This window comes from Cupressus sempervirens, chromosome 6 (genome assembly GCF_028749045.1).
Source record: "Cupressus sempervirens isolate cs-2001-9-10 chromosome 6, ASM2874904v1, whole genome shotgun sequence".
NCBI classification, from domain to species: Eukaryota; Viridiplantae; Streptophyta; class Pinopsida; order Cupressales; family Cupressaceae; genus Cupressus; species Cupressus sempervirens.
In genome coordinates, this window is record NC_143123.1 from 298,254,710 (window position 1) to 298,398,888 (window position 144,179).

General features: G+C 35.2%; 1 protein-coding gene across 1 annotated transcript; it reads left to right on the top strand.

Moving 5' to 3' along the window:
- The first annotated feature begins 27,878 nt into the window (after positions 1–27,878).
- Positions 27,879–104,629, top strand: LOC149552389 (mitochondrial import receptor subunit TOM20-like). The gene is made up of 6 exons (XM_089787932.1): positions 27,879–28,081; positions 29,747–29,825; positions 46,002–46,171; positions 60,909–60,956; positions 92,608–92,694; positions 104,234–104,629. The coding sequence occupies exons 1-6, from the start codon at positions 27,974–27,976 to the stop codon at positions 104,360–104,362; spliced, it is 621 nt and encodes a 206-aa protein (XP_089644058.1). The 5' UTR covers positions 27,879–27,973; the 3' UTR covers positions 104,363–104,629.
- Positions 104,630–144,179: the final 39,550 nt, after the last annotated feature.

The following is a 144,179-nucleotide window of genomic DNA, read 5'->3' on the forward strand; positions in this document are numbered from 1 at the left end:
ATCTGAAAATCACATTTGATCTATCCAAGTGTTATATGTTTCAAAAACATAAGTCTATATCATACACATGAGAGCTAAACATCATAAATGAGAGAGATCCATGAACACATTAACATGAGAATATCAACGTAAACATAAAAGCAACACAGGAGCATAAGCAAGAAACTGAAACATTACATGAAAACTTAAAATGTTGAAACATCCATCAAAATGAGACAAGTACACAAAATTTGTCGATCAAATCCAGTATCTCATATATACCAATGCGCCATATACATATACAAATGCGAGATCCAAAATTTGGATATCTAGAGTACAATCACAAAACTGTCAAAACTATCAGCCTAGCCCTGAGACTAACTCAGACCCTCTGTAGCTAGTGGTGACCCTAGTGGCAGAGCCTATCTCCTATCTGGTGGCTATACCACACCCTCTAATCTACCTACCCACTCTGAATAGTCAAGAAATCCCTATCCTGGCAGCACCACACCCCTATAGGCAACATAATAGTATGTGGCTCATACACCATGATGCAATGCCTCTTGTCTAGTAGCATCTTACTCCTTGTTGAGCTCCTCTCCTTGTGCTTGCTCGTCCATGAATTGTTGATCTTGTCTGCAATGGTCACTCAAGCTATTTGTAGCTCTGCCTCTAGAGACCAGATCCTTGCATCTCTATCATCATCCCCACTAGTTGGTTACTCTGCCTGCACTTCCACTCGCCCCACTCTCCATCGCCTCAAGGACACCTCCTCCTCCTTCGCCTCCTCCCTTGTGGCCTGTCCCCACGTCCATCTCCTCCTCGATCGGGAACTACTTCCAACCTCCATCTATCTCCCACCTTCGCCTCTGCCTCCTCCTCCACCTCCATCTCCTCCATGCCCTACTGCTATGGGTAGAGCATCTAGCTCTATGAATTGAGGGAATGGATGTCACTACCTCTCATACAAATACATTGGGTTTGCCCCTACATTTGCTTCATCTAGATGATAGTACCATAGTGTCTAAACCAAGGTTTTTGTCTCTCGGATGGTTGTCTAATAGTCTAACATGGGCAGTCAGCCTCATGCCTCATCTGAGTGAAATTGATCACAAGTTGTCATCTCTACTAAGACTACCTATCACTCTACAAACTGCTTCCATACCTGGCTAATCACGAAGTGCTCCACTATCTCAAAGTGCATGTCCACCAGTTGTCTACTATACTGCATGTAATCCAACTCCCAAGAGTCAGACAATTTGTGAAAACCTCAAAATGGGCGCCACACGAATGTTGTCATCTCATCACAAAATCTACCTATAATATGTCACATCCCCACTATGGGTCTATGGTACAAACCCTGTGTATCCAAAAATGTAGGGCTAACTGTGCTCCTATGGCTAAACCCATGGTTGGATGATAGCAATGTGCTCCCACACCCATATTTGTGCTAGCACTGCTCTACATACCCAAGAGTGACCATCATGATTTACTATCTCAAGTAGCTCGTGGTACATATCAACAAGTATGGTTGGTCCTCATGCCAACTTGCAGGGCTGCGTAATTAGGTGTACCATTAGTCTACCCCATCCTAGTGGGAAGCCCTTCTAGGCCCTATCAGTAACCAGAGCCTGTGCCAGCAACGAACGTAACAAACTTGACAATGGGTAATCAACGCCATACTCATCAATGAGTCGCTCCCAACTCAAATGGTTGTCTAGGATGGTCACATCCTAGAACATCTCCTGCATCACTACCCTTCCCTCTGTCAGGGTCTAATCATAGTACACCTATGATATATAATCAAACCTTGCATCAATATACCGCACATGGATATCACAAATTTAAAAAAGCAAAATAACGATCAAACTTAGAACTCACTAGATCACCATGACAGGGTACTTGAAGGATGTGGTACACATCCTCCAAACTGATGGTCGCCTCTCTAGCAAGCAAGTGGAAAATCTTGTGCTCGTTATGCCATCACTCAGCTAGTGTAATCAACAACCCATGGTTTGCCTATATGTGGGGAATTCATGTGACCCGCCTCAACCCCATGCTTACTATGGTTGTAATCTTAACATCATCAAGGTGCTCTAAAACCTGCAACTTGACAACTTTGGGGTCTCTAATGTGAAGGGTTGGGAACACCATTTGCAATGCAAGATAGAAAAATATCAACACAATTCAAAAAGCATGCAAAATCCAACAAAAAAACACAAAAAATAGATTGTGCGACATTTCTTCCTATAATCAGGCAGCACATTTTGTTGATTAAATGTCATGTGACATTTTTCAAAATGCTCGAGCGATACTTTTTTGCAAGGCAACATTTTGCATCAGTCCAAGTGACATTTGGGTATGTCTCATATGAAAAACCTTAAACATACTGTGCAATACAATTTTTCATACGAAGTATTGCGCTATATTTTTTAAAGTACCCATGTGATACTTTTTAAGATATTGCATGATATTATGTATGGATCTCCTAAAACATGCAAAAAAAGGTCTTAAATACTTAAAAAAGTGGCAAAAAGTTGAAAGCTTACTGACGCCTCATAGTCGGCTGGCTAATTGTATAGCCCATTGCGCTCAAAACAATGTTGATGAGTCAAAATGTTTGCCAAAGCCATGATGCTCTCTTGACCACTCACAAACTTTCAACAATCACAAAAGACAAAATGATTTGAAAATGACACTTGGACCCCTTATATAGCCTTCAAACCTAATTTTGACCTAATTTTCAAACTCCTCATAATTTAGAAAAAATTGTACTCATGGTTGATTTCGATGTCTTGGATCCATTTTTAAGATCAAAATCAAAATCTAGGTTCATCTTGATAGTCAAAATCACATTTTAAAATTCTACCTTCTTCTATGCAATTAGTTGACCCCTTGAGGTCTAATCTTCGAATCATCACTGGAGCATCTTCATTTCTTCATGCCTTCACCATTTCCACACTTCATATCTACTCCAATTCATATTTTCATGTCTAAATCACCTTTCTTCTTGATTTGACCTAATTTTCATGTTATATCCTTCATGGTCACCTCTAGTCAAACTGGGGCATTCTATCAGTTTCTTATAGTCACTCTTTGGTTCTAAATCATCTATTTTTCATCACAGACTTTGTTATATCTTTATTTACTCATATCTAGCTTGTTTTTGCATCCCCTTATCTCATTTTGATTTCAATCTTGAGGGAGCAAAAATACTCTATCATCATTTGCTACAACTATCTATTTCTTAGGAGCCTATGTTTGATCTTTTCATCTACTCTCAGTCTATCTACTTTTCTTGATGTTATTATTATTCTTAAATTCTAACATCATCTCTTTCCTGGTGTTCAATACTATCACTATCAGATTGTACATTCAGGAATTGCTATTTCTTTTTGCATTTTGTTTGTTGGAATCAGATATCTCTATTGCTGCCTACTTGGGTTCTATTTTCTTCAACATAATGTGTTCCCAGGTTGATCACACAATAGTCAAAGAGGGGAAAATGTAATCACCTAAAAAATTTCACATAGACTATTAGCCCCCTTCTTAGCATTTTGGTTAAATTAATTCATCATTTGCCTAGACCAAATTGCTAAAATCTAATAACTTAATTATAACCTATAGTTTGACTATGCTATCCTAAGCTCATTATTTGATCAAAAGAACATGTCCCCTTTTAATTAAATAAAAGACTCCATTCTTCCAACCCACTTAAAGTGCACACATAAAGTCTTTTTTCTAATTTACAAATTAAAAGAAAAGGCTTTGTGACTTTTGTCTTATATGGGAAATCAACTTCTATTTTATTGGTTGACTTGTGTGTGCACATGGATCAATCCTCATTATGAAATTCCACCCTTGATCATCCACCATTTTGACCTTGATCTCCACTATTCGTATGACCTTAAAAGAGAGAGCTCTTCCCTTGTCAAAGGATCCATCCATCTTTTGAGTATTGTTATGTGCAGGTTTTTTAATAGGTTTCCTTGGAGCTTTGTGGATAACTTTTCATTCCTTCTCTCATTCTATTATCACGTTTGCATATTAGTTTAGAAGCATCTTGCATGATAGTTTAGTTCTTTTGCAATAGTCTAGCCCACATAGCATAATTAGCTACGATATTGTAATACTCTCATCTTGTTTAACATACTTGCACTTTGCATTTCATCTTAGCTTACTTCATATTTGCATTGCATTTTGAAAATTCTTATGGTAGACACTTGCTTTCTTGCTCTTGTCTCAAAGAACCTCCCATTGCATAGTTTACTAGCAAAAAGAGTATCTCTAAGGCTCAATTGAGAGCCTTCTTATTTTTGAAACATACTCTCTTGCACTCCGTGGATAGGGAGCTCTAAGTCGGCATCCAAGCATTTCAAACTTATGGAATCACTTGGATAGAAGGGTTTAGAGTGTGACACAAATCAAGTGTACAATCGCAAGCTAAGTGGGCTTAATTATGGAGAAGATTCCATTGTTATCTACACTTGAGTGGGAGTAGTATTGGGATTTAGACCTCTCAAGAAGGCTCGATACTTCAATTATGTCAATTTCAACCTAGATGCAAGGAGTGTTACATGGTTTGTTCATTCTCATGAGAGATGGGTTCTTTTGACCCACTACTTATGAAAGATAGGTAAATGTGTTTGACTCAAAAACTACACATTATAACCCCAATAGTAATATCACAACTTAAATTTGTAAGGAATCTATTGTATTTGTTAAAATCCATTATAGGAAATCCAACATTGAGTTTGAAGAGAGAAATTGTATGTTTTTTTAGTAAAGAGATAGTTGGGATAGAATTACACTTTTATCATAGTGTATTCAACTTGTGAGTATATTTGTATCAAACATGAGAGCAACTTAAAAGTCGATAGTCCTCATGAGTAATTAGAGGAAGCAAAAACTAACAAGATAACTGGGTTCTTAGTGAAGACAATGGAGAAGTAGAAGAAGACAAAGATGAGGAGGAGGAAGAGGAGAAGTAAACAAAAATAAGAATAAGGAGCACCAAGGTAATGGAGGAGGGCAAAGAACAAAAGAAAGAGAAGTAGTAAAAGACAAGGGAAAATAAGGAAAAAAGAAAAGAAAAAAGAATACAGTTGATTTTTGTCCCCTTTAATCCCATAATATATTAAAACAATATATCATTGCACCTTTTCATATGCAAATGCTAGTTATTATTATTATTATTATTATAACAAGTGCTCTGCAAGAGCTAGAGTCCCTACCTTTTGATAAAACATTTGTTTGTTGATATGATTTACCAAATAATCTTGATTTTATATGTTAATTTTACATGCCTTGGTTATAGATCTATTGATAGTAGATTGATATATGCATTAATTGAACGTGTATTATAATGAAAGTAATGAAGAGACATAAACTTGGTTCTGTATTTGAAGAAAACACCACCGAAAATAAACATTATGAATACATTGAATAACCATCATCAATCTCCGAAAGGAACACACTAAGCCACCTCGACAAGGTTAAATAAAAGGAAATATCAAAACTATCGATCACCTCTCTCTATGCAAGCTCCATGAAGGAGAATCTACCATTTCTTGTAGAGAAGGTTCAAGTAGTTGTATCTTCCACTACTCGAGTAGTAGCTTCATGTAGAAGAAAAATTGTTCCAATTCAATATCCAATATCAATTAATGCAAGAGATTGTTCATTGTATTTAGTAAAACATAAACATTCATTTGAGATGACAATGACTCATCTCTACCATTGAGTATTTCTTTTCTTATATTCACATTTGTATTTTCTCTTGAAAAGGGAGGTTGACAAGCAGACGTGTCATACGCAAAACAATTCTTAATTTAGAAATTTCCATTGTCATCGTAGGTGGAATCAAACAACAAAAGTAGTTAGCTTATTCTATGGAAATGTTATTCAGAAAATCCCCTTGTTGAAAAGCCGAGAACCAATTTTATAATAGCTTTCATAAATCATGGAAGACCTTGTTGTAATTGCAACTTTGTTCGTAGAAAATGAATAAATACATTTGCAACTTCTATTAACTTTCACCTCTAAGGTTACCATTTCTGAAGATATTTGTAGTAGTAATAATCCACCTATTTAGGTAAATGAATTCAATCTGTATTGTCCCATTTGTATGGATTCAATTGAAGAGAAGACTTCCACGGTCTGTGAACCTGGTTCCCAAAGTAGCATGGTTTTAATCTAAATAGATTCTTATTCAACTATAAGACACTATCTTTTTCCAAGTTTTCAAGTAATAGCTAACAATTAAATATTGATTTCAAAATTACCTATGTAGTTTGTAAAGCCTCTAGTCAATGGAAAAAATCTTCTAATGCATATATTTTAAAACTTGAAACTTTTGAACAAATGTAAAGTCTGCTAATCTATCATATATGGTAGCTGAGAATTTTTTGTTTTATTGGTTGAGAATCCATTCCGAATGTTTACTGCATATTTATAAAAAAATTGACAATAGTTTTGCATAGTTGACTACTTTTACCCTCATACTTGCAGGCTTATTTGAGGCCATTGAAGCTTTATTGGCCTTAATTTTTAAGTATCAAACAAAATTACTATCCATTTTAGAAGCATAACAAATATTATGTAAAGAAAGGTAGAGGAACATATAGTAGGCAAAAACTTTAATTTTTGAAAAGAAAACATTAAATGATATGCAAGATGGTAACTGGTGTAGCTTTTGATTGGTCGAAGTTATTTTTAAAACTGTACAAAAAATCATAATAGTTAGGAAAAATTGGCAAAAGATAGTTGTAGACATTATCCCATTATATATTAGCCTTAGCCAAAGTGAGGAACTTATTTGGTAAGGTGCCATTCATGAACCATGTTCCAAAATGTGAGCATGTCATAAATCATGTGTTGTTAATAATAGCTATCAAGGTAGATTTTGTGTACATTTTTGTGTACAACATGATGGACATTTCGTCTAAAATTGGATTGTGATTAAAATGTAACTATTACATAAAAGATGTCCACAAACAGTAGAAGTCTCCTCCTTCATTGAATCTATGCAATGAGACAATATATACTCAATTCATTTACCAGAAGAGGTGGATTATTGCTGCTTGATGCAATTCTTTGCCTCTTTTGCAAATGAGAAAGATACGAGCATAATAATAAATGTACATTATGAGAGTAGAAAGAAAAGAAAGTAGAATTTGTCATAGCATAATTTGGTAAATAAAGAAGATGTAATTTAATGGACGAAAATTGAACCCAAGCAATCATGATAAATAAGAGTGTAAATAATCCATCAATGATTTATGAAGTATATTTGAACCCAAATGAGGTATATACCTAGAAAAATATTTGGTTTGATGGTGAATGAGGTGTATGGGTGGCTGAAGAACTATATTTGTGGTAAGAGCTTCGACAATGACATTGAAGGGGAGTCTGGCAAGGATGGTGTCATCACGAAAGCTACAAAGTAGTTTAACAAATCAAGTAAATAAGTAGGCCAATTAAGCAAGCAAAAAAAAAAGGTCACAAACTAATGTTGTTTTAAAGAATATGATGCTTTAATATCCACATTGTGTGCATAAACAAGATGATTTTGAAATTGGAGAAACGTAGTTTTTAAACATATAAAAAGACGTTGGAAATGGAATTGTTTTTAAAATATGAAATTTATATAGAGTGAATGATTGATTGAGAATCTTGTAGATATCGTAGAATCAGGAGTGACAAATGACTCAGATGCATTCAATGTTAATAGCTAACTAGAAACCTATTTCCATACACTGTAGTTAGTTTTCAGATTTTGGCTCAACAGAATCATCAATTATTCTTGTACATCACTTTGTCATATCATATGTAGGGCCAACAGTTATTGATTGTAATTGATGAAGAATGCATTATTATAGAGAAAAAATAGAACAAGTTTAGGGTAAAATAGTTGAATTATAACACATGTAATAGTTACTATTTGCTAGAGCGGGTATGTAAAAATATATTTTGAATTTTATGTTCTCACCCAAATTTTAGTATGGTGTAAATACTTACATGTTTAAATTGAAGGCAACAAGAATGTAACTAATAATTAATTTGATTACATCCACCACCTATCCACCCATGTGTTCCTTACTGAGTGGTGCCTATTTTGGGGGTTGTAACTATCCATTTCGAACAGATTCTATTGTACTTGCCTACTTCAAATGAGGTTTACAATTTGTAGGTCTGGAGGACCTAAAAGTGGCTTGGTAGGATGAGACCTGCTATTTTGTATATTTAAATCCTATTGAAGGAGCTTTGGTGGAATTGTAGAAAAAAATTATGATCTACTTTTCTATGTCAATTGTATGTGAAAACACGATATATTTTTTTATGTCAACTGTATGTGAAAACACAATTTGTCAGAAGTGAAAATAGGATAATTATTCAGAAACAAAATTTGAGAAAATTCTTAATAAATTTGAGAATTCTATATTATATATTTTTTAAAGTATTACTTTGAAATAGCAATGAATGTTTAGAAGAGGCCATTAGTACAAGTTTTGTAGCTCTTGTGTTGAACTCATAACATAAAATAATAGTAAAAAATGGAGCGGAAGAACTGAAGTAGTTGTTGGGGTTTTGGTAGAATTTTTTTTGTTGTGTAGAGAGATTTAGACAGGTAAACTTTTTTGAAATGAATGAAAGGGGTTTTGTTTAGGCAAATACATTAGAAATGAAAGAAAAGGATTTTGTTCAGGAAAATAGGTTAGAATGACATATAAAAAGGACATGGTTTCAATCATATCCATGTGATAGATAGAAAATGAGAAGTCAATATAAGTCTCTTTTTGAAGGGAGAAATCTGAAATGAAATAAAACATATGCGAGACCAAAATAAGCATTTAATCCTTGATGGTTGATATGGTTGTGGAAATGTTGTTTCTCAATATAGAGATTGTAGCAATTTGTTTGAATATGGAGAATGTAGCATAGGGAAACTTGTAACCTGTGAAAGCAATGAAAATATTTTGATGAAAATATCATGGTCATGGAAGGAGGAGAAAAATGAAGCATTTAATGATGATTTTCATATACCTACAAAGGCAAGCCCATTTTCCTATGATTTGTGGAGAGGCCAACCCAGTAACAACATTAATGGTAAAGGATGTAGTTACATATTCCTAGTGGTAGACTTGTCAGTAAATAGAGAACAAAACATATATTTCCTCTAATTGATTCGTACAAACTTATTTTTCAAATGTAATGTTTGACAATGAATAATCTAAGTAGCAAGTAGCCATTAAAAAATGAAGTAATGCAATTAGAGTATGACATTTACAAAACTTAGCCACCAGTAATTAAAATGTAAACTTACAACTACAGAGAAAAACATAAATGAATATTTTAAAAAAAGAAAAAGAAAAACTTCTTGTTCAAATTACTAAAAAGAAAATGAGGAAAGCATTGTCCAGTAGTTGTTGTCATATACATAGGAAATAGTTTGATATTTGAAAGCTTCTCAGAAAAGAAGGAAGAACACACAAAATCATCATACCCCAAATTGTAGAAATCATCATAGGAGTGTGCAAATTGTAAATTCATAGTTATTAATTTAAGAAATGTAAGACTAGTACAAGTAAGTGATGAAATAAAATGTAGGATGGTGTTATTGTTTGAGGTTTATGACATAAGATTTTATTTTTGTTTGTTTCTTTGAATCATGGATTTTGAGTTTTTCTAAGGTATTTCCTTATTTGACTACACACACAAATATATTTGTAAAAGATGTAGTGTAATCATGTGAAGAAGAAAGATAATCTATCAGACATATTTTGTTTTAGCTAGTTCGATAGAGTCATTTCTATCATTTGTACATACATTGTTTTAAGGAGATACATGTAGATGAAAGAATAAGAGATGTTTTTAATGTGAAACCCCTACAGAAAATTAGAAAGGTAATTATTGGAAGGTTTACAAGCATAAAGTAAAAGGTTAATGACAATAAAATATGCTTGTTCAACATGCTTTTTTTGCATAATAAAATAATAGAACATAAAGTAAACAAAATATACAAATTTATTGAAACTAAATGAGAAAGTTGTGTGCATAAACATTATAGTTTTCAAAGAGGTGTGTAGTTGTATTGAAATATGTAACAAGACATTTGAAACTTTTGAAATAGGTGTAAAGTTGTATTGAAATATGTAACAAAACATTCAAAACTTTTGAAATAGGTGTAAAGTCGTATTCAAATATGTAATAAGACATTTGAAATGGAACTGTTTGTAGAAAACAAAATTTCTATACATTATGCCATTAAAACTTGGCATAGTGCAGTTGTCAGTGTGAAGAAAATAGTCAACAATAGAGTTGTAGTTCCTTGAAATTGAAAGCATTACAAAGTTCTTTGAAAACCTTCACACTTGTCTGTAAAATTTTTCACTATATTTGCTTTAAAAAAGAAAAACTAGTATGTACATAAAAGTTGATTGCATGGAGGTCCACAATGATCAATGAACCTGCGATTTTGAAAGAATGACTCTGTCAATAAAAAATAGTTGGAAGACAATTTTGTAGAGCCAAGATTTAGTGAAACTTTAAGAAACAAAGAAGGGAAGGTAGTTTTATCTTACCTAGTCTATTTCTTCTGTAATGGAAGTGATTTTGTTGTTCATTGCAATAGTAAAAGTGCCTTCGATTTGAAATGTTTGCAATAGGTAGACAATGGTTGACATGTTGTCTTTGTAGTTTTCAAATGGTATTTATGTAAGTTGTGGTAAATGATGGTGAAGGAGTTGTCCATTCATGATACAGTTGACAATGTCATCATCTTTTTGGATGATGCATTGCAAAAAAGGTTCATAAGTAAAGTTTGTATTTTGGTTGCATGCAATGCAACGACTATTCTTGCTTGTTGAAGATGGTGCCAATGATGATGACTGGTGGAATTGGGTGCATAATAGCTAGTACTATGCCAAGTATGCATTCTTTGGTTTTAAAATTTCCTGTGACCTGAAATTAGAATCAAAATGTAAGCATTGACTTGGTAGTTTAGTTATTTCTAATGTAATTGTTATTGTCTTTCAAAGGTGGTTTGGTTTAGTTTGTTACCTGAGTATTTGAGGACGCAATTATTTTGTAATGCAGTAGTTCTAGAGGCATCATTGAGAGTGTCAATGAAAGTGGATGGTGTTGTTTCAATGTTATTTGTTCCCTTTGGCCCACTTCACACAACATTCTTTAGTAGGAGAGATGGTGTTCGTGTTGTTGTAACAATTTCTTGTACTCTTGTGTAGGCTTGTGCATGAAATTCAAAAGTAAATTTAACTAAAAGCTTACGATTGGCCCTAATTGTTATGGTCGATCATAATCTAATTGAAATTCTATTGCATAGTGGTTCCCAAAAATGATCAACACTTGCTAATGTTATGAAGAAATTTGGAGGCCCTAATTGTCGTATCATTGTAAATATAAATTTTCTTGTGTTTTCTACGTAATCAGGAGATGTTTGTATACTCTTTAGTGATTTGAATCCTATTGGGAATTTTTATTATTTTTTCTAAGTTTGTACTATTGCAAACATCCTTTGCACATAGTTTTTCACCTTTTAATTCAACTTTCCTTATACAAACCCATGCTAACAATGATATTTGATTGATTATTATTTTTATAGCCTTAAAAAAAATATTTGTTATATGTGTTGAAAAGTCACTGTCTTTATGCATGAACTCCTACTTTACTATTTTTTGGTATGTAAATTTTTTTGATATATGTTTTGGTCGTGGAAATCATAAAAAAGTGTTCGGAAATTCATTTATTTTGAAAAAGTATCTTGGAAAATGCCAAGAGGTTTAAAACCTTAAGAAGGTGCAATTTCAATTATCATTGTGCCAATATCTTTGATTGAATGTGATTCATTGAACCAATGTATGAGTGATTCGGTTATAGGCTCTTGCTCGTGCTTAGACATAACATCATACAAATTTGTATTAGTTTCTGTGTCATTGTTTGTGTGAATTTGTTGTTGGTTTCTTATAAGAAGAGAAGAGCTTCCTAATATTTAAATATTTTCCTTCATATACAATTTTGTTTTTGACAATATTGTTAATGCATTCATGACATGGGCAGGCCTTACGTTTCCTTGTGCATATGCATTTTTGTACTGTAGCTTACATTTTATTTTGACTGCAATGGTTTGTGTGTCATCTATATTTCTAGGAAATGCCTATTTTACTTTATCAAAATTGACAGGGACATTTATGATTGTACCATTCAATCCATATTGTGCTCTTTTATATCCTAATTGTCTAATTTGTGCAAAAGCAATACAGAAAGAGACAAGCCTTTCTTCAAGGCTAGTCAATCCATGGACAAGATTTATTCATTTATTGTGCCTTATATTCCATGGTGCAACAAATATAGGGACTTTTCCAACCAAAATGGCATCTATACATTTCTTGCAAACCAATTGGTCAATCGTAATTGTTTTCTTGCTGGTTTCAATAGAGAGCAAAGAGAAAGCATGTGCAAATGCATTGTTGATTTTGAAGATGTCTTTTTGAAACCATAACATTTCACATATGGTGCATGCTTGAGTTGGTGTTCAGTTATTTCTCGTAGATATTGGTTAACATATTTTTTTGTTTGTAATGTTTTCTACAATTACATGTGTAAGAGTTGTCGTATGCTTAGTTGTTCTTGCCTTACAAAATACATATCATTTTCTGCTTTTCGAACATGTTTTTCATTGGTTTTGCATATTGTTAGTTTTAATATGTTGATGAGTGGCTATATCTATTAAGCACTTATGTTTATTACATATTGTTTCTTTTAGATGGTGCAATGAACAATCAAGAGTTGAACTTTTCATACACACAGTTTTTTTTTTTTTTTTTTTTTGATGTTGACCCATGTTCAAAGGTAGGCATTGTCCTTTTTGTTGTAAATGCATTTCCATTAGTTTGTACTAAATTGTGTTTATTTGTTTGCATTTGAAAATAGAAATCTTCATTTTCTTAGAGTGGCTCATAATGGCAATGGCCTGAACTATTTTTGAAACATACTAAGTTAATGTTTCTTACTGGATCTGTGCAATTGCAATATACTTCAAAAATACATGTAAAGGAAAGTGAGTCGAACCTAAACCTAAACTAAGAGATTCTAGCATTGTTTTTTACTTTGGAAAATGTAAGTATAGGAAAGTAGTAACCTGTGAAAGAGGAAAAAAAACTGTTAAAGACAACATTAGGGTTATGGAATTAGGAAAAAAGGTAGCATTTAGTAGTGATCATTGTACACCTACAAAGAGCAGACATTTTTCAGCTAGGTTGAGGGTTATATGTAAAGTAATAGATAATGAAATCTTTTCCAATCTTGTCATGTGAGGACAATAATACACTGTAAACAATCATGTGTTGAGGTGAGCCATATTCATTTTTACTAAATTGAAGCTTATAGTGACTTGATCTCTCACATTGAATAACAATTTTGAATCTAAATGTATTTATCATATAACAACATTACATTTCAAATATGCTTCCATATTTGTGAACGAAGAGCAATAAATTTTTTTAGAAAAACAAAACTCTGAAATGAAGTTGTTGATTTATGAGTGTATAACCCTATTAACCTTTCAAAAAATACAAACTATGTATATTATTGGACCTTTATGGTAGTAGAGTATTAAAACATTGATGATATAAGAGAGTTGAACAATATAAACTTTACACCTAAGTGCATGGTTGTTGACTACCACCCATCAACATTAAAACTAGTGTTTGTGTAGCAAAAAAAATCTCATTCAACTCAAATTAAGTAGTTAGTCATAGACCATGCAAAGCTACTTACAATTATTTCATATATAGCCAATGCAAAAATTCTCTATCAATTTTCGTATTTATCATATATATTTTTGAAAAGCTTTATTCCTAACTAATTTATTAGCTCTAGTTACTGAGAATAATAAAATAATAATATAAACCTATTTTATTATGTCACCACTAAAAATCAAAAGAAAATGAATATTTATTGTTTGCCCCAAATATTAAAACAAAAACATATCTTTTAATATAAATGCCCACAGAAAATTAGTAAGATAAGCATTGCAAAGTTTAATAGCTTTTATAAAAATGGTCAATGACAGTAAAATTTGTGTGTTCAACATGTTGTTTTTCCATAATCAGTATAGCAAAAATTATTTAAATTGAATGTCATACAATTGTGAAATGACAAAGAATTTCAGTAATTTAGTTTCAGTAGATGACAATTTCATAACAATTAATATCTAGATGGCAAAAGTTGTTTTTATGCTTTGTCATACATATAATACTTTGTTATGTTCATCGTAGAGAGCAAAATACATAAACATGGTAGGCAAGATGTCCAAAAAAATGGCAGAAAAAAGTTTGGAAGACAGTTAAGATGCTAGATGAGGTTTAATGCCTAATAGTTATTTCAAGCTGTCTGATTGAACACATGTCTATCCACTAAACTAAATCTCAAAGTAGCTAGTAAACACGACAAATCTCCATTATGTCACTAAATACATTTCTTTGGTGCCCTGTTACCACAGAGCATTATGAGTTTACTATAGCTTGTCATAATCTATGTAGGTAAGGTACTACCATGAAAATTAAAACCTTTATTAAATTTTGTTTCATTGCATTAGATTATTAATTTATTTGTTGCATTTGTTTTTTATTAGATAAACAAGTTTTACAGGGATCCTGAAACCCAATAGTTAAAACATATAAGGTTGATAATAAGCGTGAAAGCCCAGCCAAAAAAGTATAAGTTCAAAGGCTGATAATAAGCATAAAGCCTAGCCAAAAAGTAGAGTTCTGAGAAAAGACCAGGAAAAAAGACAAGTAATACCATGACCTAAAGCCAAAACAAAAGCCAAAAGACAAAGAAAAACAAAAGAACAAGCGAGAGTTATTCCTCGCTCTTTCACTCCAGCTCTTACATAACCTGAGTAGCCTTGAAGGCTAGTTGATTCTCCTCTGCTTCCAGCTATTGTGCCTTTTGGGCTCCCTGGTCCTGATCAGGAATGGTGTTGTCCTTTGCAGAGTCATCCTCCATTCTGGCTTCATCCCTGTCTTTTCCTTCCTCATCATCCTGCATTTCTCTGTCTTTGATCCAGCCTGTAAGAGAGATGATGTTGTTGTTAATGGAGCTTAACAAAGAGAACATCTGATATGCAAGGTTGTGATTGTAGTTCTCTAGGTTGTGTATCCTTCTTTCTGCTAGGCTAAGCCTGTTAGTCGAATTCGTCCTTCTGTTAGAATCCATCCCATTCCTTGTTGCCTCAATATGTCTCACCTATTCTTTGACCTCCTCCAGCTCATGGAAAAGCCATTTGATTGATCTAAAATTGTCAATCATACTGTTACGAGCATTATTCAAGAGGTTTATCCCTGTCTCCCTAGCTCTATCCGAAATGACCACTATCGTCGAGTCAATGAGTTCTTCCAACCGCTATTCCTCTTGATTTTCCATGAGGATTTGGGGATTCATGGCCTCCATGAAGATGCCCATCTTCGAAGTCTTGACATTAAAGTTTATCCAAGCTTTCCTCCTATCATTGACCTGCACTTCCCCTTCCGCATACCCTGCACTCTCCTCTTTCTGCTCCTTAGGTTGGGCTTGGAGGCAGACAAGAGATAGGGGTAGCACAGATGCCTCCTCAATCTGAGAGCGCACTTCCTCCAAACTCTCCCTCTTTCGTTTCTTCCTTCCACTTTCATCCTTAATTTCCTCTTGCATCTCCTTAACCACCTCCTTAGACTCTAGCTCCTCCTCATCATCATTGTCTCCCTCCTCATCCTTCTCAGGAGGCTTGTGCCCAAGATCCCTAAGGCTTTTTCTGCTAGGGGTTATGGGGGAGGGCGATTTTTTAGCTTGGTGAGTCACTAATTTCCCCGAAGAAGAGATCCCTCCTTCCTCAGAGCTGAGGCTCTGAATTTCATCCAAGTCAGAGGAGTAACTAGAACTACCAAACTCCACATTCTCTGCCTGAGGGGGAGTGATGCTTATAGTCTAAGCCTTGAAGTGCTCCTGGATAAGCAGCAGTAGCCCCTTGTGCAGAGCTGGGTTTGCGGTGGGCTTCTTTTCGAAGCTATCCACTGCCTTGCTCATAGAGGTTAACAAATAATATGGAAAGGAAACATTAGCATTATGCCATAAATGATTCAAAATAACAAAGTGGTGGGTACGAGCTCTATCAAACCTAGGGTCAAATGTGATGTACTCGATAACAGCTCTCAAAACATACCTCCACCGCTTCTTCATGGAGTTGGGGACATAGTAGGTGTCAATCTTTCTCAACACCTTTAGTTCCTTCTCACTCTCCACAAAGTCCCTAACCGCATTGGCCGAGAGCTTCTTATTCCTGAAGAATTTAAAACCCTCGAAAGGGATTTCGGTGATAGTCGCAATCACCTCCTCCATTATCTGGAAGTAGACCCCATTCACCTTCACCCTACCATCCTTCCTAGACCCCACCATACTTTTGGTCACCTCCTGATCAAATCCATGCAGCTTCATGATATAATTGGTAACCTCACCCTCTTCTAGCTTTTCCCACACTTTCTCCTTACTTCTCCATTTCTCAAAATCTCCCACTAGCTCCTTTCTGCACCTTTCGCCTACCATTTCTGCACACTGCACACCCTCTTTACTCATGTGGTCCTCACTCTGTGACTGAAAGGGACCTCCAAGAGTAAGCAATAAACAGAGAAAAATAGCCTTGCCATTACTCTAGAAGTGAGTGCAAAAAACAACCCATAAAGCGTGTTGATTAATCAATAATGAATCACTGCAGTTATGATTTCCCATGCTTCCATTTTGAAAAGTACCCTTATTTCTTAAAACCTTCATAATCATAATTATAGCTTGATTTTCTTCGTACTTCCTTGGATCTTGTCCAAGTCAATCAAACTTTTAACGTCCGTTGGAAAACAAATTCTTGGATGCCAAGTCATTTTTTGGTCTACACCAACCCTAATGTTTGTAAACCTGTTGGCAATCGGGTTTGCTTCCCGAAAAATATGAGTGATGTGGATTCTATTAAATTTGGTGAGGGTCTCACGTGTCTCATCAATTAGATTTGCAATCGTCCATGATGGCTATGAGTTGCCAATGATGCACTTTATAATGTTATTCAAATCCCCTTCGAGCCAAAAGCTAGTTTTACAACATTGCACACAGTGTTCGATTCCGCAAAATGATTGGTTTGGAATCCCAGCAGGAGAGAAAAAACTACAATACTATCTCCATTTTCATTCCTTATCACACCTTCACTACCCAAGGAGCTAGGGTTGCCCTTGGAGGCTCCGTCGAAGTTGGCTTTGTGCCAGCCTTCAAGGGGGAGGAGCCACTTGGCTTCTTGTCTTTTCCTCGATCTGTCTTTTACCTTCTCCTTTTTCCTGCCTCCTATCTCAAATTCTCCCCCCTTCCTCACAGAAAATTTTTCCTTTATGTTACTGAAAATCTTTCTCCCAACAACTAAAGCCAGCTCCTCCCTATCTCTGAAAATTTGATTGTTTCTCTCTTTCTATATGCTCCAACAAAAAAGGGGCAGGATCCAGGAGTTGATTTCCTGCAAGACAAACCCATTGAACAAGCCATGCCATTGATAGAAAAAGTCCAAAAGGTTAGAAGGAAAGCACCAGCTCTGGCCTAAGTCCTGGGTGAGGATGCCCCAAACTGTCTTGGAGAAAGAACAGTGAATGAACATATGGTTGCCTATCTCTGACTCTTCTTTACACAAAACACATCTTCTAGGCATGATGTGACCTCTTTTGATGAGATTTTCCTGGGTTAGAGTTTTGTTCTGAAGAGCCAACCAAAAAAACATGTTGACTTTTGGCGTGAGGCCAGGGATCCAAGCCCTTAACCAAGGGGGAGACTCTTTTAAGCTCCATAAAGCAGAGTACCTAGAGGCAACCGAATAGAGCCCATTGGCATTATCCCTCCAAACTAGTACATCCTTATTGTTGCTAAGGGACAAGGAATTAAGCATGATCATGATTGGTTTGAGGTCATCTGAGATAATGGAAAGGTCCCTCCAACCCTGTTCGGTCCTGTAATTGCTGACTTTGTGCCCATAAAGGTTGATGCAATCATTAGCCCAAAACCCATAGGTAGGGTTGTTCATAAGGGGGCCCTGAGAAAGCCAACTATTAGACCAGAACAGAATGTCCTCCCCGTTACCTAGCTTCCAGGAGACTTTTGAGTTAGCCAAGTCCTTAGCTTTTAAGAAACCATTCGAAACAACAGAACCTCTTGGGATATCCTCACTGAAGAGGATGAATTGAATAGAGGGCCTCTTTATATACTTATTTACTACCGTGTCTCTCCATTCCCCCATGCTACTAAAGATGCGCCAGATTTGCTTTTCCAGGAGGGCCTTATTGAGGTGAATGAGCTTCCTGATTCCCAGACCTCCATTCTTCTTGGGTAGGCAAACTTTGTCCCATGCAACAAGGGGGTACCTTTTATTCCTTTCAGCTCCCATCCACAAAAAATTCCTCTAGATTTTCTCTATCCTCTCAACGTATTTCACTAGTATGGTAAAAAGGCTCAGAGCATATATTGACAAGTTTTGAAGGATGGATTTAACTAGTTGACATTTTCCAGCTTGGCTAAGAATGGCTGCTTTCCAGCCTGCCAATTTCTTACTGAACCTTTCCATGATTCCATCCTGGAAGGAATCTGAAGGGGTCGTTCCCAAGGGGAGACCAAGGTAGGTAGAAGGAAGCTTCCCCATTTGACATCCTAGGATTTTGGAGATTCTCTTCTATCTTTCCTCCAGAGTATTGATAAAGAAAATAGAACTTTTGTCCCAATTGATGAGCTGCCCTGACCCTCTATAATAGGTGTCCAAAGTTTCTTTCATAGCCTTTGCCTCCTTGACCGAGGCCTCTCCATCCATAATAGTGTCATCAACAAATTGCTGATGCGTAAAGGGGGTGCATTTGGAAGAAGGTTTAAAACCTTTGATCCTCCCTTCTTTCTTTTTCTTCTCCATGAGTTTGCCAATGCATTCCACCAGGATAATAAAGAGAATAGATGATAGATGATCCCCCTAACGTAGGCCTCTGGTAGGTTTGAAGAAATCAAAGGGGGATCCATTAACTAAAATAGCTAGAGAGGGAGTGGTGACCAGCTAGGAGATTAGCTTACACGATTTGACATCAAAGCCACAAGCCTTCAACACCAAATCCAAAAAAGACCAGTCAACCCGACCGTAAGCTTTGGACATGTCTAGTTTGAGTAACATCCCTTCTCTCTTTCTAGCTTCCATAGAGTGAATCACTTCATTCACCATAATAATCAAATTTAAAATCTATCTGCTCGGAACAAAACGAGATTGTTGCTGAGAAATAATCAGGGGGAGAAGCTTAAGTAGCGTTGAAGTGAGCACCTTCAAGATGATTTTATAAAAGGAGTTGCATAAACAGATGGGTCTAAACTTATCCAAAGTGTCTGCTCCTGACACTTTGGGAATAAGAACTAAGAATGTAGAGTTTATTTCCTTCAGAATACTTCTGGCTCCAAAGATTTCCTGAACCGCCTTCACAACATCCTTCACAATGACAGGCCAATACATTTGGAAAAAGAAGGTGGGAAAACCATAAGGGCTAGACGATTTATCCGTCGAAAGAGAAAAAAGAGCTTCTCTTACTTTGGAATCAGAAGGAATGGGCCAGAGCAAATTATTATGGTGCGGTTGGAGAATCTGAGGAATACAAGAAACAATATCATTGGTCCACTTTAGAGAGCAAAGGATCCCAAGACAACAGGGAGGAGAAAAAAAAATAACTTCATTTGATATATCTACTTCCTTTGTCAGCACACGCTAGTCTTTCTTCAAGCCAGAAATCCTATTATTTGCTCTAAGTTTAAGAGTAGTTAAATGGAAAAACTTTGTGTTTTGGTCTCCTTCCTTGAGCCAATTGATTCTAGATCTTTGCCTCATTTGTTACTTTTGTTTTTCTAGTTTTCCCCACATCATTTTTTTTCCCCTCAAAAAGAGGTTTGAGCCAATGTGCATTGTCTTTGATATTTATGTCTGTTTCTGTTAGGCACATTTACTAGTTTAGAGTTCTATATTTATTATTTTTTCTCTTTATAGTAAAGAGGGTGGGGCAACTATCTATTTGTTGCAAGACACTACCGCTATGCTTTTCTAGTTCAAAGATTCCATCCATGTGTACAACTGTATATAACTTAGATTCATACCAGCTTGTATTAGTAAAAAAAATTTGGACTGTAACTACTTTGAACTACATTAGTCTTTTTATTAAGGTTATCTTTATTATAGGCATCGAACAATTTGTCAAAGCATTCTAGCTAATTGGCAATGAAGATGAAAAGATAATGTGATTATCTTTGGTTTCATTTTGATGTCATATTGGTATTTGAACTGTTAACTTAACTACTCAAATTCTATAACTAATGCTTAAATATCTAAAAATTGTATCTGTTTATACTCAAGCAATACTTGACCAATCCTTTTCTCTACTTCAGTTATAACCGAAGTAAATTGTGCATTCCTTGTCTATGGTTTGAAAAACCTATAGGAAAAACTATAAGAGCTGGAGAATTTGATATCTCACCATCTATTATGGTTGTTGATGCTATCAAGGAAATAACTTGTTGTGCTCACTTAACAACTTCAATTCCATATGTGTATGTCACTAACATGACAACATAAATAATCTGTAAGATAGATTTATTTGCATAAGTTTGAAAGTTTATTGAAGAGTTTATTGAAAGTTTATTGAAGAGTTTGATATACAAAAAAAATGGCATAATTCTAGATTAACATTTTTGCCCTTTCAATTGTTGTGTCCACCCACTTAGTTTGCCATGTTTTCTTCTATGTTTGCGATTGGCAAGTGCTGACAATTAGTAGACGAAATGGTGGGTCATTAACTTTTAAAATACAAAGTTTTAGCCCTTTGGTTTTAAATGGTGATGATAAAACACTTTTACTAACTAGGAAAAAATGGATTTTGGCACATTTTACTTATCTGCAAAATGATAGTTCCATGGTTTGCTTTTATTTCAACTCAGTTGGTTGTGACCTTGGGAAGAAATAATCTTGGTCCATAGAGCTCCCCATTGTAGTCATAGCCGATGTTAGAGCATCCTAGGTCCACCCAAATAAGTTTTCTCTCTTCATTTTCCTTATTATATTGAGGATGTTCGAAGAAGTTCTCAAAATTTGAAAGTCTTGTATCGTGCAAGAAAAGAGCTAGAGCAATGAGAAGTTAAACACCGACAACACACTTCCAACGATGAAAGCCTTTTGAAGGGGCTTACAACCTTTACCATGGCTTGTATTGAATACTCTATTTCAAACACCATTCAAAGGGGAAGCAAATGACATATTAATTGACGGTTGCTTTGATAAAAGGATAAATCAGGGAACCTTTTCAAAATTTGAGGAATTATTTGAAATATATTATATTGTACCAAAGATTTAGTTCTTTCAAGGTCTACCATCAAATGCCTCTTTTAACATCCCATCATCTACATAAACCTTTAAAATAATCTACAAAATGTTTCTTGTTTCTCAGAGAAAGTATCATTTAAAAAATATACACCCCCATGTATGTCATGTTAATGTATTGAATCAATAACAATGGAAACACAATTCATTTTGTTTAGTCACAACTAAATTTATGGGTTATAGTGGAATGATCTCCTATGGATAAATGTTTAGGTTTCCTATTAAAAATTAGATTGTAGATTTTGTTTAGGTATTTCTGAAAATGGGTAACCTATGATTGAACTGTAAACTTAGATTACATCTATTTTCCAACATTAATCCATTTTGATGGCCGAGTATACATGGTAAGACGGGGTCAAATTTCAGGGAAAGCATAAAAATATCTTGCATTTTGAGTATAACTAGCGATACCAGTTTGGCTGAAAGCTTAGGAGAATCTAACAGAGCTCTTACTCCTTGAAAGTGAGCTAAATGAAACTGCAACCTAACAATTATGTCTATGTCCTCCCACAAAAGAAAAATGTGTCAAAAACTTTTGAAAAAAGATAAATTTAAAATTTGAACAAAGGGCAAGGTTTATTGGAGAGTCAAACACAAGTGCTCAAAATTTTAGAGGATTTTTTTTTTTTGTTGTGAATTTCAAATAAGCATTTTAACAGCTGGCTCATTTTAAGTTTAATTGTAAACTACACCAATGTGTTGTAAATCACATTTCAACTTCAAGTTGTTAGAGTAATTAGATATTTCCTTATTAACTTCAGATGCTTAAGTTAAACTTTAGGCATCTAATAATTAATTCTTTTATTGATTATTTTTATGCAACCTAGGTTAGACCCTTTTAGGGTTTTGATCTCCTTTATAAGTAAAATCTCTCATTGTAAACATTCATTGAGAATTGAAATGAATTCATTGTTGATAATAGCAATCTTTCTTTTTGCTCATCAAGAATGTCTCATCTATGGATCTAGCAATTTCAGCCTCCATAACTTTTTGCTTCTCCCTTCTGTGATAGGTGTTTGCATGCAAGTGATTCTTTAGAGCTATGGGGTTGATCTTTCATCAACTTCAACATGGTATTAGAGCTCTAGATCTTCATGCCCTTGTTCTTTTCGTGAGAGATTTGACATTGGTTTTCAAATCTAAGCTTTTAATGTTTTTTTATTAGATCGGGGGGTCATTGATGTTTGAGGCACTTTGAGCATAAATGAACATCACCATTGAGCTCAGAGCGCTCGAAAACCCTTATTTCCATAGGAAATATGTCCAGTTTGGATGTTGTTGAAATTCGAGGCAAATTTTGTTTGTACTCAAGCCATATTGATCTATGCACACAAAATGAGGCAGCGATTTTTAATTTGCTGCCAAAAATTTCTTGCAAAAAAAAAAAAAGTGCTATTTGAAAGTGCATGAGCTTTTGGAAGGGCTAATTGCAAAATTTTGGTGGCAGTTTGGGTCCCAAAAAACTTTGATGGGTGTATTTTAATGGAGGTCATCCCTCCCTACTCTTCCTACAGGCCCTTAATCAAAAAATGACGATCTCTGCTAAATGAATCCGAGAGAAACAATGAGAAATCTATTGTGAAGGAATTTCTAAATAGAGAGAGGTATGTGGTTCGAGTCTCTAGCAGTTTCATCTAGAATCAGAAGGTATGGGTTCAAAATTCGATGAGAATGACCAAGTTTTGTCAAATTTGCAGTCTCTGACTTTTGATTCGGTCATTGGATCTACTCCTCTTCTCTAGCAATGCATAGGTGCAGTGGCCCTAGTGCTTCCTAATGTAATATCAACTGACACCTTGCAAATTGAGAATGGTGATTGGAACAAATTTTGGAGCCCCGTGCTTCCTCCAATAAAGATGACCTTGCCTACATGGCCCTCACCACATGCTCTATGCATAAATTTGGGCACTATGCATTGACATGGCTCTGCCTCAGGATGTCAACTTTGGAGATCTCCGGATTTGTTTTTCCCAAACACCTCATGCGCTTGGAGATTGGAGGTCTTCAGTTGTGGGATTACATGGGGCATGAGCTTGACTTGTGATAGACATGTTGATTCGATTGTTTTGCAGAGGTGGAGTTATTGGAGGCGGAGATGCCAAAAATCCATGCAAAACCACAATTTTTTTGGTTTTTTGTAAGTTTGTTGTGACTTTTATGGTCAAACCCACAATTTTTATGCTTTGGAATCCACACCTTGTGTTTTCTCTCACTCATGCAAGTATTTTTATGCTCTCTCAGCGAATATTGGATGGTCCATCATCCTTTGTTCTCCTACATTTGCCTTTGGATTTGATGTGTGCTCAGTTTAAGTGCACCATCTTCTCCATAATTTGTGATTTTTTGGAGGAGAAACACCTTTTTATAGGGAGACAAAGCGTTCAGTGGTCCTCATCAATAGTCTTATGGTGGTAATTTTGCCTCATTTTTCTGCTACATGGAATTTGTTGTTGGTGAGCCGGCTGGTGGTAGAGATCTTCAAGCATCTTCATTCATACAAGAGTTTGTTTGAAATATTGCTTTGACAAGGGCAAATGTTTTTGGTGGAGATTACACTCCTACTTGCCACCAACTCCCCATTCGCTGCATTGACCTCTCCCTGCATTGATGGTTTTATTCAACCAATGTTTTTTAGAGGAGAAGAATGATTCTTCAAGCATCAACAATTTTATTGGTGCATTGACAACATCTCTACCATTGGTTTTCGTAACCTCTCCTTGAGTCTTGGGTGAAATTTTTAGTGTGCATGCATTTATTAGAACACACTTTAACACATGAGATTGGATAAATATGTGGAGGCTCAATTTTTGGGACGTTTTTCTTCTATCCATGTGGACCCCAAATTTATATCCATAAGTTTAGCAGTGGTTAGTGGTTTCTTGGCACTTACTAGCAGTTTGTGTTTATTTGCACCATGTTTTGATATTCTAGTCACACCCAAAATTTTGTGCTAAGAAGGTGAGTGAGCACTTAAGCTCGTAAAATTAGTTCTAGCCACCATGCACTAACTTTGGCTCCTTCTCCATGTGCCTCAACAGATAGTACCTCTAATGTAAGTGCATGCAAAAAATTTATTGCAAAGTTTAGTAGGGATCACATGAAAGTTTTTGGGGTTTGCGCTTATTTGGGACTCGAGTATGTTTTGATCCCACTGTGACTCTTCTTGGACTTCACATGTAACTAATTTTTGAGCAACGGGCAAGTTTTACCTTGTGTATTTGCACTGACCTCCCACATCTTCAAATTGCTTACACTATTTTTTGGCCACCATATTTTTTTCATCCAGCACCGACTCTTTACTAACGAAATTATTTTTCATACATTATCTTGTTTCCGACGACTAGAATTTTTTTCTTCGACAGGGGTCTTTTTCTGGCATTTTTTGCCTCGACAATCATTTGCCTATCAAATTTGGGCTCGTCACTTGCTGACATCAGCATTGCATTAGCATTCCTATCACCTTCTTGGACTCTATTTGGACTTACCTTCACGTTTTTGCTCATATCTTAGGCATACAAACTCTGTTTTTCAAAAATGAGATATCGCTGGAAAGTTGGTTTCGAGCCTGTCATAGTGGTACATGTTATTTTCAGCTTTGATGCTTTTTTGATGGCTTTTTCTGCTGTCAAAGTTAGGAGTTCCTTTTTACATTCCTGAAGATATATCTTGAGCATCTAATCTTCGATTTGAGAATTCTTTATATCATTGGAAAGGTCTTTCTGAGCTCTTTCCAATGATGTTGTTGCTTTTCCAAATTCTACTCCAATCACATCATATTCAATCTCTTGCATTTTTGCATTCTGGTGGATATCTTGGTTGCTTTAGGTCTGGGGATCAATATCGTTGCTTCAGATGATTCGTCATGTCTTGTACTATCTATTGTATTAGTCTTATGTTTCTTCTAGTATATTTAGACATCATCTATATGCATTCTTGCAAACACACTGAAATAAAGTGCCATACTGCATCTATATTTTTGTTTTAGTTGTTTTGTCTTGTGTTGCCTTCTGATTTGAGCAATGTCATTTGAGGACACTCATGTAGATTATTGCATTCTTGAGATTCACCATATCTTGTGCCTTATTATACATGCACTACTTTGATAAAGTGCCACAAGGGGGGGGGGGGGGGGGGGCGGGGGGGGGGGGGGGGGGGGGGGGGTGATGTTTTTGCCTTTTTTTGTTATCTTCCTTTGTCCAGTGAGTGTTCTTTCCACGACATTAACCTCATGACGTATCTAAGATTGATCACCTCAGTACACACATATGTACTCTTTTGTGCATTTTGATCGTGGTTCCTTGACATGCAATTCTTTTGGCCCACTTTTCTAGTTGCCTATCACCTCACCCTTGTTTGCATTAAGGGGGGTTCTTCTTTTGTTTCTCATGCTTCCTTGGTTGGATTGATAATCTCTTTAGGCTTTGGTGTTTCATGCAATCTGTATCTTCGAGTTTAGTTGTTTGCCTCTGTGTGCTCCTGACTCAATGCAGATTACAATCTTCTCTACTTGGTTAGGTTCTATTTCAGTGGAGGTTCTTCAGATTAACAGTTACTTTGGACATAGCTTTGCAGCTTCTACATGCTTCAGTGGTGTTCTTCATGATAATCTTTTGTTCCTATCTTCTGGAACATTCCCTAGTTTGGATGCTTCTTTAGTCCTTCACTAGTCTTTTTAGCATTATTTTCACCTTTTTTTGGAGTAGGGTTTTTCCCATGTGGTTTTCTCTATTTCTCATCTTTTCAGAGATTTGGTTGTGCTTGGGTACCTCATTAGGCTTTGTTTGTCGGGACCCAATTCTACTTGTACTAGTAGTTTCTAGGTTTTTAGCTACTCCCTAAGTTTATCTTAAGGGCGGGGGGGGGGATGGGGGGGTGTTAGAGTAATTAAATATTTCTTAATGAACACTAGTTGCTTAAGCTAAACTTTAGGCATCTAATAATTAATTCTTTTATTAATTATTTATATGCAACCTAGGTTAGACCTTTTTAGGGTTTTGATCTCCTTTATAAGGATGATCTCTCATTGTAAACATTCATTGAGAATTGAGATTAATTTATTGTTGATAATAACAATCTCTCTTTTTGCTCATCAAGAATGTCTCATCTATGGATTTGGCAATTTCAGCCTCCATAACTTTTTACTTCTCTCTTCTGTGACAGGTGTTTACATGCAGGTGATTCTTGGGAGTTGTGGGGTTGACCTTTCATCAACTTCAACACAAGTGACACGTTTCAACTTAATTTGGTTAGGAGATAAAAACCCTACATGCTGCCTTTCTATACAAGTCCACAAATCCCCAAAATAAACTGCTAGGTTTTTGGAGAAAATAAGAAACCTAAGTTTTGCTCCCCTTCGCAACTGCACAATAGAACAAAAGTTTGTTGGAGCTTTCAAATTTGTTGCTGATAACATGATTCTTCTTCACATGTCCACATAAATTGGAAATAAATAAACATATGCAAAAACTTGACTATGTAGGAACTCCATTTAAATAGAATAACATTCTACTCCTCAAATCTGGTATGATTGCAATGCTGACTCTTAATATAGATGATGTGGTAGCATTTTTCAATACATATCGAATCTTGTAACTTGGAAAAGTAAGAAAATTATGTAATCACTATATTGTTACCTACAAAACAGAACATAAAATAAAGTGGAAAGGTCAAGCTGAATAAAAGAAAAACACCCACTTAAAATTGGAAACATTGACAATATTTCACAGAGGATGAAATATTAAATGAAATCCCAACTCTTACCCAACAAATAAGCTCTACGCCCTTCTCACTCGATATAGTCGAAAGATTGAAGAAATGAGTTCATTAATGATATTTATAACATTTTCCTCTAACATAATTCATCGTATTAAAGACAAATAGTGGATTTCGAGGAATAGCCAATATCGTAGCTGCACGATGCAACCACAAAGACATCAAATTAAAGATGTGTCCTTTCTCATTGAAACTATTTTATTTACATTAAATGCCCAAACATTAAAGCTTTTCTTCCGAGATTTATTTAATTAATCATATTCATTTTCAAATATTTAAACCACTAGCTAAAAATACAACAACCAATTAAAAAAAAAATATAAAAAAAAAAAAAAAAAAAAATTATATATATATATATATATATATATATACTTGCCTTATAGACAGGATAGTGTAGTGTATATATATTAGTCCTTGCCTTATAGGCAGGAGAGTGTAGTTTTCGCTGAGTTTATGGTAATAAGAAAGTCTAAAAAATATATGTTTATCAATATTATTAAAAATATAAGTCTAAAAAATATTAATGAATGTTCAGTGTATATGTATATATATATAAACTACGCTCTCCTCCGTATAAGGCAAGGAGTAATTAAGTATAATTACAACACCTAAATCTATCGGCTAAGACATAAGGGCACAGGGTGCAATTTTCGTCATTACAGATCATGTTAAAAGCCTTTCTTTGTTCTCAACTGAGTTTTACCTTTCGGTTAAGAGAGATTTGTTTGTTAAACCCTAGGTGTAGCAACAATAATGGAAGAGATGGGCATTCCACAGAGCGACTTCGATCGCCTTCTCTTCTTTGAAGCAGCACGAAAGACTGCGGAGTCCACCTATGGCGTTAATCCTCTCGATGCTGATGTACGTATTCTCATTCTGTCTCTGTTTCTGTTTTCCTTTTTATTGAAATACAATATACTCTTCACATAATAATGTTAACAAGGCAGTTGGAAGGTCTATTATTAGACAAATTGAATTTTTGGAATTCTGGAATTCTTCTGTTATATAAACTATACCCGAAGCTCAAAAAATCAACTGTTGAAAGGTGAGAACTTGACTGTTGTTGGAAATATAAATATTACAGAGCTTTAAAAGACTCAACATGCTTGAGATGGCGTGGTTTTCGATTCAGTCCCGCTTGCATTACTTTACCAACAGCTATGTTATTCCCACTGCGATTCTCTGCCTTTTATATCTGGAGTTTAAAATCAGCCCTGAAGTGGTCTCATATGAACGAATGAATAACTTTTAACATCCATGAGGCTAATAATATGGAACAGTAAGTTTTGTTATTTTAACTTTCTAGATTTCAATCATTTTCCCATTCAAGGAGACGATAAGCATCCCCAACTTCATCCTTGAAAGCATCACATTTTATAATAAAGTACTTTTCTGGTTGCTCTGCACCTGAATTGGACAAATTTTAGAAAAACCTTTTTTCCTTCTACTTTGGTAGGTCTTTTCCACAGTTCCGGTTCATATCACAGTGGGGTAGAGTTGGTTCTTAATTGAGCAATAATATCTTGGCTGTCCACAGAACATTAGCGTCTATGCATGCATTTTTTGACGAGCACCTGTGGGTTAAATTCCTCAAGATAATAGTTTTTTTTTTTTTGATCACATTTGAGTTGAACTCCTCAAGATATTATTCCTTCTTTCTCTCCCGTCCTTTACCTCATACACACTTGCAGAACTTTTCAAAAGAAAAGCCTTTATCTCTTTGCTATTCGTGTGGTTTACACTCAGGAAAATATTCCATATGCACTTATAAGATAAGTTGGTGAAAATAACTTAATGGATCCTCCCAAATTAAGTGTACAAATTTAAAATTGCATAATGATAGACTACAGTGAGAAGAAAGGTTTATAGCAATTTACCCTTCTCGAATTGGTTTTCTTCAAAGCATAGTGATCAGTTTTGCAGTGTAACTGTACCTTTCCACTTTGGACACTGCTAGGGCAGATCTTTCCGTCTGACAAGGTGTTCAAGATACTATCTTATTTCATATTTTCTCTTCTGAAGGCTATATATAATTTTTTTTTTTTAATAAAATCATCATAATATGAATTTTCTTAAAGGCCAGAGGCAAAAAAATGTTTAAATATAGCTACTTCATTGGTTTTGAAAACTATTGCAATTGCTTCATTGTAAGAAGCAACATGTTGTTTGCAATGGTTCTCCCCAAACTTGCCATATATGTTATTGAATGGCTATTAAAGCTTGAAGCTTTAAGCCGCATTCTTTTGTAATGATTTTTATTTATTATTCAGTGGCAACTTGGCCACGATATTATTTTTTGTTTATCTGAAATTTAACAAAAAAATGAAACTTGAGTGAATCACTGAATTATCAGTTAGTTGCAGTGCTGTAAGCATGCAAATATCAAACAAGCAGCCAATTACAGTTGTGAGATACTAATTTTAGTAGAGTATGCTTGGGATCTTATCAGAATGCATGTTGGCTTTTTTTAGTTTGGATCATATAACTATATGCAGATGCTGATGTTAATTCAACTTTGGTTTACAGAACCTCACAAGATGGGGAGGAGCACTTTTGGAGCTATCTCAGTTTCAGCAAGGTGGAGAGTGCGTGAAAATGGTCAAAGGTCGCCCCCTTCTTCTCCCCCTTCTCCCCCACCTTCCCCTCCAAATGGTTAGAAGAGCAAGTTATTTTAAATTTACCTGATTTTGCATGGGTTTTCTTTTGGAATTTCGTTTTTTTCATGATCATCATATTTTTGACTGTTTTGCTCCGTTACTTTCCTTCTTAAAATGGGCCTGGAAATCAACAGTTTTTTAATTTTTTCTATCATTAGCTTAGTTACCGGATTCATGTCTCAGATCTGGATTTGGATCTGATCCAGATTCATGCCTGGATTCGTGCTGATCCGGGCAAGATCTTTGTCATTCATTGGGCCGTGAATCCGGACGAATCTGCTGTGTAAAACAAGGTTCCTGCCTGGATCAGCATGAATCCTTAAGGATCCAGCATGAATCCTCAAGGTTCGACAGGCAGACCAAGGTTTTATATAGGTCTAACTTATTTAATATATTTTTTGCTTTTCTAACCCTAAAATGACCCTTTTATTTCACATTTTAAAACAGTTCACCTCAAATTTGCTTTCTCATTATATATTTCTCTAATATATATATACACTCACGAATCCTCCACGACTCGTAATTGGAAAAAATATAAAAATTGCGAATCCATGGATCCGATTCACGTGTCCGAATTGGATTTGTATCCCGAATCAGTAACTAAGATCAAAATGCTTTTCTTATAGCTGGAGAGATTCTAAATATTATTTGATTTTCCTATGTCTAGAACACAGCACTTTCTGCCTTCTTCTTTAGTCTTTGTAGGATAAATCTTCTTTTCTCATAAGCTTCTCTCACTCTACAGAAGAGACTTAAGGCATATAATTGAGAGGAGAGCAAAAAAAGCAGAGAGAGAGAGAGAGAGAGAGAGAGAGAGAGAGAGAGAGAGAGAGCTGTTTGAGTGCAGTGTAACTAATTAAGTTTAAAAACAATATAATTTTTGAGTGCTCGCTGTTCATACATTTTAGTAGTGTGTGTTTGTAGGTGGTATGTTACTGAGGTTTGCATTGTTTATTAAAATTTTCAATTCATGGTTAGGGTCTTAGAGTCAAATTTTCTTATCGTGGTCTCAAAATTAACATAGTAGCAGAGCACATTGACTGTAAACTTCTTGGCTTGTGCAAATGTATGTTACTGAGGTTTTCATTGTTTATTAAATTTTTCAATTCATGGTTAGGGTAGTGTCAATTTTGCTTATCATGGTCTCAAAATTAACACAGTAGCAGAGCACATTGACTGTAAATTTCTTGTCTTGTGCAAATGTGTTGCTACCCATAAGAGGGAGCTGTTGGAGGATTTCAATGCCCTTGCTTTACTAATTGAAGTGATCTGAAATTATGAGAGGCTGTTGTAGGATGTAATGTCCTATGCTTCAATAATTGGAGGATTTCAATGCCCTTGCTTTACTAATTGAAGTGATCCGAAATTATGAGAGGCTGTAGGGTGTGATGTCCTATGTGCTTCAATAATTGGAGTGTTGATCCATGCCTATCATGAACTGCCGATCTGAATTGTTTTTAACTGATCTGTGTGGTTTCAGTGTGTTTTATTAGCTGCAGTAATGACTAGTCTTGGTCTCAAATAATGTGACTTTCTAGAAGGCACATTCAACTTTATGCAAATTGCAAATGCTATTAGAGGAATTTAATCTTTTGATTTGCAATGAATTGAAATAGGTGATGAGGTGCGGTCACTAGGATATGTGAATGAGCTAGGAAGCTTAAACCTATTGTCTATCCTACATTGGAAGGAAGATAATCCACTAGGCTCAATGAGGTGCGAGGGTTGAGTGGATTTAGTGATCCTTCACTGTTATGGAAGATAACAATGCAATAAAAATGAAAAATGCAAGATCTAGGGCAAGGTCTAGAGAGAGAAGGGTTTTCTCCATGTATATACAAACAATGTATTGAGAATCCAATATCAGGACTGCTTTCAGGAAGCAGAATCACTTGACCTGTAAACTGAATTTCAGCCTAAATCAAGAGGTCTTGGGTGACTAGAAGGGTCAAGTGCAACAAAGAGGTTATGTGTGAGTCCACTCGCATTTGACCCTGTACTTTTTGATGAAACAATCATCAAACTGTAGCTCCTCATCAATTTTTTTTATAGCTTGCCCTTGACCAACCAATACAAGTTCGCATTCGGGTTAGGGATCCGATTTGGTATGTGGATGCATAAAAATATGCACGGAATCAAGTGTGAAAGTGGAAATATATGAGAGAGGCCACACTTGCTAAATTGGGGCCTACATAAGCTAAAAATTGTATGGGGATATAGTTAATGGCACTACATATTTCCGTGGAAACTAAGGTTATGACTCTTGATCTTGTTATGCTGGGCAAACATAAGAAAAAATAATTAAAGCAAATCAAAATCATCTTCGATTTGATGATCACTTGATCCCTCATATTCCAAAGAAAAAGACAAGAAAAGAGATGTACAATGATTGATTATTTGTAGTAGGTTGTGAACATTCCCCACAAGATTTTGCTAAAAACTAAGTGTGTTAAAGTTTGTAGGGTTGGTCAAATCTTTTGTTGGGGTTAGGTTTGTCCATTCAAGAGCATAGAAAAGTAATAGACATATTTGCGATAGCAATCAAGTTCATATGTTAGATAGCATCATATTCTACATATTAAACAAAACCATAATAATAGCTAAAAATATTAAAATGCTATTGGTTTTTGTATATTTGTAATAGATCATGTATGTTTATTAATTTTAAATAGAAACATAACAATATCACAATGTTAGCATGCAAAAACCATCAAACTAACTATCCTCTTCTAACCTATAAAGCCAGCTGAGATTATTTGTAATCACCAAAGAAACATCTTAGATACATATTAGAATATTATTATATTACTTTAATGGTCATCTTTTTCTATATCATGTAAATTAAGTAGATATTGTAAATTCTTTATAATTATCTCTTCAATCATTTATTAATACAACAATCATTTTACAAATTACTTGTGTAATATTACAATCCCAAAGTCCGAGCATCCCTCTACATTAGCTCGAAAACTAGCCATCAACGGATATACATCCCATATATTGCAATCAAAATTTCTATGTAGTTTACAAAACTCCATGCCATGTGACAGCTAGTTCTCTATAGAAACAACATGAAAAGCTATCTTTCCCTTTGGCTTTCAAATAGTGATTGGAATCCATAATTGAGCAGCTATACCCAAAACTTATCATAGACCATTTTAACCAAAACAAAAGGACAGGGGAAGGTTTTTTTTTCTTAAAACAACAAAGGTCATTAGATTGCTTAAATTGAGTCATTTTTTCCTCCTTTGCTGGCTTGATAAGTCTATTGGTCCAGGAATCCTCTAGGTCAAATTTGGAGTTTTTGTGTCCTTCATGGCCGCATTTTGAAAAGCTCTCCTTGCCATATTCTGTTCTTCGAGAAATTCTTTTAACACCTCTCATCCCATTTGAGCTTGAGTTTTATGCTCCTCATTACTGAACACACTACAAATTTTGAACAAGTAGATTGACGACTCATGTTCACCCATTTGCAACAAGTCCTTATGCCACACTAGGAAGTTCTTTCTTGGCAAGACGATTGCCACGAGGCATCTTATTCTATTCAACCATTCTTTCCTTACACATTCATTGACAACCCATTTCACCTCCTTTTTATTGCCCAATTCTAGTCCCTAGACTAAAAACATGAATGTAATATCCATGCTGGTCTTGTACCCATACTCTGTTCTCATGAATTCCTCTCCCAATAGATTATCAACAATTTGCAGAAATATGGGCTTCTAAATCTTGAAAACACATCTCCAATGTTTCTCCTGCCTATATTCTTAACTCCTGTCACTGCACAATTCTTCTCCTTTCTGCTTTTCTCCTACCACCTTATAGCACTTCACATTTCCTCATAGTTTGGACGTATTTGTAGACTTTGGGATGATGATTTCCATCCGTTCCCATAAATTGCATTAAGACCGTGACTTGTTCTCTACATTCCTTGCTGCATCATAATTGCAGCTTGCCATCAACAACATATGGCGTATTAAGGCATTCAAGATTTAAATCTCAAAAGTCTTCCCAAATTTTATTCATTTGCATCTCATTTTATGCCACGGCCACATTTGAAAGCTTTTCTGCTAGCTTATTACCCACCTTAAAATGTGTGAAATTTTGAATTGTTTTTTAACAAATCAACTTGATATATATATTTAAATTCCATGCTAGAGCTTCACCTTTGATTATATCATTAATAACGATTAATGAATTGCCTTTGAAGTGCAATTTTGCAACAAACAATTTTTCGGTTGCATAGATGGCCGATAATGTTGCTTGTACCTGTATTTCATTATTTGTCTCTTCATGAAGCCTTTTGACACCCATTGCAACAATACTTGAACTATTGCTTGCCACACAATCAATGCTAAATGGGCCTAGAATGCCTTTTGAGGCCCCATCAAAATTCACTTTGATCCATCTCTCTTTTGGTATAACCTACTCAATAGAACTGTGATATAATGAAATAGGATTAGCCTAGTGAGGCCCATTAATATGCTGATATTTGATTAAGCCGAGAGGCTTTCTACAGTGGCAGCAATCTTCAATGTAAACATTTTCCATTTTGGAAAAAATTGACGTTCATTTACATGTCAGAAAAACAAAATAGAAATAGACTAAATATAATTATAATTAAAATCGTGAAAATTACATAGAGGAAATGGAAGTAAAAATGAGGCAGATCAAGAATCTCAAATCATTTCCTCACGCCTCTTAGACTCACATAAATATGCGATGATGAAAATTATGAGATTATGAAAATAAGTGCCTCGAGAAGGATATCTCTCGGCTTATTTTATATATATAAAAATATATATAAGCTAGTGTAGGACCAATTTGGTTAGATTGATCAGTCCAACTAACTTAAGGAACATTAGCAGGATTTACTTTTGCAGCTGCCATACTTACCAAGTTTGAGACGGTTGCCTCAATCCTTCCACATATGCGCTAAAATGCACTGCATGAAAATTTCAACAGTCTATTTCTTTCCAAATCTGCTAGTACAATAGAGGTGTGTACCTCCCAAATACTTGAGAAAGTAGATGCTGCATCTACTGTATACCATCCTTGAAATAAATCCTTCAAAGAGGAAGGGAATGGTGTATGCCATCACAATTTCTTTGTCACAAATGACCAACAACTGTTAGAGAATTCACAATGTAATGATAGATGATCCAATGTCTCTTCACTATTATTATATTAAACATGATTTGATCTCTCAAAATGAATCAGGAGACAACCATGGCAAACAATTTTTATCCCAACAAAGGAATTATGGCCAATCTACCATTGCATTTGCGGCTTCTCATATTTTATACCCTATCTATACCAAATGTTTTCCTTGAAGTGATCGACACTAATTATTTCACCTCAACCACCTAACAATAATTATTTCGTCTACATTGAGGACGAGATAACCGAAAGTCTATTCACTTGGTCTACACTAAGGACATAAACACAAGATGCATCTTCCACTTGGTCTACACCAAGGACGTGGATAACAAAAGCATCAACAAGAAAGGAAAGCAATAATTGGAGTCCAATTCGCTCCCAAACGCTCAAGGGAAGAAAATCGAGTAAACACAAAACTAAGCCAAATAACAAGTTGCTTGATTGGCCACTTTGCCAAGAGCACGAATTCGCGTAGGATTCATCAATCACCTTGTTAGAACACGAGGAAGGCTCATGCATAATCACCAAACTCTGCATTGCTGAAAACTGAAGAAGTTGTTAAACATCTTTGAAGCTCTCTATGTCAAATCACCAGGATATTTTCCAGATTGCATTTTTCAACAATGTGAAGAATATCGCTTGTAAGAGCTTTCATCCTCACAAACCAACAAGAAGCACAAACTTCCTCAAGAACAAAAGCATGAGTGAACACAAATTTCCAACCGCCGAAAATGAGAGTCTCAATCCTCCTTTTATAGCTTTTCAAAAAAGCACCCCGTTCCTTTTTTCTATTTATTTTGGTATGCTTTCCTCCTCTTTTGTAATCCTTTTGTGCTAATTTTTTTTCCAAATTGTTTTCCTCTATTTTCTATAAATGTTTTTTTGCTAGTTTTTAGTGAATGCTTTCATTTAATGCTCCCCCCTGCCACTTTTAAATAAAAAGACCACTTTGAAACTATACACTTTAAAATATTTGGCCTTTCCACAGTCCCCTATAAAATAAATAAAAATTGTTGGAATTTAGGAACCAAAGTATATAAATGCAATTCACAACAAAAATAACTAGAACACACAAAGAATATATCCTGGGAGAAATCCTCCTCATTGAGAGAAACAACCCAGCCCACCAAAAACAATCCTTAATTTAGTTTCTCAAAAAACATTACAAATTCACTTGCTTATGATTAAGTCTCAATCAATCAATAAGCATTTTTTATGAGTTTTCTTCAGGTTTCTCTTAGTCTCTTAAAATACTCAAAATCACAAAATACATCTCTGTAATACGAAAATGTATCTCTACTATACACAATGTTTCTTTTCAACATACAAAACAATATATGACAGTAATTGAAGCTGCTCACAGAAGGGAAATACCCAAATATCTCACACTACACAACTCTGTTTCGTTTTCTTTTGTAAAATAAAAAAAATAACGAATGGCAAATGATAGAATACCCAATAACATCGGTGCATGAAGATCAACCAATGCCCGATGGTTACAATTTTCATTGCCATACGAAGAATAGGAATTGATCGAAATAATAAACATAAATTCACCAACACTTATTTGAATCAGCAACAATAAAGAGTGTCGTTAACGACGAGGGGAAGGAGAACGCAGATACACACACACTGCCAAGTGTCCATGAAGCCACATGTACTGCCATATATATGCACAATGCCAAAAGTCCATGATACACAACAAAAATAAATGAAACTATACACAATTTTGAAATAATATGAATCTCTCCAAGACTGCAAAGACTATAGGAGAAGGAAGAGAAAACTTGAGCTCATAAAGGAACAAATACACACATGTTTTACAACTGAACGGTGCTTCAACACAGGTATGATGATTTGTCTTGCAACTATAACTTCAATACTGCCTCTTAGCAAGAGAGATCTTCAAAATGTCATCACCTGACAAGTGCATATAACTGCAACCAAAACAGATGTCAACAAAACTCTCATCATAGATTTTGTCAATAAGAATTGTTTTCTTAGCATAATAATATTCACCATAGCTACTCCTAGATTGTGTATGAGAAAACATAAAATAAGTCATTGAGTCACAGACATGACTTCCACCCATGGCTACTCCTGGAGGGTGGATCTACTGTAGCTACTCTCAAAAGGTGGAACAAAGGAATTTACCTCGAACTTCTTTTGTACAGAAAAACTCATTAACAAGGGATTGCACCTCAAACTTTTCTCACAAAGAAGAACTAAGGGATTGCACCTCAAACTTCTCTCACAGAAAAGAACTCATCAATTATATCCAAAGAATCACTGAAGTGGAGAGTCTCCTAGCAAGAACATCATCCTCTGCGATACCAGGCTTATCTCTGAATTAACAAAACTTCACCCTTAGGAGCGGCTTATTAATAATGTCTGTAGTTTGCTTCTCTGTAGAAATGTATTTGAGCTCAATTATCTCTTAAATAATGGCATTTAATTCCCACATGTTTAGTTCTGTCATGAAAAACTGGATCATCCAAAAAGCTTCTCACAACTTTGATTATTGCACATAATCATTGTAGGTTCCAAAGGTTACCCAAGCAAACCTACAAGCAATTTCAGAAGCCACATAGCTTCTCTACACAATCTTCAACATATTCTGCTTCAGTTGTGCACTCAACAACACAAGATTGTTTCCTGCTGGACTAGGTTATGATGGTTGAAACTAGGCTGAAATGGCATCCTGAAGTACTCTTTTTGTCAAGCACACACCCTGCCCAATATGAATCAGAGAACCTTTTCAAGTTCAACTCTATACATGAAGAATATTTCAAGCCATATCCCACTACCACTGACATATCTTAATATGTGTTTGGCCACCACAAGATGGATTTGCCTTGGTTCACACACGAACTGATTCAAGGTATTATCTGCATAACGTATGTCAGGCCTTGTGTTAACCAAATTTGAATATGAAGTAGCTGGTTCATCATGTAACTTTTTCAAATGTGCTTCTATAGGAGTCACCATGGATTTACACTCTGCCAAATCTCTTTAAAATATAAACTTCATATTTACTTTGACTCATAATAATTTAATTTGGTCTTTGCCATACCTCAAGCCCAAGGAAACATTGAACAAACTGGGATCTTTCATTTCGGATTCAGAAGCTAACTCCTTAAATTTGACAATGAGATTGTCATTTCCAGTGAGAAACAAATCATCAACATAAAACACAATAATCAACACTTTAACATCATTTACCTTGAAGTATAAATTTGGATCAGCATTATTCCTTTGAAAGCCCAAACTTTGAAGATAGTGATCAATTCTCTCATACCAAGCACATGGAGCTAGCTTAAGGCCATACAATGCCTTTTTCAGATCGCCTGTATACTTCCTCTAATATGGCCCCATTTAAGAAGGCTGTTATCAAATCTATTTTATGAAGTTTAACCCTTCATTGCTGCAATAGCTATGATGGTTCTGATGGAAGTGCAATGAGATACTGGTGCAAAAGTTTCTTCCAAGTCTATACCTTCTTTTTGTGAAAATCCTCTATTTACAAATTTGGCTTTATGTTTTTCTATGCTACTATCAATTGTATGTTTAAGTTTAAACAATCATTCAGAGGAAACATCTGATTTACCTTTGGGCCTTGGAACAATGTCTTGTACTTCATTTTTGATGATGGATTGATAGTCCTCCACTGTGTCATCCTTCCACACTTGCTGATTTGAAGCATCGTGAACACTGGAGGGCTTAGATGCTATAATGTGACCCATCAAAGCTACATAACCAGCAAACTTATGAGGCCTTTTAGTCTCTTTGAAAGTATCATGATTCTTATTGGCTGAAGTATTATTGGGACCTGCTGAAGTATCTATAGAATCAATTGGATTAACTTGATCAACAAGATCTTCTAAATCTGTATTCTCCCTTTGAATCTTTGAAGATGGACCTGGATCAGCCATATCTATATCTTGAGGACGCTCAAAATATTCCCTATCAAATTCCATGTTAGACTCTTTGGATTTCTTGCAAGCTTCTTCACCAAAATAAACATCCCTACTGATTTCAATTGTCTTTTCACTTGGAATGTAGATTCTGCATGCTTTTGAAGAATCACTATAACCAACAAAGATGCCTCTCTTTTTTGATTGTTCCAACTTTGATCTTTTCTCTTTTGCAATATGAATATAAACCAAGCATCCAAACAGTCTAAAATAACTAATATCTGGTTTGATACCAGAAAAAGCTTCTTTTGGTCATGTTATCTAGAATTTGATGAAGACTACGTTTTTGAATGTGAACTGCTGTCTTGCAAGCCTCAACCCATAGGAATGTTTGAAGACTTCGATCATGAATCATAGCCTTAGCTACTTCAACAATTGCTCTGTTCTATCTTTTAGCTACACCATTTTGTTGAGGATTATAAGGGATACAAACTCCCTCTTAATCCCAGATTCAACACAAAAATTATGAAAGATGCCAGAAACATATTCTCCTCCATTATCAGACCTTAGAATCTTAATTTTCTTGTTAGATAAATTTTCAATAAAGTACTTTAAATTCTTTAGAGCGAGATAATATTAGATCAAATTTGTTATACTTAAGAGGGGAGAGAACTCTGGGTCAGCATATTGATAGACTTTCTGAGGTGATTGGTAATGTTGAAGAGGTTAAGAATCTTATGAAATGTGTTCCACCCCTGGAAGCCAAGAGTAAAGCTTTGGATCACCTGATTAAAAATTTCCAGAAAAGGTTGGATGGTATGGATAACAGAGTGATCAATATGGAGAAGACGGTTAAGAAACTTGTTGACCAGAATTGTTTTATATTGAAGATTGTGGCGGACAACATTAATGCTCTGATGAACAAATTTTAATAGGGGAAAGGTCAAGGCTCCAAGGACATGAAAGATGACCACAGACCCAACAAGCGTACCAGGGCCAACTCAAAAAAGATTGAGTTTGTGGAAGTCAAAGAAATTGAAGATCTGAAGGCCATTGTGGATAATATGAATATCCTTGCATACCAGGCAGTTGATTTGTTGAAGACCCTGTTCCTGTCTTTGCGTTGTCTTTTCTTGTTGGCTGTTTTAAGGCTTGTTGCCTTAGATAGTTCTGTTCTTAGTTGCTGATGCACAGTTCTTTTGAGCTTCTCTGCTGTTGTTGTTATGTTCCTATGTAAAAAGCTTCGGGTCCTTTAAAACCTGTTTTTATTTAATCAAAACTCAACATTTAGGAGAAAAATCATCTATAAAGGTAACATAATACTAAAAATCACTAAGAGAAGCAATTGACATAGGACCACATAAATTAGAATGAATTAACTCTAGGATTTCTTTTGTTCTACTTTCAATTAGGAGAAAAATCATCTATAAAGGTAACATAATACTAAAAATCACTAAGAGAAGCAACTGACATAGGACTACATAAATTAGAATGAATTAACTCTAGGATTTCTTTTGTTCTACTTTCATTTAGGAGAAAAATCATCTATAAAGGCAACATAATACTAAAAATCACTCAGAGAAGCAATTGACATAGGACCACATAAATTAGAATGAATTAACTCTAGGATTTCTTTTGTTCTACTTTCAGGACTATGAAACATGCTCTTAATGTTCTTACCTAGAGCACATCCCTTACAAACTCCCTCATGGTTTTGGTTCAGCTTTGGAAGACCAACTACAACCTTCTATATAGAGGATACAGTTTTGAAATTTAGATTCCAAATCTTTTGTGCCAAAGCTTACTTGAACTTGAAGAATCATTTGTCAATTCTTGAATAGAATGGGCTAAGGGCTTGTAAAGAATGGCACGACGAACTCTAATCTTATGAGCTGATTGAATTTGGAGTTTTTCTCCCATGCAAGAATTTTTCCATCAGCAAAGGCAACATGATAACCTTTTTCATCTAATGCTGATATAGAAATCAGATTCCTTTTGATGCCAGGAACAAAGAGAAGATCACTCAAGTGAAGAGGGATTCCAGAATCCAATTGGAAAGAAGTAGAACCACCGCCCTTCACATAATAACTTGCATCATCTGTAATACTGACTTGAAGATGAGAATCTGTTTCTCTCAAATTAAAGAGAGGCTCTTGGTAACTATTAATATGATGAGATGCTCCACTATCAATCAATCATGTATCATTGTTCGAAGGAACATTTTTAGAGAGTGCATAAATAAGAATCCTTAAAAGTTTTCACTTGACCCTCTTTGAGCATGTGCAACAATTGCTCGAGGCTTTGGTCTTGAGGTGCAATCTCTGGCAAAGTGACCAAATTTGTCACATCCGAAGCACTAGATCTTAGAAAAATCCTTCTTTTTCTTGGAATCATGGGCTGACTCAAAATTCTGCTCTCGAATACTTTTGAATTAGCTTTTTTTCTTTTTCCTTTTGAACTGTGGGTTGCAAGTACTTGATCATCTTTATGATGATTTTTATGACCATTTCCTCTAGCTTCAAAATTGCATTCTTCTTGAATGCAATCACAATCAGCTCTCAGTCTATCAAATTTCAGTACATCATCTCTCCCACTGACACCTTGGATAAATGATTCTCAAGAATGAGAAAGTCCATTCATAGCAAGCACGACCAAATCTTTATCTGCAAATGATTCTCCAATTGCACTAAGCTGATTGTTTAATTCAGTAATCTTCATAAAGTAGGAAACTACTGATTCCCTCTAGCCATTTCAACATGCAGAAGTTGACGTCTCAGGGCTAGAGCATTGCTGGTGTTATTGAATTCATACGGATCCTTGAAAGATTGAAACATCTCTCTTGCTGAACTCAACTTTGAAATAATGGGAACCAGATGATCCTCAACTGAATCAATCAGAATTTTCCTAGCTATGATCTTGTTCTTTTCCATTGAAATTTCTCAGCATCTTTAGAAGGTTCATCTGGATCAGAATTCACATATTCAAGAAGGTCGTTCTCTTTAAGTGCAATCAGGATTCTAAACTTCCATGAAGAGAAGTTTGAAGAACCATCTAATCTATCTTCAACTTTCAACCATTCAGCATGTTGATAGCTGCTAACAACCAACTGAAAGTAGAGCAAATAGAAAGACAGTGTAACAAAACTTCTGGTTCTGGATTGTTTTCATAGACCAACTCTGATACCATGCTGGAATTTAGGAATCAGAAGTATATATATATATGTAATTCAAAACAGAAATGACCAGAACACACAAAGAATATATCCTGGGAAAAACCTTCCTCACCGAGGGGAACAACCCAGCCCACCAACCTGAAAACAACATCAGAACATTACTTGCTTATGGTTGAATAAATTCTCAGTCAATCAATAAGCATGCTATATGAGTTTTTTATCAAGATCCTCCCAGTCTCTTAAAATACTCAAAATTGCAAAATATGTCTTTATGAAACAAAAATGTATCTCTGCAACACACCAAACAGTATATGACAATAACTGAAGCTGATCACAGCAGATAAATACCTAGATAGTTCACCATACACACAAACACACAGCTCTCTTTTGTTTTCTTTCATAACACAAAAACAAAGAGTGGCACATGATACAATACACAATACCATAGATGCATGAAGGTTAACCAACACCTGACAGTTTTAATATTCATTGCCATATGAAGAATATGAATCAGCAACAATAAAGAGTGCCGTTAATAATGAGGGGAAGGAGAGTGCAGATACACATGCACACTGCCAAGTGTCCATGAAGGCTCGTGTACTGCCACATATACACATGATGCGAAGAGTCCTTGATACATGACAGGAATAAATTAAACCATACATGATTCTGAAATAATATGAAGCTTTCCAAAACTGCGAACACAATAGAATAAGAAGGAAGAGAAAACTCGAGCTCATAAAGGAATTAATACACATGTTTCCCAGCTGAGTTGGGCCTTAACACAGGTATGAAGATTTGTCTCGCAGCTATAACTTCAACAAAACTAATGATAGAGTTAAATATTTAACATTTAATTTAACTTTATAAATCAATAACTTTATAAAGTGTCCAATGAGGGGAAGGAGAGCTCAGATACACATGCACACTGCCAAGTGTCCACGAAGCCACATGTACTGCCACATGTACGCACGATGTGAAGAGATCTTGATACACAACAGGAATAAATGAAACCATACATGATTCTGAAACAGTATGAAGCTGTCCAAAACTGCGAACACAATAGAATAAGAAGGAAGAGAAAACTCGATCTCATAAAGGAATGAATACGCATATGTTTCCCAGCTGAGTGGTGCCTCAACACAGGTATGAAGATTTGTCTCGCAGCTACAACTTCAACAAAAATAATGATAAAGCTAAATATTTAACATTTAATTTAACTTTATGTTGATAGCTGCAAAGAACCAACTGAAAATAGAGCAAATAGAAAGGCAGTATAACAATACTTCTGGTTATGGATTGTTTTCTTAGATCCGCTCTGATACGATGCTGGAATTTAGGAACCAGAAGTATATATATGCAACTCAAAACAGAAATGACCAGAACACACAAAGAATATATCTTCGGAAGAACCTTCCTCACTGAGGGAAACAACCCAGCCCACCAAACTCAAAACAACATTAGAACATCACTTGCTTATGATTGAATAAAGTCTCTGTCAATCAATAAGCATGTTTTACGAGTTTTCTTCAAGATACTCCCAGTCTCGTAAAATACTCAAAATATATCTCTATATTACAAAAATGTATATGTGCAACACACCACACAGCACACCACACAGAATATGACAATAACTGAAGCTAATCACAGCAGACAAATACCCAGATATCTCATCATACACACAAGCACACAGCACTCTTTCTTTTTCTTTTGTAACACAAAAAACAAAGAATGACACATGATACAATACCCAATACCATAGACACATGGAGATTAACCAACACCTGACATTTTCAATATTCATTGCCATACAAAGATTATAAATTGGCAATAATAAAGAGTGTTGTTAACAACGGGGGGAAAGAGAGCGCAGATACGCACACTGCCAAGTGTGCATGACACCACATGTACCGCCACTTATACACATGATGCGAAGATTTCTTGATACACAACAGGAATAAATGAAACCATACACGATTCTGAAATAGTATGAATCTCTCCAAAACTGCAAACACAACAGAATAAGAAGGAAGAGAAAACTTGAGCTCATAAAGGAATGAATATTCATATGTTTCCCAGCTGAGTGGTGCCTCAACACAGGTATGAAGATTTGTCTCACAGCTATAGCCTCAACAAAAATAATGATAAAGTTAAATATTTAACATTTAATTTAACTTTATAAATCAATAACTTATTGTTATTTAATTAAAGAACTCCAGACTATATAAAATCTCAGGATAAACATCAAATCCAACTCCATCAATTTTACTAAAATAGTAACTGATTCTACCATTGCTCATCACTGACTTGCTAAGAATAGCTTAGTATAGGAGAAAGTGTCTGAACAAATTGGTAACATCAAAATACCTCTTTGATCCTACTGACACTAGCCTGGAAAACCCAAAAAGCTGCACTACAACAGAACCAGAGTTTTTTTTCCACAATCTTAGCTGAGTGCAGGCCTTCTATTTTGCATGGAAACACTTTTCTTGTATTTCTTTTATTTTAAGTGATTCTAAAGATTTTTTTTGCTGTTGTTTCCAGAACAAGGCAATTTTTTTCATATTCTACCTTTTATTTTAAAATTTTTTTCAGGGAAATCTTCCTATCCTGAACTTGATGCTTTATTGAGATAGGTGTTTGTGAAGTCTAGAAGCTTCTTTTTTTAGATAATTCAGCGCTGAGTAGAAAAGATACATATATTGAGAGTAGTTCTGAGTGCAGTGTAATTTGTTTCATTTTAACAGAAGAAGGATTTACAAGTCTTGTTTGTATTTTCATTGTTTATATTTTCATCAATTTGTGTTTTCAGGTTATCTTACTTAACTCTGCTGGTTTTTTTGAAAATTCAAATATTACTTTATAGCTAGAGATGATATCTTGAGGATAGAATTTGCTTTAATTGCGTGTTTAGGCGCTTCAATTTAATGTTGATTACTTTTTGAACAGGGAGAAATTTATTGTTATTTATAATACGAGACAAGGATGAAACACATCTGGTTGTAACATATTAATTGTTGAATATTATGTGCCTAGGCATATGATGCTAAATGGTGGTACTGTGATGGAGATGCTGATGTGGCATATATTGTCTTAGTTATATCAGGTCATATGTACGACTTTTGTAGTAAATTGTCTTTGTTAATGAATATAATTGTAATGGGATGTGAAGACTCTGTGCTTGGGATGTCATATTGAAGATGGAGTATGGAGTGGCTTCTGCCAAAAGGAATATTCTATTGCTCTGCCCTGCTTAAAAGGTTTTATTTTATTTTTGAGTCATTGGGTTTTAGGGCATCTTGGCCGTCAGACATTTCATTTTATGTTTTATCTTTATCTCATTCTCATAATGTTAGTCTCCTGTAGATTTTGTTGTTATTATATGTGAATCTTGGCATTGTACGTTGTGATGTTGTGTCAAATTACTTGAAGTGACATTGGGTGATAGTCTTATCAAACTAAATATAAACTGTAACAATTTAATTGAATAATTATTTTACATAACGCCTTTATATGATTCTTGCTGTTTTTGTTAGTGAATTTTTATGTACTTCAAAAAGTCAATGCGTACTTAAATTTTTGCATCTTATTTTTATGAAGGCTGGCATAAAACGTATTTGATCTTTGTTTCCTTGTTTTAAATATGCTATGCTAAAACTTGAACATGCACTGAAAGTTTGCACACCCAAAGAATCTATATATACTGTAACAGCTTTATTGGATAATGTATTTTAAATAATTCTTGTATATGCATCTTTCAGTGTGTGTTAGTTTGATTTTTATCTATTTCAAAGGGTCAATTTGTAGTAATTTATGTTTCTCATCTTTTTATAAGGCTGGTGCATAACTTATCTAATCTTTAATTCATTGTTTCATAGATGCGGTGTCAAAACTTGAAGAGGCACTCAAAGTTAATCCAAAGAAACATGATACACTCTGGTGCCTAGGAAATGCCCATACTTCACATGCATTTCTCACTCCAGAACATGAGGTTGCAAAGATTTATTTCAAGAAGGCATCTGATTATTTTCAGCAGGCAGTTGATGAGGTGTGTTTGTACTATGGCCCATTTCTTTGCTTGCCTTTTTGCATATGCACATTTTATTCTTCACAGTTTAATTTATTAAACCAAGACCTATGCCAGATTCTCTTGCTTTTGAGGACTGCTACCGGTATAGGTTACATGAGGTCAAACAAGAAATGAATTTATGTAACTAAATCTTCATCATCTTTTAAACCTTTCCAAGGAAAGGTGATGGCTACTGACTGGATTTGTGTTAGTAATGGAATGGTCATGTAACAGTTATTGATACAGATTTGTAGAATAAAAGTACTTTGAGGTTGGAATAGATTACACATTCAATTAATTTGTAATCAATGTTTAGTTACCAATTGGCTGGCCATCTTTCTCATTTAATGTATTCATCCTTTTAATATGAATTTCAAATGTTAATTTTAAAAGTTTTTTAAGCATTTAGTTTTTTACATTCTTTAAAGTTGCATACCCACTATATGATCAATGTATATATTTTTGCTTTCTCCAAGTACTTTTCCCTAACGTGTTTGAAATTTGCATGCCGGCTCCATTCCTCTCCAATGCCTATAGAGAAAAGGAGGAAGGTCATTTTGTCATACAACAAGGAGTTTTGTGAGATTACACGTGTGACAAGAAGTCTGTATCCCATATTGATATGTATTAATTATAAACATATTTGAATATCTATAACATATATTTTGAATTATTTTCCCCCAAGTTTCCGGTACGGGGACAGCGGGACGGGTTTCCGGGACGACAAATTTGTTTGGCAATTTTGGGGAGAGGCGGGGTGGGGGACGACAAACGGGGACGGCTATATATATAGGGAAATTTTAAAATATACATTGAAATTTGCAAATATACATGTCATTCATATGAAGCAAAGCAAAAGCATGTCATTTAAACTCTATAGAACCATAACATTCAACATTTGAATGCCATCTAGGAAATAATATCCAATTTCAGTACTCAATTGTCAAAATGCATATCAATATTAGTGAACAATATCATAATGATAAACATGATAAATCTGAAAATTTAAATCTAAATATGCTTAAAGCTATACGCCCAAAGGCTAGAGGGCTGCCATAAAGTAATAAGTATTAATGTATCATAATCATGTTCACGTTCAACATAGAAAACATAACATAGAAAAATGAAGCAGACTGCTGCTCCTATTCTGCCTCTACCAAATATGGAGGGGTGGAGTCCACCTCGGTGACCTAGGAAGGAGCCTTAAAATTATTTTTTAATATTCTCTTTTTAATTGTTTGCATTTAAAAAAAAAAAAAAAAATTTAAAAACTAATTTAAAAAAAAAAAAAATGGGGGACAGCTGGCCGTACCCGATACAATTGGGGGACGTCTAGGTGTCCCCTTTCCGTACCCTTTTCCCAACCATCCCCAAGTTTTGGGGATGTCCCTTGCAATTTTTCCTCCCCAACTGTCCTTGGTACAGTTGGGGGACGTCTAGGCGTCCCCTTTCCGTGTGGGGGATGGCCAGTTGTCCCCCTTTTTTCCCCAGCCGTCCCCAAGTTTCGGGGACATCCCCTACAATTTTTCACTTTTTGAGGATGGTTGGGGGATGTCCCATACCCCTCCCCCCGTCCTCGGGACGTTCCCATTTTTGAAATGCCTGGTTTTAGGCCGGGTACGCATCCTCAGGAACATAGATTTTGAATCATTATCTTATTGTCAATATTTTCATTACACATAATGATTAATAAATTAGACACCTTCATATTATCCAAGTGATGATAATTAACAAAAATATATTAACGGAACGTAATAGTTAATATGCAGATAAACCCATTTATTAATACATAAACCTTTAACAAAGATTGATACTAAAAACATGGTCCAAAATAAATAAAATATAATAGCGACCCTTAGAAGTGTCGCAGGGTGGTAGGCCCACTACATATTTAAGAACCGCACCTACAAGGAAAGATAATGGCACATGTGCACAACAAATCACTGCAAATCACTGCAGACACATCCTACATGTAGACAAGGGCAGGTACAATTTCCAGGCGACACGTGAGACAAGTCCCATTCGTTCTATACGATATTGGGAGGAATGTGAGGTCGAGCGTTAGAGAACAACTCCGTTGACTAGACCGCTAACGTTGCCAAGGGTGGCCCATACTAATAAAAGATTATAGGACTCATGTAAGTTAATAATGTGTTGTAGCCAAGTTTTAGTCCTACCCTTGAAAAGCTTAAAAGTCATTGGTATTTAAGTGAGTTTGTGTTCAAGTGTGATGTCTAAGTATCCTCTAGGTTACTTACTTCTCATATTTCCTGAGTACCTCACTTTCTTTATTTCCGGGTATCCTTGCATTACTTTTACCCATCATTCTATGCGGGTTTTCTATTTTTTCTGTCCATGAGGGGTCTAGGTGATCTAGGTATGGTTGGGATAGGTTTGGGCATCTTCCCGATGAGAAGTAGGTTGTCCGTAGTTAACTATTTGCTATCTTGCCTCATCGTCCTTTTTCCTATGAGTTTTGACTCTTGAGCCATCGATCATCGAATTAAATGCAAATCCTATCGTTATAATTGTTGGCCGAACTTAATTTCGTTCGTGTGGCGCAACATTCTAATTCCTATACCTATTTCATCGGAATTGCTTGCAATTGATTTCTTCAAGTGTATTAACATGACTATTTGTCAAGAACTGTATCTTGTGCAATCATAACGAATGGCAATTAGAGTTGTTGGTTATGATAAATTAATAGGCCTAGAAGGTGAATTGAAAGAGCTAACAGATACATCATTTAAATTCTACGATCTGGGTGATCTCCATAGGAGACTCAATTCTTAGCCAATTCACCTGATCACTCAAAAACTTAAAGAAAGCAGATTGGTTGAGGCAGCTGGTTTACCATGGGCAGTACATGCTCTAGAGCTTGTGAGGGAATGTATCTAGAAATACGACCCAGAAACAAAGCAGATTTTGTTCCCTGACCAATCCATCCTCATCTCAATCAACAAGGCACTGATGCAGTTCGCGTTCGGCATCCTTGTGAAAGAGGAGTATTGTGATGTTGATTTTGGCTCTTTCGTGTCTTTGTTCAATGAGAAGAAGATCCTTGGACGAAAAGACATGGTTCCAGACTGCTTGCTCGAAGAAGAGCAAAATGCCCAAGACCCTGTTTGACACAAATTTGAAAAGAGAGATAGTAGGTATTCTTGCTCTACGTCTTAGACTAAAAGGAAAAGAGGAGATCTTGGAGTTCATCGAGCACCATTTCTTCCTAGTGCAAGCTATATGTGCTTAGGATATATAGATTGACTGGGTGTAGATTATCTGCAATGAGCTCGCCTCGTGGTTGAATTTGGCCACATGGTTTGAGCAATCTTACATGTCATATCTAATTTATGCCTTGGCTACTCACCACTTGTGGCCTGACCTCCCTAGCATCCAAAACTATGATGAGCACACTAAAGTATATGAATTCTATCCACATTTGCAGCTGCAAGGAAGTTTCTTGGAGTATATGGCTGTAAACGATGCCTTCATAATGAGGCTATGCCGGGAATTGCAAGGATGCTCTGAAAGGAGATTCTCACCAAAAGCCATCTTGGCTATTAGCCAATTCAAAGGCTCATTCATCCAATTTTCAAGTTTTTCTTACTTGTGGATAGGTGCTTATGATGGTTTTCCGAGAGACTTCCAAGGTATCCACAAGACAAGGTGGTTCTAATCGAATTATGTCGATAGATTCTTGAAGTGAACACCTTGTGTTCTAATGTAAAGAAAATAGCCACGATTCCCTTCCCCATTGTGGTTGGACCCTATTCTTGTGCTTCCAAATCCGATGCTCGGAATCTAGTGAAGAGCTTCGAGAACAAGATCAAATTGGTAGACTATGAGGTACTCAAGCCTTAATATGATCCAGTTAACTTTGTAAGGGATTACTTGAAGTTGGGATATGCCTATAGGCATGTTCCAGATATTGAAAACTTTTGGTCTGGGTGTCTCAACGAATACCAGACCCTAGAGAAATTTTGGTCACGACTAATAATTAATGAGATTAAGTTATATAATGACTCTGTTGATGTTTTTGACCTTGCAGATGATGGAGCCTACATGCATCCCACATCCTACGAGAAGATCAAAGGCACCCCAATTTTGTCTACCCCACCTGCAGGTCTTGTCATAGACATTGTGGAGGTTCTTATGCATGGAATAATCAAAAGAACAGATAAGTGGGTGGAGTGGACCCGAGCGAGGAAGGAGAGGACTGGGAGCACTGGTTCTATGGGTGGAGTATCTTCTGGAGCAACTTAGTCAACTGCAGCAACGACCACTACAACTACTACTTCAACCTCTGCAGGCCCATAACAGTCCATTGGTCAAGGTGGAACCTCTAGAGAAGAATGTGCCAATCACTCCTACTTGTGGAGGTGGCTCTCTTTTGAACACCGGGAAAGTTGGAGAGGAGGGAGACAAGGACAAGGGGAAGGAACAAGAGAAGTCAATGGCCAAGCGTACTTCCCTTGTCCAAATCATCAATTTGGATGGTGACACCAACCTTATGGATGGCCAAGAGCAAGACACATCTCAACAAGGGATACTTTGGCCCTCTCAGTGACTAAGGTCGCTGTCTTCCTTGTTGCTTCCTAGAGCAAGCAAACTCCCTTGATATCGAGGAAGCTATTTGATCCTACTGCACTGCAGTTGGCTATCAATGTGCTCTCTATAGAATCATGGCTCGAAGAGACCATTGATAGGAAGAAGAGGAGATATGAAGATGCAGCTCCATCAAAGGACTTGATCATGCAAGCCACCTCTTCTCAACCATCCAAGAAAACTAAGAAGTAGAAGACAATTACTGCATTGGCTACTGATTCGACAACTGGCCATATGCTAGTAGAGATTGTTGAGCCACAAATGGAAGGCAAATTCCATGAGCTTTCCAAAGATGACTTCTAGATTAGAATGCTAGATCTTGGCATCCCAGTTTATGACTTCGTGGTGAACATGTGGAAGTCCACCAATGAGAAGATTGAAGATAAGGTGGAAGAGCTTAGAGCAGAAAAGGAGGTCCTGAAGGCCTCGAACAAAGAATTGATGGAGTACATTAGGTTTGCACTCGGGACCACTTCATCAAGCCAATTTGACCCAAATGCAGAGGGGAACAAAAATCTACTCCTAAAGCCGCAACAAGAGAGGCAATTCAAGCAGGTTGGCTGAGTATGGGTAGACCAGATGAGGGCTCAAGGTCCCCCATTAATTGAAAATCTGGAAAGTCTAGTGTTAAATGCTCACAAGCTAAGGGAGGCAACTTCCAATCATCAGACCGCCATACAAAAAGCAATAGACAAACTGATAGAGCAGTTGGCCCTACTGCAAGTAGTTATTGACATGAAGACCAATGTTGCTATTAGCCATGGGATCCTCAAGAAGGGCAGGGAGTCATTGTTTCATTGGAAGCAATCCTTGGAGTTTGTATTAGAGAGTTCTATGACATTTGCAAACGAGCTCAAGGATGTACATGACTTGGTGTAGAAGGTCATTGAGAAATTATTTCAATATTTGAAGACATTGCATATCAATATTTGAAGACATTGCATACATAGTCCTTTGTGTCTACTAATGGTAAGCTTGTGGATATTGAGAGGATGAAGTCAAAGTTCTTGGTGTTTTGTTGATGAAGCTATTGATCCACTCAGCTTCCAAATGTCAAAGATTCAGGAACTCTCAGCAATAGACTCAATCATAAGGAGAGAATCGAAGAAGTTTCAGTCAAGGGTAGCCAGAATAGATGAATTGATTGAGACGCATGACTGCTGGATAGTTCGAGCTGACAACACCATCATTCTAGATGTTGAGGAACTAGACAAAGTAACTGACGCCATGAAAGCTTATAGAGCCAAAGCAGTTACTACTAAGAAGACACGATGCGTTGATGCTTTTCTAGACATCTGTCATTCTCCCTCCTCTTTTTCCTTTTGTAGCTATTCATTGCATTTTGTCAGTCTCTGTAATGGACAATGATTCAAGCTTGTCCTATTTTTAGTTATTTTGTTCAAAGATGCTTTGCAAAGCAATCATCTAGTGGAACCGACCATTTTGAGGTCTATATATGTACCTTTTTGGGAAGTTAATAAGATCGACAAAATTACTTTTGGGCGAACCCCTGTAGCTGGGACTATTGTGTGCGACTCTGATTCCAAATTTAATTTTGTTGTTCATTTATTTTCAGTATAGTATGTGGAATGTAAGCGCTATTGTTGAAAATTGAATGAATGCGAATGAACTTAGTTTTATTTTCTCCATTCAAAAGATTGCATGCCTTACTTTCTTTAGCATAAGCATTTGTTTGTTCTTTCTGCTATACGCTGTATTTTATGTATGCAGTATAGTTCGTTGCATTAGGAGGCCAAAAATTGGTCGATGGAGTCGCTGAGATATAGACAATCCGGGTATTGTCAAAACATCAGTTAACTTTGTAATCCGGGAATTACATATTTTGCCATCTTTTCTTTTTCTCTTCTTGTTGTAGTTGGTTATGCATGTTTCCATTTCTTGCATTTGGTCAGAATAGATTGCATGTTGTGAGTTAGTCCCCTCTTCTCCCGTCTAGGTTGTTTAAAGTATTGAGAAATCTGGTATTTGCCTCTTCTGCTCTCTGGTTAAGAGCATACCCCCAAAACTCGAAAAACATAATTCATTGCAAATTTTGCATGTAAAAAGGGAGCTGTACCTTTCAATTTAGGGGTCTTTGATAGATTACTACACTAACCCATTCTATTGTTAATTTCTCTGTCTTCCATAAGCCATTGGGCAAGTTAAGAGTCAAGATATAAACCAAAAAGATAAGGAAGACAAACTGTTAACCAACAGGTGTAAACCACTAGAGTTGGAAGATCATTGGGCCCCATAATAACCATTAAGGTGTTATCATTAATATAAGGAATTTTCCTTTATATGATAAGTGTATTATGATTATACTAACATTACTTTTAGTTTATATATATAAGATCAGTGATTAATTCAATAAATAATTATTTTCCTTATAAACTATATAATGAAATAAAGGCATAATGATCCAAGCATACCTTGGTGGAGGACATTCATCATGAATGTTAGGAAATGATCCAAGCATAGCTTGGTGGAGGACGTTCATTATGAATGTCATGGTATGATCAAAGTGCACTTGGTGGAGAATGATCCAAGTATTACTTGGTGGAGGAGGGCATTCATTACGAATGTCATAGTGCGATCCAATAACTTGGTGGAGAACATTCATTACGATTGTTAATCATTTCAAATTAGACAACTTATTAAAGATATGAAATATTCAATTAGATTTATTACAAACCTACTGATTTCTTTGTAGTTATTGGTCCCAAACTAACCCTAATAGTGGGGACATTACAAAGTCTAAATGGTGCAATAAAAGTTCCAAATGCATAACTGCAAGGCTCAGCCATTTTCTTGGTAAGGGTCAACGGATTTGTTTGCAGTGCACCTTTTATGTAAATCTACTAAGCTCCACATCTGCAGATATTTGGCCATATTTTATACATATTTTTTGTTGTAAAATTTTAATATTCATGGATGTTGTGTCTAAATTTATTAGAGTTGATTTTCCAGTTCTGTTTTTAAAGCCTATGGCACAGGCGTTGCAAATTTTAATCCATAAGTTTTTAATTTGGCGTGTGTGAACACAAACAAAAAAACTGTTTATTCACCTCCAAATTTGTTCATGTGAATGCATACAACTATTTCTTATTTTTAAGGATTGTTTTCCTTTCATGCGTGTTTCATCTGCCCCTGATTTGTTCTGTCATGTGGCTGATTGTATGCATAGGATGGTGGGTGAATGTTATAAATGGGGCAAAGTTTATCGACACAAGTCTATATATCCACAACAGTAAAGGCATGTGTTAGTGTTCTTGGTTATGTCAGGCTCCAGCAACAATGTTAACTAGAATCTGAAATGAGTATTTACTTTATCAGAAGGCAGTTTAATCCATTCGTGATGTAAATATTGGGCTATCCAGTAGTCAATAGGTCACCTTGGCTGCTAAAATGAACCTCGCAGAGTACGTGTCATCTCTGTGGGGACAACCCTTTGAATGAGCATAGTTTTTTTGTTTTGTATTTATCAAAAGTTTTAGTTTTAAATGGAGTTACCTGAGGATGTGTCCCCGGTCCTGTCTCACCCATCCTGGAATCAGGGACATCCTAGGGACTCTGGGATTCCTCTTGGCTGCTTCATAGTACTAATGTTTGAGTTTTGATAATTTATTTGACTTTGACGCTCATGTGAAGTATTTAACATAAATATTATATGTAAAGGTGCTATAGAGTATATGCATATTTTATCCAAGTTTTCATATGAATATTTAAATTTGTATATATTTTATATAGTCTTGTAACTGTCCTCATAAATGGCTTGAAAAATTGGGGACAAGAAAACATGTCCCCTCGTCTTGGAAGCTCAGGGCAACACAGGTTTTAAATTGAACGATAGATTTGAGATTTATGAATTATTATTAATAACAACAATTTAATTAGTTTAAAAATGTTTTATTAAGTTTTATGATAAATATATTTAAAAAATGTTTTATAATAATATTTTTTTTGTTGAATCATTTAAGTTTTAATTTGATTTCAGTATGAGCTAGATTAAAAAATTGTATTTATTCTATTCAAACTATCCTCTTCCAAAAATGGTCTTGTACCCTCGAGGGCATGTTTTGGGGATATGGGGGTGGGTAGGAAATATTTCACTTCATTCCTCGTTGGTCAAAATTTAGGAAATTTCTTAGGATGTCAAAAAAACCATATACAATGTACATTAGGGGATGGCTAGTCATCTGTGGTGTCCCCTAACAGACCTAGAGACATTTTAGTTAAAAAGAAAAAAGCTTACCACCTTTCAATGTTTGTTTAATTTATGACACACCTATTTAGGATTCACAAAAAATATGGAAATGGGGTGTGGCATGAAGGTTTATTTGGATTTGAAGGTCTTTATTTGGGCTTGGTGGTGGGGGTGTTTCCCATTGACCTCATGTTTTATTGCCACGGAACATATTGTGGGCAGTAGACCCTCTTGAAAGTCACTTCCCTTTGACTGTTGGGGGTGTTGCCCCCAAACCCCCCATCAAACAACAGTTCAACCAAACAATAGACCGATGATGATCATAATTACAAAATCTACAAATACATATTCCCTGTTGCAAATCTTTGCATCATTGCAGTTCAAAAGCACAATGAAGGATGGACAACAAACCATGGAGATCTGAAGGCCTGAGGACAACTTTATTAGTAAATCCTTTGCTTGACTATACACACCAGTCACCTGTGTCTTGTTTAATTCAACCTCATATGTATATATGATGAACATTATAATTCCTATTCAAGTACTCATGCTTGCAAAGGTTCTGTAATGTATATGACGAATGATTTATCAATGTTACCATATGAACATGTGAGATTTCCTTACTTTTTTAATAGCTGCTTGCCATCATTCCCTTAAAAATGTCCAAAAAACTCCTCCCACTGGAAACTTGGGGAGCGTAGATACAAACTTAATCATGAAATTTCTTCTAAATCCAAGCTTGCCTGAAATCCCAATCTTGGAGAATGTTTAGGGACCCTAGATAAAAAACAATTGAGTGACAATGCCAGGCATTAACTGATATTGTATAAAGTTGTGGTCTACATGTATAGAATGGTTTGGTTTGTCAAGATTGTTCTTCGACCAACTACTAATAGCAGTCTTGCTTCCCTTTGAAAAATATTAGAAAAACTGAAAGGATAAATTTAGAAGAACTAGAGAAATTAAACCAAAGATGGAAGCTAGGTTATTCTAATCCATTAAAGCCATAACAAAAGAAGAGAAAGTAACAAATCATAATCTATTACTGCCCTGGAACTGAGCCACTTTTACTTTTGACAAGCTTTAGATATATAAAGGGTGTAATGTTCCCTAATTAGGCTTAGTTTCAGTTATTGCCAAATTAACTCAGATAATTGTCTCCTGTTGGGAATTAATTTATCTTAAATTTCTCAGTCAGGGTTTGGATTGTAATGCTCATGATAAGATTATTCGTGCATCTCATTAGGTTTAAGTTATCTTTAACACTTACATCTCACCTTATTACTATTTCAACTCAAAGACGAATGCAGCAGGTGTTATCCAAGTTGCCTAGAAACAAACAATGAATTCCCTCAAAGTTTATAGGTCCAAGTCTGTACCATGAAGGCTTATGGAACACTGACCCTTACCCTCTCTTGGGATTAGATCCATTTGCTTAGATTTATATAGGCACCTCCTTGGTAACATAATAGCTTTCCTTTCTCAGATAGTAATAGGATTGAAATATATCTTAGTTACCGGATTCGTGCCCTAGAGGCCAGATCCGAATTCGTGCTGATCTGGGCAGGATCCTTGTTTTAGTGGATTCGTCTAGATTCGCGGCCTGGGAATTTGGACAAATCCACTGTGTAAAACAAGGATCCTGCCTGGATCAGCACGAATCCAGTACGAATCCTCAAGGATCCAGCATGAATCCTCAAGGATCGATTGACAGACCAAGGTTTTATATGGGTCTAACTTATTTAATATGACTTTTAAAATATTTTTGTTGCTTTCTAACCCTTGCGGCTCTGGACGAATCCACTGTGTAAAACAAGGATCCTACCTGGATGAGCACAAATCTGGTACAAATCCTCAAGGATCCAGCATGAATCCTCAAGGATCGATAGGCATACCAAGGTTTTATATGGGTTTAACTTATTTAATATGACTTTAAAAATATTTTTGTTGCTTTCTAAACCTAAAATGACCCTTTTGTTTCACATCTAAAAACAGTTCACCTCAAATTTGCTCTCATTATATATTTCTCTTACACACACACACACACACACACATTCGCGAATCCTAATTGGAATTTTTTTTGCAAATCCACGGATCCGATTCACATGCCCAAATCTGATTCACATGCCCGAATCTGATTCATATCCCAAATCAGTAACTAAGAAATATACATGTATATATAAATTTATCAATTTGTTATGAATGCATACAAATACATATAATTCTGATTTTATAATTATAATTTATAAGACCATATATGTATCCTTGCCCATAATAGAATGATTATGAATCTTAGTCCATATTATTGAACGCAGATATAAATGTATGGGTATTGGAGAAATTCCATGTGCTGTTTTCAGAATACAATCACTACAGCACTCTTTCTTTCTTATTATACCCAATTGTATATTCCTTCTACCCCCATATCCTCCTGAACAGATTTTTGAGTGAGTCTTAATGTCTGACCATAGAAATGGGATGTCTCCAAGTGACGTGCACCTTGTCTTCAGTAATCACATTGTTACCTCCAGCTTATCATTAACCGATAATTTAGATATTAATCATTGTTGTTATTTGTTACAACTCTTTATTTTAATTGTTGCACTTGGTAATCACATCCTGTTGACGCATCATCATCTATATGTAAACAGGACTATTACCTATATGCAGTTTTACTTAGAGATTATCTCACTCTATTGTTATGATTCGTTTCTAGTTAATGATTGCTGATTAATACATAGTCAATATTCCGTAGTCCTTTGCAATGATTCTGTGAAATGCTTTTCCTTTCTGCATTTTATATGTTTTAATCAATAATTTACAGATTCTGTATGGTAGTTTGGAGGAAAAGGCACACAAACAATGTCAGAACTGTGTCAGATATTGTCTGCTACAGCAGTTGGATATATGTTGTAATATTTTGTTCACATAGATGAATGCCATGGAATTCATTATTATATATTCTTTTGTAGGAGCAACTTTACACAGTATATATGTGTGTATATATATATATGAAATTAATATATGATTTATATAATTATTATATTTATTAGTTAATGTTAATATTATTATATTTATTACTTAATGTTATAATATTATTATTCGTTCGTTTATTTCATGTTTTAATTTCATTTAGTTTTATTATTATTACTAAATCTTATCTTGAAGAGGGGATATCGCAGTCCTTCCCTTCCCAAAATTGCTTGTCCTCAAGCAATGACATTTTTTCATACAAATCTTTCCATGTGAGTGGCTTCTGTTGTATAACTAGGATATCATCCTAATTATAAGTTTGAGTCTAATAGCCCCAAAAGGTATCAATGTCATCTTTGTAAAACTAATAGATTTATATTTTTGAGCTCATTTGAGTTATTCTCTTGTTCTAAATCAATCGACAAATAGAACTGCACGTTTGTTAAATATGAAATAGCTGTATGAATATAAGAAGACATGAAGTATTCACAAATTATACATGCTGTATGAAGACACAAAGTATGTGCATTGATGCTTCAAGACAAAGTATACACGAGGCATACATGTTCTATACATATTGTCAGATTCCTTTTCATTCATTAGAATGTTTCCTTTAATTTATTACCCTATAGGATAGCAGGATCATGCTCTGATACCACTTGTAATGGCCCCTAATTAGGTTTAGTCACAGTTATTTACCAAATTAACACAGATTTGATATTTATGTCCCAAGCTAAGGGATTTAAGGATTGAAGTTAAAAGAATTATTTATCTACTAAGTTATCTGTATATTTGTTAATGCTCTTATCTAAACTTATTATTATTCCTGCTCAGGAAGAAAGGAGTAGGTGTTTTATCCAAGTTGTCTGAATACCAACTTGCAATGTATTCCCTCTTGTATAGGTCCAAGTCCGTATTCCATCTTGGGTCCTGTCCTCAAGGCTTCTAGAATGCTGACCCCTATCTATCTTGGAACAAAGATCCATTGCTTGGATTTATACAAGCCCCTACATGGTAACATTACAACTTTTCCTGCTTAAGCCAAATAGTAAATGGGTCTTGACTCTTCAGTGTATAGTATAACTCGCATATAAGTCTGATTTTATTCTTATTAATAGATATATTTGATACATATTAGACCCTCTAAAGGCTCCTTATCAATACTAGGATGTTAGACCCTCTAAAGTCTCCTTATCAATAGTAGGATTCAGATACATCCTTTTGTAAATCAGCATTAATTCCTTGATTTGTTACAAAATTGTTTTCTGTCATACAATGCTTACCAGCATTGCAACTGATTTATTTATTTCCTTATCTCTTCTTTATGAAGAGTAATATATCTATTTCATCATTTCCAAATCAAGGGTCTGAAGATATCAGATCATTACTTTATATTTCTTTCTTAGTGCTATATCTGATTAATACTTTATGTGCCTGCAATATCTTCAATTATCGGTTATACCAAGAGTATTCGCGTGTCTGACATAGTCTTGAAGGATGTGCAATATGATGGCTGTGTTTGATTACAATTTGAGTAAAATAATGCCATTGATTTGTCAAGAGGCAGCGTGCTGAAAAGAGCAGATGCGACACTGGATATGTAAACAAGAAGAAATGTCCAGTGATGCTGAATGGGGTGGGAGAGATCTTATTTTTATATCTCCAAAATTGAATGGATGGCAAGACACTTCTCCATAAGTATTAGTTTACCAAGAATACCAATTATGTTTTATATTATGATAATGATTGTATATGACTTAGTGTAATGTCCCTTTTTTGGGACATTAGAAATATTAAAGGACACATTTATATGATATTAAAATTGACTATGAAAGCATGGACTCTTATTATAAAAGATCGATTTAATATTCAAAGTGGGCTAAAGATGATAAGGAGAGATAAGACGAAAAGCCAGGAGGGACGTTGAAGAGTCACAGCTATGAGAATAAAAGGAAAGAGAGTCTTTCATTTGGCTTGCTTGATTTATGATTCAGATTTCAGTTCTCGCTTGTGAGAGTTATTCAAGAAAGCTTCAGCTCTCAGCTAGTGTGAGGACGTAGCCCCTCGGGCCGGCAGACAATGGACGTAAACTCATTGTCCATAGAGACGTCACTTCAGGGGTCTCATATGCGCTTAGAGGTTCTTCTCTTAGTGTTCCAATCTGACTGTAAAACTGTGTTTAAGATTGGATTTTGATTATTGGTTATTGTATTGCTATTATATAATGCAATAACATGTTTTAAAGAGTTGTATGAGAGTTTACTGGTTTAATACTGTTGGTTTGTAACACATTTTCACATGCTTGAATCTTGAAAATTGTTCTGAGAACAAACGGGTTAATAACTATTTGAGAATCTACTGGTTTCTATATTGATGTTTTGTAATACATTTGCATATGTTTAAGATTCGAATATATTTTTAGAAAGAAACCGGGTCAATATCCATTTGGGATATTTCACTTAGTTTATCTTGGTCTTACAATTGAGATTCATCATATTTCATACATTATTATTTATATATTATATTGATCTATATTATATATTTTTATTATATTACTTAATGAGTACTATATTATTTTAATGTTACATTTATTATTTTTTATATCTTATTTCTGCAAGGGGACATGATAAAGGGAAATTGATTACTTCATTGTTTTAATAGTATTAATTACCTAGTGTAAGATGAATAATTTTCCATTTTAAATCTGGACATTAAACAGAAATCTGACGTTTTTCTTGCAAACCATTAATGCAAATTTACAAACTTGAATTGGAATTATTGATTGCTGATTTCTTTCTGCAATGTCGACAAGTTTTGTGCTTAGTTTGTAGCAATTCACAGCAAGTACTCTTACTTCACAACTTAAGATTACAGCATTAGTGTACTCAAATCATTCTGGAATTAAGCTACAATATCTTGTTCACTGTGCAGGAGCCCACTAATGAACTGTATCGGAAGTCTTTGGAGTTGACAGAAAAGGTACTATTCTTTCTGGATGCTTACTGTGTGCATTGAGTTGAGTTCGGAAATTTTGTGGTTACAAGCTGCATCCATCATCCCATCATAGCATATTAGATAATATCATTTATATTTTTGTACTTTGAAATCACATGGCTGGAGCATGGGAATACTTACACACTCTGGAGCTTGTTTTATAGTGCATTATATTTGATTGCAAAGGCCTGATATCACATGTTAGCTCAACCATTCAGTAACTTTCATGTTAGTGTTTAATGTTAGTTTTACTGTAGCTGTTGCTTGTGATTTGTTCTTCTTGAACAGGGTGCACTCATCTTTTTTAGCCTTTCTGATGCACAGGCAGAAACGAGGGAAAATATAACTTCATAATTTCTAACTCTCAAACAGCACCCAAAAAAAATACACTCTATCTCATTCATACTCACTCCCACCTCTGTACCTCGAGCAAAATTATTGCCTCAATTTATACACTTTCATGTTAGTGTTTTATGTTAGTTTTTCTGTAGCTGTTTGTTGTCATTTGTTCTCCTTGAACAGAATGTGTTGGTTCCCAAAACCGCAGATTGAAAATTGAAGAGCCTGCCACTTCTCTGATAGGATTCGGAAATCAGTTCTGGCCAACGAATGAGAATCGCCTTGATTCCCCTGCACTTCAAGCTCTGCTACTCCTAGGCGGGAAGACCTTCTCCTCGAACTTGATCACTTGGTTCAGAGCTTTTTTATAGCGAATTTAAGCTTTGGAGTTCTCCAGCTGGCAAGGTCCTCGAACTCAATTAAAATGGAAATTGGATGCAGGATAATAGTTGAATGTTTTGTATAATTGAATAATAATTATTTTGATGCTTGTATGAAGGAAGTTATAGATTTTCTTACTTTAATAATAAAAAGACTAGTGCCTCTGCTCATCCGGGCAATAGAGTCAACTTCATTTAATTTTCACGTACAATTTAATAATGCTTTACGCACTTTATTGCCAACAATTAAATAATCAAGATGCAAGAGATCAAATATTTCACAATATCTATCATGATCAAATTTAATATGTTAAATGAATATGTCCACTTATTTGACATTTAAATTGTATACAGAATTCAAAAAAAAAATTACAAAGGACGATTCATCTACAGTTTAAATCTCCACGCCTTAATAATAAACAAAGAACATTTTATTTTATTATAGAAATAAAATAATAGAATTTATATTACAAAGCCATATTATAGCCCTTATTCCTCCAGCCAAATAATATAAAAAACTTCTTCCTGAATATTGATGATTGTCCTAATATTGAATGTCTTATCTCAAATAAAATAGTTCATATTTATATCCTATTTGTTTGAGGACATGACTTTTCATGTTAAAGGCTTATATCCCTTCAAAAATAAAATCACACTTCCTCAAAATAATAATTGCTCCTTTTAATATTGAATTTGTAAGCATCTTTTAACCTTAATTCAAGTTCTTTGTTGTTTGCAACCGCATGGTCTTTTGCAACGCATGATACTCCCATGCTCATCGATTCTCTAGTGATGGTGACATCTTCCTCCCATGACTTCCAACTCACGGTGATCTTCTTTAAATCTCCAGGTTATTGTAGCACTCTATAGACGGCAGAGACATCATTGTGGACATGATTCGATTCCTTGGAACTTTGTTTTGGAATGCCTGACACGATATTCTTCCAAACTTATTGCATATCCTGGTGGAGTGATGGAGTTTCTCGGAATAAAATTGCCTGAGAAAAAATATTCATATCACATGTTTTTCTTTGTCTCGGGATAAGGTGAATGCACTTAGTATCCTTCATTGCCAATTGTGTCTTGTCTTTGGCTTACGTGACTTTAATACGAATTTACATGTCTTCTACAGTGGCTACTGTCACAGTCAAATTTCCTGTTATTGATTCAAGATTTCAATGCTCCTTGACTGAATTGTGATTGTGTTGAGCATATATTGGAGACTCCATTTTGAGCGTAATCTTTAGTTCTTCCGCTGGGCTAATTGCTCCTCTTCATAGTTTGTCAAATGCATACTCCCTTTCTAGTAAGTGCCTTGTGATTATTTAGGGTGCCAACTATGCCTGTATCCTTTCCCTGCAATAAAATTGCCAGTACCGTTGTAAGGGCTTGCTGTTTCTATTCTGCAGGTTTTTTCATGATTCTGAGATTCAGTGATTCCTGCACATTCTTCCTTTCATTATGATATGCATCTGAATTTATGGGAAATGAATAAGCCTGATAAAGTATTCGCTTCTCAATGACAATACTATAAAGTTTTCAACATTATTTCACAAGTGGAGACCTAAATTTTTGGGCTCCATCAGAGTGCACTCATCTTTTTCAGCCTTCTGATGCACATGCAGAAAAGAGGGAAAATAAAACTTCATAATTTTCAACTATCAAACTGCACCCAAAAAAAACACTCTCATTCATACATGCTTCCACCTCTCTGCCTTAGAGGCAAAAATATTGCCTCAATTTATACATAAGGATAGGCTTATTCAAGCTTCAAACTGATTGGAGGAGAATCCCCTTATTCAGAAAAAACATATAATATTTCCTAGAATTTCTTTAACCTCTATTTTAGCAAAACAAACTGATTCAAAAAAACTAACTTCTTATCCCATAGAGTCCAATTCAAGATACGTTGTGCGCTTGCATCAGACTCCCAAGGTACAAGACATTTTCATGGACTCCTGTCCATGAGTTCATCAACACTGACACCATACTTGAATAGATCAGAAATTGTCATCCATGTGGAATCTTCAAGTTGGTGCCTCTTCCATTTGATCAAGTATTCCATACATTCTTTATCTCTGGATTTCATGATGACTTTCGTGTCCAGGAATCCAGGATTAACTCAGGTTGCTTAGGTGTGGCTTTGGGCAACCGCTGCTCCCATTTGGTGACTTTTGTGTCCACGAGTTCATCAACATTGACACCATACTTGAGTAGATCAGAAATTGACATCTTCAGTGGGTGCCCCTTCCATTTGATCAAGTATTCTAGATGTTCTTTACTTTTGGTTTTCATAATGACTTTCGTGTCCAGGATTAACTCACGTTGCTTAGGTGTGGCTTTGGGCAACTACTGTTCCCATTTGGCGACCTGTCCTTAATGTATTTTAGGGACTTGGACTGGTTGCTCTTCACCCTTATAAGGGTACAAAAATAGCAATGCCCTTTGGAATTTCTATCTCATATGCTTTACTAGAGAACTTTTGTAAAACCTGACAAGGCCCAATTTTCTTTATTGTCAACTTGGTGTATTCTCCTCTTCAGAACCTTTCGTTTCTAAGATGCGCTAGGACTAGATCTCCAACATCAAAATAGATTTCTTTCCTTTTCACATCAGCTTGATTCTTGTACTTGATGGTACTTTCTTCAAGTTTACTTTTCACTTGTTCGTGCAAATTTTGCATTGCATTGGCAAAATCTTTGCCATCGGCACTTCTCATCTCCATTGGACCCAACATCCACTATTGGAGCACAAATCCTGCTAAAATTTCTTATGAATTCTCTATAGAAATTGGCCAACCCATGAAAACTTCTTACCTCAGATGTTCTTAGGAAAGGAGTAGGCCACTCGATTGCATTTATCTTGTCCTTGTCCATCTTTAGTCCATGTTGCGAGATGACAAATCTCAAGTAAACTAATTCTGTCTTCAAGAAAGTACACTTTTTGAGATTGATTAGCATCTTTTCTACCTGCAATTCATCTAATACTATCCTTAAATGTCTTAAATGTTCTTGCTTTGATTGACTATATATCAAGATGTCATCCAATTATATTATGACAAACTTACTTGTGAAATCTTTAGGCACCTCATTCATAAAACCCATGAAAGTGCTTGGAGCATTAAGCCAAATGGCATAACCAGCCAATAGGGACCACGAGTTGTCTTAAAGGCCTTCTTCAACTCATCACCTTCCTAATTAGAAAAATACTTAGCCTTGCTTAAACAATCCAATAATTCATCAATTTTTGACAAAAGAGACCTATACCTGATTGTGATTTTGTTGATTGCTCTAGAATATGTGCACATTCTCTAGCTTCCATCCCTCTTAGGACTCAAAACAGTTAGAACTGCACAAGGGCTTAGACTTTCCCTTGTCAATCCTTTCTACAATAATTATTACACCTGCTTCTTGTTTTCTGCATTCTCCTTTGGTGCCGTTCTGTAGGAAGCTTTATTGGAAAGATTGCTCTTGGAATCAAGTCTATGTGATGGCTGATACTCCTTAATGGAGGGAAAGCATTAGGAAGATCATTCACTACTATGTCTTTGTACTCTTTCAACATACCTCGAATTTCTTCAGGAAAATCAATTAGCTTCTATTAACTACACTTTTAAGCTTTCCTATCAAAGCAAAGTGCACCTCTTCCTTCTTCTTTTGGTGCAAAAACTCCTTACTACCCATTAGCATTCATCTGGAGCTTGGTTCAACAACAACTTGTTCTTCCTTCGGTGGTATAAGAATGTGCTTCTTTCCATCTTTCTCAAAAGTGTAAGTGTTGCCTTGCCCATATTGCATAGCTTTCTGTCATATTGCCATTGTCTTCCAAGCAAAACATGGTAAATGTCCATGGGCATAACATCACACTTTGATCTTTGTAGGTTCTTATTTGAATATCCACTTTGCATTGCTCATTATCCAAGAGTTGATGCCCTTTTTGCAATTATGATACTTTGTAAAGAGAAGGATGTGTTACCTTTTTCAAGCCTTGTCTCTCCACCATCTTTGTTGAAACTAGATTGTCTGTGCTCCTACTATCTATGATGACTTTACAACATTTCCCTCCACTTTTGCATGTTGTTTTGAACAAAGTCTTTCTTTGAGCTGATTCTATTTTTTTGGGTTTAAGCAACATACTTTTCATCAAGAGTGATTCACCATCTTCAGGTGCATCATTATAAGTAACAGGTTTTTGTATATCTCTCTCTCCTCTTCACCTTGAGCAATATGTGCACTTCTTTGAATTGTCCTAGGATTCTCTGGACACAAATAAGATCTATGCCCATATTTATTACATTCAAGACATTTTCCAAAAAATCCTCTACCATTACCTCTTTAAGCCTTCCTTCCTCTAATGAGTCATTACCTCGATAGGTTTGTTCTTATTGTGTGAGCTACTGCATTCTTCTTTTTGCACTTACCATTGCCCTCTACCAATTTGTTATCCCTTCTTCTGGAACTTTGACTTTTCGCTCTTGAGCTTTTTATCTGCTTCGTGGAAAATTTCTCTTGTGCTTTAAGAGCACATTGGTATGCCCTCTCCACTGTTCTAGCACACAAAAGGTTAATTTCATCCTAAATATTATATTTCAGTCTATTGAGATATCTAGCTGCTTTTTCATCATCATCTTCAATGTGACCAGCTATACAGGTCAACCTATAGAATTCTATTGTGTAATCTTTATTGGTCATGTCTTTTTGTCTAAGACTTTGTATTTCTTGAAAAGATTAAGTTCGTAATTTTGGGCAAGAATTCCTTTTAATTTTGCCCACATTTTGTCCCATCTGTTGATCCTGGCCTTTCCTTGCTGCATTCTTTCATCTTGTATTCTATCCCACCAGAGGGATGCATGACCTTTCAATGGGGTACCGCAAATGTAACTTGTTATTAGCAACTTTTTTATATTCAAAATGCTTGTTCATTTCACTGATTCAATTGATCAGCTCCTCGACATCTAGGCTGCCTTCATACATATGTACAACCTGATGGAGCTCAAATTTTGCAAATTAAGAGCATCCATTTGAGACATAATGATGAAGATTTTTGAGATTGTTGAAATTCATCATTTATGTCAAAACTAAGATACCAAAGCATATTGAGGAATTAGTCAAAGAGTATTGTATTAAAGCATATCAAATATGATATCAGGATTAGTCTCTATTACGATTAATGAGCAGTCCAGAATTCGTACCCAACATCAAGACTGAACCTGCACAGAAGTTGCTATGTCAAGAGCCCCGACAAAATCAATATGAGACTGCTGGAAAGAACCTTGTTTTAGAGTGTCTTGAAGCGCATCATCACCATGTTGAGTGCTATTCAGAACAATATGCACGATAATAGAGATATTAATTCTGGCTACAAACAGGAGCATATTGGCATCAAATTCATGTTTCTATTGCCATTTATTTATATCTAACAATTTTTGGTGTAGGTATATCTTCTTTCCACTCCATTTTTTTTGGGTTTTTGGTGAAGATAGCAATCAAGAAAAATATGAGGTTGACCTCAAAGCAATTTTTAGATGGTGCCATCGACTCAAGCATAACAAGCGATGACTTGTTTTTATTAAAAGAACATTGGACGCTTCAATTTTATAGTCAAAATTATGGAGTGATAATACTCAGAGCGGTGTTCTACATATGCAGAGTACTTGGTCGTCGAGTGAATATGGTAACCTTGTGCGTTGAATTAATATGCATGTCCAGTGCTCACAGATGTTCATTTGGCAAAATAGCCAAGTTGAATAGAGCTAGTGATCATCCTAATCATGAGAGTAAATACTTCAGGAGTATCGACTGGTTAGAGGTTAGAAGTATCGTGTGTATGCATCTGATGAACGTAGCAATGTTTGGAAACATCAATAACTTCTTCTGCAATATAATAGCGAACATGGCCTCCAAAATTTTGAGATGTATCACTATTGTTTTTGTCATCACATGAGGAACCTGATTTTTATCTAACATAATACGGTTGCTTCTTGTATTTGTTTAATAAGTCCTAAAGCATGTTTGGGCTATATTTCAGTTTATTAAAGAAGTAATTCTATAGGATTATTGGGCTGTTCCAAATATTGGATGCTAACATAATTGAGGGACAATTCATATGAATTTCAATATAGATTAAAAGTCAGTATCTAATTATGCTTCACATCTTTGGCAAGTGTAGAAATGCACGTGTTGGAATATTTTTAGGCAAATTGGATGATTCTGTAATGTCCCCTTTTTGGGACATTAGAAAAGTTAAAGACATATTTATAAAACATTAAAATTGACTTGGAGAGCGTGGACTCACATTATAAAAGGTCAATTTAATATTATAAAGTGGGCTAAAAAGGACAAGGAGAGATAAGACGAAAAACCTAGAAGGGGTCGAAGAGTCACAACTGTGAAGATAAAAGGAGAAGAGACTTATTCATTTGGCATGCTTGATTTATGATTCAGATTTCAGTTCTCTCTTGCGAGAGTTATTTAGAAAGCTTCAGCTTTTAGCTAGTGTGAGGATGTAACCCCTTGTGCCGATAGATAGTGAACATAAACTCATTGTCCGTGTAGACGTCACTTCACGTGTCTTGTATGCGATTACAGGTTCTTCTCTTAGTGTTCCAATTTGACTGCAAAATTGTGTTTAAGATTGGATTTTGAATTTTGGTTATTGTATTGCTGTTGTATAGTGCAATAACGTTGTTTTAAGGAGTTTTATGAGAGTTTATTGGTTTCATTTTGTTGGTTTGTAACACATTTCCATATGCTTGAATCCGGAATCTTATTTTGAGAAAGAATGGGTTAATATCTATTGGTAAATCTATTGGTTTCTATTGTGTTTCGTAATACGTCTGCCTATGTTTAAGTCCTGAATATATTGTTGAAAAAGAAATTGAGTAAATATCGGGTTTGGGATATTTTGGTGGTATTAGAGCAAGGGGTCCTGCCATCTTGTGGAATTTAGTCAAAAATGTTTGAGAGATTTTTTTTTCTGAGATATATTTTTAGAAAGGGTTGATTAAAGACAAATCTATAGTGAAGATTTTTAATTAGTCCGAGAGGAAATATTGAGAGTACAACGTTCTTGGAATATCACTTTGCAATAAGGTTGGTGACTGTATTTTCAGTATTGTGTGATAGCAAATATAGATGTGAGACCAAGGCATGAATGGTGAAGAAAAGTTTTTTGCAATCGACTGTAGTTGCCATTTACATTATTTTCTAGATTGAGGGGGTGAAATCCACCATAGTTGGCAGTCATAACACCATGATGAAAATGGCCTTGAGACTTTGATTTCATTACTACAAAAGAGATTTGGACTTGAACTTATTTTTGAAGCAAACAGTGGTCTGAATGAGTAAATGTTGGAGCTGGGGTGAAGAGATCAACTGAATTGTTGATTAAACTAGTTGTAGTTAGAACTATAAGAGGATTCAGATTTGTATTCAATCGTAGGAGACAAACGTTAGCAGGAGACAATATGCGGTAATAGAGCCAAATTGGGACAGTGTTGAACAAGACAATGGAGTTATGATAGGAGTTTGTACGATGACCATTGGCCAGACGTATCCTCTATCAGAGATGACATCCAACGGGTAAAACCCGGAGGCAACAATGATATGATGTATGAGATGGCTTCAAAAACCTTAGTTAGAATAGAGCAGACTGACTAGAAACAATGGTTAGTAGCACATATACGGGTACTTTCAGACACACCATACATGGGGACGGAGACTCGTGGTATACCTGGAGTCTTCGACTCATTTTGATTAATCCTTAGTGCTGTAGTGGAAATATTTAGGCGAACATTAAGTATCGTATGTGTCACCAGGAGCGTTTGGTTGCCAAGACTATGCATATGTCGAATACCTTCAAGAGTTTATGACAGTCTTTGCTAAGCATCCCTTTTCCAGGATGAAGTTTAACGACAACAAATAAATTACACTATTCGGAGGGTCTGAGCTCTTGTAATGGAAAGGTAACGCACAAAAATAATAATAATAATTTGCCGAGCTATTTTTAGAACTATTGACGGACAAACAATAGCTGTTACAAACCTGGCTAGAAGTAGAGGATGGGCAATAGTTGGTTGGCTCGACACTTATAGAATATCTAAGAATACCGACACATGGACATAGTTTGTCATGATTAAGCTTCAATCTACTCATGTCTTCGACGCCCGAGATCTGGAGGTGGAAATCATGAACACTAGTCGATAGGATTTGGTGGTTTACGATTACTCATTGCTTCCAAATTTGTCTTTCAGTGGTATCGAGATAGCCAATAGAAGTAATTAATCTGAACAAACTTCCAAATGCCATTCCATCGCTCGAAGCTTGGTTTGTAGGAGAATCATTGAAACTTTCCGTCAAGCATTTTCTTTGTTCCTGCAATATGTAAAAGCTTACCCGCAATTTATGAAGTTTGGCTAAAAATTGAACGAGAGTATGGCTCATTGGCAGATCTTGATTGAGCTTTAATGAAGGAGACCCCTCGTTTGGAGGAACTAAGATTTTTTCAGCATCTGCAAGAAGGCAAGTCTCAAGGAATTGTGGAATCTGGTTCAATTGTTCAAAAGGACATTCTTCATAAATCTACAACACATAAAGAAGGCCCACAAAAGAATTCAACCAAGCAATTAAATAATAGATTTCTCACAACAAATAAAGAAAAATCATTTTTGGGCGCTGTGAAGAAAATCTAGAATCAAAATGGCAGAAATTTTCAGCTGAAGAAATTCTTGCATTAGAGGCTTTTGATATAGATGATTTTCATTCAAAAACCGTTAACTAATTGGAAGGTGGTTTTGTACCTGGAAAATCAGTATCTAGAGTATTAGATGAAGAGACAGAGGAGGCTAACGTGAGTCCATTGAAGCTAGCAGTGTATTTGGATGAGTGCACAACATATGTCTTTAACCTTGCGATCGAGGTTAATGAAGAACACATTCGACAATTCTTTAATGAGTCTAGAGGAGTAAAGGCCATCCAGCTTGTTAGGGATCAGACTTCTAGAATATCTAAGGGCTTTGCATGTATTGACTTTGAAATTAAAGAATATCTTTCTGTAGCTGATTTGCACCAGAAAGAACATGGACTGGGACTCGCAAGGAAAACTATTTGAGCCGTCTATACAGGGGTTAGTAAGGAAGTTAAATTGAGCATAAACCATGTTGATGAATCAATAAATGAACATCACCAAGTCTGCTGCTGAGAATGTTAAGACTGTTATCAATTTTTAGCACTCTTGCTAAAGATTGATAATGTTAGCATTTCCACTTACAACCTCAAAGCAGGTAGAGCTTCAATGATATATAGATGTAATAAAGGTGTTGCTGTTATGAAGATGAGGATAAGTGGCATTCAACTCTCTATAAGTGGACTCCTACTTTTTTAAGTGGGGTTTTATTTTGTTGAGTGGAGTTGTGTCTTTTAGGGGAATGAGAAAGTTTTGTGCTTGGCCTACTAATCAAGATAAGAGGGCAGCCATAAGTGAAGTTAGTGCAAGGTCCATTATGAGAGAAGACAAATTGTGTGTGCTTTGCCAAGTCATCTAGGATAAGGTGACAGTTTCAGTGGAGTTATTCCAGGGCCATTATGAGCTTTATTAATGATATATTTGGTTTTAATGGGTGGCCATTATGACAAAGATCGTAAGGCATACTTGTTGGAGCATTATCCTACCTTTTTTGAGTGCTTTGAGGGGTCCAAAAAGTGGCCTAAATGATCAAATCCGACCAAGGAGATTGTTATCTCCTAAGTACACTTGGTTTGCAGCTATAAATAGGGGCTGAAAGCTCATTTGTAAGCAAGTTCTTCTCTCTCCACTTGTGTGTTTTGTAGTTGTCCTAAATTCTTTAGCAGAAGTGGAGGGTTTTTGTTGTATATTGTTCCAAACTTCATTTGTTTCAAAATAATTCAGTGATATTACCTTCTCATGGCCTTTTTATTGATGTAGAGCATTGATGGTTGCATGTTTCTATGAGGTTTCATATATATTCCTTTAACATTTGCCATTTCTAGCACCTTTATATAAGACATATTATACTTTGCAGGTTATATTGATGTGTGAGTGATGTCCCGGTGCTTCACCCCTGTGAGCATCACCTAGATCCAATGAGTGCTAAGTGTTCCATTTATTCTCATGAGAGATGGATTCATGTTGAATCACTACTCATGAAACATGGGTCATCGAGTTTGACTCAAAATCACACAGTTAAATCCTGATATTCACATCACAATTTGACTAGCTGTGGAAATCATCTCCTACTTATCAATTGATGAGCTTAAGGGGCTTTCTAATGAATGGTTCATAAGGCACAACACTTGGTGAAGGTTTTGCAAATGGGGTTGCAAGCTTTGGGTTTAACTGTGGAGGAAACTCTGTAGTTAAGCGCGCTCAGGCTGGAGTAGTACTGGGATGGGTGACCTCCCGGGAAGTCCCGGTGCTTCACCCCTGTGAGCATCACCTAGATCCAATGAGTGCTAAGTGTTCCATTTATTCTCATGAGAGATGGATTCATGTTGAATCACTACTCATGAAACATGGGTCATCGAGTTTGACTCAAAATCACACAGTTAAATCCTGATATTCACATCACAATACATCCAATTTGTGAAAACTTTTTTTATTTTTCCTTCTTAAGTTGTGAGCATCTATGCCTTCTTTATGAAATATTTATGCAAGAGTATGGGTAAAACCTTGAGTTGTGGTAGTGTACCTAGTTTTGGGGCATGTGTATGTTCTAAATGATAATGTCAACCTCGGAGGATCAATTTGGTGCATCACCATAGGACTTACATTTTCATTTCTGTCATTTTTCTATCCCTTTCCCTCAGAGATAAATGGGTGAAATAGGTGAGCATCTTATAGGAACCGGCCTAGAATCCGGAGATACACTCCATTTTTGGGTCACCCACAACCATGGAGTGTTTCCATGTTTCTCAAAAAATGTCACATTTTTTTGTAACTTGACAAGGGTGCAATTTTAAGAGATAACAAAGACATTACTAGTAACAGTTTGGAAGTCCATGCTTTGAATGAACAACTGCTCTCAGGTTCAGTTACAGCTGATTTTGTAGAACAAGGGTTGATCTCTGCAGAAGAAAATAAGTCTGGCATTCAAGAAATAACACATTATAAAATCAGAATTATAGGCCATATCAGCCTTCTTATCAGCCCCAATATCAACAATACCAGGGTAATAAGCTTTTTTATCAGCAAAATAGCGAAAACCATAGACCTAATCTTAATACAAGGCCTTACCAACATTATAATCCTAATGTTCTTAGCACTTCAAAGGAGATAGTTCCCACCCAAAACAACCTAGTACAAGATTATGAGTGGTGTTTTCCGTGCAATCAGCAACACAATCAGAATACTTGCACAAATGGTATAATGAACCAAGCCTTAATGGTTCAAAATAGCCCAAGTTCGCAAGCAAGTACCGCTGATGAAACCTCCATACTGCAGCAAGAAGAACAACAGCTGGAAGCAACACTTACAAATTGGCAGTGTGAAGAGTTTTGTGGTATGAACCAAACTGGTACATTTTTGGCCGATATCACAATAAGTAAAAAGAGAGCAATAGAGGTCGGGCAAGCAGTTGCCAATCCATCCAGTACTGGAAGTATACCAATTATTCCAACGGGGCAGCCTTCAGCAAGCAAAGAAAAGCCTGCACTTCCGTTACCACCAACTTTTGTTGATGGTGAGAATGTCGCTAACAAAGCTTAGTCTAAGGTTAGTTTTCCTCCTTTTAACATTCTTGACAGTATGAAGAAAGCAAATATTTCCATGTCCATATGGGATTCTTTGAGTATGCCAGGTCAAAAGGACCTTTTGCAGTCAGCTCTATCAGATTTAAGTGTTTCTAATCAGCCTAATAAGGAAAAGTCTAGGGTCGTCATGACTAATACTGATGTAAATGAAAAAGGGAATCAGGTTTCAACCATTAAACCCCCACCTTTTTATGTATCATTGATCATTGGGGACCACATAGTCCACAACTGCATGATTGATTCAGGTGCTAGTAGCTCTGTTATGCCTAAACAAGTTGTAGATAGTCTTGGTATTAAATATGAGCCTCTTGAAAAAGGGGTTTTGCAGTTAGATGGTACTGCTGTCAATACCATTGGAGTTATTAAAAATCTTGATTTAATCCTGCAAGCTTGCCCAAATTTCACCATTCCACAAGATATCTATGTCATTGAGTTACCTTCTTATTTTGCTATATGCTTATCAAGGGATTTTACAGCCAAGATTGGGGGTTACTTGTCATCAGATTGGTCCCATATGTTGTTTAGAACCAGGTACGGCACTAAAGTTATTATCAAGTCTGAACCTATAGCCAAACATCATGTTGAACCATATTCCTCAAGTCCAATCAATACCAATTTATTGGTAAGTGATCAAGAAGAACAAACCTATGATTCGAGAGGGTAACACTCAAATAACAGATATTCTCCTTGATGATTGGGTTGCTCAAAATCAGGTAGAAGGCACATGTGAACATTTGGCGCACGCTGGTTTAGGCATGTATTTAATGCATGAGACAGATTCTTTCATGCCCAATCTAGAAAAAAATGTAACACAACAGTTTGAGCAGCAAGGTAATCAGATATGGGAAATAACAGATATTCTCCTTGATGATTGGGTTGCTCAAAATCAGGTAGAAGGCACATGCGAACATTTGGTGCACGCTGGTTTAGGCATGTATGTAATGCATGAGACAGATTCTTTCATGCCAATCTAGAAAAAGAATGTAGCGCAACAGTTTGAGCAGCAAGGTAATCAGGTATGGGAATTGTTTTTTGATGGTGCAAGGAACAAGGTTGGGGCTGGTGGAGGTTGCATGCTGATTTCCCCAAACAATGATAGGTATTTTTCAGCTTTTTGATTTTGTTTTAATTGTTCCAATAACACTGTGGAATATGAGGCCCTAATCCACAGATTGGAATGGGCAAGAAAAATGAAAATCAGCTGCTTGAAAGTCTATGGTGACAGTGAACTAATAGTCAATCAGGTAAGAAGCCTTAACAGTACCAAACATGAGCTGCTTAAGTCTTACAAGCATAGGGTATGGGATCTTCTTGATGGTTTTTATGGATTTAATATAATTTTCATACCCAGAAATCAGAATAAGCATGCTGATAGGTTGGCTGCCATTGGTGCTGAGTTTGACATTCCCAAAGAAATCAGCAGTAATAAAACTAATCAGCATATTAAAGTGATTGTTAGACCTGCTGTACCTGATAATAACACACACTGGCAAGTATTTGAGAATGACCAACAGATGGTCAATTTCTTAAGAGAAGGAGTTTAATTCTCACATGCTAACCAAAAAAAGTTCCAGCATCAATATGAAGACCAGATCATTCAGCTAAGAAACAAGTAGTTACCAAAGGGTTTGATCACTCTTGAATCTATTTTTAATAATGATGATGAAACCAGAAGGTCCAAGGTCAAGTTGCAGGTTCAACAGGAACACTATGAAGAAATTGAAGTTTTCAAAGGAAAATTACTCAAGCTGGGCAAGGTATGTATGGTAGAAGAGCAGCATCCATTTATTCAGCTTTTTCAGGATTTTAGTGATTTAAAGGGATTTAGCCCCCATCTTGCTCAACATACCATTGAACTAAAACCTGATGCTAAAACGGTAAGGCAAAAACAGAGGCCTTTGAAACCAAAGTTAGAACCCCTTATGCAAAAAGAGTGGAACAAATTGATTGAAAGTAATATTATCTTCCCTATTAAGCATACCTCATGAGTATCGAACCTTGTACCTGTTAGAAAGAAGAATGGGGAAATTAGGCTCTGTGTAGATTTTCAGGATTTAAATAGAGCCTCATTGAAAGACCGTCACCCTCTACCTTCTATGGAGCAGATCCTTCAAGTAGTTTCGGGATTTGAGAGATTTTCTTTGCTAGGTGGTTATTTTGGCTATAATCAGATTTTTGTAAAGGAAGAAGACTAGTTTAAAACAGCTTTTACCACTAAATGGTGGACCATGGCATATAAAAAGATGCCCTTTGGTTTATCGAATGCTGGGACAACTTTTCAAAAGGCCATGGAAATGTCTTTTCATAACCTAATGTATAAATTTGTCTTGGTATACCTAGATGATATTACCGTCTTTTCCAAGGAATCAGAAGATCACTTAAAGCACTTGAGACAGGTTTTTGAAAGATGCAGAGAGTTTGGGATATCTCTTAACCCAAAAAAGTGTGTTTTTGTTGTTCATGAAGGCACATTGCTTGGTTATATTGTTTCAAAACAAGGTGTCACTATTGATCTTGAAAGAGTCACAACAATTCTAAGCCTTCCTTTGCCAGCACACAAGAAAGGTTTGCAAAGTTTCATTGGTAGAATAATTTTCGTTAGGAGATTTATCCCTGACATTGCAGATTTATTGAGTCCACTAACTATGTTGAGAAAAAAAATTCCTTTCAGCTGGACTAAAGATGGAAAGAGGAGTTTTGAGCTCATTAAAGAGGCACTTGCAACAACACCTACACTTAAAAATCCTGATTTTTCTAAAGATTTTGTTTTATATGCCTATGGGGATATTGATTCTATCTCAGCCATGTTGGTGCAGTGCAATAATGAAGGTCTAGAACAGCCTGTGGCATTTTTCAGCCAAGGACTTAAATATTACGAGTTAAGGTACTCTTTTGTAGAAAAACATGTGCTTTCTATTATAAGGAGTTTGATGAAATTTAAGCACATGTTGTCTAATAGCAAAGTTATTCTAATGGTTTCTCATCCAAGTGTTAAAGAGTTTCTTCTAAGTAAATACATAAGTGATAAAAGAGCTGGATGGATAACAAAGGTAATGGAATATGATGTGGGAATCAAAGTCACCAAGTTAATCAGAGGAAAAGGGATGTGTGAGCAGCTTGCAGATTCTGTAAGCAACAAAGAAGAACATGACCCAGAGGTTGTTCTGGTTTTGCAAGATGAGGAACAAACAATTCCAACTCCTTTCACTGATTGGGTGCAACAAATGATTCATTTTCTGCAGACTGGTGAATGTCCACAAGGATTAGATAAGGCCAAAAGAAGGTATTTCAGGTTGCAATCAATTCTTCTTTTTCCTTTTAAATGGTTTTTTGTTTAGAAGAGACTTTAATGGCGTTTTCTTTAGATGCCTTGAAGCCAATCAAGTTGAAAAGGTGTTGCATGAATTCCATGTGGGGTCAGCTGGAGGTCACTTTTCACCTAGAGCAACAGCTCTAACGGTGATGAAGGGAGGTTATTATTGGCCCGGTCTATTCAAGGATGCACACTTATGGGTAAGAAAGTGCAGAGAATGTGCACTATTTGCTGAAAAAGAAAAAATGACAGCTCTGCCCTTGCAACCTATTCAGGTTGAGCAACCCTTCATAAGATGGGGGTTGGATTTTATTGGAGTTATAAACCCCCCATCCAGTGCTGGTCACAAATGGATACTAACAGCTACAGGCTATTTCACTAAGTGGACCGAGGCAGTAGCACTTAAAGAAGCTAATGAGGGTGCTGTCTTAAATTTTTATGAAGAGTTAGTTTTCAGGCTTGGAGTTCCTGAATCTATTATCTCTGATATGCCTTAGCTTTTACTGGTTTAAAAATTTCTGATTGAGCTGTTAAAAATGGGATTTATTTAAACACATCTTCAAATGATTATCCGCAAGGCAACGGCCAAGCAAAATCTACAAATAAGAATCTGATCAGAATTATTAAAAAGACTATGGAAGGTAATCAGAGAACATGGCATACTCAGCTGAAATCAGCCTCGTGGGCTGATCGGGTTACTCAGAAAAGGTCAACTGGGCAGTCACCATTCAAACTTGTTTATGCAAAAGACGCTTGGTTACCTATATCTCTTGAGTTTCCTGCACTGGACTTGGCTAACCAGCTTGATATGTTGGATGAAGAACCAATGACTATAAGGTTGGCTCAGCTTTTTGAGCTGGAAGAAACTAGAGCTGAGGCCGTGAGAAGCATAGAACATCATCAAGCACAGATGAAGAGGTCTTTTGAGAAGAGGGCATCTCCAAGAGTTTTCCAGCAGGGTGATATAGTGATGAAATGGGATGTACTTAAAAGAAAGCTTGGAAAACACACTAAGTTTGACGCCCTTTGGAACGGGCCCTATATTATCTCAGAATGTAAAGAACATAATGCTTTTCACCTATCAAGCTTAGATGGCAACATGGACCGAATCCCAGTAAATGGTATTCACCTCAAGCATTGCTAGAACCTTTCTTGTACATATTTCAGCAGTTTGTAGTAGGTGAATAAGTGTTGCTGCACAATAGTTTAGTTGCAGTTTTATTTTTCCTAAGTGCTGGTTGCACGTTTAGTTAGTTGTTCCTAAGGAAGGGGTTGAAACTAATATACAACTATCAAAATGAGCTACAATTGCATGAGATAGGCGTCCATCATATGAAGCAGTGCATACAGTTATTCACTATGCCAGACAGTTAAAGTCAAGGATTCAAAATGTTACCAGATTTATAGCTAATTGATTCTATGCCCAATGGATCACAAAGGCCAGCTGGTCTAATTTGTTTAGCTTGCTACAGTTATTCACTATGCCAGACAGTTAAAGTCAAGGATTCAACATGTCACCAGATTTATAGCTAATTGATTCTATGCCCAATGGATCACAAAGGCCAGCTGGTCTAATTTGTTTAGCAAGCAAACACCCCTGAGAGGTTGCCAAGAATGTTATCAATTTTTAGCACTCTTGCTAAAAATTGATAATGTTAGCATTTCCACTTAGAACCTCAAAGTAGGTAGAGCTTCAATGATATATAGATGTAATAAAGGTGTTGCTGTCATGAAGATGAGGATAAGTGGCATTCAACTCTCTATAAGTGGATTCCTACTTTTCTAAGTGGGGTTTTACTTTGTTGAGTGGAGTTGTGTCTTTTAGGGGAATGAGACAAAGTTTTGTGCTTGGCCTATTCATCAAGATCAGGGGGGAGTCATAAGTGAAATTAATGCAAGGTCCATTATGAGATAAGACAAATTGTGTGTGCTTTGCCAAGTCATCTAGGATAAGGTGACAGTTTCAGTGGAGTTATTGAAGGGCCATAATGAGCTTTATTAATGATATATTTGGTTTTAATGGGTGGCCATTATGACAAAGATGATAAGGCATACTTGTTGGAGCATTATCCTACCTTTTTTGAATGCTTTGAGAGGTCCAAAAAGTAGCCTAAATGATCAAGTCCGACCAAGGAGATTGTTATCTCCTAAGTACACTTGGTTTGCAGCTATAAATAGGGGCTGAGAGCTCATTTGTAAACAAGTTCTTCTCTCTTCACCTGTGTGTTTTGCAGTTGTCCTAAATTCTTTAGCAGAAGGGTTTTTGTAACTCATTTTCGGAGTTGTATATTGTTCTAAACTTCATTTGTTTCAAACTATTTCAGTGATATTACCTTCTCAAGGCCTTTTTATTGTTGTAGAGCATTGATGGTTGCATGTCTCTGTGAGGTTTCATATATTTTCCTTTAACATTTGCCATTTCTAGCACCTTTATATAGGACAAATCATACTTTGCAGGTTATATTGATGTGTGAGTGATGCAAACTACATCCAATTTGTGAAAACTTTTTCTATTTTTCCTTCTTAAGTTGTGACCATCTACGCCTTCTTTATGAAATATTTATGCAAGAGTATGGATAAAACCTTGAGTTGTGTTAGTGTAGCTGGTTTTTGAGGCATGTGTATGTTTTAAATGATAATGTCAACCTGGGAGGATCAATTTGGTGCATCACCATAGGATTTATATTTTCAATTCTTTCATTTTTCTATCCCTTTCCCTCAAAGATAAATAGGTGAAAGATGTGAGCATCTTATAGGAACCGGCCTAAAATCCGGAGATTCACTCCATTTTTGGGTCACCCACAACTTAGGAGTGTTTCCATGATTCTCAAAATATGTCACATTTTTTTGTAACTTGACAAGGCTGCAAATTTAAGAGATAACAAAGACATTACCCAGTAATAGTTTGGAAGCCCATGCTTTGAATGAACAACTGGTCTCAGGTCCACAACTGATTTTGTAGAACAAGGGTTGACCTCTATGGAAGAAAATAAGTCTGGCATTCAAGAAATAACACATTACAATCCTACTAAGGAATGATTTGGAAATTTGGGAGGAGAATTGACACTTGAGAGAGTCAGCGAGAGAGACAAGACAAAGAAATTGCTAGACGTTAAGATTTCAACTTTAAATTCCTAGGAATTAGCTATAGTAAATCAACAAACTATTTAATTGTTTCCTTAATAGGAAGAGAATATTGTTTTGGGCTTTGCTTGCAAAAAGGCTTGATCGTAATATCATCAAAGGAGTTATGGGAAAGACATGCTATCTGGAAAAAGGTCAGAAGAGGTCTAGTTAAAGTAGAATAAGTAGTGCAAAATTCACAATGTGATATAAGAACAGAGGTACTCAATATGTATGATGAGTACAACAAATTTCCTCTGTATATTCGGAAAGAGTTACCTTTCAATAACTACATGGACCTCCATTTGAAGCTCCAAAACAAGATTGGCATGGAAAAAAAGTACAATGAATTAGCCCAGGATATTTTTGCAAAGGATAGATGCTAAAAATTGCATGAGGATTCATCAGCTGTCAAAAGCCAGTGAACAAGTGGTTTGGAAAAAGAATAACCAACTACCAATTATTTACAACCTTCACACGACCATGGGGTAGAGGTCAATAGTGGCATAAGTTTCTACATTGGTGATTTGGAGGTTAGCTTTGACAAGCAGGTTGATGAGCTAGGTTACACACGAGGTAATAGCAGGTTGGAGTCTGTGTGTGATGAGCCTTTATATACAAATGATAACATGGCAACACTTTGGTATTTGCATACAAATCAAGAGGACAGGGGAAAGAAGGCCTATGATTTTGGGAGATGTGATGAACCACATATCTCTTATGCCCATGACATGAATTCAGAGGAACAATCCCAAATGACATTGCAAGGTGATGGATCGCTTCAACATGACAACAATGAAATGCATACCTTAAAAAACTAGTTGAAGATTAGTGAGGACATGGTCATGGCATCCTTGGTACCTTATGACAGCACTCACAAGATGGTTGAGGATCTCTATAGGAAGGCTCAAAGGGAAGTAGAAAGAGTTTGGCTTGTTGCTGATTTGCAGGTAGTCAAAATGACGCTTGAAACTATGAAGTCAGATTATTTGTGTTTGCTTTCCGATAGGGATTATATTCTTAAGGTTGCTGGAATATATGTTGATCAGTTGAATAAAGAAAGGAATGAAATTATGGAACTCGACAGGGAGCTTAAGTATGCTCCTGAGGCATTGGATAATATTGAGGTGTCTTTTCGAAAATCAGAAGATCAGGTTAGGGTCACAAATTATTTTTGGGAACATGAGGGTAAAGAGAAGCAAGAGTTTTTCCAAGAGGTAATTGAAGAACTTGATAGTATTCAATAGACTTATGACTTGGACAGTTGTCCTAAAAGACCAAGTATCAAATTTCGAGATCATATTCAGCTTATAGAAAACCCAATATGTTTGGAGTGGATGCTGATTGGGTTTCCGATAATCCTCTTTTTGAGATAAATGAGGGTCCTTTTGATTGTCATGCAAAGGACGATCTAGACTACAAGATTTTGGATCTAGTTGCAGTTCCCAATGGTGAAACCTAGTCACAGGATGGGAGTGGTGAATTGACTACTGTCGCTTTTCATTTGATCAGTCCGGATATGGTTCCCGATTTCACACCATGCAGAAGTTGGATGGATTTCCTACATCAGCCATTGGTTGGATCTTGGTGGAGTATTGATGAGACCTATGTTTCAATCATAGTGAATAGTTTTTTTGCTTCATACTTATTCGTAGCACTTATGTACTTGGGGGGTTCTCCAGATTTATGAAGACAGTATGGTTTTTGATGTGCCCATGATGTTAGTTTCAGCTTTTGAGCAGCTCGTTTCGTACATTATCTATTTAGGTCGGCTTATCACTATCTATTGGGTTATACATAGCGCCTTGATACAATTCTACCTCATCATATTAGCTGGTCATGACAATAGGGTTTGGGATCTAGGTGTTGACAGTATGTATCTATGGCTTGTTGAGGATGTTGTAGTTCTACTCAGTTTGAGACTGGAGGCGAGGATAATCAGAGTTGTACAGTCTATAGGTGCAACGTTATTTCATAGATTTATATGGGATCCAGGGATCCGGTTGATGGATGGGTTGTAGAGTGACACCTTGCTTCGCAGTGTGGCCGGATTTGTTTTTAGATTGGGCTATAGAGCTACCTGGAGATTTGTATGGGATCCTAGTACTAATTGCTTGAGGACAAGCAATTTCAAGGAGGGGAGATTTGTAATGTCCCCTTTTTGGGACATTAGAAAAGTTAAAGACATAGTTATATAATATTAAAATTGACTTGAGAGCATGGACTTAGATTATAAAAGGTCAATTTAATATTATAAGGTGGGCTAAAAAGGACAAAGAGAGATAAGACGAAAAGCGTGAAGGGAGTCGAAGAGTCACAACTGTGAAGATAAAAGGAGAAGAGACTCATTCATTTGGCATGCTTGATTTATGATTTAGATTTCAGTTCTCTCTTGCGAGAGTTATTCAGAAAGCTTCAGCTTTCAGCCAGTGTGAGGATGTAGCCCCTCGTGCTGGCAGATAGTGGACACAAACCTATTGTCCTTGTAGACACTATTTCATGTGTCTTGTATGCGATTACAGGTTCTTCTCTCAGTGTTCCAATCTGACTGTAAAACTTTGTTCAAGATTGGATTTTGAATGTTGGTTATTGTATTGCTATTGTTTAATGCAATAACGTTGTTTTAAGGAGTTTTATGAGAGTTTACTGGTTTCATTTTGTTGGTTTGTAATGCATTTCCATATGCTTGAATCTTGAATCTTATTTTGAGAAAGAACATGTTAATATCTATTGGTAAATCTACTGGTTTCTATTGTGTTTTGTAATACATCTGCCTATGTTTAAGTCCGGAATATATTGTTGGAAAAGAAATCGAGTAAATATTGGGTTTGGGATATTTCAGTTGCTTAGCGATAAGCTCCGTATATAGGGATGCTGTGCATAAGATTGGAGCGGAATATTCTAGCCTATTCACGCATGGAGCAAACTATTCATGCCACACCTATGAATATGATTCACACAGTTATAAAACCGCCCATTATTTTAAATCAAAATTATATCAACTCTTTAGTTATTTGTTACAAAAGGGTGTGATGGTTAATAATGCCCCTCGATCCTTTATAAGTAGGAGAGTGTAATTAAAGCAAAGGGACAGTTCATATTCGTGTACAATTCTTTAAATTTTTGCATATTATATGTAGTTTGATATGTTATTCTTTCATTGGCAAAGAAATAGATTTTTGAACTAAGCCTGTGGACGTTGAATTATTGAGTAATTTTTCATATACGATTTTGGAGTCAAATTGCATTGGATGGATCATCCGTAAGGAGTGTCTCGAGTGCAATTTAATTTCCGACATAAACTGTAAGCATAATTATTAATTTTAATCTTTAGAGTTTGAAATATTATAGAGTTTCTTCCTTTTTAATTATTTTTAAATTCTATAAATAATTTATATGATAGAAAAGTGTGGATAGAGTCAATTATTGCATTTTAAAATCGAACATCATAGATATAGTGAAATATTTAATTAATCCTATATCTGTGTCTGGTTTGTCTCCCAACCATAGGAGTTAAAATACATTCTAGACTTTTAAAATTGCGTCCATATATTTGATCCATCTCATCTTGATTATTTAAGTGTTTATTGTTAAGGTGCAATAAAGTTATAACTTATCATATCGATTCTATTTGCCCATCAATTCTGGCACTGGTCTTTATATTATTCATAATTCGAAATCCATACATTGGCAATTATTTCATATTTTTCCTTTGAAGAATTAGTATATTCATTTGTTGCATTAATCCATAAGTATTTTTATTTTAAAACATTCATAATTCGAAATCCATACATTGACAATTATTTCATATTTTTCCTTTGAAGAATTAGTATATTCATTTGTTGTATTAATCCATAAGTATTTTTATTTTAAAACATTCATATATTCATTTATTACCCTTAATTCATTATTTACAAGTTTAAAGTTTTCTGTAATCCTTGCCATTTGGGAAACTTTCATTACATTCGCATTCTAACCAATTTGCTATAAGTATCTTGGACTTAAGTGATTTGTTCAAGATAGGTATACCTGCCTTGGCCTTGCAGAACCAAAAAGTTTTGAAAACTTGGATTGAGTTGATCAGTCTTGTCAAGTTGGCCTTAACCAGTTGGATATCCCAGCATCGAGTTGTCAAGACTCCTAGGATTCCAATCTGTGGTTTTTGGAACCAACACAACCAACCTTGTTTTGGGACCGTCTGCTAGAATCGCTCTAATGATTCTTGTTTGGACTCCTTTTTTTCCTTGTATCTTTGAGGTTCCACCTCTTCATCACTGGCATCCCCATGTCAGCTCTTCTTCTTTGTGCATGTTCCATAGCTTTCAATCATGCCTCCATGCGTCTCCTCCCTTCCAGAATTTCTGCATTGGCAGCTTTCCTTCCTAGACCTCTTCCTAATCCACGCTCATTAATTCTGAGTCCCATCCCTTGTCAAAGAAAATCTTTTCTTGCATTGCTTGGGATTGAAAAATAGACGTCTTTGTATACACTATTTTTTAAGATCCTCAAGAAGAGCAAATCAGCTTAATAATCAAAAGCACCAAATATAAACGATATGCTGTGTTTTATCTACATTTCACTTCTACACTCTCTGTTTTCACTTCTGGATACTATCGTTTTTTCAATTTAGTTCTACTTAAATGGATCCATTGCAAATTTAATCTACCACCTACAGTCTTTTGCACTTGGATGGTGAGTGATTAATATGGGCCACTAATCTCCAATCTTCACAACAATCCCATCTATCGTAGTGCATTCTCCTATGCATACCAACAACTTATTTAAATCAATATTCCCCTTTGTGATTTCAGAACAACACACGTAATATACAATTTGGGAAAACATAAAAAAGTAGAAGTTCATCCCACAATACTCTTGAACAAAATAAAAATTCACACGTACCAATGGAAATGCAAGAAACAATGCAGATTCAGACATGCACCAATGCTGATACAAACACCTATGCAGACGCAAACACAACCACAGATCAGAGGACACGAGCCACAAACCCCTCCGAGATGAATGCAGATTACTTGATCTGTCAACTTGTCCTTCTCAGAAAGAAATCTGACATTTCAGCTTTCATTGTTAGCAGCCTCAAACAAAAAAAATATGTAATATTATTTGTGTGCAGCTCCTGAGACATAACATCAGCCACTTTTCCTTTTACGATATCTTGCAGATCTCAAACTTATCTTTGATTCTGTCTGCGACAAAGTCTACCCTTTGTGATTGTCTTGACACGGCTGCAAGCCCCCCTGTTTTGGCTCCTCCAATTTGCTCTCAATTATTCTGCTCTGATATCAAAAAGTGACACACAAACAGAAAAGAGGAAAAATAAAACTTTGTAATTTCCAACAATCAGAATCCCCTTTTTCACGAAAAACAGATAATATTTCCTAGAATTACTCTAACCTTCTCTATTTTAGCAAAACAAACTGATTCGAAAAAACTAACTCCTTATCCTATAGAATCAAATTGAAGATATGTCGTGCACCTGCATCACTTTCCTATCTTCAGCTGGGTGCAGATCTCTTTGTTTTTTATAGAAGAATGCTGTTTACCTTCTTAGTGTTTAAATTGGATTCTAAATTATGAGTGGAACTGTTTCTTTTAGAATAAGGCACTTTTCTCTTAGTTTATTCTTTTTCTCTTGGCTCAGGCAGTAGAGTAATTGCTTTTTTTGTGGGAAACCCTAGACTACTTTTTCTTTTAGAGAGAGAGAGGGGGAGAGTGAGGGAGATCAATAATGCATGTGTTGAAATTAGTGCAATGTAACTCTTTTTAGTTTAATGGTAAGATAAACACAGTTTTGATGTATTTGTTCATCTTGTTGGTGATATGTGTTTTTAGATTGGAATCCTCCAAATACTTGTATTAGCGATTGGAGTAATTCAGACTTGCAAAGGGTTATAGAGTGGAATGCCTAAAGTGCTTTAGTGAAGGAAATGAGTTATTCTTGATTGTTCTAAGTTTGTTATGGCATGAGTGATATAGACACGATGATTAATTAGCCTATAAAGATGAGATGATCTTTGAGATCATCTCATTACTATTGGGATAAAGACTTGTTTGTTTGGGTTGTTCGTGCTTGCAATAAGCTTCCCACTTTTGAGAAATTTTCCAATTGGAAGAAAACTAGATTGGAGAATATTATAGCATGATTGAAGAGTAGTTAGAATATCGCCTTAATTGGTAATATGAGCAACTAGTAATTGTTATAGGGGATGGATGGGGATTCTTGTTCTTCTTACGAAGAGAAGAAAGATGAACCACATCAAATGTTTCAAATGCTATAGGTATGGCCACTATGCTTGTTAGTATCATGAATAGAACCTGGATAGTAAGCAATGATGGTAGAAACCCTAAATTTTAGGGTTCGCAAAAGCTTCAACAATGGGATGATTATTATCTAGGCTCCAAACAACCTTCTCCATGTTGTCATGCCTCTACTGACATCGTTTTTGATGTAAGATGGTGAATAGACAATGGAGCATCGAGACACACGATCTTCAAAAAGAATACTTTTAACATTCTTGAAGAGGAGGTAGTTATACAAGAGTAGCTTGGTGATGCCACTTATCCAATTATAGGGGCAAGATTTTTTCTTGCCACATGCCTTAATTAAATGCGGTTGATTTTGATGATCAACAAGCCATTGCAGGAGATTTGTATCTAGGATTTTGGTTGAGTTTTGGCCAAAGTTATGCAAGAGAATGGCCTACATTGGTTGCTTTTTGATTATATCAAACATAGAGCCTTTAACCATGTGAGCTTTGGCACTAGAGATTTGATCATTTGCATTATCAAGCATTACCTCTGATGAAGGAAACCACATAGGAATTGTTGAACATAAAGATAGAGAAGGCAAAGGTATGCAAGAAAGTGACCTTCATGGGTTGCCTTTTGATCCCATCAAACATATAGCCTTGGTGCACGATAGTAACTATCTATGTGAGCTTTGGCTCAAGAGACTTGATCACTTGCACTTTGGAGCATTACCTCTGATGCATGGATGTAGGAATTTTTGAACTTCAAGAGAGAAATGACATGAGTGTGCAAGGGTTATACTTAACATGCCAAGATTACGTTCCCTAGTAGTGAGCACAAATCAAAAGGTTTCTTGATTTGATTCATTCAGATGTGTGGACCTATGCCAACAACTTCTTTGGCAGGTAACGCTTACTATGTTCCATTTATTGAACTGTCCTCTAATAAAACTTGTCTTTATTTTAATAAATGCTAAAACTTAGGAAGCACTTGTGGAAAATCAAGTTGGTAGAAGTATTAAGTAGGACTTAGTTGCTTTTTCTTGGTATGGGAGGATCAAGAAGGAACTGATTGTGTCAATGGGGTTGCAAAGAAAAAGAAGAGGTCCATTAAAGAGGCATTAAAGGCCATGACAAATGACCTAGATTTGTCTATGCTTCTTTAAGAAAATACATGCAATTGTGTTTTTACATTTGTAAGAGTTGGTACAAAATGCTCTATACCATGCAAGACTAGTTGAAGATTAAAGCCACCCATGATGTAGGCACTTAATGAAAGCACAAGAGATGTCGGCTATGAAAGAATAATGCTATTCTATGAAAGGATGCAAATAATATATTACTTGTGTAACATAATGAGATTATAAAGGGGATCCCTTGGTAATATCGGCCAAGGTAAACATAGGATTGCTCTAGACTATGACATGTCTTAATCTTATGACTTGAGGACTAACATGCAAAATATAAAATCTCCTAGGAAACAAGAAGTAAATGTAAGAAGTTAAGATCACACGACACAAGCATGGTCATCGACATAAGCAGTAGTGGCATAATGTTTTGATAAGGCCTTATTGAAAATGGAAACTTAAAATAGTGAGGGGGAGGTTGGGTTTGGTAGAGAACACCTTTTTTGCAAAGAGGTAGTGTTGTAGTTGTTGCTTGGTAGTTCTTAATCGAGGTGCACTTAACTTTTGTAGCTTTTGGTATCTTTAGTTGGGTGCAAATATCTTCAATTGACAATTTCTTATGGTAAAAGCAATTGGTTTGCTTTTCTTACGTTTAGAGTTGATCCTAAATTTTGAGAGTTCTTTCAAATGAGGCACTTTCTGGCTTTAGTTGATATTTTATTTTAGTTATAATTTTATCCCAGCCTATTGAGATAGGGAGGTTCCATAATGAACATCTAGGGCATACCAGTGAAATAAGAAAGGTTGAGAGACCAAACAAAAAATGCATATTTGAGTGTTGAACTATTGTATTGTAACTCTTTCAGTTTTAATACAAAAGATATGGATCTGTGAGTATTTGCTGTTTCCATTGTTCTGCAATGTGTTTGTGGGCCACAACACTGTTAGAAGTTTTCATTTTATCTACATTGCAATTATGATTTTTGAAGTTTTTGAAATGATGGTGAATTGAGATATTCAATATTACAGAAAGGAGATGAATACTCCATAAATAAGTAATTACAAGATGCTTCCATAATGGAAGCGGTTGAGAACTAAAGCTATAGAAGACTTGACACAATTTGTAAGTCAAATGGGCATGAATACATTGAAGGTTGATGAGTCAAAAGGTTTTGTGACATGAGTTTGTCACTGAGACCCTCCCTGGTTGGACTTCTGATCAGCCAACTGCTTTTTATGGAACTTACCCATATGACCAAGAACAAAAACAAATTGAGTGCCTTCCAACTTGATAAAAAAATTCAATTTTTGTGGATAAAAAATTGGCAAAAAACTCAAAACCAGGATTTTGCCAAAAATTGCCATAAGAAGCTGCTCAAAACAGCATCACAAATTCATGGTACAGTCATCGAAACCTAGATGTGATGCTGAAGTCACACATGATTTTGTGAGACAATCATCAAAACCAAGGTTGCACAGAGACAAGGGTACTTGGGTATTTTGGAGATGGTTATGGGTATGGTTATTTTTTCTAAATAGGAGACACATACTTCGGGTATGTCAATTATTTAAAAGTATAATTAAATATTTTATAGAAAATCTGAAAATATGACATTGAATTTTCAAAACAAGAACAATGATAGAGTCTACTTTAGAACATTAACTTGGAAGATTTAAATACACAAATTGAAATGTCATACAATCTTTGATTCAAAGTTTCAAATAGATTAGTGATTACAAATTGAAATAAGCTTTGATAAACAACAAGCTAATATGGTTACAAAAAACTGGAACCAAAATCAGAAATCTAAACTAAGGTCCTTTAGCTATGACGCTCGCCATTGAGTACCCACCAAGTACCTGGTACTTTGGTATGTATTCTAGTACTCAGTACATATTCCAGGGGTATGTGTATGAATACCCATGCAACATAGTAAAAATCCCTCGTTTTCTAGAAAAACGTTGAAAAATTCATGGTTTTGTCTGAAATCTGTCAAAAAGCAGCAAAATAAAGCCACAATTTTTGAGAAAAAAATCATGAAAAAAACCTCCACGATTTTTGGGAAAATATTATGTAAAATACTTTAATGATTTTTGGGAAAAAAATGTGCAAAATCCAATGAGATCAGAAAAACCAGAAACTCTTGGTCACAGAAATAGAGAACACTTGTAGATCTTTAAAAAATGTTATTTTTTTGGTGAAGAGATGGTAAAGAAATATGCAAACCATGATTTTTGTTTTAAAAAAATTGAGCAAAAAATCTTCTAAAAATTTACGTAAGAAATTTTTAGTAAAAGCCACAAGTTTTTATTCTATTGAAAAATCCACCCAAAAAAAAACTTTGATTTTTGTTTTAAAAAATTGACCAAAGACTAGTAGAAATTTCCTCCAATTTTTTCAGGCAATCAAGTCACAAATTAAATGGAAAAGTCTACCAAAAACCAACCTCTGCTTTGATACATTGAAATTGTAATTGAATGATGCCATTCAATATTAAAGAAAGGAGAGGAATACTTCTAAGATGAACTAAATATAGAAAGAAATTACTAAATTAAACAAAACAACCTAAAGAACAGGTCACTAAAAACTGACTTAAAATAAGAGTAGTTACATGACCATTATACTAAAAATTACAATATTATTTTGATAATTTTGTGTGCAGAGTCTGCTTACTATGGTCTGAAAATTTAACACTATATTTGTGGGGGAGAAATCTTGGACGTTGAATTAAAATTTTAAAATGGTGTGCCTACGAGTGTCATGACAATCCTTGAGTTTCAGAGCATTTTATATACTGGTTTTTTGCCCTATGAGATTGCAATGCATGCATCATAGAAATGCTAGACATGACAATTGCATTAAAGTTTGTTGTCGAGGCTTGATAACAAATTGATGTGTGTTTTCTTCTTAATTCAGTAACCTTGTCATGTAAGCACCTTCACGAGTTTGTATAGGACAAGACAAATCCTGCTTTCAAAAACCATTTTGAGAACCCCCTACTAATGTGCAAAGGATACTATTTTCCACTAGGATTCATGCCAATGTTTCTGTGCATTTTTAGCAAATATTCCTTGTTTTCAGGATTTTTATTTTGAGGCACCAGTCAGAATTCTCTCAGTTGTACTGGAGTGTGATTAGAAATAAAGCATCCTTGAGAGTTTGTATGTTAGAGTTGATGAAAATTAAAATCATCGCTATGTAGTGGGTGGATCCTGGGGATTAGAATTGCAGTAGGGCATAGTATATATAATTGTTGAGACTGGACCTTTTCGTATCAGTGCTCTGGGTTTGTGTAGGATAAATCCATCTCCCTGCAATGTGGTACGGCAATTTTGTCAACAAATTTGATGGAGGGCAATCTTATTCCAAAATTTCCTGTGGTGATAGGACAGGTGTTTATGAGTAATTGTTCCCTGTTTTTAAGATTTTCTTGAAGTAAACACCAATTAATATCTTAGTTGCGCTAGGTGGTGTATAGAAACAAGAACAGGCTGCATGTTTGTATTGTTAACATTGAAATTTCTGGTATATGGGCCTTACAGGATACAACTTCTATAACATGTTAATTGATTTTGGGTCTGATCCGTGTGGGTCCCAGGAAGGGTACAAATGTCAACTTCTAGATGAACAAATAGACCAGTCTAGAAGATAAACTTGTTGATCCAATTATATAATTTTCCTACAAGTTGCCAACAATAACTCATCTATACAATTGGGCATTATACATATGATAACAGTGTTAGAGATGAGGTGCAGTGTTTTGTATTTCTGTGGGCCTTGTCTGGCATTGAATTATGTTCAACGATGCGAATGCAGTTTTGCAAATGGTCATAGCATTAATTGAGTTGAGGAATGCTCCAGAGTTGAAAGTGTTTATGTGTAAGACATCCTTGATTTGAGAACAACTAAATCAGACACCCACACAAAGCTTGTTGATTTTATTTTGAATCTAAATGCTCATCAAGTCTACCAAAATAGACATGGTTTTAATTGTCTGAATTTCAAAACCCATTTTTTTTACAGAATAATGTATTACTTTTTGAAGCTCATTACTTTTCTTTTTTCTCCCTAGATACATTTACTATTAGAGTCCATAGATTGCAAAGACACTTAGTAAGATTCTCAAGAGAATGAGGATGGATTGCACTTTGCAGAGATGGCTTGGAGAAAAAGCAAATTGCATTTTCTACATACTTTATTTGTTCACCATTTTGGTTTAAAGAACATTGAAATTTGTCATCATCGCCTAATAGTTATATCTATTACCATTATACACTCAAATGAGTTCTGTTTCCTTGAACAATTTTTTATTACAGCCAATTTGGGTTTGAAAGTGATTCTTTGTTCAGGCTACAATATCCACAGTATCAATGATGCTTCCTTTACTGCTTTCAAAACCCTTTTTGCTGATATTCTTTGCTGAAAATCTAAAATGACTGTTGAATTTCCTAGAGAGCTCACAATGGATTGCAAATTTGATTTGATGTGCTTGGATGGGTCATGCTTTTTTGAAATCAGTGGTTTCTACCATTGTTTGGTTGTAGATGGAATTGTTGAATTGTGTGTTACTTAGATTGATCTACAAGCTGATACTTAAGTGTCTTAGAATAGTGTGTGCATACTTGGTGAATTGTTGTGAGAGTGTCGTCAGATTGGTTGCTAGGAGACTCGTACCCTGACCCTTGGTGCTGATGTCTTGTATTGGAAACACATCCCTGTCTTAGAGACATTGGGAGATTGCGGATAAATTTTCTTTATGTCCCTATACATCTGTTATAAGAATCACTTGAAAATCAGGAAACTTCCTAAAGAGGTTTCTCTAATTATCACAATAATTACACTAGATTTTCTGAGACTGCTGATTTGTGGTTGACAAAAGTTAAATGAACTTAACAAATACATCAATAGACATGTAATTTTTTATATTTGTCATAATAGTTTACTAATAATTTTGGTTTTAGAAAAGATCCTTATTAAATTCCAAATATGTAAGTATTTGAAGCAATATGTGTGTGTGTGTGTGAGAGAGAGAGAGAGAACCTGTCTCAACTTTTTTTGAAATTGACACACTTCTGCCCTCCACATTTCCTGTACCAGTACATGTACGTGTTCCCTGGTAACTATGGGTTTAATAACTTGATTTTTCTTTACTGGTTCCGTGATGTATCAATTTTGTTGGATGCTGTGAAGCTTATTTATCTAATTGTTGTGTTGTTAGGATAAACTTGGATTACTTTCTCCACGGTAAGACATATTATTGGGCTCTGGAGGGACGTGTCCTATTGCGATTTGAATTTATGATGATATTTGCTTTTGCAGGCTCCTGAATTGCATTTGGAAGTCCATAAACAAATGTTTAGTCCGCAGACTCTTGCTTCTGGTTCATCCACTGCTTCTAATTTGAAGGTAATAATTGTACTTTAAAATGGTGTTTGTGTCTAATTATTGTGAGAACTGAGTATGAAAACATATGGAATTCTCATTATTTTTTGCCTTCATTTAAAAAATAAAAATTCAAGCACAAACTGTAGGACATGGGATCAATAAAGAGCTATGGATTTTGAATTGTATTGCATTTGTCTAAAAAATGTTTTTTGGTGGAATTCCATGGTCTATCATTAAGGTGTTTAAATTCTCTTGGCAACAACTTATAATCAGTTTGAAGCTGCACCAGAAATCAAGGCAATTGGCCTAAAGAAAATATAAAATTAGGCACACTAGAAGGTTCTTATAGGCATTTTGGTTATACATTGTGACTGAAAAAATGGTTCCTATAACTAATTACTAGAATTAACCTAAGTTGACAAATCACTAAGCTTGCATGTAACAAGAGAAACTTCAAATCCGATAGTCCTTTTTGTAGTTTATAGTTATACTGTCCAATTATTTATCAAAATTGTGGTATTTGAAAGACAATTTTGTCAAACAAGCTAAATTAATGGAAATAACAATAGAAAAACTATGATGCAATTGTATCATGAGCTCACTTAGAGAACTAATTGGAAATGATAGTTTTGAGGGCTCAAAGCAATATTTGAAAAAATGGGATGGCTAGTTGTTAGCAACAAGAAAATCAGGTAACTTTGCAAGGCACAAAATCATTAAAGTTTATTACCATATATTATAAATACCATCGATCTTTAATTATTGTTGTGAGATAGTGCTCAAGCTTCGGTTTCATAGTTTCTTGTTACCTTGGCCTTTTGTACACAATAGAAAAGCTACAATGCAATTGTATCACGAGCTCACTTAAAGAACTCATGGGAAATGATAGTTTTGAGGGCTCAAAGTAGTATAGATTGGAAAAAATGGAATGTCTAATAATTAGCAACAAGAAAAATAGTTAACCTTGCAAGCCCTGCTCCATGAAGTTTCTAGGATTGGTTGTTCTAGGGGATAGGGGCGTGTTTTCGATATGGGTACGAGCTGAAGCCAAAATGTAAGGATGGGACCTTACGGGAGGACGATAAAAAACATAAGGAATTTTTATAGAGACAAAATTCAAATGTGCATATCATAACGTTGATAAACCATTCATCATAGACATTTTAGAAGCTCAATGCATATAACATAACAAACTGAAATTAACAAAATTCAGATACTAAGTACTTTAATTGTAATATATATTGTGTACATGTAGCAAAATGCCCAAAGGCTTCCAGTATCATGCATGAAATCAAAATGACATAAAGAGTAGTCCATCTAAAATACTCATGGTTATGCGGAGACTAGTCTGCCCCCAAAAAGACGCGTCTTGGAGACTTTTTGCATCTCTAGAGACCTCTAAAAAGGTTGGACACTTCATGATGAAGTCTCTTGAAGTCTCCCAGTCTCCTAATCTGAAAATTGAGTCTCCCCGAAGTCTCCTGATAGAAATAAATGTAAATTATAATATTAAGTTATTTATTTTTTTAGCCCTCATTTTAATATTTTATGCAAAAATTAAGACCAATGACAATTTAAATGATGTTTTGGAGAGCTTGATAGCTAAAGACCTTGAGATGGATGATCACAACCTTGTGGAGTAGATGATAGTACCATCAACATACTAGTACTAGATAGATTTCTGGTTTTTGTTTATTGTAAATAGTTTGTTCATTTTTGTTTTCTGTTGACAATTTAGCATCAAACTATAATTTTTTGAATTTAAAATTTGAATATATAATGATAATCTCAGTGATTATCAATTTGAAACCATTAACATAGTGGTACTAGATAGATTTCTTTTCTGTTTATTGTAAAAAGTTTGTTCATTTTTGTTTTCATATTGGCAATTTAGTATGAAACTATACTTTTTTGAATTTAAAATTTGAATATATAATGATAATCTCAGCGATTAATAATTTGATATGATGATGATCATATGCAATATTCGGAAAACAAGTATTACTATGAGATACAATAATGTGATTATTTGAGTTTTGAAATATTTGACTCTATATTAATGACATTACTATTATTATTTATTATTTACTTTAGTCTTTTAGTTATACAATACTACTATTTTGTATTTAGTATTAGACTCTTTAAACTTTTTAAAAATAATTTGCTCTCTCCAAGCACCCCCATCTCTCCTCTATTTGAAAAATTGTTGTACTAGTACCAGACCAAGTCTCCCTGTCTCCCAGTGACCTTGATAATAACATAGATCTTAACTCCATAACCAGATGTTCATAATAATCAAAATTGATAATGTATTTGCATATAGTATATGCCGAATATATGGCTATCCTCTACGAATCTAAATGTAAATCAAAATCAATGTCATGATCATCCTCTGAGTCACTAGTAGGGGTAGGCAGAGGGTCCTCATCCAATGAAACCCCAAGCAATCCATGAGGTGTTTCATCCTCCTCTACCAACGTAGCATCCTCGAGATCAACATCCCAATGTAATAGTAGAGTTTGATGATAGTGAGGAGTTTGCCAATCCTAGCCGTAATACACAATGAACAACCACTAAGTTCTTTGATTTTTTAGAGGTAAGGTTGTTCGTCTTCACTAATTGGATGAAGCTATATAAGGACCAATTCCTCTTTGTAGTAGAGGAACTTGCAACTTGTGAAAGAAGACGAATGAAAAAAACTCTTAGCTTGGGTGTATTTTTATCATGCCATGTCCAACATCCAATAGGGTCCCCTTTGAGCTACTGTAGCTCTATTTGTCTTTGCCTCTAGCCTACCAAAAATCGGACCATGAAAGTTGACAAAGTCAAGTCGTTGCTCTTAAAGAGTACCAACATCTCTGTCGTTAAAACATTTCTGTAAGGGCCTTGAAGAAGCCCTCCTTCACCTAAGTTGAACAAATAAAAACATATTAAATTAGCAAATGTCAAAAAAATGATTAATGATCATTGAAGATTGAAGAGATCAAATTTGAAGCTTTCTATTTCATATTTAAATTGAATTGTAAACGTTGAGGTCTTAGAATTGAGACTCCCCTCCTCATCCCTAGATGGAGACACTCTCCTAGGCCTTGGCGTAGACTATTTAGGATTGACAACATAGGTTTCCATATGAAGTGGAGTATTCATAATGTTCCACTTTCACATCACAATGGGCTTAAGATGCTCCTCACAAAACCCTAAGTTAGGGTCCTTGGCATGAATAACATCTTGATCTGCCAAAGCATGTTGTCAAAAGTCTCATAAAATCTCTCCAAGGCTAGGAGAGTTAGTATCAACATATTTAATGACCCGCACAATAGAGTCAATGAAGGGGCAAATGTAATTGCAAATGCAAGCAATTACAAGTGAGAAACATCATAGTTTTAAAACTGTTAATTCTTAAATAATAAAATCAGCAAATGCTAAAATGGGAAATAATTTTATCAAATCAGCTATAACAATTCTAAGTTTCTTACCTCATTGTAGTCCACCAATTATCATCCAAGATTTTTTGTTTTGCACTTCTTCCATTTAGGGTGCTTGATTCATGCCATCTATTCCACTCTGCATTGACCACCATGGATTGTAAAGCCTCTTGGACCTCAAACATCCTCTCAAATAAAATGAAGTAGCTTGCATATTTATTCTCCACAAGCTTGAGGAATTATTTTTTTGAAAATGTCCTAAATAATGCAAAAGACCTATGATGTTTGCAAATAAACTTTTGCACATCTCTAGCCTTAGATACCCTATCCTTTATCCAATCAAATTTTCCAATGTACTTTAAGGTGTTATTCAATGCATGTACACAACATAGGGTCTGAAAAATGTGTCTACAAGTACTCTCCACCATCATTCTAGCTGGCTTACACACTTGGGCTGAATTAATGACTACTTGCACAACATTTGAAGGTCTAACCTCTTCTATAACATCCTTAAAAATCTGAAATTGGAAGGATGCATTCTTCCTTTGCCTGTACCAATAGCTCTAATAAAAGGAGAGCTTGCTGTGCTAGTGATAATAAGATTGATGAGTGGCCAATGTTTTTCATCGGTCCACCCATCAATGATGATAGACCATCCATCACTCATCCATGTTTGTCTCATATACTCCATGAAATTGCTTACATTTGAATGTTGTTTATCAAGGACAATGCTGCATAGTTTTGTCTCTCTAGGTGGCACAAATGATGCACCTGTTGTTTCCCAAAACCGCAGATTGGAAATCCAAGAGCTTGCCACTTTCCCGATAGCACTTCTCAATCAATTTTGGCCAACGAACGGGAATACTTTTTGATTCCCTTGCACTTCAGGCTCCGCTACACCCAGGCGGGTAAACCTTCACCTCAAACGTTGATTGTCTAGTTCAAGACTTTTCTATAGCGACTACAAACTTCTAGAGTTCTCCAGCTGGCAAGGTCCTCAAACTCAATTAAAATGAAAACTGGATGCCGAATAATGGTTGAATGCTTTGTATAATTGAATAATAATTAATTTGATGCTTGTAGGAAGTTACAGATTTTCCGACTTTAATAATAAAAAGACTAGTGCCTTTGCTCATCCGGGAAATAGAGTCAACTTTATTGAATTTTCACGTACAACTTTATATGTTTTACACAGTTTACTACCAACAATTAAATAATCAAGATGCGACAGATTAAATATATACACAATCTTAAATTAGTCTAGATTGAGCTTTAACTCCTCTAGTAGGGAGACAAACTGGACACAGATTCGGAAGCAATTTAATATTTCACAGTATCTATGATGATTGAATTTAAAATGCTAAATGACCATGTCCACTTATCCGACATTTAAATTGTATACAGATTCCAAAAAATAATTACAAAGAACGATTCATCTACAGTTTAAATCTCCATGCCTTTAAGAATAAACAAAGAACATTTTATTTTATTATAAAAATAAAATAATGGAATTTATATTACAAAATCATAATGTTACGCCTTATCCCTACATACATTAATAAATATAAAATACTGTCTCGAGAATATGGATGTGAATGTCCAAATATCTGAATATTTCTTTTGCTCCAAATAACTTCTATCTTTATATTTGTTTGAAAGGATAAATCCGAATAGATGTATCTCTTCATATTATAACCAATAATATTAAAATAATCCTTGCTCTTCATAAATTGCATCTTTAAAATTTTAACTAACTACTTTTATTAATATTTTGTAGCCTTTACTCTGACTTTAATCGGTGGAAATATTTCTTTGGGCAACATGATATGTGAATTCTGGTTCACCCAGTATCTTCGAAAAACCATTTCACCTTAATATCTCTGACTCACAAATATGAAAGTGTTGTTTTTGATAATTGTTAACTTCAGTAGTTATCGAGCCTTCACCATTACTGTGTTATCCAAGTTGTTGGAATGTTGACGGAAACACCTATTGCACATTTGACGACCCTCTGTAACCCTTTTCAGATGAAACACGGACCTCCAGCAGCATTCACGGGGATTCCTGAGTGCATTTCCTGTAGATAATTACTGCTTATTTGAATATTAATACATTGCCGCTAGTACATTTGGATAGAGTCTACGGTGGCTTCTCTTCATGACTTGGTATATCATTGTTGCCGGTTATCTTCAAACATTTGGAGATTCCTTTTCATTATTGCCCCTTTGTATGTCTTCAGCGTTTGTAATCCTGGATGGCATGTGTTACTGCTTCCTGCATCACATACGACTTTGGACATTGTTAGTCACCTGTTTGGAACTTTAATGCTGCTACATAATGATGAAATACTGTCATTGCAGCACAAGTGTCTTTGCTGTATAAGTCTTACCATCAACACTGCTATTGAGATTAATACCGCTGTGAATGTGTCATTTGTTTATGGGTTATTTGTGTGATTCCTGTACGTATCTTAATCGTTTTTCAAACAGTGATATCTCTTCTGCAATTACTTTTATGGTTCTGATTGCTGCACATATGATTTACCCCTGTAGATCTGGGAGTACTCATTCTGTCAACAGACTTACACATATACATGGTCTTACAAGTACTGTCGTTCATATGTTTTTATTCTGACTGTAGCACTATTGTGACAGTATAACACTTTAATAATTGCTCAGCCTTTCTCACTCCTGACCATTGCAAATATGAGACTGAATGGATATGGATTTGAAAGGAAATTCTTTGTATTGGAAGCAGTTATACCATATTCTTTAACCTTTTGTTCCAAAGCTTCAGCAGATAACTCATCCAACATTTCTCATGCTTTGTTAGCACTCAAGTATTCAACACAAGTGATTGGGCCAGTATGGCATGCTAGTTCACCATCAATATTCCATGAAAAACAAACCACAGTCTGACAGTCCAGTCATCAATTTCAATAATTATAGTGTCTCCCACCATTAAGTGATTGGGCCAGTATGGCATACTAGTTCACCATCAATATTCCATGAAAAACAAACCACAGTCTGACAGTCCAGTCATCAATTTCAATAATTATAGTGTCTCCCTCCATTCTCATCATGACTTTTATTGGTTTGAAACATATTGGTAGTGGGTAAGATCTAAAGATTTTCCCTTTGCCATGGTGCTTGCAGCTCTAAAATTTGCCAAAATTTAGAGTCCCATCAGGACCAGCAACATATATATCTTTGCACATTTGTTTATAAAATGAGGAACATGACACATGGAATGGTATACCATGAGCAAAAAGTAATCTACCAATAGACTCTTCAGCCTTCTCTTTTGCAGCCACATTAAACAAATCAGCAACATTTGTTTTTCTTTTAGTTTTCTTTCCCTTTCCTCTTCTAGTAGTGGTTGTGGCTGTGGGGGTTGTGCTACTGACAGGCATTGGCTGGTACATTCTCTATTGGACTCCCCATTTTCAATTCCTCCCCCTCCATGTGTAATCTAGTAGCCTCATTTCTTTCCTCTTGTGTAATCAATTTGCATCCTGACTCCTTTAAAAGATGGCAATATACAAGTGTAGCTCACAAAGTAATGCTTGTGACATATATGGTACTCCCATTCCCTACTACCCCTCAAATTTCTTAAATATTCTTGTCCACTCTTGAGGCAAATTATAGGAGAGGTTTCTTTGGGTTGAATGGGCCTTTGGCATATTTTTAGAGGACTTGAGAAGGGCACTCAAATAGATTTGAGGTTGCTACATCTTCTCTATGAACATCTACGTTAATTGCAGACCGCCCTATGGCTGCCCTAGAACTAGGTCTTTTCCTTTGATAATTGAGTTTCTTCCATAGCCACATCTATGGTATCACTACTTCCCTCATAGTCATTCTCATTGCTGCTCATATTTTCAAATTTTGCAATGTAATATAGTGCTGCAAGTTATTTAAAAACAAAATATTTCAATGCTTCATTCAAAATGCCCTCTCTATGTGATGAAAAAAAGAGAATGAAATATATACCTGGAATGAATAAGATGTGAAAACTGAAGCTCTTTTTGCAACTCCAAAATTCCAATCTTTCCTCACTGTTGTTGCTGCTCTATATTTTCCTCTTGGCAACTTTGAGAAAACTACAAATGAGAAGAGGACATGCACTTTTAGTGTTTTGATAGTGAATATAGGATTTCCATTATTTTAATATAATCTAGAAGCCATGTGGACTGGCGTGGTCAAACAAAACTTTAAAAAAATTGACTTTTTGGCCTTTTGCGCTATCCCGATTGAAAACTAGGGGACAAGGGACGACCTCGTTGTCCTCGATACTGATTGGCATCCCCTTGTTTCCATTGGCCAGAGAAGGGCATTTTGGGGATGACCCCCAATTTGGACTCTTTGGGGACGACATGGGTGAGGGGGGAAAATGTTCTCGTGTCCCTTTTCATCTCTGATAGGGGAACAAGTCAAAAAACCAAAGTTGCATGGATATAGATATGGATAGAAATACAGATACAGTATTGGTTACGGATACCACTATTTTTAAAGATTTCCAATATGGATAAGGCTGGACACGATATTAATAAATCTCACATACACATATATTTGACGCAATTTGATAAGTTTTGATGATAACACTATTTTTTAAGATTTCCAATATGGATAAGGCTGGACGCGATATTAATAAATCTCACATACACATATTTGATGCAATTTGGTAAGTTTTGATTAAGTAAAAACAGGTTTTGAAAGGACCTGAAACCTTGTACATCAAATCAAAAGATATAACAATGTAAGGCCCAAATACAGCAGTGTGAGTCACCAAGCAAAGATAGGGAAAAACCAACAAATTCCCACAACGGACATCAATGCAATTTGATAAGTTATTAGAGGAGTCTGTCATTACTTCAAAAACAATATTGACACATAAATGCAACATAAATATTTATAACTTAATTTAACACTTTACAATATGCCAAAATTGTAGAGTTGCATTAGAAGATAACCCAACAAAATGGGTTGCAGAATAGAAAAACATTTTATTTGTCTTTCTCATTTGGTGCGGGTTTTGTTTATACCATTTTTTAAAACAATTGTATTAATTAAGTTTTTGAAATTAAATTTGGGAAGATTTACGCCATGTCTTATAAAAATCAAATTATGTAGTATTTGGCATGCTTGGAAAATCAACTTTTTTTAGGCAGACATGGGTACAATATTCAACATCTATTTGGGCAGTATCAGATAAATTTCCAGAATGGATATGAGGATAGTGCGCCCAAGGAAGGATATAGGAGTTTCCGGCAACTCTGCAAAAAACCTAGGGGACATGTTGCCGTGGAAAATAGCGTGCAAGGCATAAAATCATTAAAGATTAGTACCAAATATTATAAATAACATTAGACTTTAAATATTGTTGTGTGATAGTGACCTGGCTTTGATTTCATAGCTTCTTGTTACTTTGGCCTCTTGTACATTCTGGCAACCTCTGATATTCAAAGTTTCCAACTGTGATAGTCACCAAGGATGATGGTGTTGATGTTTTGAATCAGAATAATATATTTCAATTATATGGAAAACTAGAAAAGCATACAAACAGGTGACATGATTATTTACCCTGGGAAAATTCTCCTACTCAAGATAAAAACCCAGCCACACTTAAAAAATAGATCCCTTTGTTGAGTAACCAAAATTTCCAGTACAAAGCTTTACAAGCTAGATCCCTTGAAAGACTTCTTAATCAAGTTCGTTTTCTCATAACAGACATCTACAGAGAATATTTCTCTATAGAGTATGAACTACTTGTTATCTCATAACAGACATCTACAGAGAATCTTTCTCTATGAGTATGAACTACGCATATGAATCACCCAAATCATGAGAAAAGAAAGATCTTGTCAGACAATGAATACACTGAGAGAGAGATATGTAACGCTGAACCAACGAAGATTATCACTGTACTATCAACACACGGTGATAATACAGAGAATGATATATGTTGAACTATCTCTGTTCTATGAACCTTATAGCCACACCAAACACCCCTGTGAGTACTGTGATAACCCCTATATATAAATGAGATTTTCTTTATTTAATAATATAAATAAACCTTTTTATTTTATAGTTTATTTAAATAAATAAATACACTTCATTATTTCAATATATTGTATATTAATATTTAAATAAAATAAACAATAAATGAGTTTTCATTTAAATAAATAAATAAATAAATATATATATATATATATATATAAACAAATTAATGTATTTCATTTTTAAATGGATAAACTAATATAATTATTATTTTATATTAACGACTAAACAGACTTGTAACACTTAGTCCAAGACAGTTTAAAGTAAATTCGTCCATCTCTTTTAGACGGCAGATAAATGCCATGGATGGATCAAAGTATTCAGACCATCCATGCTGGCAAAAGAACTGTCCACAGTGGCAATGATAAAATATTGAACAGAATATGGTTACCAAACGACATCTCAAATGGCCCCTCGTGATATGACACGATGTCCCTCATCGCATCATTAGGCTCAGGGATAACAACTATAGAACCAAGACATCAAAGGATTAACAATCATCATCACGAGCAGAAATAAACAGAAGCAAAGGAACTTTGTAATACTGTGGCATAGAAATGATACCGCCGATAACTTGCAGACAGCGCACTAGCCGAAGGATATCAATAAACAAAGCATCTGTGTCCCATATAACCAAGCGGATACAAAAATACATACAACAGCACAGTTGACATTCTCTTAACAAATTAGATTTATGTTTCGCTGAGGTAAGTACCTTCCTTTTCATATATCATCTATTAATTTCAATAGCACCATGCGCAGACCATTATAATTACGAACTAGAAGAAATGAACCCTATACAATAAAGGAAAGACCTGTTTAAATCCAGCCAACTGGTTATTCTGAAATGGGTAAGGATCAGTGTCCCCAAAGAAATGCCTTGAGGACATGTCCAAGATGGGCTTAAGGCTTGGATCCCTAAAAACCTTCAGTAAGACTGTTGTGTTTGGTTTCAAAGCGATCTGCTGTATCTCAACATTCCTTCTAAATCAGAATTATAATTGAAATAACATTAATCTCATAACTTACAAATAAATTATTCTTGATTGGATTATGCATTAAGTTAAATGATATACAATTATAATAAATTTACTTATATATAAAAAAGACGACTCACAAGGGGTCCTTACAAGTACAAACTCACAATAATAATACATGCTGACCTTTTAAAGGCTTTGTTTTGCCATGTTTCAATGATGAGAAGGTTTCCCTGAAAACTGAAGAGGCATTGTTGAGAATACAAGGGGTCAGCCATTATACACAACAACAATCATAAATTCAAGAATCGATCACCCATGAGTCACCCCTTAGAGCTCAATTCACAGGATGATATGTGAATATGGAATAAAGCAAAAAAACATAATATAGACATAGCTTGAACATACAATAGCCAAAGAGTCGGGTATTTCCACCCCACCTCATATAATATGCCTTTTTACCTCAAAGCCATCAAACACAAGGTAACAGCTTCTTATGCAGAAGGAAGAGGGGTTGACGACAGAAATCCACGATAGAAGCATATAACTCAACATCCATCACATTTACACCATACAAAAGGTAGTCAATCACCTTCAGAAACCTAGCTGATAACACAAGTGAGAATGATCTCTCATGCAGCTACAAATCATTAACAGATGGCACTTCCTGAACTAAAACTTTAGGCAGATAGTTACCAATAGTAGCAGTTGCGAATAAGAATAGATGCCAAGAGCTTCGGATGTGGACAATCTTCAAGTGATTGGAATCTGGAATAATCCAAGTTTGCAGTGATTTTTGATACCAGACAAGTGGTCTGTTAGAATAGTAGAGTGCTTTCAGTTCTTTTGCAGTGTGAAATGCTTGAGATTTAGATTGATATGCTCCTAGAGGTCTATTGCATAATATTTGAGCAGTTTGACTTGTTTTCATTATGCTTGGAAGGCTATGTAATTTACCTGGGCCATCTTATTATGATGTATACGAGGGTTATGGATTATTATTTTCATGGGACAAATTAATTTCTACATGCACAGCTGTGTGGAATTCGTCTTGTTTGGCAAATTGTATGGAAGCTTAATTTGAATGTTGCTTTTGCAGGGCTCAAAGAAGAAGAAAAATAGCGATTTGAAGTATGACATATTTGGTTGGATTGTACTTGCTGTTGGCATAGTAGCATGGGTGGGAATGGCAAAGTCTCATGTCCCTCCACCTCCACCACCGTTATAGAACTTTGTTTATTATGTAGAAGATTTATATATATTGTCTTACGACATTTTAAACCATTATTTTTGATAGAAGCAGTACGAATCTGTATACTTTACTGTATAGAGGTATGGATGCAATGATTTTTCAGCTAGGTTTTGTTTGCATGTTAGATATGATATATTCTTGTAAGTCAGAGTAGGTGTATTACATGTGGGGATGCCAAACAATTTGTCTTCGATTACTTCATATTTTTATAGGTAAAAATAATATATTATCTGAATTTTAAAAGAGAGCGAGACATTGACTTGCAGAGATACTGACTAGGTTAGTTTTAATTTTATCTGTTATAGAAGTTTATATATTTCAAGTACAAGATCATATATTACTTTCTGAGATGCACGAAAAGAGTAGAATTTTCAGTTTTGCGAAGATAAAGCTCCAGTCTGAACCTTCCTTACTGAGTTATATAATTTTAAATAAGAATTCACGTAAGATAATCATATATTTTATTAAATGTACCATTCTCTGTCATTAGAGATACTAGAGAAAGACAAGTGTAATACCAAAAGTGTGTAAGAACCCCAATTTAAAAAATGATTACTCCACCTCGAAATTCACGCCAAGCTGAAAATTGCAATCACCTTTATTGAGATCACTAAACACTCTAAATCTACTCCAATTTGCTAGAAATATGACTCCAGAATGAAGCCATCACTGGTATGCAAAACTCAATGGGTCTTTCTCTATTTAAGTTTCTGAAAACACTGAAGAATTGTCAACCTTTAATGCTGAATAAGTGCAAAAATCCTTGCCTCGTACACAATTCCCATATTCGAAGAAAACAAGTAGAAAAGCTCACATATGCATAATGAATGGATTTGTACTTCATGCCCTTTTTTATATCCTTCTTGTGCGATGCAATTAGTAAAAGCTTCTCAAACAATTCACCCTAATGACTTGTTAAATTGCTAAGGATGGGCTTTATAATATTAAAAAAACCTCCTTGGTTTAGGTGCCCAATTAATTTAATCACTCAATTAGCTTAATAATAAATTATTAATAAATTCACTCTATAAATAATAAGTAACATGAGCTTGTGCCATTGAATTTAAATCACTGAGACGACTGGAGGTCAGGGAATCTTTGACTCAAAATATAGATGCCAAATCTCAGTACTGCCACAAAACTTGTCCAGCTGCCCTGCTATAAGTTTAAATTCAGAATTTCCTGTATTAGGCACTCACTATGAATAGTAAGTATGCCATACTAATCTGAACACTCCTGCCTTCAGAATGGGAATTGGCTTCCTGTTTTGCTAGCAGAGACCCTCTAACCATCTTTAGCCTACAAGGGCCAATGATAGGCCAAACCAAACCACAAACCATAGTGAGTTAAAATGGTGACATTACAAACTGACTGCAGAATACTAATAGCATATTAAAATAATACAATGGAATCTTTTATCCCAAAAATAAACCTGCTTTAAGTTCGTGAAATGTAACCACCAGGTGTAGCTATTCTAATGCTGCTGTTGGATAAGATCCCTTAAAGTGATTGATATCAAGATGAATTTTCATTAACGGATGTCAGGAATTATTGGTGGTAAAATGGGTTTTCATTGATCGGACACTTAAATGCTGGGACAGGGTCAACTGGAACATCTAGTTGCACTTGTTGCACACATAGATGCCTTCAATAGAATGAACTCCAGAGCTTATGGTCATTAAGAATCAGTCTGCAGTCAATCTTATAAGCCAACCTCAACGTTGCTTTTTACGTAGTAACTTTCTCTCAGGGCACTTATTCAACGGTTCTGCTGATTCAATGGTCAACATTTTTCAGAAACAGTATAGCCACCCTCTTCATATTTTCAGCATATGAATGAAATGTAAAGGAACATGCACTGGATAAGTATAGTAAACATCAGATATGATGGGACAGGCACACTGGGATTCGAGTGGGGATTGAATATTAGGAAGAAGTTGCTAAATTCCACAAATTATGCACCAACGACCAGCTTGCATTGGGGTTTTATTTGGCAAATGTCATGTAGAATACTCTTTACATACTTTTCCATAGTATGATAAGATGAAATGTGCATGAGGTGAGCTGGAATTTACAAACATTTGACAAGTTTTGAATATGATTTGATGATCAGATCAGTTAACAAAATCCTCAAGGACCCACAAATAAAGAATTGTAGTTGGAGCAGATTAAAATTTAAGGTCTGTTGATCAGAAACATCTCTTCAAGCGGATCAAATTTAGAGTTCATTGATCAGAGTAACTTTGCTTTTCATCAAAATGGACCTTTTCGATTATTTGTTAGAGACTGAAGTTGGTAATTACTTTTGAAGGATATATACTAATTCCTCAAATTAATATCACGTGCTACAAATAGGGTAAATTTTATAGGGTAATTTTTATGTATTTGTTCTGGCTATAGGGCGAATAGTGGTGAGATGACTGCTATGACAGTAAACGCCATCTTCTAGAGCTAGAATATGCGAAATTATTTAGTTGAGGCTTATTTTTACTCTTTTTTTTTCGATTGCACTATCTTCAAATATGATATTCAAGTTTGTTGTTTTTCAGAATAATTAGTTTCCAAGTTTGATAGAATTGTTTTCTTGTTTATTTAACAGTTTTTATGTTCAGAATTCTCTTGATCAGAGTTTAAAAATGGAGAAAGCAACAGTAATTAAATTTGCAGAACTATTAAAATATTTGGATGAATGATGTGGGAAAAACAACAGGAATTAAAGTTAGAAAACAATTTGGCTGCTTTTCTCACAACGCACTTTTATTCAATGCTTCTCGTCCCGTATAATCAAAATGAGATAAAGACATGTTTTACATGTTTTTTTTCCTTTTTTAATTAATCATTGCTGCCTTATCATTCTAATTGCTGCTTTTGCATTATACCACAAAACTGTCACTTGCAAATTTTATTTTTGTAAACACCTCCCCGGTTCTTTTTTGTCTTTTAATCATGAGTACTTTCTAAAAATCGTTCTTTTAAACAAGCGTAGTTGCTTGTGACTACATGTAATCGCAGATTGAAAATTGTTTTAATAATCACTAAAGACTCCACTTTAAAATATGGGAATTGCTGCGTACATTCTTCTAACAAAATCGTTGCCTATGATTAAAGCCTTACGTGGAATGATCGCTGCAATGATTAATTAATAATTTTTATTTCTCTGTAATCGCTGATTAATGACATGGAGATTTATAGTATCTGAATTATCTTCCTGACTGTGAATTGTTGTTTGCCTTCTTTACGTAGGCCTTTCTTTTTAGTCTATCAAAGGCAGGAAAGAATTGTGATTATTCAATTCAACTGAGCAATCAATTCATAAAATTTAAAAGATTAAAAGAAACTTCAAATGTTTATGTCTTTTTTTATTTTATTATTATTTTATAAATCACATTTTTCATTCATTTTATTGGATCATACTATTTTTTGGTAGGGAGAAAATTTAATTTTTCTCCAACAAAAATACAAATATTTTTTAACAAATTTATCATGCATTAATGAATGCTTTAATTACAACTTTATCTTTTTCACATTTGTGACAAGTGAATTAATTTTTTAAAAAATAATTTTTTTCTCTTCCACCTTACAAATGAGTTAAATGTTTTATATTTTTAATTTTAAATAATTTATTAATTTTACATTGATTATTTTTGTCATTTGTAAGAAAATACAAATATTTTGTAACAAGTTTACCATGCATTAATGAATGCATTAATTACAACTTTATTTTTTTCACATTTGTGACAAGTGGATTAGCTTTAAAAAAAAAATCATTTTTGTCTTCCACCTCACAAATGAATGTCTAATGAAAACTATCACTCTCTATTTTTCTTACCAAGTTTAAATATAAAGTTAAATGTTCTATATTTCTTATTTTAAATATTTTTTTAGTTTTACATTGATGTTTATTTTTGTCATTTGTAAAATGTTATTCTTGCTACTATTTTACAATCATATAAAGTTAAATGTTCTATATTTCTTATTTTAAATATATTTTTAGTTTTACATTGATGTTTATTTTTGTCATTTGTAAAATGTTATTCCTGCTACTATTTTACAATTTTACTCTAATTTTTTTATACCATTTTACAAATTGTAAAACTAATACTACCTCTCAAACTAATTAGATATTTTGGTAGTTTGAATTAAGTAATCAACAATTTATTTTTTCAAATCAGATACTTCAACTTATAACTTAATTGGTAGAAATGACTAGTGCATTCAAATAATATAATTTCTATTGTTATTTACATATTTCATAAAATAATATAATTATTAATATTTTAAAAATTTCCTTCAACTCTCTTTATCATTTTATCTTTATTTGTGCTTCTAAAGATTCTATGGCTGAGGTTTGCTTTCGGTCTGAGGCGGTGGATGCTTTGGTCTCTTCCCCTGGTTTGGATGTCCCTCCTACGGGTTGTTGCGGCTTCTGCGTCCCCTAGGTTCCTTGAGCTTTTGTCTTCCGAGGCTGCGAAGATTGAGGATGGGTGGATCGCGGTTAAACGAAAGAAGTCTAATTATTCTGCCCCCCCCTTTAGATAGGGTCCTTCGGTCTGGTAAGGGAAAATTCATATTTAAAAGAAAATCTTATGTTTCCTTATGACGACAGGTTTTTTGTGTTGGTAAACTGATTGCTTTTCTGGTTCGTTGGATACTGGTTTGGAAGGTTTTTCAGGTTACTGTTCCAGTCTGTTGACCTTCCAGGTTCTAGTATTGTTTGTTTGATTTTTCTGGTCACATCTGTTGGTCTCAGGTCCCTGTAAAACCTGATTTAGTTGTTTACCTGGTTTTTGGTCTTTGTACTTGGTTGTGCTTATTGGTTTATCTTTCTCTTAGATGTAAAGGGTTTCAAGGCCCCTTCAAAACCTGCTTTTATCTTAATCTAAAACATATCATTCCTTTCTACCTATAAATCTCCATTTCCCTTCTCCAATTATTGGCAGGAATTTTGATGCATTGCATCTCTTGTTAATAATTATGATTGATGTGTATTATGTGTATTATATGGATTGACAAGCAAGTCATCCACCTATAAACATCAACTTTAAACCATAATTAAAATAGTGACACAATCAATCTTATTCTTCTGACATGACAATTGTCAACAACCCAACACTAGTACATTTGGGCTCATTTTTTGACCTTTATTGGTCGAAATTTTGACCCATTTTTCGACCAATCTTCGACCAAATTCGACCAACAAATTGGTCGATAATTTTTAGGTCGAAAATTTGACGAACATACTGGATGGTCGAAATTTCGACCAATACGTTGGTCGAAAAATGTCCAGGTTGTTGAGCCATTTTCTGCCATTCATTGGTCGAACTTTCGACCAATGCTTGGTAGAAATCTGCAGGGCATTGGTTGAAATTTCGACCAATGAATGGTGGAAAACTAGATGGCACTGGTTGAAAACTTTTTGGTTGAAAATTCGACCATCCAGTAGGTTGGTTGAAACTTCGACGAATATGGTGGTCCAAAAATGTTGGCGTTGTTAGCGCATTTTCTGCCATTCATTGGTCGAACTTTCGACCAATGCTTGGTAGAAATCTATAGGGCCCATATCATGGACATTGATATCATGGACCCACTTCTTGTGTACTAGGTACAAAGATTTCTGATTGTGAGATCGAGCCGAGATCAAAGGGTGGCGTTGACTCGCTATGAAGAAGTGCTCAGAAGTTAAGTATAGCGAGTTAGCGAGTGTGGCCCACTACTGTTGAAGTAAAATTGCTGTCCACAAGATCAAGTTTGGATCGACGACGCTCGTTGACTCGCTATAAAGAGATGTGCAAAAATTAGGTATACCGAGTTAACAAGCAATGGACCCACCATTGTGTTCTTAAAGGTTGTTTCAATTGTCTACCACACGATTAAAGTAAGATCAGTGATCAACGCTAGCTCGCTGTGGAAAGGTGCTCGAGAATTATGTATAACGAGTTAGCGAGTTGATGACATGTGTGCGTAGTCATGCATGGGCTTGGTTTGAAGCGCCAGCCTTGAAGGAAAGGTAGAGGTGGAGGTGTTTTATTGGCTTGACTGCCAATGTGTTAAGAAGAAAGCTGAGTTAGCTTAGTTGTAATTTCTAGATCGTAGGATTTTTCAAGGATCAACGACACAAGTTTAAAAAAGAAAGTGCGACGCCACTCTGTTTTTCTGTTTGGCACATTTATGATAAGTGAAAGCTTCGCGTGTGGGAGAAACAGAGAATAACATAGAGATTTTCATTAATTCCAATCCCACGCGAACAAAGATTGCAAATTTTCTGAGCACAAGAGCCTGATTGATTGTGTCGTGTTAAGCCTGGTAAAGACGTGAAACTATTCTTCCGTCGTTCGAGAGAAATTTTAGAAGTTCAGAGAAGAACAAGTTCAACAAGTCAAGTAAGTACTCATATTATAACCTCTGTGGCATTCCAATTCTCTCAATACTGTCAAAATGCCTCCTAAGAAACCATTCTCTGGGCAAATTAATTATATGGATAGGAATGTCCACGATGATTTATTAGAATTACTCCCAGAATCTACTGTACAACCTGCACAAGTTAAAAAGTTAATTTCCTTAAACCCTAGGCTTAAAATTGGTGATGGCCTATATGACAAGGGGAACTGGGTTAGGGATGCAACAACTACTTAAACTGGCCTTATCTTGTTTAAAAAGTGGTTTTCGGAAAGAAAGTTGTTTGCCCCGCATGCTAATGTCTGGAATTTTGATTTGGGAAAGTTAGTAGTCCCAAGTGTTTTCATGGATTATGATTTTCTTGAAGCCATTGCTAAGAATTATGACCAAGCCATTAGGGTTGTAAGAAGAAAGGATGGTGTGCCTCTGGTCTCGATTACTCCTGAAGAAATTAGAGAGGTTTTTCACCTGGAACCATTATCAGACTACCATGTGCAAATCAATCTGCTAGAATTAGAGAATGAATATAAAGCAAAGAAGGATGTAATTAGGGGAGGTGCACTAAGGGCACATATTGGTACAATAGGAACTTTGCCAGTAATTACTGTAGCCTCTAGAGAGCCTTTTAAGAAGAGTCTTTTCACTTCCCGAGCTGTAGAGATATACATGACCTTATGCCGAGTTTTTGGTGAAGATGAGCAAGAATTATGCCCATTGGTTTCATGTACATGATGGTTCAGATTGCTTCCTTTGGTGTAGATGTTATTTTTGATTTTGCTTCCTTTTTGGCTGAAGAAATTCACATTGGTTTAGTTGGGATTGCAAAGGGCAAGGTGGAACAATCTTTTGGTCACTACTCTCTATTAATGCATATGTTTTTGTTCAAAGGAGTGACATATTTTGGTAATGAGATGGAACTAAACAAAGAGGAGAATGGGGAAATACTGCCAGTCTAGTTGTGGAGTGCAGATATGACCTGAGATGCAAGTAATGCTAGTTTTGTCAGATTTGATAGATATTTTGCTGCTAAATTGAGATGCCTCATATTGAGTGACAATCCCAATGAGTCTCATCAGGCCTATGGATAACCCCCATGACTTGAAAGTTTCACATAATTGGGGAGATATCATCCCCTACCCTGTTTCTACTATTTTTAGAATCTATGGTTTCAAGGGGAACCCTCATGTTTTACCTTACCAAGTTCCTTTGAAAGTGGGAATGGCTGAAGTTTTATGGCAGTTAGAGGGAGTGGAAGAAATGTTTTTGTTGAAAAGGCAATTACGGTCAATTTTCCCTACTTACACAGTGGCCCATCAGTTTGTGATTACAAAAGGGGGATGGATCTTTTTGCATAAAATTTTGGAGCAGTATATGATGGCTGTCTCTCATCCCCGTTTTTGTGATTCTGAGGGATTTTTCAATCAGATGTTGAGGCATAGAATCAAGTTGGGACCGGTCAAGCACGATTCTTATTATCCAAAGGATATTATAAGGAATGAATTCTCATTGCAGGAGCAGGAAACTAAAAAGGAAAAATGGAGAGTTTATTCTCGGGTCTTAGAATTCATTCATTGTTTTGATAATAAATATGATCCTTTGGATAATGCTACTACAGAGGCTGACAAAATAAGTAAGCTCATGAATACCTTCCCTGAAATAATGGAGGTCATGAATGAAAAGAAACAATTTTTTATTGATTCATATCCTGATAACGCCAGAGAGGTCATGAGGAGGTTGGCTTTCACTCCAAATGTGAGAACTGATAAAATAATTGTACAAAAGAGGCCAGGATATACTATAATTCAGAATAAAAGGGTTCCTATAGACAAGGGCAAACAAATAATAGGATCTACCAGTATAGCCCAAGAGGAGAGACCTGAAGGGCCTAGTCCTAAGAGGCAAAAGGTAATGACAAAAGAAAGGCCTCAAGATGAGGAATATTCACCCACCCAGTCCCCTTTGAGGATTGGAGAAGAGCAGCTCACTGGTGAATAGGTTGAACAAATGGGATCACAGGGAGATATTTTTATTACTCAAGCAGAATTAGATGAGGGTAACCCTCCAAAACTTCCTCTCCCAAGTTTGGATCTAACAATAGCTGATTATAGAGGCAGGGAGTTGGACCCTGTATTAGAGCAGGCAAGTCATCAATTTTTGACTGATGACAGTTTTGTGAAATCAAGGGCTTTTTAGCAGTTTGCATGGAGGACAAACATGAACGTTTTCGAGGAGAAATGTAAAAAGATGAAAACAGAGCATCCAGAAATGGATGAAACTTCCATGCAAAACCAAATTAAAGAAGAAATGATGAAGGAATTGCAAAATATAAGCCCTGAGGAGGGGAGGAAAATGATAAAGGCATCTAACATTTTATTATTGCCCAATTGGGATATTGCAGATGCATTAATTTTCAATTCTGTTTCAAGTAGATTGGAGTTGCAAGACCCAAATAGAAGAGACTTCCAAGGCACTTCATTCATTGAAGATCAAGTTGCATTGATCAGTTGGTCGTTGAGAAAGGGATCTAGAGCCACACCATCACAATCAGATGAGTCTGGGTTGATGGGAAATATACTTATAAGAAGGGTTGCTGACACTTCACATGTACAGGCAACATATTGGAATGTGGATTCTTCTAAGTTTGTGTTGGCCACTGCTAAGAAGGAGGAACAGGTTATGTCTGAGTTACAAAATAAATATGAAACACTTCTTGAGGCCTATAATAGGGAGGTAGAAAGGAGAATTGAACTTGAAAACAAGGCAATGGGGAAATCCACAAGGCCAAGAATAACATACCCCCATCCTCTAGTGGAACCTTTTAAATCCACCCCCCTTGTAGAGATACCAAACACACCTCAAAGGCCTGAATATTATACAGCTGAGGAATTTGAAGAAGAGAAGAGCAAACTATGAGCTTTACATGTAGAGTTAAATACGCAGTATGAGGATAAGCTTAGAAAGGCTCTAATGTATTTAGCGGACAAAATTGAGTGGCCCTTATTCTTTGATCAGTTGGTAAAAGTAATAGGTATATGGGAGGAATTGAAAACTCATGATGATACCCTGAAGCCTATTGTTAATAAATGGGGAAGAAGGGAAAAGGAAATCACCCTTCTATGTTATTCAGTTATAAAGTCTTCCCATGACCATGTTGAAAAATTGTATGATATTGCTAATGACCTGTTAGATTTTGATAACAGGAGAGTTGCTCTGCAACTGAAAATTGTTTCTTATTTGAATAAGTACAAGAATAAAAAATTTGATCTATTTCCTTGTGCCTTGGATAGAAAGAAGAAATTGAAAAATAAGGAAGAGTGGAGTAAAGAATTGGATGACCTTTTCTGTACAAGGATAAATAAAGTTATTAATGAAAAGGGGCATGCTTGGTGGGCCACCACGACAGAGGAATTGGTTAAAGTTCAATTATTTTTTGATTCTTTGAAGCAAGAATTTGTTGGTTTTGAAAAGGAGGCTGGTTATATTTTAAAAAAGCAAAATGATATCCTACAGTTCAGCTAGCCGGATGATATACAATTTGACACTTGGATGGCAGATCTTCTATTGGACAAGCAGTTAGAGGAGGACACTTCAGATGATGATGAGAAACTAGAAGGCGAGGTGCAGGTTATTGACACCTTTGCACCAAAATTGAAAAAAGAAGGGGAAAAGGTAATAATGCATGCTCAGGGTGAAAGTAGTGAGAACCCGCAGGAGAAAACCGATTTGGAGGTATCACAAGATCATCCTTCTTTGGCCAGCTTGGTAGCCACGTATTCTGAGGAGCCGGAATAATGAGAGACAAATCAGAAGTTGATGATTCACAACAGAAACTAGAACGGGCCTACCTGAAGGAATATTTGATACGCCTGGCATTCTGTTGTAATTGTTTTTGTCTTTTGTATGATGCTTTGTTCCTTGGACACTTGTTAGATCACAATTGCCCTTTGCTTGTTGCAACTCATGCTATATAAATGAGTTTTCAAGGCATTGTGATGGTCCGAGACTTGTGCAATTTTTTTGTTTCTTTCAAGAAGAGTACATATTCAGTCGGTCCAATAGTATGCAGAGGTTTTGAGTTTGCTTCCATTGTACTTTCTGATAAGAAAATTGAAATGACAGAAATGGCAATCTATTTTGGGCATTCAATTGGTTTTCTATTGGTTATTGTATTAGTCATATGAAAAGGATAATACAAAGGGGTATTTACACTATATCTGTGGATCATCAATTTCTGTTTCCAGTTTATGGGTTTGTTTACTTTGAAGTCATTTAAATAAGGTTTATTTGGTTGAATGCAGTCTGGATGGGTTGTATGCTGGTTTTATTGTTGCTTTTAATTCAAGTAATTATATAAATGCTTCAGTAAATCAGTAGGGTTTATGAGTTCATAAAAGGGATATTGCATAAGAATGGAGATGGGTGATTGTAGTTGATTAATTCTTATACAAGTTATTTGAATTAGATCTCCTGCCAATAGTCAATTTCTTGCCCAATGGATAAGGCACTGGTCCTATAAATCAGAAGTAAACAAGGATGAATTTTGCTGCTGCATATCAAATCATCTTACAAAATCAAAATTATTTTAAATCTTGTTCAAGAATTATAAATGCTGGTCTCAACTCATTTATATCTAATTCCTGAGTCTTAGGTAGCTGCTATTTCTAGGAATATTTGTAAATTTTAGGAGAATTATGACCAGATCTGTTGATAAGGGATGTGTATAAGTTTAAGAACATTGAAGAATTGAAGTGAGCTGTGTATGTATGTGAGGGTGACAGAGGAGAATCAGAATGAAACTAAGATAATTTCATTTTTGAATTCTACTGCACCGTGCACTTGTACATATCCTTTCTTGTTCCTCTTTGTGCCCACCACTTAGCCCACATAATTGAGTGTGCTACACAAGAAAGTCTTATAGCAAGCAATTTACCCAAGATTCTTGGAGTTGTTCCACTATAAGATATGATGAAATCATGAACTAATTGCCTATTATTTAAGAAAATGAGAAACACTATAAGACACTTTGTAGTGCTGCAATAATAGCCAAATCACCAAAGTAGGCATGCTTTTTGGATCATATTCTCTCTCAGACACAGATGTAACATGCATTTTGGTTGCAGGTGATTTCTAGGAGCTTGGGGTTCACTATCAATTCCAACACCTTCGACTAAAATTTTTGAACAAGTCAAAAGTTATTCCACTATAATGATTACTAATAAAATTTATCATTGTTCAAGTCAAAAGTTTATCATTAGCAAAAATGGTAGATAATCTTGTTCATGGTCCCAAGGAAAACAAAGACTGCTTGACAATAGCAAGAAACAACACAGATGACTTAGAAATAGTCTATCACAATGAAAGACATATTTTGCTCACCATAACACTAGCAGTGCTCCACTGTCTCATTTTTGGTAACAGAGACACCCCCCAAACATGAAGGATTCACCCTCCAAACATCTTCAAACATGAAATGATCCACTGTCTATTAGACTGGTGTCTAATCCAGGCTAAACCTCCATTAGCAATTACCATCCAACACTGCACTTGCACCAAGTTTTCCCACTCTCCTGCATTTGGTTAATATAGTACAAATAAATTATCACAACCTCATTTTCTCCCACCAATAACAGTGACTACAGGTGGTAGGAGAGAATCTACATTGGAAACTTCAGAATAAGTACAGTTGACTGTGCCTAACCAGTCACTGGTTTGAATGCATCAGTCTATTATTCCTTACTCGACCCGCAATGAAAATTAAAAGAATGCGTGGACAAGATAACAAAAATAATAAAATGTTCTCACATTAAATATTGGTCAAAATGCATTTGATACATCATAGGAACTCACTGTTCCATGGGACAGAGACTGAATTGCAGAGAACATGATTATTTTATTGATTATAATTTTTTCACAATTCCTTGTCTCACCACCCCAACTCTACTTCTCCCCCAAACACTTGACAAATCCCTTCTAAATAACCAAACAACAGTAAACAACCACTGCTATCTAACTATCTGACTGTTACCAGCTAGTTATAAACTAAAATTTGTTGTCTAGTTAACACAAAGTGTCAACTTCGACAACTTACAATCATATATGCCTTTAATATATTTCACTAACCTTTTCAAAGGTTTTATAACTTCACTAACACTTCCAAAGACACCTAAAACTCTTACGAGCTGTACTAGGCCTAAAGACACCTAAAACCCTTACAAGCTTTTCTCTGCATTTTTTCTACATTTGATACTTTTCTTATAGGTGGACATGTGTATCACAAACATCCAACATGTCTATCCTTAGACTTCATGGCAAAAACCCTACAAACAACACAAAAAAAAAAAGGACATGAACCATCCAAACATCTCTAATAGCTTGTGGATATCCCAAAGATGCATAAGTGCATGACTTGTGAAAACCAAAAAGATAAGACTAACTTGTATAACAAGCGAATAACCAAAATGATTTTATGTCTGTGTTATGTTTGACAATGACAATGATATTTGGATTCAAGTATGAGGAAATTTGTATCAATCAATTCATTAAATATCATTTGAATACAAAGAAGATTTTAAGAGATTCAAGAGCATAATTATAAGCCAAATTTGTGGAGGACCTAAATCAGACCTAAGTGAACAGACATGTGAAGGCTTATTTTGAATATGATGAGCAAATCTAAGGCAGAATTTTTATGAAGGTATATTCCAAGTTTAGAGCATTTATTGAAAAATAATATTTCAAATCTTGGTGGATTATTCATAAGTACAAGGCAGATTTGTTGAAGACCTCGAAGGAGATCTAAGGCAAATCTACCTACATTATAAACACTTTGCATTCAAAGGTTAGTTCCTTCTGCATTGCAAGATTTGAGGTTGGTGTCTCTTGCTAATTGAGTCTACACATTTGTTTGAAGTTATATACATACATACATATATGTGTGTGTGTGTACATACACACAATTCACCTACAAGGATTTCCATGCTAAATAGTATATGCATCTTGTCTTCTTTTGTTAGACATCTACTATGTGAATGCTTTCTACATTGCTTTCAGTTGAATAAATATATATAATAAAATATGCAGGTTTCTATGCCAAACTAACTCCAATGTGGACAAATATCTAATAATTAGGATTTAAAGTAAGCAAGAACTATATGTTCAAGGAACCAAAAGATGACTGCAATGAGACTATTACAAGCAAAAAAACTTCAGTCTCGTTAAAGAGAATTGGGATGTGTGTTTGAAGACTTAACAAATTTGAGCTTCACTTGGTTTCAAGAATACTATAATATTCTCTACTTAACAAGGCCAACCACGTGAAGGTGGAAGCTCATCTGACCTCACCCCCCTCCCCCTAACATCAATCTAAAGTACCCATTATCATCTAATTACATACTTCATTCATTCATTCATCCATTTATGAACTATAACATTCAATCAATACAATCACATAACATTCATTAATATGATATAAAAATCATTAATACACAATACTAATCAAAACTTCATTAACACATAACAATATTCATTAACATAAAATAAAAATTTGTATTAATACGCATCATTTATACATAATTACTTAAAAAAAAGTTCTTTCATTATCCAACAAGGTTTATCAAAGAAGATTTTTAAAACATCATTTCTTTTTTTTGTTTTTCTGAGCTCTTTTAAGAAAAGCGCTCATAGGGACATCCATATCTGCTTCATTCTCCTCCTCTTCTGGCACATGTAATGTCAAATTATGATGGCTCCTTCTCTTTGGAGGAGCAAGAGGTTGCTGCACTAAAGGGGGCTCTGTTGCAAGAACAAGTGAATGCGATAAACTGGCATACTCTTTTTCTTTTTCTAACTGTTACAAGTTTGTAATTAAGTACGAGTACAACATAAAATGCATTTTTCTTACCTGAAAATGCCACATCATGTACATTAACATTTTGATTTGCCACCGCGTCAACATGTTGAACACTTGGAACATAGTCCAGTCCTTCATCATGATGTTCAACATGCTCTGAAATATTCAAAAAAAGGATACACGTCAAATTCTAATTGAAGATGTTAAATTGTATTCATAATTGCATAATTAATTTCCAATAGCAAATTAATACCTCCACCACTATAATGCACATCATGGCCTTCGTCAGGAGCAGGTTCTGTGGTAGGATATGAAGGCTGCAGTAAAATCTTATGCACATTGTTATGTAGTCAATTTACGTTTAAAACTAATACCAAAAAAGAATCTTCTCAACTATTTAATTTCATTTACTTTTCATCTGACCAATTTACCTGTGAGATATCATTTGGTGCACTGGATTCTTGGGCAAGGCTTACAGATTCTTCACGTAGGCGTGCAACCACAAATTTATAGCCTTCCTTCAAGGCAATTTTTCTATCTTCATCTGTGACCTCCACATTGAAATCTATGCCCTGTGGTTTTTGCTTGATAATGTTAGTTTTCCATGTATAGTTTCATTAAACAAAACCGTTTGTAACATTATATTAAAAAAAAAAAACAAAATTCATTGCTCTACTTACAAGTCGAGACTGCAGATTCATATAGCCACCAGAGCCAAGTTTGTGTTGGCCAACCTTTTCTATTCTCACTTTTGTAGCCACATATGTGTCCTACAATCTATGAACAATTTCAAACATCTTAGATTATATATTTACAAATATCAATACTTAGTGCATGATTACAATGTACTTAATACTATAATGACATACCTCTTTTTGCCTTGTGCTGCTTCGTTATCTTTATCTTCACATAGCCTTTTCTCCTTTGCATCTTCTATTATTTCATTCCACTCCATTGGTGGAATCATAGGAGGATGGTCATACTTTGGGTTATCCTTAATACCCCTTCTATATTGATCCCTCACAGTCTTTATATGCTTTGCTGCTCTTTTCAGAAGTAGGCCAATGTCAAAAATGTTTTTCCCAAATTTCTCCTCAATGGATGCAATCAACTGATTTTTTATTTCTCTAGCTTGTAAATTCCACCTTTTAAAAACAAATAGATTGTTAGATCAATAACTTTAATATATTACAATAAATAGAAGAAAATAAAAATTATGTAGCAATGATATGAAACTATGTACCTTTTACGTATGGTGGGTCCAAACAGTCTCAATGTCATATGAAAAAGATGTTCAAAGAAAGCATTATTACCTACAAAAACATAAAGGATTTATCAGTCCAAAATGAGTAATATAAAAGTAAACTAAATTTACACTTTAAAAAACATCAATTTTAAAGCACCTGGAAGATTTCATTCTCTTAATGGAAACATAGTTTTCTTATTCAGCAACAATGTCCCTTCATACAAACCAGTACTAATCACACGAACTGCTCCAGGAAATAGATTAGCTTCAGTAGTATTGCTCTCTGTTGCTCTATCAACTGAAACATCATAACAATTAAATGACAATTTTAGTACTACTCTCTGTTGGTCTACCTCCCTGCCTATGTCCATGTCTCTCTATGTGTGGCTATATATATATATATATATGTATGTATGTATGCGTGGTGTGTGTATGCATGTGTTTGTGTGTATGCAAGCTTCTGTAGACATCATTTAAGCACTAATGTGCTACTTCGTTGTTCATCAACTTGTAGAAAGACATTACAAAATATAGCAAAACAAGGTTTTACCAATTCTACTGGGCATAGACGATAATGTTTGCATGGTCCTTGTTGCCGACAATGCAACAGACAATAGTGGACCGCCAACTGAAGGAGGAGTCTGCACTTCATCATGAGCTGAAGAATAGAATATTGTTCGCAAAGACATTTGCAATGGATAAAGATCAAATGGGATACTAGTGAGAAACGTCAGCAAAAAAAGAGGTAAGTGTTATAATGTTGATCAAAACAAACAAAGTGTTACTTACACGACGGTACTGTGAAACAACCCTGACCATGTTTAGCATGTGATGTCGCAACTGGCACATGTGTCTATACAAGAACACATAAAATCAGAGATCATGATCCATAAGATACTATAAAATATTAATATCTATTGAACTTCTATTACTACTTTAGTCGAATTATTGCTTACTTTCAAAGATTGGATTCTACGGTCCGATTCTATTCTCAGTGCCTCTTTCTCCTCACTTCTGTCACCCTTAATGATAATTTGAACAAGCTCATCAGTGTATCTTTGTGTAATTTGTTGGGTGATGAAAACAGGGTCAGTACTAAGGCCAATGTCATGTAGATATGACGCTCGTATTTCAGATTGCATTTGATCAACGATCATTGTAGCTTTTTCCTATCAGTTGTGACATCAAATATTCGTATACTTTCATCAAAATAACTCCAAAGCCATAAATAAAAGAACATAATAATAGGAAATTTGTTTCTATATTAAAATTAAAATTTACAATAATTAATGTTTACCTCTACTGAATGTGTCTGACATGGTGCATCCATATCGCCTTGCGAAAAAAATTAGTAAGTCTTAAAAATCAACAGCGAAATTAAAGTAATAGACTTACCAAAAAAAATATTAATAATAAAGTAGATTGTATATGTAAATCATTTGTCTTAAGTTAAAAATTTAGCATAACTAATGTTTATATCTAAAACAATATTTTGCATGTTCTACTTAATGTTTTTATGTGCACATATGGTTTGGAAAAAAATATTTGGTCATACAAGACCCCATCATAGTTGACATTGATTGTACCTGAAGATTTCATTGATCATCATGATCGTCATCCATGTCATCATCATCATCATCATCATCATCACCATCATTGTACTCGTCACTTTGATTGTCGTCGTCACCACCACCATCTTCATCACCATTATCATCCTCTTGATCACTATCATCATCATGACCATCATTGCCATGATCATCACCATCTTCGTCACCATGATCATGATCGTCATCAGCATCATCATCATCATTATCACCACTATCGTTAGCATGACCAAAATCATCACCATCTTCTTCCTCTTCATCACTGGGTAACTGTTGTTCCTGATAATCATTTACTTCCTCTTTTGCTTCTTCAACATCTTCTTCTTCGATCACGTTATACTTTACCGACCTTCCTCTTCGGTCATGTCTAACAACAAATGACCAACCTGGTTTGTCTGGAACACCAAAGTAAAACACTTGCTCGCATTGACTTGGAAGAACATAGGGCTCATCTCCGACTGACTCAAATGACCTTGTATTAATCATAGTAAATCCACTATCGTGTGCAATAACAGTCCTATCGGGATCATTTCAATTCAGTCGTAACTTAAACCATTTGATGAAAAATAGAACTATTTTGAATGAATTAAAGTCACACTCAAGTAAATCATCCAAAATGCCATAGTATCGATTTTTCAGATTGTTGAGGATGTATGTCAGTTCTAGATGAAATATTGGTGACCACGAAGACAACACTTATCCTGGAATCACACGTTTTCTTCATTTCATCTAACTTTTTTGTGCAGAATTTATAGCCATGGTAGTACATAGCTTTGTGCTGTTTGACCTACAATTATTCAAACATGTCAAAAATCTTCTCATTGATCTGTGAGTTGATATTAAACTTATGTCTCATGATTAGTAATCTTATGCATACCTTTGTATCTCTTAAGCCATATATTAGATCAAGTAACATTGCGTAACATTGGGATCTCCATTACGATGAGCTTCTTTAACCAACGATGCAACACCATCCCATGTTAATGAGCGACCATTTTCTTGAGACTGTTCAATCCACACTGTCATCTAATCAAGATTGTTTGCAATATACAAATATAGTGCATCCCACTCACGACCAACTATAAAGAAGACAATTACACCATTTAGAAACAACTTATATATATTGATGATGGATAAGAATTGTTAAATTACAAAAAAAAACTTATAATTACCTCTCACCCTCCTCAATCTACCTTTTCCCGTCAAGTACTTCCCTTTGAATTTGTCATTACAGTTAGGATCCCAAATGCGATCTAGATGGATACCTGCTACAAATTTTGGAAGATATTCACTGATATACACCATGGTCTGGTATATCATATATCTCTCTATCATAGAACCCTCAGGACGTGCTCTTTGTCGAACCAAGCCCTTCATAAATTTCAAATGCCTCTCAACCATCCACATTGATCCAGCTTGTACAGGTCCACATAATTCAATCTCCTCAACTTGATGTATGAGGTAGTGTTCTTAAGCATTGAAAAATGTTGGAGGTAAACACTTTTGCATTTCACACATAAGCTGTGGAATTTTTCTCTTCCAATATTTTATATCTTTTTTTATCAATTTCTTTAGATGATAACCACCTAAATGAGATTCAACACACAAAAACACATAGAGGAGATTTCAAATAAAATTATACAATAGATTTCAGATAAATAGCTACAAATCTAAGAAAAAACACTCTTCTAACCTCATGTATTTTCCAAGATCATATATAACTTGTTTAATACTATTGTCAAACTGTTGTGGAAGGGATCGAGGTAGGACGAACTGCAATCATTAAAAAATGATCATTTCAATATATTATTAAATAATGCAACTGGTACTACATTCAATCTTACAAATATACTGTAAATAGAAAACATGACTTACCTTGAGGAAGGTATGCCAATCATGTGTCTTCAACCCTGGCCCAAAATCACCTTTCTTTGATAGAAGAGTGCTTATATTTGCAGCAAATCCTGTTGGAAATTTTGTTTTTTTATGACTTCTTTTAATGCATCACTTTTTTGCTCCTAATAACCAAGGAAGGGCACTTGTATTTATGCGATCTTCATTCCTATTTAATTCAATGAAAAATTTTAGTGCATGATTAGATTCATGAATGTTAGTACAAATTTTAGCAATTTGTTCTCTATCACACCTTCCATCCAACATTTTTCATAGTGTCTCTGTTACATTCTTTCTAATATGCATAGCATCAAACAAATGCGCGATTGGGAGATCCTTGTAGTATGGTAACCTACTAAATTGAGTAGGATAACTTTTCATTCCTCTAGGAAGTTGGTCATTGATGCCTTGACGACCTTCACGAGCATCAGTTACAACATTAGTAAATATAAGACAATATCGAAATACAAATTGTAAACTTTGGATGATAAATTGGACATTACCTCAACGATTTAGTTGATCGTATTCCAACTTCCATAAATGAGGTGTCATTCTTCGTGGCCTTGATGATGTCTCTTCTTTCCCATTGAAAAGATATTTTTTGGAAATTCAACACCTATGATTATTGTAGAGAAAGTGTCTAAACTCATCAAACACCTGCTTTCCTAAAATTTTTGAATGATGAGATTTCATCTTCGGACCACAAACTGGACATGCAAATTTTCCCTTTGTTTGAAGACTTAAAAGATCATGTATAATTGGATCACGTACAATTATCATGCACAACTTAAGCATTTGATAGTAATGTGTAAGCACTATAACAGACCAAAAATATGTGATCTTAACAATATAACATACCGCAAAAATGAGTTAGCCTAGGGGCATCATGTATTGTCCATACAAGCATTGCATAGAATTGAAATTGTCGATGTCCTATTGGTCTAGAGATGTCATACATAGTGATGCCATTCCATAACTTCAACAACTCGTCAATTAGGGGCTCAATATACACGTTCATATCTTTAACTTGGTATTTACCTAGCAATTGAATGAACATAAACATTACGTAATTATTATAACCATTTTCATGCACTATTTATAAATTAATTTAGATAACTATAAAAAAAAATACCTGGCACAATCATTGACAACATTATGTGCTCCCTCTTTATGGACATCCAATGAGGAATGTTATTGTTAATAACAAAAATAGGCCATACTGAGTAAACAGATCTCATATCTCCATATGGATTGACACCATCTACCGCCAATGAAAGTTTTAGATTATGAGGTTCTTCTTTTAAGTGTGACCATGTTTCTTCTATCTCTTTAAATGCAGAACCATCGGCAAGCATTCACATAATGTCATACTGACTTCTATTGCGTGCATGGTAATTCATAAATTGTGCCAAGCTAGCGCGCCTGAATAACTGTTCCAGACGTGGAATAATGGGAATGTACTCAAAAACCTTGTGAGACACTTTTTTTGTTATTTTATCTTACCGATATCTACTAACATGAAAATCAGGACATTCTATTACAAATTCATGTTGTTTATGATATAGAATGTGATCATTGGGACATGCATGTATTGTCTGATACTTCATTCCAATATGATCCATAATGTTAGATAATTCTCAGTACGAACGAGGCAAACTGTTTGATGGTGGTAACAAAAACTCACTAATCAACCTACAACAACAAATATGCATTGTTAATATAATGAATAGTAATTGTATGCTAACCTTGAAGATGACAAAAATGAGATACCTTAGCATACGTGACATTGCTACATTGGATATGCTATTCATAACCTTTAAGTTCACCAACAACACTATAGCCGACAATAGAGTTGTTTGGGAGCCTGGGTATAAGGGCTCGTGTGCCTTCTCAAGTAAAGGCATATCAAGACCATCTTCATCATTATTATCAGATTCACTAGTACCATCATTGTGAGCCTCTTCATCACTTGCCCCAATACCATCTTCTTCAATCATGTCCTCTGGCACATTATCATCTTCTTCCATGGAAGCGTTATCCTCAACTTGGATATTCACACCTCCGTGTTCCTCCAATAGGAAATCCACATTCAACAATGGACGAAAATCGTGGCCCCCTTTAACATGACCATATATCCTACAATGACTCTGGGCTGTTGTGATTAGAATTCTTCGATTCTTTAAACCCTTACACTTTTTGCAAGGACAATAACATTTATCATGTTTTCTTTGGAATTGAGCCCACAATGCAGCCATTGTCTCATTATTTTCTTCTAGATTCATATTGTCAAGCGTGGTCTTTCTTCACAGGAAAATATACCTACAAATAAATTGGACATGTTGTGATTAATGTTTATATCTGCACATATGGTTTTTGTTAATTAATGTTTTCAAATGTAACTAAAATGATTACAAACATATCAAAAAGGACCTTTACAGGGTCTTATTACATCAACTGTTCTAACATGGTCATGTTGGTTATCTTGAGACCTTAATGTCTTCTCATGCCCTCAACCTTGACCTTGATGCTCTTGCATCATTCTCCCAAGGATCAAGGAAAGTTGGATCATCATGGAATCGAGTAGGTAGACCTTCTAGGAAGTTGCAATACTTCAACCTTGTAAGTGTCATGTTAATGCAATGGGTACTAAACAAACAATTTAAGTTGATGAGAAATGGTTGTTATGAATTCAAATTGTAAGAATCACCTCAATGCAGTGGGTATTAAACAAACAATTCAAGCTGATGAGTATGGGTTTTTATGAACCACAACTCATGAAATATGCATTAAGTCCATACTTGCTGTTTACAATGAGTATGAGGTTTTTTTCTAAGAACATACCTGTTGTTTACAGTCAGTAAGTTTCTATATCCTCTAACAAATTTGAAGCAATGAGCCAAAGTCACACGGTTGAAGATGATCATTGTCCCCTCAAAGCGCCATCTTAATACTTTTTATAATCAATGGCTTTCTTTCCAATGTCTATCTCTCGACTCAACACATTTTTTCATTTTTCTTTCCTTCTTGCTTCATCATAAATACTTGGTTCACAAGCACTTATGGTGTTCTTCTTGCTAAGATAATGAAGTGGACAATGACTTTCAATCTAGATAATCAAATGTTTGGCTCAACATTTTTGGGTAAGTGTGATGATATGTAGTGCACTATAAATTTTATCTTCAATGAAATGATTAGCACCTCTAATTTTCAAATGGCGATCAACCAGAACTAGCTGACAATCTAACCTAAAAAATACATTTTATGCCAAATTCCAATCATAGTTAAAGACATTTAGCTATTGGAAAATGGCAAGATTATGTTTTATTTCAGATATGCAATAAAATGGGCAAGAAATGTGGAAGAACGTTAAGTTTTTATCCACCAAAACATGAGTAAAATTGTATAAACTGAATGTATTTTTAAAAATAATGTCAATTCCCTTAAAAAGAAATATTTTGCATGCAACTTACTTGCTGAAGATATTTCAAGTTCAGCAACTCTTTAATCACAGGATCCACAATAGTTGGAAGCTTTGACCTGTCTATCAGCCGTGGCTTGGCCTGCAGCAACAAAAAATTCTTAGTATATGCATCTCAACATTTAAAAAATACATCAAGCAATTCAAGTCACTTACAGTTTGTAAATTAGCTGGCATTTGTTTCTTCTTTAACATATTCGATGATCAAGTACAATTAATAGAAATACAAGAGCAAAACTTAGAATTCTACTAATGTCATCAATGTTAATCTTGGGTACTAGTACAAAGCCAGTAAAAAATCTGCAGTTGTACCAACCAAGATATTTACAAGAATTGATCACAAAAGGTTCATTTAGCACAAAACAACTTCAAAAATATTGTATATATACACTCTTTGATGCTATCAAAGGGAACAATTATTTTAATAATGTTTTACGTAAGAATTGCTAGAGGAAATGATAAGCATGAAATATATTCAAGTTTTGACACTAAGGAATTGAAACATCCGCACTCAGGAATTTCCTGGAGTATTTAAAGAGTGTATCCCACAAATGAAATTGGTATAAATGTTACAACCACCAAATTTGGAGGGCATGGAAATTCAGTCATCACTATCCTATGTAGTACACTTAATTTCATATGTTGGAATCATTTTGTGACTTGTACACATGATAGTCCAATAGTTTTTAATGTCATCTTCATCACAATTTTTCTATGATAGTCTAATAGTTGCAGGTGGCATCTTCGTCACAATTTTTCCATGATAGTTTTGTTGGTCTGAATTTTTGCATAATCAATTTCCTTTGTCCAAGGTATAGAATAATTTAGATTGGGATCCACCTATGGTGAATAGGGTTTCTAGCCAAGTCATATTTTATAGGTCTTTGAAGAAAATTTTTGTCGCAACCCTAGGTCTTGTTTTTAAAATTTTTTTTCGGGTGCGAAACTAAAAATATGCGAAGATTCCCATACTTTTCAAACTTTCCGTGCCCTGAGTCACATCTTTTCTTTTGTGTTTCTGACCGCCCAATCCCTAAAAGATCTACGGCAATTGCTATCTCGCTATGAAAAGATACAAGTATTTTACCCTTAGCGACATAGCGACCACCGCTAAGTTGAAAAGTGATACCATCAAGTGGAAATACGGTGATCAGAGATTGTATTATTTTAGAGATATTTCATCACGCTTACAACAGACATGTTAGAACCTGAAAAGGAATTACAACATTGAGGTACAAAAGGTGTCAACAGAAATCTTAGCTTTTTCGATTAGTCGCTTTCTCGCTATCGGAGAAATTGGGCACTTTTCCGTTAGCGACATGATGCCTTCACCAAGAATAATGGCCAAAAGTCACTTTTAAATTTTTCGATGATCGTAAGTTTTTTTAGGCTGTGTGGTGTACGTGCTATTTTATTATGTGTCAGATGCATTAACGAGGGTAGTTATGACTTCACTCGCCTTTATCTTTCTGACCTTGAATTTTGATGAGTCACCAGAAATTGCTATGTCGCTATTGGAGAATTGGTATCTCTCGCCATTAGCGACATAGCGCCCAGACGAAAAGTAGTACTGTGGCAAATTTTCAGAGTAAGTGGGTCCCAGAAAGTACTCCATCAGATATCAATTATAAAGCTTTGGAACATGCTGGCATCTAATGGGCTACACGTATACATCAGGAAAAGAAAAGACATCGAGATTTGCTATGTCGCTATCGGGAACTTGTTCTTCTCGCCGTTAGCGACATAGCGCCCGGTTGAGAAATAAACAAATATGGGCCCCAAAAAGCAGGTAATATAGCCAGGATTTCATCACGTCATCAATGATTGGACCTATGCCCTGTTCACAAAATATATGAAATATTGATCGTCAGATCTATCTCAGATCCATGATCGTCACTATCTCGCTATCGCGAGTTGCACGAAGGTTATGAATAGTGACATGGTGACAAGGGGCCCACCATATTTCTTTTGAGAAATACATCAAATGTCATCTACATGATCAAATCAGGATCAATGATGGGCACTATCTCGCTATGGCAAGGTGCTCACTCTTTATGTATAGCGAGATAGCGCCTAAGTGACACGTGTCCTCAGAGTTCTGTGGGTCTAGTTTAGAGGTGCCAACAATGAAGGAAAGGTACACATGGAAAATTTTCATTGGGTTGACTGCCAGCTTGTCAAGAGGAACATGAGTCATCTTTGCTTGCATCCTTGGATCGTAGGATTTTTCGTAAATCCACGGTGTAAATTTGAATATAGAAGGTGATGCCACCCTATGCATTTATGAGAGATGAAAGCTTCACGTGTGAAGAAAAATAGAGTATAACACAAAAGATTTTCTTAATTCCACTGTACTTGAACAAAAATTCAGAGCATTTCTAAGCAGAAACAGTTGTTGAGAAGATCGTGCTAGATTTGGTAAGATTGTGAAGCAGTTTGTTCGCAAAAAGATTTTAGTAACACTGAGAAGAACTAGAGCGAAATTCAAAGTAAGTACTTGCATTATAATCCTCCTGCTATTTCAATTCCTTTGAGAGTTAATTAAAATGGCTCCAAAACAGAAAGCATTTTTTGGTCAAGAGAACTATTTGGATAGGAATGTCCACGATGATTTGCTTGAACTGCTCCCTTCTTCCACTGTTGAAACTGTAGAAGTTAAGAGGCTAACTTCATTAAACCCTAGGCTGAAAATAGTAGATGGGTTGTATGACAAAGGAAACTGGGTTAGGGATGCAACAACTTCACAGACCGGTCTTGTTTTATTCAAAAAATGGTTTTCAGAGAGGAACCTTTTTGCCCCACATGCCAACATCTGGAATTTTGGTCTAGGGAAAATGGTGGTTCCCAGTGTTTTCATGGATTGTGATCTTTTGGAAGCTATAGCTAAGAATTACGACCAAGCCCTTAGGGTAGTGAGGAGAACTAATGGTGAAATCTTGATTACAATCAGCGCAAAGGAGATTAGGGAAGTTTTCAGTTTAGGGCCTGTCACTGATTATCATGTGCCCATTGATTTGAAAGGGTTAGAAAATGAGTATATGTCTAAGAGAGATGCAGTTAGGCAAGGAGTGCTGAGCGCACACATAGGTAGAATTGGAATACTGCCAGCAATAACAACATCCTCCAGGGAGCCTTTCAAAAGGGCATACTTCAATTGTAGGGCTATAGAAATATATAGGTCCTTGTGTAAATTTTTTGGGAGAGATGAAGAAGAGTTCATGCCTGTGGATTTTATGTATATGATTACTCAAATTTTCTCTTTTGGTGTAGATATAATTTTTGATTTTGCTTCTTACTTAGCTGAGGAGATTCACATTGGACTGATTGGAATTGCTAAAGGTAAGGTGGAAAAAACTTTTGGCCACTATTCTCTGTTAATGCACATGTTCTTATTCAAGGGAGTAACATATTTTAGTAAAGAAATGGAATTAGACAGAGAAGAGAGTGGGGAAGCATTACCAGTTCAATTGTGGAGTGCAGATATGACTTGGGATGCAGAGAATGTCAGTTTTGTCAGGTTTGATAGGTATTTCGCTTCAAAGCTGAGATGCCTCCTATCAAGGGACAATCCCATAATCCCCAAAGCATTAATGAATCTCATTAGGCCTATGGACAACCCAAGTGGTTTGAAAGTTTCACATAAGATGTTATTCCATATTCTGTTTCTACTGTATTTAGAATATATGGTTTTAAAGGAAGCCCTCACGTACTACCCTACCAAGTGCCTTTGAAGGTAGGAGTTGCTGAGATATTGTGGCAGCTGGGAGGAGTGGAAGAAGCCCTTCTATTGAAAAGACAAAAGGGGTCAATTTTTCCTACTTGCACAGTGGCTCATCATTTTGTAATCACAAAAGGAGGTTGGCTTTCTCTGCACAAGATTTTGAATCCTTATAAGATGGCCACTTCCCATCCTCGTTTTTGTGATTCTGAAAGATTTTATCATTTGGCTCTGAGGCAGAGAATTAAGCTTGGTAAAATTGAGCATGAATTTTATTTTCTTGAAGACTTAATAAGGAATGAGTACTCCTTGCAGGAGCAAGAGACTAGGAAAGAAAAGTGGAAAGTCTTTTCTAAAATTTTGGATTTCATTCATTGTTTTGATCCAGATTATAGTCCTTTGGATGATGCAGTTACAAATGTAGATAAGATGAGAAAACTTATGAATAATTTTCCTGAAATAATAGAGGCAATGAATGAAAAGAAGCAATTCTTTATTAGGTTCTACCCAGATAAGGCCAGGGAAGTAATGGGAAGATTGGGTTTTACTCCCAATATAAGGGCAGGTCAATTAACTATCCGAAAAAGGACGGGATATACTATTGTTCAAAATAAAAAGAATACAGTGGACAAAGGAAAACAAATAATTGAGTCCACTAGTAGGGTTTTGGAAGAGAGGCCTATTGAGCCCTCCCCTAAGAGGAGGAAAATAATAAGAGAGGAGGATTCTCATGTTGAGGAGTATTCACCTTCATAGACCCCTTTGAGAACCGGGGAGGAGCAGCTCACTATTGAGCAAATTGAACAAATTGGATCACAAGGGGGAGTTTTTGTCACTCAAGCAGAGATTGATGAAGGGAACCCCCAGGAACCTCCTGTGCCAAGCCTCGAGATGACTGTAGCTGATTTTAAGGGAAGGGAATTGGACCCTGTTTTGCAACAAGCCAGCTAGCAATTTTTGTCAGATGACAGTTTTGTAAGGTCTAGGGCTTTCCATCAATTTTCTTGGAGGGAAAACATCCACAATTTTGAGGAAAGATGTAAGAACATGAAAACAGAGCATCCAAAAATGGATGAAGCCTCCATCCAAAACCAAATAAAGGAGCAAATGATACAAGAATTCCAGAACATTACCCCTGAGGAGGGAAGGAAAATGGTAAAAACTTCTAACATACTATTGTTGCCTAATTGGGATATTGTAGATGCATTGATTTTCAACTCTATTTCTAATAGACTGGAGTTACAAGACCCAAATAAAAAGGAATTTGTAGGGACTGATTTTAGTGATGATCAAGCTGCTCTTGTTATATGGTCATTAAGAAGAGGATCCAGGATTGTATCAGCATAGCCTGATGGTTCAGGATTGATAGGGAATATTATTGTGAGGAGAGTTGCTGATACCTCACCCATATAGGCAGCCCACATGAATGTGGATTATTCTCAGTTTTCCTTGGCTACTGCTAAAAGGGAGGAAAAAGAAATGTTTGAATTACAAAGTAAATATGAGGCAGTTGTGGATGCCTACAATAAAGAGGTAAAAAGGAGAGTTGATCTTGAGAACAAGCTACTGTAAAAATCCACTAGGCCTAAAATAACATACCCTCGCCCCCCTGTTGAACCTTTCAAATCTACCCCCTCATTGAAATACCAGACACACCCCAAGGGCCATAGTATTACACTGCTGAGGATTTTGAAGAAGAAAAGAGTAAACTGTGGGCCTTACATGTAGAGCTGGAATCTAAATATGAAGATAAGCTAAGAACAACTCTTACATATCTAGGAGACAAGGTTGAATGGCCACTAATCCATGATCAATTGGCCAAGGTGATTAACATCTGGGAGGAGTTAAAAGCAGATGATGAGGCTCTAAAGCCTATTGTGAACAAATGGGTGAGAAGGGAGAAAGCAATAACCTTATTGTGTCTATCTATTATAAATAATTCTCATGATCATATTGATAAAACCTTTGACATTGTTTCTGATCTTGCTGATTTTGATAGCAAAAGGATACATTTACAGAAGATAATAATAGGCTACTTAGACAAATATAAGAGCCAAAAATTTAATTTATTTCCTCATGCCCTAGATAAGAAAAATAGTTTGAAAAGCAAAGAGGAATGGGCGAAGGAACTTGATGATTTATTCTGTTTAAGAATGAATCAAGTCATAAATGAAACAGGGCATGCATGGTGGGCCACCACAACAGAAGAAATGGTGAAAACCAAAATATTTTTTGATTCTTTAAAACAGGAATTTGTTGATATTGATAATGAGGCTGATTATATAATAAAGAAACAAAAGGATATTTTGCAATTCAATTGGCCAGATGACACATTATTTGACAGGTGGATGGCAAAAATGCCTTCTAGTGAATAGTTTGATGTAGATGAAACTGATAGTGATGAGGTGTAGGGTGAGGAAGTCCAAATCATTAATACCATCACTACTCAAACCCAATCAGAAGAAGAAGACAAGAAAAACCTGTCACTTTCAGTTGCAGAACTGGGACCACAAGATGCCAATACAATTAAAGAAAAGGAAAAGGTAGAAGTTGTCCTTACCATGCAAAATGAAGGTGGTGGAAGCCTGAAGGTGGAGGTTAATGTGCCCTCGTCAGAACAAGCTTCATTATTGGCTAATTTAACAGTTACATATGAAGATGAATCAGATCAATAGCCAACTCAGCAACATCAGAACATGTAACAGAAGCTGACCCACCGAAAGGAATGATTTGATTTTGATATCTTCTGTTACCCATAGTTTTGTCATTTTGTGATAGGTGTATGTAGATATTCCTTGTAAAAGACACCTGCCAGTTTCTCTTAGCTTGAAGCTTGTTGCATTTCACACTATATAAGTGAAATTCCAGGGCAAGAGAAAAGGTCCAAATTCTATTTGCTAAGTGATACACTTAGTCTGTTTTTGGTCCACCATTTTTGAGCAAAAATTTGTGATGTATTTTCTCTGTCAGATCTTGAGAATACATGAATGTAGAATGATCTGTGTTTCTTTTTGAAGGTCATTATGAGTCTATTGTAAATTGTATACAATTTTCAAGGAAATGAATACAAATTATGAACTGTCCCCATATCAGTTCTTTCTGAACTTTGTCTCCTTTTGATTACTTGGTTATCTTGATGTTGTATAAGTAAAGGCTTGTGCAATTGAATGCAGTTCAATTAGGTTGTATATCTGTTTATCATGGTTGTTAATTCAATGGATTAAGTAAAAGCTTTGATGAATTTGATAAGGTTGCTGCAGTAGTGGAAAGGATTTTGAATGACGATTTCTGATAAGAATTGCTGATGAAATTTGTTGTAAGGCAAAAGATTAGATCTAGAGATTTGTAGTAGACTTTGAACCCCAATGGATTAGGCACTGATCAAATTTAATCTAGCTGAAAGAGACATGTGTCACACATGATTGTCAAAATGCAGAATTATAATCAACTTTACTTTTATTTCCTGTAGATCTTCAAAGTTGGCCTCTACTTGTTTGCATGGAATGTTTTAGCTTTAGTTAGCCATTATTGCTGAGAACATCTGCATACCTATAGAAGATTTTTGGCCATATCTGTTATATGGGATGTGTTTATTAAAGTATCAAGAATTGTACATGTATTGGAGAATTTAAGATTAGAATCAGAATGAAACTAAGATAATTCTCATACAGTTTTCCCAGTCTTGTATCATCCTTGGGTGTACCCACCCTGGTTTTGCAGAGCCAAAAGAGTAGAAAACCACCCTTGGTTTTGTAGAAGTTTGGCCCAAATGGTGTGCACATACAATTGATAATAAGAATTGGCTAGTCTTTAGACTGTGTGAGTATTGTCATCTTGGTATTAAGCATTTTGTTGCTTAGTAGTTTTAAAATACCAACAAGTTTGTTATTCATCCAAATGGAAACCCTTGTAGGAAGACCTAATTGCAATGCAACAATTAAATGTAATGTTGAAATATAGTAGAGAGATTCTTTTGGTTGAACTAGAAGATAAATCATCTTCTAACAAAATGACAGAGACTTTCGGTGAAGGATCCAAAGTACATCAATTCAATTATAGTCTAGTAAATTTAGGTGCCATCTTCATCATAAGTTTTTGAAGATAGTCCAGTATGTGTAGGTGTCATCTTCATCAAAAAATTTCCATGATAGTCTATTAGTTTGAGAATTCATCTCCATCACAAGTTTTCCATGGCATACTTGTAGTTACAGGTGCATTGAAGACCTTTTATCACTACATGAGCTAGTAGTAGATGGTGATTATTCATTATCATCATCATCATCTAACATAGAATCACATGAATATCATGTTTTATAGCCCACATGACCTAGGTATTGAGGGTACAACTCCAAGCACTAAACACACTAGATTTCAAATTATTATCTTTATGTGTTGATGTTTAAGTTGAATGTTCTAGAGTTGAAGAGAGAAACACACTCAATTTTTTTTTCTTTTTGTTCTTTTTTTGAATATGAAACTGTTGTCTAAATGATACAATATAATTATGTATTATTAAAACAAAAATACAAGAAAAATATGATACCAACACAACTATATTTATAAAACAAAAAAATTGTCATTATTATTTCTTCTAAGCTTTTACAACTACAGCTTCTGCATATAAATTTCCTTTCTTTTCTTTCATTACTATAACAAAAAGTATAATAGTTGTTACAATAGACCAACATTCCAAATGATAAATCTACATCTACACACTTTCAATAAAATGAAACAACAAGTACATTACATTCTTTTTGCAACTAGACTCTTTTTAACACTTATCATCAAAACATCACTGAGAAAAAACACTTGAGCGGAGACTCTCCCATTTATATTACACAACAATGGCTGAACTTTGGCATACAAAATAATAATGATAGTAATAGTATTCACTTCCATCTTCAATATTATCATAAAAACCTACAACAAAAATACACATGTACCTATGGAAATATGCTCGAAGAGAAATCCCTCTCCTCGACCATCGGAGATGCAGGTGTGATTGGAGGTCGTGAATGGAACAACTTTTGAAGTCGAGCACATCAGGAATAATGAAAGAAAGACAATATCGAGAGTTTCGAACTACTATTTTGCCCCCCCTATATTGATGCAAATGCAGGCCCCCTTTCATATTATTCTCAGGACTAGCAGGCGTCATTAATCAAGTGGGTGGAGAAAACCTGAAATGAAACTGGGCTCAGAACCATGCGAAAATGCAGAGATAACCATGCGAAAATGCTCCAAAAATGTCAAATGAAACCGAGCGTGAAAAACGTAATTGGGAAAATGTTTTTTGAACTTTGCGAATGTATAAGCCCTGTGTTGGTCGAAATTTTGACCAACACGGGTCTTATATGTAAAAAAATGAAATTTTTGCCTTTACATTTTGACCACCCTAAATTTATTTAGCTGATGGTCAAAATTTTTGGTCGAAAAATGATGTTAAATGTAGTAGTGCAACATCGTCACATTTGAAAGGAAGTTTTGAGTACAAAAATACATGCCATTGTATAGAGGTTAACTGTTAATATTGTCATCATGTCTTGTCTAGTGTAGATGATTGAGGTTATGACTTTGTATATCCAACTTCATGTATAATAATGTGTGGTGAACATGTGAGAAATGTTCCGTGTTGGGTGTATATGCATATGTGAATCCCAACAAACATGTTTTTATTCTTTGATTTTATTATTTTTTCTTTCTAATTGTAATGATTTCATTTTATTTGAGTCTTTATTTATATGTCACTGGAGGATTATTATTCATTCTATATTCAAAGAGCCGAAGCTACAACTGTGATGTAGGATTATACATATATTAGTAAGAGATTTTCCCTATAGTGTGGATGTAGCCACAAATTGTGGTGAACCACAATTAATACTTGTGTTGTTTATTTAACTATGTTTGATGTTCTATTTCCTTTCACTTCGCACTATCAACATTTTTCACAATTGGTATAAGAGCTTGGTGTATTGTTGGGATCAATTTCGGTGCTTAAAAATCCAGTCATGGAAGATTTGTGAGTGCAAAAAATTCTTGTGACAAAATTTTGGTCTATGGAAAGTTGATGTGTTCGTTGCTGGTTAAGCAAGACTTCTCAATTGCAATGGGGGGAAAAACTAAGAAGCCGCTTGCAATGTCAACTGAAGATTGAGAAAAGCTTGATGAAAAGGTGATGGCGACAATCTTTCTTTTATTATCACATAATGTTTTGTTCAATGTATCGAACGAAGCAACAACAAAGGAAGTTAAGGATAAATTGATCTATGGTGAAGTAGTGGCTGCTCTACTTAGTGAGGATATGACAAGTAGCAAGGAATCCTCATCTGGTTAAGTCTTGACGAAAACTCTGAAACTAGAGGAAGAAGGCAAAATAGGGGAAGAAACAACCATCTTAGAATATCAAAATCAACTAGGTGCTCGAAGTCACAGGAAAGGAAAGGGGGAAATTGTTGGTTTTGTGGCAAAATTGGCCACGTGAAGAAAAATTGTAGAAGTTATAAAAGAGGACAAGATCGAGTGCTTGAAAGTGAAGCCAACATAACCTATGAGAAAGATGACAGTGTATTGATATTATCTACAACTGAGACTACTTTAGCCTCTTGGGTTTTGGATTCTGACATGTCATTTCATGCCTATCCATATACAACATACTTCACGGATTATCATGAAGGTGTAACGCCCCGCTAAGGGATCCAAAAGAATTAACCTAAAGTTTTACTAAGTTTGCCAAACATTTTTTTTAAAGAAAGAATAACAAACTCATCAAATATAAAGTAGTGGAAACAATAACATACAATCATACATAAGCAAACATAACAGATTACATTCCTTAAGGATCCCAAGACGTTTGAGTCACATTTAAATTTTAAATTAGATGTTGAGTCACATTTAAATTTTAAATTATTATTAAGTCTAATAAATAACATATCCATGTGAAAAAATAATTAAAAGTCCAAAGTCCATTTAAATAATATACATTTGTTCCGAATGCCACTTGGCAATAAAATTCAGAATGTTCAATCATCCATTGTACATGTCACAGGGTATGAAAGGCCAAAAGAATATACATTTATAAAAATGGATTACATCATTCTTTTCGAATCCATGAAACAAAGTGTAATACAATAAGTGAAACCATCCATCATAAAGATATAACCATCCATCATAAAATGCAAGAATAGAATGAAAGGAAATGTAGACAAAGAAACTCCAACCACGACAACAACGGATGGATCTCAATGGCAAGAATAAAAAGCACTACCATCCGACCGCGTGGTAACCCAAAAGGCCCACTCCCACCACGCTAAGGAGATAGTCTCAAGTCCCAAATAGGATATCAATCCAAATATCAAAAATACTCTCTAAGTCAAGGAAACCCTAAAAGTACTCTAACTCAAAGGTTCCAAGATAAATCAATATTTAGACCTAGAGTCACACAAAGACATATAGGAAATCTATACTACTAGTGGGCAAGTGTCATCGCACAAACCAACTCTAGGGTTACCCGACTAGTCTTTTAATCCTCTGCCCCCCTACTGACTATGTGGCACTAGTATCCTCTCGTACTAACAAGGCATACTAACGAGTCAACTCTAAGGTTACTCGACTAGTCTTTTAATCCTTCAGCCCCTTAGTGACTTTCCGTGGTACCAATATCTTACTAATTCATTTTAAACCCATTTAATGAAATGTTCACTTATTAAACTACTTACAATGGGTTACCTTGGCAGCCACTTTGGGCCTCGGCCTCCATTGCAAGCCACTTCCCAACTTAACATACATATTACCTACCTTAGGCTCATAAAAGTACAAATCAAAGAATCACAATTTTCACCTTAGTCCTATATAAGTGACTGAAAAGCATCAAAAGATAATCACAATAACACATCAGTTCTCTACAATCAACTGGAAAGCATCCCAAAAATACTGATCGAAGACTCAAAATGGTTAAGTCAAATGTGTTATACATTAACCTCAGCTTCACACAAGAACACTGAAAAGCAATAATGAACAATATATACCAACTCATCATAGAGCATACTAGACACATTACCATGGTTGAATTTAAAAGATCAAGATCAATTCATCATAACATCACAAACAAAAACCTCCAAAGCCTCTTTGGTAGATGTCCTAAACTGTTCAATACTCTAGTCAACCCAAACCCAAAACATAGACAACGTACAGATAACATAATGTAGGTTTCATAGTTTGGTTTGATTTTGAAAACACATACTGTTGAGTTCAATGTAAGGTTTTAGTTTTTGTTTATATGTAAGTTTTCAAATACCTACGTTTACCATTTAACCCTTACACAATTTACCCATTCTTATATTAGAATAAAAGTCCAATTAACCTTATCGGATTTACACGTTCTAAATACTTTAAAAATAATTGCTTATAAAATTATTAAAATAATGTTTATTGAATTCTAAAATAATTTCCATATTATTTAAAAATCAAATCATTAATAATAATTAAATAAATTTAAAATTTATTTAAGAAAATAAATATTATTAATTCAACTTAATTAAAACTATATTCAATTAAATTAAGTAATAATTATTAAACAAACTATATTAATATATCTTATTAAATAGTAAGTAATTAATAAAACTACTAAATAGTAATATATATTTTTACAATTAAAAATTAAGTTTAATAAAATTATTAAATATTTTTTTGTCAATAATAAATAAATTTAATAAAATTAAATTACATTAAAAAAAAAAATTTAAAAAGGAATTGGCGTACTTTTTTATGGCCCGCTAGCCATTACCTCAACATCTATGACTGTGAGCCTGCAACTGCTACCATGACCATGCTACGACTACAACAGTTATTAACTGTTGCTGCCGAGTATCAGCTACGACATTAAAGCCGGAGACAAGTAAGGTGGGGAGGGGGGGTGAGGGTGTCACGGCCCTGCCTCCCCACTTTTATATATATTTTAAAATCTTAAAAAAAAAAATTATTTCTTTCAAATAAATTTTTAAAATAAAAATCCTCTTCCAATATAATTTTTTTTAATATATATGTTTTTATAAACATTTGCAATCTTAGTTTGATAGGAAAAATACAATTAACTATTCAAATTTTTAATTAAAAAATTTCTTTTCTTTCAAAACCCCTCCCAATTTAATTTCCAAAATTTTAATTCTACAGAAGGAGGATTGTACTGATATTTTAATCTTCCCTTATACAGACAAAAACAACATGCATACCAAAAATTTCAAATTATAAGATTGAAAGATTCGTCTTAGTAAAACCCAGACAATTAATTCACAATCATGAAGAAGATAGGAAAAGAAATGACGTAATTAACTGTGCGAATAATCACAAGAATCCACCTGGACTCTAATGCTAATTGCTACGCCCAAAAAGATTGTGAGAGAAATTTCCTCTCTCAAAAACCTTCTCTCTTTCAAAATTCTTTCCTCTTCCAAAATTCGTGGTCCTTCGAAAATGAACCCTCAATTGGTGATAAAAAGTTTTCTCCTAAAATCAGGACACTAATTGTACGATCACCCGAGAGGACTCCTTACTGACCGGATTTTAACTCTTTATTATCTTTCCTTTATCTTTTTCGTGCATATTTAATGAATTATAAAATAATTTTATTTAATTTCACTTGACTTCTAATTAATTTATTAAATTTTTAATCTTATGCATGCTTTATGCAATTTTAAAACTCTTAATAAATTAATATCTTTTCATTTTTAAATTTATTTTCAAAATGTTAATTGATAAAATATTTATCAACTCAAGTAATAATATTAATTATCATTTATTTAAAAATGATCTCTTAAATATATTATTACTAAATTAAATAAATATTATAACACTCTAAAATTAAACTTATAATTTTATCTTTAAATTTAATTCTTTTTGTTTAATTAATCTCCTAATTAATTAAATATAATTAAATATTAAAATATCATTATAATTTTCCTTTAAATTAAATAATTAATTTTATTTTTTTATTAGATTTAATTAATAGAAAAATCACCAAAGACCTATAGGATAAAATACAAAAACCCATCATAGAAAAATACATATAAGATCAAACTAAAAGGTTATATTCATGATTTTATGTCATATGACGTATTCGTAAGGTAGACATCTTAGATACTCGTCCTAACTTTCTAGGACAAATGGGTTTAGAGGTTAGGATTTGGACTCAAGAATTTATCTCCCCTCTCTTACCATTGAGATAATGCGATAGGGTATGCTTATCCTGGCAATTTAGAGAAGTTGATACCCGGTACCTACAATCTACATAAAATACACGCATGTACAAACACAATATTCTAAACTAAACAGACGATGGTAGGAAGTGGTGCATCATTTAGATCTCAACTAGTAGGTGACTACGACTCCCTTTCTTAGCCACATCATGCATACATGAAGTATAGAGTACCAAGTAATCTCATCATAAAATCAACTGAATATGAAACAATATCTGATAATCTCAAAATATTGCTACTAATCATCAAGTATAAAATTAGCCTAAAAGAGTTTGACGATAATAACAAAATGCAAACTAGGGGCAAGCTGTACAGAAGGTAAGTTTGGTGAAGTTTATTTAGGTGATAATAAAGCATATGAAATACTGGGCAAATGAGATATTTTATTGTCATTGAAAAGAGGTGTTAAATGTCTATTAAAAGATGTGTGTCATGTTTCAAAATTAAAAAGAAACTTGATTTCCATAAGTTAGCTATATGCACAAGGTTTCCTCACTACTCTAGTCGATTCATGGAAAGTCACAAAAAAGGATCCATAATAGTTGCAAAAGGAGACAATATTGGGAGTTTATATATTGTTGCAAATATCACTGAAGTAGGGGTAGCCATGACAGTTGTACATAGTAATTCAGAGTTGTGGCATCAAAGGCTTGGTCATGTGAGTAAAAAGGGCTGTGATGTTATGCATACAAGGGAGCAATTACCAGGGTTGAAATCAGTTGACTTACAATTTTGTCAACATTGCCTTTTATGGAAAATAAAAGTGGGTCAACTTCTTGAGGATCAGGCATGAAAAGAAAGGCACTCCCTTAGCATTGGTCTATTTCGACGTGTTTAGACCTACCGAGGTAGCCTCCATTGTAGGAGCAAATTGACGATTGCACAAGAAAGGTATGGATTTACACGTTGCATAAGAAATATGATGTTTTGAAAAAGTTTAAAGTTTTTAAAGCTTTGGTTGAGAATGAAATTGGTCATAGAATAAAATGTTTGCAAACAGATAATGGTGGAAAGTTTTGTTCATTGGCATTTGATTCCTATTGTACAGATAATGGCATCAGTAGAATCAAGATTATTCCATTTACTCCGCAAGGAAATGGAGTAGCAAAGAGGATGAATAGAACAATTTTTGAGAGAGCTCATTGAATGCTCTAATGCCGATTTAGGCAAGGAATTTTGCACAGAGGCATGTAATACAACAGTTTACTTAATCAACCAAAGTTCATCTTCTCGGTTTGATTTTGGCATACCAGAGGAAGAGTGGTTGGGAAAGAGAATCTCATATTCTCACATCTAGGTGTTTGGATGTGAATCATATGCCCATGTGTCTAAGAAGAAGAGAACGAAGCTTGATCCGAAGTCACAAAAAAGTATCTTTGAGGGTTATGGAAAAGATAAGTTTGGTTTCAAAATTTGGGATCCGGTTGAGAAGAAGATAGTCCGGAGTAGAGATGTAGTCTTCAACAAAAGGTATTTCAAGCATAACATAAGGAAGACAAATTGGTATGTGAATATGCTCCATTCTCCATATTTGATAATAATAGTAATTGTAGAAGCACTTCTCAAAATGTTCATTTTAGAAATTCACCAATATCAGCCTTAGCTCCTTTTTTTTCTTCATCCACTACAAGTATGTGGAATCAAAACGATGAACATGGTGAACAGAGTTCAGATTATCACAGTCAGAGTGACAATACTTCATATGTTAATACAAATCAATTGAAAGAAAATACCTCTCCATTTGAACATGTAGCTACAAACCGGTTTGGAATAGAGCATGATAATATGGAGATTGATAGCTCAAATCATTCACATAACCAATTTTAAACTATTAGCATAGATAATACTAGTGAAGCTGGCAGGCACTCTAAAGAAACCACATTGTTCCACTGTCCAAGAAATTGGTGAACATGGTATTTTGTTGGCTCAACACAACTACCAGGATCTCCACATACGTAACTTTTGCACATCTGGTTAATATACTGCATAACATGTTCCAAGCATTGACAAGCGTGCTTCCAACATTGACATACACTATCGAGGGACCTTCGATACTAAATAGGGTATTCAAAAGATTCCATTGTCATGGGTTATGGTACTTCACACGACATGTTTGATCAAGGTCAATATAAAATACCATTTTCAGCTACTCACCCTAGGCCACTATGCACTCATTCAAACTTAACACTCACTCAAATAGAGATCACTGCCATGATGGCATAACTCTACATATCTCTGATACGAGCATTTAACATTCTAAGGCTCATATTGCTCACGACATTCATGATCGATATCATACTTGACAATAGGGCATTTATGGTCACAAAATCTCCAACATTGTTTGGCATTGGACAAATGATAGGGTTGATTCAAATAGACATGTATCTCCTCAATGATAGGTTAATTGCCCATCCACAACTCAAGGTGTTGTTTTTTATAGATGCCACCAACAATGCACATAACAACAGTAATACTGATGCACAAAGTCATTTACTGAGATTTTTGATATTCCTCTATCACAGTAGAGAAGCCACGATTTCTTAGAAGCAGGCCATCAATCCTTTAATGGACAATATAATTCTCAAAATCACTATATTGATAATGATCAAGGAAATGCTCAAAAACACACAAAGAAACATTGCATTTCTTTTGAAGGCAATGATTTTGAATTATAGAGGCAGACTTCTCAGAAAAACAATAATAGGGGACATGCTAATAAAAATAGAAATCCATATATTCAACATGTGAATAATGTCCAAGGTTTGAGGATATCAACTAGACAGAGAAGGCTTCCTGCCATATTCTTAGACTATGAACTTCTTTCTTTCGAAGAAAGAAATTTAGAGCTCTTATTATCAGGCCTACTTGAACCAACTACCTTCGAAGAATCTTGTAAAGCATCCAATTCCCACAAATGGGAGGTAGCAATGAAGGAAGATCGTGAATTCTATATTGCAAAATAAAACTTGGGATTTGGTTCCATTACCACCAAATTGGAAAGCACTAAAAAATTGATGGATTTTTCAGTCGAAAGATGAAGGCCAAGGTCAGAAGTAATACAAAGCTAGGTTTTTTTTAAAGGTTTCGATCAACAAAAGGGTATAGATTTCAATGAAATCTTCTCACTCATAGTCAAGATGACTATAATCCAGGCAATACTTGGTTTAGTTGCTGTTCATAAACTTGAACTTAAATAGTTGGATGTCAATTCAACATTTCTTCATGGTGACTTGAATGAAGAAATCTACATGATGTAGCTCAATGGATTTGTCAAACAGTGAAAGAAAAAATTATATTGCAGTTTGAGGAAGAGCTTGTATGGTCTCAAACAAGCTCTTGATTGATTGATTCATGATTGA

Excerpts from the sequence above, each read along its gene's own strand:
- LOC149552389 (XM_089787932.1), top strand. The coding sequence starts at position 27,974 with ATGGAAGAGATGGGCATTCCACAGAGCGACTTCGATCGCCTTCTCTTC. Across the intron at positions 29,826-46,001 it reads GTGCGTGAAAATGGTCAAAG|ATGCGGTGTCAAAACTTGAA; the intron begins GTCGCCCCCTTC and ends ATTGTTTCATAG. Across the intron at positions 46,172-60,908 it reads TTCAGCAGGCAGTTGATGAG|GAGCCCACTAATGAACTGTA; the intron begins GTGTGTTTGTAC and ends TTCACTGTGCAG.